This window comes from Myodes glareolus, chromosome 22, assembly GCF_982192425.1.
Source record: "Myodes glareolus chromosome 22, mMyoGla1.1, whole genome shotgun sequence".
NCBI lineage: Eukaryota > Metazoa > Chordata > Mammalia > Rodentia > Cricetidae > Myodes > Myodes glareolus.
In genome coordinates, this window is record NC_142047.1 from 60,304,716 (window position 1) to 60,426,611 (window position 121,896).

Sequence of the window (121,896 nt, forward strand, 5' to 3'; positions counted from 1 at the left end):
TGCTGATTGAAGTAGGCTTGAATCCTGTCTGCAGCCCCACAGGGCATTGCCCTTACTATACTCTTGGCTAACCATCATACAGTCTTAGATTACAAGTATGCTGCACCATGGAGCTCTAAAATTACCAACTTGAGTCATACGGTGGGACTGTCCATTGCAGTAACAATAAAAGGATTTGCATGTGGAACATGGCTTCTCCCTTCAGACCAGAAAAGTAGGAATGGTGTACTGCGTATGCTGGAGGGGGTAAACACACTCAACAATAGCTAGATCTTAGACTGAAGTTTAAGGCTGTGGGCTGCAGGGGTGTCCATTACAAAGAAGGACCTGATAGGGCACAGTGAGTGTCTTAATGTTTAATTCCCATCATACATTAATTCCTTCCTTGTGAATGAAGACAGACACTGGTGGGTATACAGTTTAGGGAGGAGGGCTTGAACTCCTAAGTATTTAGTTTCCAATTAGTGAACTCTCCCATGCAGATATGTTCAATCCTGGTTGACACAGTGAAGTCAGTTCAGATGTTTGCAACACAGGCCATTGGCTGTAAATCCATGTGTCAGCCTACAGCACTCAGCAGGTAACATTTTATATGGGACAAAGTCATGTATTCTCTTTTTATGGCAATCTCCTTACCAAGGAAGTGCTTACTCTGTTTCAAAATCATGGGGTCTCCCTGGAATAAATATCAGTAGCTGGAGGTTCTGAAAAAACAATTTAAGGATCACTTTGAGGTAATTTTGTTAAAAGTGTGGTCTTTATTTATTTAATTTCTATATACATTGTATCATAGGTAGCTGGATAACATTGGTTAAGATCACATGTTTCCTGACTAAGTTTCCTTTGGTCTTTTCAATAATTGCTGACTATATTTTCCTGCCTTCGATGTTGGCTTTTTCTCACCATTCTCTTTATTCTTTCCCAAAAATCATACACATTCTTGATTGATCAGCTTTGTGGTAATTTTTTCCCCGAGTCAGGGTTTCTCTGTAGCTTTGGAGCCTGTCCTGGAACTCTCTCTGTAGAGCAGACTGGCTTCAAACTCACAGAGAACCTCCTGTCTCTGCCTCCTGAGTGCTGAGATTAAAGGTGTGTGCCACCACTTCCCAGAAAGAAGTCATATCATGTCAGTCTGTGTACTATTTTTTTTTTTTTGGTTTTTCGAGACAGGGTTTCTCTGTAGCTTTGGTGCCTGTCCTGGAGCTAGCTCTTGTAGACCAGGCTGGCCTCGAACTCACAAAGATCAGCCCACCTCTGCCTCCCGAGTGCTGGGATTAAAGGCGTGCTCCACCACTGCCCAGCTTGTGTACTATTTTTTATAATCCCATTGATTATGTGTGCTTCTAATATGAATGTAGCCTTGTAATCAGTTTTTGTGTTATAAATTGTTAGGAAATGTCATTGTACTATATTCATTTATGGTGCAAATTTAACATACACAGCATCTTAATATGGATGCATCATGTTTCCAAGGATAATTTATTTGCTTCTTTATTTATTTATGTTTAGTTTCTCTTGTTGTTAATCTGTGAGAGACTTTTGGTTTCTTGGATAAACTGTATTATGGATGTTGGCAGGTGGCTCAGCGAATATTCATTTTGGAGGTGACCTGAGCTCAGATATCTACATTTACATTGTGAGGTGTATAAGTCTACCATTTCTGGTCCTGGACATCTGAACCCCTCTTTTTTGTGTTACTTGTACACATATGGAAGATCTTTTCATTCTTGCACAAACATATGCGAAAATAGCAATAAACTTGTTTTCCAAAGTGCTTGTCACTTATAAAGCAATAGAGTAAAACAAGGTGCTTTAGGTGTGCACTGATTCTTTAAAAATCTGTTTTCTTGTGTTTTGTTTTAAAAAGGTTTTCTTTTTCTCATTCTGATTGCAGGCATACAGGCAATCATCAATCAGCAGGAGGAAAATGGTGTCTAAATGATTCTAACAGATATACTTTTCTTTCTTATAAGATAATGAAATGTTTTTTAGTAGTCAAAATTTTTTACTGCTGAGTAAAACTCTAATGTGTATATGTTCCACACCTTCTTTAGCCATTCTTCTATTGAGGGGTACCTAGATTTTTTCCAGGTTTTGGCTATTACAAATAGTGCTGCTATGAACATAGTTGAAGAAATGCTTTTGTTGTATGATAGGGCAAGTCTTGGGTATATTCCCAAGAGTGGAATTGTTGGGTCCTGAGGGAGGTTGACTCCCAGTTTCCTGAGAAACCACCACACTGATTTCCAAAGTGGTTGCACAAGTTTGCATTCCCACCAACAATGGATGAGTGTTCCCCTCACTCCACATCCTCTCCAGCATAGGCTATCATTGGTGATTTTGATTTTAGCCATTATGACAGGTGTAAGATAGTATCTCATAGTTGTTTTGATTTGCATTTCCCTGATTGCTAAGGAGGTAGAGCATGACATTAACTGTCTTTTGGCCATTTGAACTTATGTTGAGAATTCTCTGCTCAGTTCAGTACCCCATTTTTTAATTGGATTAATTACAGTTTTAGTGTCTAGTTTCTTGAGTTCTTTATATATTTTGGAGATCAGACCTTTGTCTGATGAGGGGTTGGTGAAGATCTTCTCCCAATCAGTAGGTTGCATTTTTGTCTTAATGACAGTGTCCTTTGCTTTACAGAAACTTCTCAGTTTCAGGAGGTCCCATTTATTCATTGTTGCTCTTATTTTCTATGCTACTGAGGTTCTACCTATTATTTTCTACAAAGTTAAGACATGAGAAGGTTTCAAGTGAATCTCTCCAATTTTGGTGGAACAGCCCTCATCACCTGGCCATTATATATTATTGGTAAAAGATAAAGAACTGAAGTGTATAGGGTGAGTGCTGGTCAGTGATTTTGTAGAGTTTGATTTTCATTAGTATCTTGTAGTTTTTATTTAAAGGACCATAATGTGTCTTTGTGTTATTGTTTGTCAGGGTTACCCTTCTATGTTTTTGATTTTATTAATTGTTATTTAAGTACATTGCTCATTTTCTGGAAAATAATGGTTTCACCAATTTTGTTTTCAGGTTTCTCATGTTATGAGTTCCTTGAGTTTTTGTTTGGGAAGTTTATGTAGAGAAACAATTTAAGTTTTCTCTTCCTTATCTTAGATGTTTGCCTCTTTCCATTTCCTGGCATATATATGTTCATGTTTGTGTTTTTGCTGCTTAAAGATCCAAAGGAAATGTACTAATCATGTTTAAAAACTTTTTGTATATTGTTATCTTTTTCTTTTAATTTTCCTCAGCTATCTGCATGACATAGCTTAGAGTGATCTGAGAATATGCCAATTGAGAATATGCCTAGATCAGAATACCTGATTAAGGTGTTTGATAAAGATTGTGTTGATTTTGATTGATATAGAAAGGCTCTTCCGATGAGTTGGCAATATCTCTGAGCAAGAATCCCTGGGATAGATAGGAGAGCTAGTTGAGCACAAGGCAGTGACAAAACAAGAGGGAAAGCCAGAAAACAATGGTTCCACATGTTTTGCCTTTAGTTATTAGCTTGAGTATCTATCCTACACTGTCATAAGGCAGAATTATGAAATAGGGTTAACAACCAAATAAACATGTTCATTACCTCTGTTGCTTTTGATTTCTTAATTTAGTAACAGCAACAGAGAAGAAAGTCAGAACAAAAATGGGACTCAAATGGGATTTTGTTACTACCAAAGACCTGGGAATGTTGACTCTGAGAAGAATTCTCAAGATATCAGAAAACTGGAAAAAGTGCTTAATCAGCTGTTCTTGTAGAACCTAGAAGATGTGAATATTGAGAGTAATGACAGACAGTGGAGGTCAAGGTCTTAGAATTTTAGTGGGCAGTAGGCTCTTCAGGGAACCATGCAGTTGGCCCTACCTAACTAGATTGAGAGAACTGTTTCCTAGGTTTCTCAGGTTAAAGTTCATGGTTCATGCGTCACAATATACCTCCTAGTTCCTTACAGACTTTTACATTTTCTCAGTCATTAAGCATTCAGGCTGATTTGTGCTTCTTTGTATGATCCCTTAGTAGTCAACAAATCATGAAGGCTTATCAGGAAAATTGAACTTAGACATTAATCTTGTGTGTGCTCTATAGCTTGTAAACTTCATTATATCCTGGTATAGACAGAGATTGCTTGTACATTTCCCAACTGACCAGACTTGTAATAATTACACAGAGATTGTATTAATTAAAGGACTGCCAATCCAATAGATTAGGCTTATTAAGTAATTTTTGCATCTTAAATTAAACAATTTTTATCAATCTGTGTATAGTCACATGGCCGTGGCCTGCCAGTAAGGTTCCATCCAGCATCTGTTTCCTTCAGTGGCTACATGTCATCTCCCCTACTCTGCCTTCTTTTCTCCTCTATTGCTGCTTGGAATATCCCACTTTGTTCTATTATGTGCTGCCATAGGCCCAAAGCAGTTTTTTTTTGTATTAACCAGTGGGAATAAAAAATATTCAGAGCTTACAGAGGGGAATTCCACAACATCCTGGAAGTTACAACAGTTATTAATGATGAATCATTCAGGTCTACAGTGAAATAAACTAGAAGAAGAAGATGACAAGTGTAGCTGCAAGTTTCCCTCCCATCTGCCAGCTCCCAAATAACCATTTAGAGGCTTATATTAATTTTAAATATTTGGCCAATGACTCAGACTATTACTAGCTAACTCTTACAATTAAATTAACCAATATTTTGTATATATCTGCTTTGCTACCTGATTAATGACTTGTTACCTCCTATGTTGTTCCTTCTGCAGCTCTTGGAATCTCCTTGGCTTCAACTTCTTTCTCTCTGTATCAGTTTGGATTTCCTAGCTAGCTATATTCTGCCCTGTCATAGGCTAAAACAGCTTTATTCATCAACCAATAAAAGCAACACATATTTGCAGCATTCAGAGGGACTTTGCACATCAGAAGAGTGTGTTTTGATAAGAAAAACAGTACTAGATAGTTTCAGATGGCAGTCCAGTGGTTAAGAGGATGCAGAGTTAGTTTGTTAAGAATTTTAGCACCATTTAAGGGAAGAGCCTGGCTGTACATTTGAAGCCTAGGAACATGCTCCAAGTGTAAGATTGCATCTATCTAAGCCCTTAACTCTTGGAAGGAGTACACAAAGTAATTCCTTGTCTCAGGAGCAACATCATATATAACTTGCAGCAAATGTGGTCCAAGCTTGGTAGGGTCCATCAAATCTTGGCAGGATTACCTTTGTCATGCTTATTCAGAAAACAAGAAAGATGCAAAATATAAAGACCATGGATTCTTCTTTTGTGATCAGGTCATCACTATTTTGCCCTTCTATGTTTGGCAGTGTCAGAGCCCCAGTAAATAAGAGATTGTGAGAGTTCATAGTGACCCGGGTTAGAATGTAGTTGTATGAATGAAAAACCTCCCAGATAGGAAGATGTATTTTAATATGTGCCTCTTCTTGGTAACTTTCATTTGATTGCTTCTGAAACCATTAGTAGGGGGAGCGCTTCTGGATGAAATTTCTCATTGTGATGAGAAATGATATAGTAAGTAGGGATGCTTCTTTGTTCCCAGATGCTCAACCCCAAAATAATCAAACAAAAACTGTATTAATTAAATCATGGCTTGTCCTATTATCTCTAGCTTCTTATAGGCTAACTCTTACATTTTAATTTAAATTAACTCAATTCTATTAATCTGTGTATCACTATGTGGCTGTGGCTTACTGGGTAAAGTTCCCAGCATCTGTCTCTGGTGGGTCTACATAACTTCTCTCTGACTCCACCTTCTTCTTCCCAACATTAAGTTTAGTTTTTTCCCTGCCTACCTAAGTTCTGCCCTATAGCTCTACTATAGGCCCAAAGCAGTTTTTTATTAAACAATGATAATCAGAGCATATAGAGGGGAATCCCACATCACTTTCCCTTTTCTGTTTAAATGGAAAGGAAGGTTTTAGTTTTAACATAGTAAAATTATGAATTACAATACAGGTATCATGCAAGAATTGCAGTTATATTATTTATATCTACTTTATCTTTTATCATAACTAAAGAAAACTATAAGTATAAATTGTTCAAATCCATCAAAGACCCCAGAAAGACATACTGTTACCTAAATAAACAAGAAGTATATTGTAAGCACCTTTCAAAACTCTAGAAATGACAGAGGCATCTCATTGCCTAGATAGTCACCCAAAGTTCTTTTGTGTTGTTGGGGCATCCAGTCCTCAGCCACAGACCCATAGTATCCTGCAGACTTTTCCATGAAGCAGGAAATTTGAAGACCTGTTCTGCCTTTCAATGGTAAAGTCCATCAGTTGCTGTCTTCTGTGTCCTGTAGAATGCCTGGCAGACTCTTTAAATGAATCAGGAACCCCGAAGAATAATGTCACATTTAGGCAAGCTCATCAATCATTTCTTTGTGACTCCTGCATGTCCAGTTCATGAAGCATTCCTAGCAAGAGCAGTTTCTTGCCCAAATGTCTAACAAACTCCATAAAAAGCCTCTTTGATGTCCATCATCCTCTCAAAGTAGACTGTTGTCACCAGGAGCAGATGTGTTTCATTGTCATGAAAAGTCTTAATGTCTTAAAACATTTTACATGCCATATTCTTAAAGTCTCTGAAAGATTTGAAGAATCCCCATTTGAAATACATGTCTGTACATCTAGAAAACCTAACTAATTTTAGTACAAAGGTGAGTATTACTATCATAGATGACTCTCTACCTATTTTTTAATTATACATTATATGATTAAGTGAGCTGCAAAAATGCAATACCTTAATCAAGAGCAGAAATACATATAATACAATTGACCTGAAATTTGTATCAATAAACCAAGATCCATACCAATGCAAATTTCTATAGCATCACCCCTTTAAATGTAAAAAAACATTTATGAATTGTATTTGGGAATATGGGTATAGTTTTCTCCAAACTGCTTCCTGCTTTTTATTTTGTGAAGTAATTTTTTTTGGGACATTCACAGTGATCTTTTGGGTGGTCTTGATTCATCAAGCCACATTTGTTTGGAAGGATTCCACCAGTTCTGATCCTCTTTGGAAACAAATAAAAAACCTCTTTTCTAAAGCAACAAATCCTTAGACCCAAATTCTGAGGACATGATACCTTTAAAGCATATATGTTTGTTACTTAGCTCCTTTACAGTCAAAAATTTAAAGAAAAGCACATTAATATACATAATCCAGACCTTCTGTATATAGTCCATCTTTACGTGGCTTATTTTTATTCTATTACTTTTTACTATTTATTTAATCATCTTTACTCCTTTATGATGGTCTGTACTCTGTCTTTTTAAAGTCTTCATTTGATTTTTTATAAACCATTTACTTCTTTTTATAACTCTCTCTATTAATTTTCTTCTTTCTCCCAGACCTACGTACATTTTTTAGACACACTGTGTCTCATTCAGAGGTCTTTTATGTATGAATCTGTACTATTGTGTAACTGTAATTCTTTCCTGTTCTGGAGCACTTCTTAAAATGATAAGCACTTCTTATGAACTTCAGCTGTGCCTGCTTGCTCAACACAGTCCAACACGGCAGAGGCATATTTGCTGCCTCTGAGAGCCATGTACATTACCCAAATTTCAGGCATACATGGGGTCTAAGTTGCCATTAGCAATCTTTTCACAGACCCCATAGCTGGTTCTCCAGAAGAAGTCAGAGTTGGCACTGACAGCACAGCCCAGAAAGCTGGCATTTCAAAATGGTGGAGCTTTTTCTTTGCTACCTCTAAATCAGGAAAACCTCTCTTAAAGGTGATGCAGCACGTCACCAGTAAGCAAAGCCCATTTGGGGAAATAAATATGGCTAAACTTCATTTATACTGTCTAGAATTCCTTTTAAAGCTCTCTAAGATTTTAAGTGGATTTTAGTTGGCCACATGGGCACCAGTTTGTTATGGGAAGCCACTCGCTAGTTCCCAGCTTCTCGGCCTGAAAATAACCACACAGAAACTGTATAAATAAATCACTGCTTAGCCCATTAGCTCTAGCTTCCTATTCATTAACACTTGCATTTTAATTTAATCAATTTCTGTTAATTTGTGTATTGCCATGTGACTGTGGCTTATGAAGCAAAGTTCTCAGCCTCTGTCTCTGGTAGGGCTACATGACTTCCCTCTGACTCCACCTTCATCCTCCCAGCATTCAGTTTAGTTTTCCCAACCTACCTTAGAGTTGTCCTAAAGCTCTGTTATAGGCCCAAAGCAGTTTCTTTATTAAACAATGATAATCACAGCATCCAGAAGGGAATCCTACAATATGAGTTTCTTTAGCCTCAACCCATTTCCTGTTCTTTGTGCCTACTGTGTTGTTGGTGAAACTAATAAGTCAGCTTTCTTTTGCTGTCAAATCTTCCCCACCATCATAAACTCTAACACTAAATCATACAAGATTCAGTAAAAGTAACTGTTATTTGGTGCTAAGGTGGTTTGGTAGCCTACTGTTTATATTTTTCTTTGTTTATTTTTGAAGACAAAGTTTGTTGTTGTAGCCCTGGCTGTTCTGAAAGTAGTGCAATATACCAGATTGACTTCAAACTCAGAGAACCTCTGACTCCCAAGTGTTGGGATTAAAGGTGGACCAGCATTCCTGGCTTTTTTCTTTTTATATTGTTGTATGATGGTTTTGTTTTTATCAAGCATATGCTGTTGTAGTGAACTTCACCCATATCTTAAATTTTCAATTTTTCAGAGGGTATCATTACTTTTTCCAGGATGGCATGTATTCATGACATTAATACTGCCTGTGTCTCTTGAGTCATTGGATTGCAGGTGTATAACCTTCTTTCTGCCTTTTTTGTTTGTTTTGAATTTTTATTTTAAAAAGAGTATTTAACCTGTATGCATGAATATGCACCATGTGAGTACCTGGTCCTTACATTGCTCACAAAATGACACTAGCAACCTTGACCCTGGAATAATGGATAGCTATAATCCTCCAAGGAAGTCCTTGAGCCCACCTGCATGCAACACCCGGAGGACTCTTTACTGTTGAGCCATCTTTCCTGCTCTGTGTTCATTATTTGTAATCAGCATATTAATTGCTATTATTTTCATTTCTCCATTTGCAACTTTTTAAACACATAGAGTCTTTTAGTAAAATGTTATTTATTTTACATTTAAATTGGGGTACCTCAGATTTCTGGTAGATGAATACAGAGTTAAAGTGAATGCATAATTTTTGTAGAAACTTCAGCAAAAGCCTATGAGTTATTTATAATCTTTATGTTTGATTGATTTTTATCATGTGAAAGAGGTATTTAACATTTATTTCTGGCTGCCAGAGAAGTGATTGTGTGGACTAGGCTGGTATTCAACTCAGAGGCAGATACACATACATGCCTCTGCCTTCTGAATCCTTGGATTAGAGGACTCAATGCATCCAGCTTTTTCATCTTATTTTTCTTTTTTGAAGTTAGAAATTAATCATTCGTACAATCTCTCTTATCTGTACTCTGTACTGTTGATCTGTTTACATAGCTTTTATTGTTGGTTAGTAGGTACTTTTCTTTCAAAGTGATAACTCATTCAGTGGGTTCATAAATGACAATGGTGAACTTCATATTCGGTTTGCTTCTAAAGTGACTTGGTGATTAACTTATGAGGTCTATGTCATGGAATAAGTATGAGGAGCACCAGAATTCTATGACCATACTGTCAAAGAAGTTTACATTTACAATCTTGTCAACATAATACTTTCTGTTGTACATGTGTATGGGATATTTTAGAATGCAGTGACGTATGATGACTTGCATGTCAACTTCACTTGGGAAGAATGGACTTTGCTGAATCCTTCCCAGAAGAGTCTCTACAAAGATGTGTGTGCAACAATCTCTTAAAGTCTTTGTATATTTCAATAGTCATTGACTACCTGAAAAAGATACTGAGTACTTCTTATTATAAAGTATTTGATAAGATCTTTAGCCAAAACACTTATAATCAGCTACACAATGATTTTGGTTTCCCTTCTGTATGCTGTGAATGTATTTTGTTACCATTGTTTAATAAAGAAGCTGCTTTGGGCCTATGACAGGGCAGAATAGAGCAAGGCAGGAATTCCAAGCAGAGATAGTGGAGAAAAGAAAGTGGAGTCAGACTCCATGTATCTGCTGAAGGAGACAGATGCCCTGGAACCTTACTGGTAAATCACAAGGCTTGTGGTAAAATACAAAATAATAAGAATGGGGTAATTTAAGATGTCAGAGTTAGTTAATAAGAATCCAGGGATAATAGGCCAAGCAGTATTAATTAATATAGTTTCTGTGTGATTATTTTGTGTCTGGGCAGTCAAGAATGAACAAGGATCTTCTGACTACAACACAAGTCTATTTCTTCTGTAGAAATAAATTTGACAGTGTTAACAATCTTTTCAAGCATTATGATGTCCTTTTTATATTGTTTGTATTTACAAACTCATGGTAAAATGAATTTATGAATTTATGAATCCCTATGTGTAGGGCAAATGAGCCAGCCAAAGAAACACATTCTGACCCTGAAACCAGAGCCAGTGAAATATATAATTTTGACTCTGACTGGAGCCAAAGAAATACACCCTGACTCTAAAACCAAGACAAAGAAATAGACTTTTTTTCCTGAATCCAGAGCCAATAAAAGAAACACCTGACCCTGAAACCAGACTCAAAAAGTTATAAGGGGCCAGTGAAAGAACACACTTTGGCCCTGAAACAAGAGCCAAAGAATCACACTCTACCCTTGACCAACTGAGCACAAAACCAGCTAATCCCTAAGCTTGAGATCTACCAACACCTGAGCATAAAATCCAGCCAATCTCTGCATTGTTCAAGATCAGGGATTGTCAACTAACCAATTCTCACCCTGAGAATCTTCTCCCTGGGATAACTTTGCCTCTTAGAAGTCCTATATAAGTTCTGTACATGTTCAGTTGGCATTTGCCCATTTCTGCCCTCACATAGGCAGTCCCTTTCCTGGATTCTTCCCTTCCAAATAAATTTCTTGAATTAGTTTTGGGTGAAGACCTTTCACTGGAGTAATAAGAAACTTTGTAGTGGATTGGAACAGAGAAGCTTTGGTTATCTCTGCTGGAAAACTCCCTTAAAGTAGCAGAGCAGAAGTAGCGACTCTTCAACAGAGACTACAACATTTCTGCAAGTTTCCCATTAACTCCAGTGAAGCAGAGAAGTAACAATTTGGGCTGAATCTGAGAAAAATATTGAAATCTCTGTTAGAAAATTCCCTAGTGGGGTGGAACAGAGAAGCATTGTACACCTCTGCTAGGAAACTCCCTTAGGAAAGTGGAGAAGAACAGCAATGAATATCTCTGCTTTGAAACTCTCTTAGCAGAGTGAAGAAGGGCCCAGCTGTGATGGCTCTCTTTTGTAGGGGAGCAGTATTGTTACACCCTTTAGGGGGAACATCTCCCACTGCAACACAGCCTTGGGCATAGCCGGACTTCCCAATAGTGAGTATATGTCAGGGACCATCTTTGACAAGTATACCACCTATGAGAGTAGGGGCATGGGGATTAGAACATAAGTAAAGAGAATGAAGACACAAGTGAAAATAATAAATATGTTTAAAGAGTTGCTTTAATTGTGATTATGTGATATCAGTGTGCTTTGTGTGGGTATGTGAATGTCCATGCTGGTTTCTGATAATGTTAGACCCTAGGATTTTCTAGCAAAAATTACAGGAAGTTGCCAAAAGTCAGACTTTGGTCCTCGGAGTGAACATTTCTTAACTGCCCAGCCATGTTTCTAGCAATTCAAAGTCAGGAAATAGGGATAAACTCAAACAAATGAAAACTGTATCACTAAAAATGATTATGTAAAGACTTTAGACATCACAATTGTCTTCAGCTTCAAGGAAAAAATAGTGTTTATTTATTTTTCATCATAGCCTTGAAGGAAGTAAATTATTTACCATGCTCAATGAAGACTAATGGTAGAGATCACTGCATTGTGGTTTCTATTTTGAAACATTCGAGGTAGATACTAAAGTGTGCTACATGTGTAGCAGATTTATTTAGTGAAATTTAATTTGTGGTCGTTACATTTCTTCTGTGACTTTTGTTAATCTATTGTGTTTTTACTTAGTGATAGGTATTTTTCTGCTATAATGTGTAGAATAGTATCTCCATCATCAAAGTGTTCCATTGTTTATTTAAGTATTGGGCAGTGTGTAATCATACTTTTCAAGAAAGAGTTTCTATGAAATAGTGGTAGGTTGTTTCCCCTGGTTTTGTTTTTCATATTTCCACAAAATCTCAAATTCCCTTGAGAGTTTCTTGTTTGTTACTCAGTTTTGCTTAGATGTTAGTAATGATTTTGGGATACATTTGAACTTATGAACCTTATGTGTCTACCTCCTGAGTACAAGTCTAAGGGTAAATGATGTACTCCCAACATTTGCTGTTTTGTCAACACAGTTTAGCAATGTTAATATTAAAATGCTTAATAGAAGATAATATAAGAAACATTAATGATCTCATGTGTGTATTCAAAACAGTATTTTCATTTATCTGATAGAGATATAATAAAGTAGGATAATCAACATTCAACCATGTATCTCATATTGTAGCTTGATGTTTTATATGTGAGTGTATAAATATAAATATATTAGAATATATGTACATATATATTGATGTTCCATGCTTCCCCCATCCCCATTATTTAACCATTTGGCACTTTATCTTGAATAATTGCCTACTAAGGCATCCAGAGATGCCAGATGCCAGATAATGTAATGGCACTAAGATTTATTTTGTAACAAAAATTTATGGTGTGTGTGTGTGTGTGTGTGTGTGTGTGTGTGTGTGATGTGGTTATGGGTTTGTAGGACCAATGCACATATGTGGAGACCAGAAGAAAACTTTGCAGTTTATACTTTTGGTCCTCTTAATATGGTGATCAATGTCAGTTTTTCATCCTTTCACACCACAGACCTTTCCCATGGAGCCATTTGACTGGTTCTCAAATAAGATTATTAGGTAATATATTAATAGTAAACCATTGTCTTTTTTTCAGATTGTAAACTTAATTTTGAACAAGGATAAAGGAACACAATATAATTTGAATAATAAATTCTCTTTGCATAGGAAAATATTTATATGATCATTCATATTTTTAATTTGTTTATCCTGGGTACTAAACATTTGTTTATAACATTTTCTCAAAAACCACGATTGAATGCCAATTCATTAAAATTGGTTGCTGATAAGCCTGATGACCTGTGTTCTATCTCTGGGTGATCCATATTCCACCTACAAGTTTTTTCTTTTATTTCTAAACTTTGGCAGTGGCATATGCACACTCCTACATACATAATAATTTTTTATCCTGAATAAGTGCAATTGAGGTCAGTTGTACTCAAATGAATACCTAAGTTTCATCACTAAAACTCACAAAGGGAAGAAAATAATAGATACCTGTGAGTTGTCCTCTCAGTGCTACATACACATTGTGGCACAGCTGTATACACATAAACACAGCTCAAACATTTTGAAATGGATAAAGTTAATAAAGCAAATAATATCCCAGTTATTGAGTACATATTGAAGGTTTGTTTATGAGGTTCTTGAGTTATGCAATGTTCTTTTTCTGCAATGTCGTCTGATTGCCTCTTTCTAAATTTGTGTACTTTTTTTGCAAACTGAACCCGTTGATTTACATTAGCAAGAGACTTGCTGTTGAATTTGGCATGAATCTCCAGCCAATCTGGGACAGACCTGTCTTTAGATTAGAAACCAGTGCTGGACCATGGTGCTGAGTCCCTTCCGCCAATCAGAGCCTCCAGCATACCCACCAGTCAGATGGGAGGGTTCTTCTGGTAGCCAGACTTCCTATCCGGTTCATCTCTCAAACGCCCTGCTACTCTCCTGTGGGCAAGAGCGTGTCACTTCAGCAGCCACACCATGGTGAGTGACGTGATGTTCTCCACAGACCAGGGAGTGGCTGGTATTGGCGAGCCAGGGGCCGCTGTCCCCAAAATAGGTGGAGCGGCCTGCTGAGACTCGCGGCAGGTGTAGTGAGTCATCCACTGGCTGAGTGGGAGCCAGCGGACAGACACAGGGTTTAGCCTCTTCATGCCTCAGTAGCCCTAAGTGATCCTTGCAGCTCTCTACTGGCAGCCTCTGAATCCCTTCACTGCCCGGTCTGTGTCTTCACAGAGCAGACATCAGAGCCGCAGACGGTGGTGTATGTAATGCTTATATCATCGCATGTGGAGAGACACCACCACATTCCCCAAACGCGGAAACTCATGGTCTCTCCTCGGTCTTCAGAAGTTCTGCACTTTTAATATTTAGATTTGGGATCCATCTGTAGTTAATTTCGTGTGGCTTGTAAACAGTTTCTCCTGTGTCGAGTAGCGCTTCACTACTAAACTGTGATGTAGAAGAGTATAGTTGATAATAGAATTGATGGTATAAGGATTTACCGGTTCTTAGGAGATATTAAGTTACACAAAGTAAAGTTTAAATGATGGAGGGCTGCATCCCAAATATCCAAAGATGACTAGTATGCACACCATGCCTGTTAGAGATTAGTATCATGAGATGCAAATGTTTGTTCACCAGGTTTAATCAGCCATTAAGGTACATTTCTATAACAAATGAGACAACCATGATTTACAACCAGCCAGAAGACCCATTTCCCAATCAAAGGCCTATGATCTACTGCTCAGGGGCCGTTATGGGGTCACAACTTTGTGTGCCGGGAGAATATAATAATTCTAGAACAGTTGCATTTTTTAACTTTTAGATAAGCAGTTTAGCATCAATGTCCCGTATACTGATTGAGGTGAACTTGTATCCTGTCTGCAGTCCCACCGGGCATTGCCCTTGCTATCCTCCTGACTAACCACCATAAATTTTTGGATTACAAGTATGCTGCACCACAGAGTTATAAAATTACTAGTTTGAGTCATATAGTGGATTGTCCATTGCAGTAACAGTAAAAGAATTTGCTTGTGGAGCTTGGCTTCTCCCTTTAAACCCAAAGAGCAGGAACTGTGTACTGTGTACACTGGAGGGGGTAAACACACTGGAAAATAGCTAGACTGAAGTTTAAGGCTGTGGGCTGCAGGGGTATCCATTACAAAGAAAGACCTGATGGGGCACAGTGTGTGTCTTGGTTTATAATGTTTTTGATTTACCCAGTGTTCCTCTTGTGCATCATTGTATGATTAGCCTCTTTCTGAATTTGTATACTTCCTTTGAAAACTGAACCCATTGATTTACATTAGCAAGAGACTTGCTGTTGAATTTGACTTAGTTCTCCATCCAATCTGGGATATGTCTATCTTTAGATTAGCAGCCAGTGTTGAGAAAACTGTGCTGTATCCCTTCTGCTTACCTGGTTCTGACATTCAGACCTCACTAGCCAATTTTAGCCTCCATCAGTGAAATGGGAGGGTTCTTCCGGGAGCAAGGCTTCCGGTTTAGTGCTTCCTAAAGATATCACAGTCTCTCTCATGCACTGTGCCTTGGGCTTCCTTGTAAGGAGATAGTTTGTCAGCTTGGCAACTGCACCATGGCGAATGGTGCTCTAAACAGATTGGAGGAGCAGTGGGCCAAGGTGAGTAAGGTACCAGTGTCCCCAGGTGGGGAAGAGGAGTGTCCGGCCTTGGTGTATGGGGCTGCTCTCCCCAAGTGCCACGTGGGTGCGGATGAGTGGCTGGGCTAGGCGAGTGAGGGGCCCTCTGTCCCCAAACAAGGAGGAGCAGCCTGCTGAGGCTTGCGGCTGGTGTGGTGCATCCTATCCTGGCTGGCTGGGAGCCAGTGAACAAACACCGAATTTAGTGTGTTCCTGCCTCATCCTAAGTAGTTCTAAGTGATCCTTTCAACACCCTGCTGGCAGTCAGTCTCTGAATAACTTCACTGCCTGGGCTGTGTCTGCACAGAGCAGAGCATTGAGAGCCGCAAATGGTGGTGCCTGTAGTGCTTATATTGTCGCCTGTGGAGAGATATCACCAAATTTTCCAAACTCGGAGACTACTGGTCTCTCCAGTATCTTCAGAAGTTCTGCACTTTTAACATTTAGGTTTAGGATCCATCTGTAGTTAATTTTGTGGAGCTCGTAAATGGTTTCTCCTGTGTAGAGTAACACTCCACTGCTAAACTGAAGTAGACCATAATCGATAATAAAATTAATGGTATAAGTATTTACCAGTTTAGGAGACATTAAGTCACACAAAGTAGAATTTAAGTAAGGGAGGACTGCATCCCAAATTCCCCAAAGATTAGTATGCCAACCATGCCTGTTAGATATTCGTATCATGAGATCCAAATGTTTGTTCACCAGGATTAATAAGCCATTAAGGTACATTCCTATAACAAATGAGACAACCATGATTTACAACCAGCCAAAAGACCTACTTCCCAGTCAAAGACCTCTAACATGCTGCTCAAGGGGCCATTACAGGGTTACAACATGTGTGCCATGAAAGTATTATAATTCTAGGACATCTGCATTTTTCAGTTTTTAGAAAAGCAGTTTTGAGTCAATGTCCCCTATACTGATTAAGGTGGACTTGAATCCTGTCTGTAGCCCTTTGGGGGATTACCCTTGCTATCCTCTTGGCTAACCACCATAAATTTTTGCATTACAAGTATGCTGCACCACAGGGTTTTAAAATTGCCAGTTTGAGTCATATCTTGGCTTGTCCATTGCAATAATAATAACAGGATTTGCTTGTGGAACATGGCTTCTCCCTTCAGACCAGAAGAGTAGGAACAGTATACTGTGCACACTGGAATAGGGGAAAAGAGTGGACAATAACTAAATCACACAAGTTTAAGGGACTAAGCTTCAGAGGTATCCATTACAAAGAGGGATCTGATAGGGCAGTGTGTGACTTTCTGTGTAATTTTCCATCCTACATTAATTCCTTGCATGTGAATGAAGACAGACACCAGTGGGTATAGAGTTTAGGGAGGATAGCTTGAACTACTACATATTTAGTTTCCAATTAGTGAACGCTCCCATGAAGATATGTTCAATCCTGGTTGACACAGTTAAGTCAGGTCAGATGTTTGAGACACAGGCCATTGACTGTAATTCAATGTTTCAGCTTACAGCTCTTAGCAACTAGCATTTTACATGGGACAAAGTTATGCGTTCTTGTACTAATGGCCTTCTCCCTACCAGGGAAGGGTCTACTGTGTTTCAAAGTCAGTATAACTAAGTGTTCAATTATTTTTTTTATCATTTTAAAAAGTCAATTATTGGTTATATTTTAGATTTTATTTCCTTCAAAGGCATTACTGCTATAATCTCTTTGTTCCTATTTTCCAGTGTTTCCCAGGTTTTGAATTTCATTCCATTTTTAAGTGCTGCTTATTTATTCATCTTTTTATTTATATCACTTTATAGCAGTGATTCTCAAGCTGGTGGGTCATGACTCATTTTGGGGCATCAAATGAACTTATCACAGGACTGGTCTAATACCACCAGAAAGTACAGATATTTATATTCTCATTCATAACGGTAGCAAAAATATGGTTTTGAAGTAGTAGTGAACATATTTTTATAGGTCGGGAATTCACTACATCATCAGTAACTGTATTAAAGTGTCACAACACTAGGAAAATTGAGAACAACTGGTTTAGATTAATGTCTCCTGTAGCTCATGCTTGTATCATGCTATGTAACTGAGAATTGCTTTGAACACCTAATCCTGCCTATGCTACCTAGTGCTGCAAAGACAGTCCAGAAACTCCCACCATGCTGGACCTTGACTGGTTTGTGTGAAGGAGAAATAGATTAGTGAATGAGTATCTCCAATTTCTATAGATTTTATTGTGAATTTACAAGTGAAGTGAACCTGTGTAAGAATTGAGTTCACTGACCAATTGTAAGGCCAGTGTAGTCAAAACAGAAAAAGGGATGTGCAAGAAGGAGGTTAAAAGCTTTCCTGTTGTGATAGTAGTTACTGTCATTAGTTGTAAGTAGTGAGGTGATCAATTTTAGATGTTCAATAAATGTGCTGACTGGCCATTTCATGGGTCCACAGACCACACATAGAAGAATCTTTATAAAGAACTTAACTTATCATTAAATCAATTTACTTGTAGTTACAGTAGTTCAAGTAAAATAGAAGAGCTGAATAAAATGGTGTGACCCTGTCTACCATGATTTATTTTCCAGGTTTAAGATGTATATTCTGAGAGAAATGATGTGAGTAGTACTTTGTGTACTCTAATACAAATCCGTGGTCTCTGGAGCACATGACCAAAAAGCCTTTTTCAACTTTTAAACAGAATATTTCAGGATTATAAATACATTATTTCCACTATTTCTTTCCTGCCTCTAAGCCCTCCCATAGACCCTTCATTGTGTTCTAATTCATGGCATTTTGTTTAACAATTACTGTTTGAATGTGACCTGTGTTTGGTTACAGGACCTCCCTGCTATGAAGTAAAGGGTTGGCTACACTGGACCTTGAGTGTGTAATGGAATATGTACACATAGGACCTGTTTTTTTGGAGGAGGAATGCGAAGTGCTCTGGGAGAATAGAAGATTTTACTAAATTACAAATTTCCCAGATTATGGTCTTGTCTTACCATCATGTGGAAGGACAAACCTGGAGGATTTTTGCTTACTGGGACATTTTATCTCTGCTCACCCAGTAGAGTAACTGCTAATGTTTTAAAGCCCAGCTGGGCAATTCTAACTAATGAGGGTAGGAGGTAGTTTACAAGTTCTTTCAGGATGCTCTTGTTTTGCTCTAAGGAGCTGTAGAGAGGGCCACTAAGCCATGCCATGGTGAATGTAGAGGCCACTGTCCCCAGATCAGGAAGAGCAGGTTTGCTGAGCTATTAGTTGCTTGGAAAGAAATGGACCATGATCCAGACAGGTTCTATTAGTTTGTGTCATGACCTGGGCAGTAGTCTTTGGCCTCTGAGCTTTGTTGAGTGTGCATTCTTTTGGGGAGGGCCGGCTCTGTCATACTGGTTTGGGAGACTATAAACTTATAATATTGTTGTCTCATGTTATGTAATTGAAAATTGCTTTAAACACCTAATCTTGCCTTTGCTGCCCAGTGCTGGGTAGATAGTCCTGCATCTCCTTCAGGACTAGGCCTTGACTGGTCTGTGAGAAGGAAAAATAGACCAGCTAATGAGTGACCTTCAGTATCTCTGTCTTTTAATGCTTGCTAGAAGTTCAGAATATTGCATTTCACTTTCAAGTTTGCCTTATAAATATTTCAAATAGTTTAAAAGCTGGTAGAACTATGGTGATGTTGATTGTCTTTTGTCAATACATGATTAGAATGCTTCTAACTTTCTGCTATCACCAGCCACAATGATATGATTCAGTGATGTTTAGTGCCAGGGACAAAAGGAGCTACCAAGGTTTCTCAGGTGTGCATGGTGTTGGGGAGGTAGGTAGGGCAGAATCTACATCTTGTGCTATAATCCATGTGACAGGAAGCAGATATTAAATTATTCTATTTTTCTAAATATTTTTATAAATATTTATCCTAAATATTGTTCATATTTTTGATTGTTATAGTTTGTTGTAAGGTTTTTTTTTTGAGTTTTGGGTTTCTCTGGCTTTGAACTCACAATGATCTGCCTGTGTCTGCCTCCTAAGTGCTGGGATTAAAGATGTATACCTCCACTTTCCAGTATGAAGTCATATTATGTCAATCTGTGTACTATTTTTTCATAATCTCATTGATCACTCTGAGTGTTTCCACTATGAATGTAGCTTTGTAATCAACTTTTCTATAATAAATTGTTGGAAATTGTCATTGAATTGTATTCAGTTTATGCTGCAAATTTACTATACACAGCATAATGTTCCCAAGAATTAATTATTTGCTTCTTTATTTACTTAGGTTCTGTTTTTCTTGTTCCAGTTAATCTGTTAAAGACTTTTGATTTATTGGCTAAAATGTCTTTGCAGGTGGTTCCTCATATATTCTGATTTCAGACATCAACCCTCAAGTTGAGAGGCTCATAAATATCTACTATTCCAGATCCTGTATACCTATATAGAACATTCATTCTCATATGCAAAGATTTACGAAAAATAGCAATAAACTTATTTTAAAAGTGCTTGTGCCCAGGTGGTGGTGGAGCATGCCTTTAATCCTAGTACTCTGGAGGCAGAGGCAGGCAGATCTCTGGAGTTCAAGACCAGCCAGTTCTACCAGAGCTAGTTCCAGAATATTTTCCAAAGCTACAGAGAAATCCTGTCTCAAAAAACCAAAAGAAAAAAATGTTTGTCAATTATAAAACAATTATAAACTGAGTTGTTTAGGTATATACTGAATCTTTAAAAATGTGTTATCTTGTATTTTGTTTTAAAATGTTTTTATTTCCTCACTTTGAAATAGACTTATAGGCAATCATAAGTCAAAGTGAAGTGTCCAAGAATAAGAATATAAAAGTGTAGGTTCTAGAAATAGAAATGTAGAAATATAAAGTTGCAAGCCTGGAAGAATGAGAACAGACTCTCAGCAGCTTTCTCTTCAGCTTAAGATGATGTGAGAGTCCACTCTGTATGCTGTGAATACCATTGGTTAATAACTAATATGTTTCAGGTACTGGCTTTGCAGAGTAGAGCCATGCAGTAAATCAAACTGAATGTTGGCAAAAACAAGTCAGAGTCAAAGAGAAGCCAGTTGGTGACAGATGCTGGAACTTTACAAAAAACATCTTGTGACAATATACAGATTAATAGAGATGGGTTATTTATGATATGAGTTAGCCAGGAACATGCTTAAGCTATTTGACAAAGAGTATTACAAATAATAATCAGATACTTACATGGAGCTGGCTGTGGTTGAAAGAATTGTTAGGGAGGGAGCTTTGCAAAAGCCCAAGGATCAAATGCCAAAGAGCAGTGCATAGGGTGCACTTAAGTAAGGTGGCACCATCTTTACTCTGTATCCACTCTACAGTGATGGTTCAGCCTTTTCCCGATCTTCCATTATTTACTTTTTTGGCAACTCATGTAATTGCCAATGTCAGTATGCTGCAGTCCCCATTTTGTCGTCTCCATGGGAATGTAAAGCTCTTTAGTCTCCACCCCATCTATTCCCAATACTTGTCTGCCTGGTAAGACTAAGAATTTTCCAAGATACATTTAAATTTCTCCCTTTGGCTAACAACTAGTAAAATAATACACACCATGAAATTCGAGTTTCCCTGGCAATTTTACTGGGGAAAAAGACTGACTCCTCCAGGTGAGACTGTGTCTACTGAAGAAATATTTACTCCTTATCTGACCACCTTACAGGACAGATAGGAGCTGAAGTTTGGGGAGGGTTTTAGAGATGGGAATGTTTTCATTTTATGACTTAGTTTTATTAATTTAGTTGTGTATATCCCTTGCCATCTATCTAAACCTGTTAGGACCCCAAGGATAAATTAATCACCTTATATCTTCATTACTTTTCCAAATTAGTCACACCAAAAAATATCATGTTTAATGCTTTTATTAATAACTTGTTCTTTTTTCTTTCCTATTTTTTTTGTCTTAAATATTAGCCCGATTATGAATCTCTGGTTGTCTTGGAACTCAGTGTATAGACTAGAATCTTGTAGATAATCAGAGAGATTTGGCCACCTTATCTCCAAAGTGCCTGGATTATAGTTGGGCACATCACAGACAACTAAATTAGTACATTTTTGTTGTTCAAGACAGGGTTACTTTGTGTATCTTTGACTGTGCTGCAACTATTGTTGAGGACCAGTCTGACCTTGAATTTATAGAGACTTACCTTTCTCATACTATGTATTTTAGAATTGTTTTGAACACCTAATCCTGCTTCTGTTGCTCAGTGCTGAAAAGAAAGTCCTTCAACTGCTTTAAGGCTAGGCCTTAAGTGGTCAGTGAGAAAGAAAATAGATGATTGTCCTCCAACTAATCTGTATTTTATTGTGAACTTGCAAATGAAAAGGGACTCATGTAAGCATTGAGTTCACTGACAAACTGTAAATCAGGTATAGTCCCAGCACATAGAGGTATAGGCTAGAAGGAGCATGAAAGCATTCTCCCTTAGACCATAGCTCAAATAAGAAATAGGTAGTGAGTCAATCAATTTTACATGATTGCTAAATGTTCTGACTGGCCATTTCTTGCATTCCACAGAGTAAGGAATCAAGAATTGGGATAAAGAACCAAACTTATGAAATCAAATTACAGTAGTTGCACTAGTCTGACCAAAATAAAACTGGATAAAATGGTGTGGCCCTGCCTAAAAGAACTGTTATTTTACATATTTAAGATGTACAGCCTGAGATAAAATGTGCTACTAATACTTGATGTGTTCTAATATAAATTACTAAACTTTGGAGTACATGACCATAAACCTGTTTTGCCTTTTTAGATTAATTTTTGTGGCTTATAATTATATCATTTACATAATCACTTTCTTGCCTCTAAGACATTCCAGAAATTAGCAAAATCATGAATTTTGCTTTATCAAGGGTTGATGTTTGAATGTGACCTAAGTTTGTTTTCAAAATATCTGAGCTATGAAGGAAAGGATTGATTACACTGGTCAGTGACTCTGTAATGGAACACACACACACACACACACACACAAGGGACACCATATTTTGGAAGAGGAACAGGAAGTGCTCTGAGAGACTGGAAGAGTTTCTAGTAAAATACCAGTTTTCCAAACTAGAGCTCTGTCTTCCCCTAGGGTGGAATGGCAGAGCTGGTAAGGGCTGTACTGGCTTAATCATTTGATTTCTGCTCATCTAGTAGGGGAACTGCTACTGTCTTGAGGCTCAGCTGGGCAATTCTAGCTATTGAGGGATTCTAGGCAAGCCTAGCAATCAGGAGCACCAGTGGGAAGTAGATTGTGAGCCATGAGGGAGCCAATAGGGAGCCATGAGAGTTGTTTTTCTTTTTCCCTAAATTGTGTAGTTGATTTCTACCTCCAGTTCTTATCCCACTTTCCTCTGAAGAGGTAACACTAACTACCATTTTGGGATTGGGGCAATGACTGATCTGGTTTGTTTCAGCTGAATTTGGGGCATCAGGTATTAGTATTATGATACCCTTCCACAGAGCTTCTTATAAAGACTAAGCTCTCAGATGTAGACAGAGTTGTCTGTTGTCTGGGAAGCACTGACTTAGCCAAAGTCCATAAGACATTCTTGATGGGCTCACAATAGCTTCCATCTGTTACAAGTTTCCATTTAACTTCTAAAGTTGGTCTTCAGAGTGATGAGCCCACAACCAACTGTCACAGCCTTTTATATCTGTTTCATCAGCCAAAAGTCAGCATGAAGATTTTCCCATGTGGCTTCTGGATAGGAAGAAGAGAGGTATTTAGTGTCATTTAATTTGGAGGTTAAAACAATCATGGGCCTGTCCTTCTTTGCTGTGTGCAGGTGCTCTAGGAGCCAAGGTCTGATGTCTCACATCTGTACAGAATCTTTTTATCAAGAAAATATTAGTGAGATTTGCTATGTAAATAATATCTCATGTAGACTTGCGTCTAATGTCTGTGGAGTGTCAACCCTTGTGTTGTTACCAATCCTCTAATCCTTTGATTAAATTTCTTCTTAAGTACTGAACAATGTAGGTTGCCAGAATTAATCTTTCTTTTTGTGTTGTCAAGGCCAGTTGAGCATCTAGTCTTTAGAGGTCACTTGTCCTTGGAAGGAATCTCAGATTCCTCAAGACTCTCTATTATCAGTTGTCCATCAATGTGAGGATAAGTCAAAAGCTTTGCTTTATGTACTGTGGCTTCCTTTGAAGCCTTGAAGAAATCTTTCCCACATTGAGCCTCCTTTTGGAGACTTGATAATGATTCCAATTCATTGATTGGGTTATCCATGGCCTCCATGAACAGCACAATAAATGATCAATAAATAGTCTTTGTTCCTAGGGACCTCACTGACCTTGTATAGAAATGAGAGAAATATTTTGCCTTTTGGTCCCTTTAATAACATTAGAATAGCCTCTAAGAATGATTATTAAACACCTAGAAGATCAGTTTTATACTAGTTTTGTACTTTTACTACTTTATAATACTTCAATAGTCAGATACAACTCAGTAAACTTTGTTTGACATACCTTTTAGCCAGTCCTTGAAATAGCTGGAATTTTGACCTTGCAAAGTTTAATGAGTATAAGATTCCTAAGTCTCATCCTTATGTACCTTAAACAACTTACTCAGACCTTCATAGCTTGTAAAACCTTTCCAGTCTTCTTTATCCTGGAGCAATCCAGTCATAATCATGTTCATATATCTAAGTTCTTTTCTACTATGGTCATTTATAAATTTATATTATTCTAACATGTTCTTTTTATGTACTGCTTCCTTTTACTAATACCATGAGAAGTAGGAACATTAACAAATATGCTTATGATCTTCTGTGAGAATTTTCTCCCCTGTGAAGGGGGAGGAAGCAATTTCTGTCCTATAACCATAAGCCCCACTGAAGATACAAAGTTCAATTTCACCAAAGTCCATCCTGGAGAATCAATGAGTTTTTTGAGCTTACTTATTGATCATGGTTCAAAAGGAACTTACAAGGGTTTTGATTCTGTGGTTTCTTGTATCAAAATGGTCCCCAAAGTCCAATGGAGAGTGGCACTATTAGGAGGTGTGGCCTTGTTGATGTATGTCATAGTCATTTTCTGCTGCCTGCTGATTTGGATGAAGTCCTGATTAACATATTACTTTTCTTTGGAGTATTTCTGAGGCAGCCCTCCCTCAGTTAAGTTCTACTTTGTGTGACTCACTATCCTCTAAGCATTGGTCCATCCTTTATATTACCATTTCTACTCTTCTACATTGTGACTGAGTAGTGGAGTACTACACAGTACATGAGATGCCGATTACAACTTCCACAAATTAACTCCAAATGGACCTTACACCTAAACATCAAATGCTAAGTGCAGAACTTCTAGAAGACACTTGAGACCAGGCCTCTCTGAGCTTGGCAACCTGCCTAGTCTTTGGGAGGTTTCTCTAAGGCCCTGATGTATAGAACAATAACAGAGCTCTGTCACTAACCTTGGGAATATGCTGGGGAGAGCTGGTAAAGATGTGGGGCCAGGAATTTGGAAAAGGCTTGTTTCCAATCTTTAGACCCAGGACTTTCACAAAAGGGCGGCAACTGTGGTTATCAGTCCCGACACCACTGTGGACTTTGTTTATGATGTTCTTGAATTACCCAATGTTCTTCTCGTGCGATGTTGTCTGATTGGCCTCTTTCTTAATTTGTATACTTCCTTTGAAAACCGAACCCATTGATTTACATTAGCAAGAGACTTGCTGTTGAACTTCGCATAAATCTCCAGTCAGCCTGGGACAGGTCTGTCTTTCCATTAGAAGCCAGTGCAGTGCTGAGTCCCATCTGCTCACCTTGTCCCATCACTCAGACCTCAACAGTCAATCAGAGCCTCCAGCAGACCCGCCAGTCAGATGGGAGGGTTCTTCCAGAAGCCAGCCTTCCCTTCCAGTTCAGCTCTTTCAGGCTCTTCCTCTAGTGCATTCTTGTTGGCAGAGAGCGTGTCAGCTCGGCAGTTGCTCCATGGTGAGTGAGGGGTTGTTCTCCACTGATGGGAGGGGTGGCTGGGCTTGATGAGCGAGAGGCCAATGTCCCCAAACTAGGTGGAGTGGCCGCTGAGCCTCCCGGCTGGTGTGGTGGCTGGGTGGGAGCCATCAGACAGAGTTTAGCATCTTCCTGCCTCAATAGTCCTAAGTTAGCATCTTTCTGCCACAGTAGTCCTAAATAATCCTTGCAGCTCTCTGCTGGCAGCCTGTGAATCACTTCACTACCCGGACTTTGCATGCACAGAGCAGAGCATCAGGAGCCACAGATGGTGGTGTCTGTCGTGGAGAGAGATCACCACATTCGCCAAACATGGAGACTCATGGTCTTTTCTGGGTCTTCAGAAGTTCTGCACTTTTAACATTTAGGTTTGAGGTCCATCTGTAGTTAATTTCGTATGGCTTATAAATGATTTCTCCTGTGTAGAGTAGCGCTCCAGTACTAAACTGTGATGTAGAAGAGTATAGTTGATAATTAATGGTATAAGGATTTGCCGGTACTTAGGAGACATTAAGTTACACAAAGTAGAATTTAAGTGAGGGAGGGCTGTATCCCAAATTTCCTAAGATGAGTATCATGCGCACCATGCCTGTTAGAGATTAGTATGATGAGATGCAAATGTTTGTTCACCAGGATTAATCAGTCATTAAGGTACATTCCTACTACAAATGAGACAACCATGATTTACAACCAGCTAGAAGACCCACTTTCCCATCAAAGATCTCTGACCTGCTGCTCAGGGGCCATTACAGGGTCACAACCTTGTGCACCAGGAGAGTATAATTAATTCTAGAACAGCTGCATTTCTCAGCTCTTAGGAAAGCAGTTGTAACACAGTGTCTCCTGTGCTGATTGAGGTAGACTTGAATCCTGTCTGCAGCCCCACAGAGCTTTACCCTTGCTATCCTCTAGGCTAACCACTATAATTTTTTGGTATGCTGTACCACAGATATCTAAAATTACCAGTTTGAGTTATACAGTGGGACTGTCTATTGCAATAACAATAAAAGGATTTGCATGTGGAGCATGGCTTCTTCCTTCAGATCAGAAAAGTAGGAACATGTACTGTGTACACTGGAGTGGGTAAACACACTGAACAAAAGCTAGATCTGAAGCTTAAGGCTGTGGACTGCAGAGGTATCCATTACAAAGAAGGGCCTGATGGGGCACAGTGAGTGACTTTCTGTGATTTCCCATTGTACATTAGTTCCTTCCTTGTGAATGAAGACAGACACCTGTGGGTGTACAGTTTAGTGAGGAGAGCTTGAACGACTAAATATTTAGTTTGCAATTAGTGAACTCTCCCATGCAGATATGTTCAATCCTGGTTGACACAGTGAAGTCAGCTCAGATGTTTGAGACACAGGCAATTGGCTGCAACTCCATGTGTCAGGTTATCGAACTCAGCGCTAACTTTTAACATGGGACAAAGTCATGTGTTCTCTCATTAATGGCATTCTCCCTACCAGGGAAGGACCTACTCTGTTTCAAAGTCAGTATAACTGAGTGTTCAATTATTTTTATCATTTTAAGGAGTCAATTATTGGTTATCATTTTTTAGATTTCATTTTCTTCAGTGGAATTACTGTTATAATCTCTTTATTTCTATTTTCCAATGTTTCCCAGTTTTTGAATTTCATTCCACTTTTTAAGTCCTGTTTATTTACTCATCTATTTACTTATATCAGTTTAGAGCATGATTCTCAACCTGGTGGTCCATGACTCCTTTTGGGGGGATCAAACGAACCTATCACAGAACTAGCCTAAGGTCATCAGAAAGTACAGATATTTATATTATAACTCATAACAGTAGCAAAAATATAGTTATGAAGTAGCAGTAAAAATAATTTTATAGGTGGGAGATCTCTACATCATGAGTAATTGTATTAAAGAGTCACAGCACTAGAAAGATTGAGAACAACTGATTTAGATTAATGTCTCCTGTAGCTCATTCTTGTATCATACTATGTAACTGAGAATTGCTGTGAACACCTAATCCTGCCTCTGCTACCTAGTGCTGCAAAGACAGTTCTGCAACTCCTACCAGGCTGGACCTTGACTGGTCTGTGTGAAGGAGAACTAAATCAGTGAATGAGTATCCTCCAATTTCTGTAGATTTTATTGTGAATTTACAAGTGAAATGGGAACTGTGTAAGAATTGAGTTCACTGACCAGTTGTAAACCCAGTGTAGTCACAGCAGACAAAGGATGGGCAAGAAGGATGGTAAAAGCTTTCCTGCTGTGAAGGTAGTTGACATTAGCTGTGAGTAGTAAGGTGATCAATTTTAGATGTTCAATAAATGTCCTGTCTGGCCATTTCATGGGTCCACAGACCGCACACAGGTGACTTGGAGTAGGAACAGGAGTGCTCTGGGAGAATGGAAGATTTTACTAAACTACAAATTTCCCAGATTAGGGTCCTGTCTGACTATAGTGTGGAAGAACAAACATTGAAGATCTTTGATTTCTGAGTCATTTTATCTCTGCTCACCCAGTAGGGTAACTGCTAATGTCTTGAAGTCCAGCTAGGTGGTCCTAGAAGGACTCTGGTTGGCAATTAGGAGCACCAGAGGCAGTTTACAGGTTCTTTCCAGGATTCTCTTCTTCTGCTATATGGAGCTGTAAGGAGGACCACAAGCCATGCCATGGTGAATGTAGAAGCAACTGTCCTCAGACCAGGAAGAACAGGTTGGCTGAGCTGTCAGACCTGCTTGGACAGGGATGAACCATGAGGCAAACAGGTTCTATTGTCCTTTGTGGTCACCTGGGTAGTTGCCCTTGGCCTCTGATCTTTTTTGAGTGTGGGGGAGGCTTTGCCATCCTGGCATGGGAGACTATGAGCTTGTAATATTGTTGACTCACACTATGCAATGGAGAATTGCTTTGAAAACCTAATCCTGCCTCTGCTGCTTAGTTCTGGGTAGATAGTCCTTCAACTTCTTCAGGACTGGGCCTTGACTGGTCAGTGGGAAGAAAAAATAAACCAGCTAAGGATTGACCTCCAGTCTCTCTGACATTCAGTGTATGATTATAGATGAAAAGGGTGAGTACATAGGTCAAGCTTGAAGCTGGTAGATTCACAGTGCAGGAAGGGAGAGACAGGAAAGTGACTGAGAACTTTCCTACTTCAACCGTAGTTGAGATTAGCAATGCAGAGGTGATCAATTTTAGGTGCTCCATAAATGTCCTCATGGTCATTTCTTGCTGTCCACAGACCAGGCAATCAAGAATCTGGATAAAGAACCAAACTTATCATGAAACCAAATTGCTGTAGTTACAGTAGTTCACCCAAAATAGATCTGAGTAAAATGTGGCCCTGCCTAACAGGACTGTTATTTTACTGGTTTTAAATATACACCCTGAGATAGAAGGTTTGAGAAATCTTTGATGTGCTCTAATATAAATTCCTTGTTTCTGAAGCACATGGCCATAAATCCTTTTTCTACTTTTTAAAATAATTTTTTGAGATTATAATTATATCATATCGAAATTCTCTTTCCTCTCCCCAAGCTTTACCATGACTCTTTATTATCTTCTAATTCATGTCCCATTTTTCTTTAACAACAATTGTGAATGTGACCTGTGTTTGTCTGCAGGATTTCCCAGGTATGAGGTGTTGGGTGGCTGCACTGCATATTGAGAGTGTAATGGAATGTGCATACAAAGGACCTTGTGCTTTGGATGAGGAACAGGGTATGATCTAGAAAAGTGGATGAATGTCTACTAAAATACAAGCTTTCTGGACTAGGGCCCTGTCCACTAGACTGGAAGGACCGAGCAGAAAGTTCTGTGATATCTGAATAATTTGATCTCTGATCACCCAGTAGGGGAGCTGATAATATTCTGAGGCCCAGCTGGGTGGCATTAGCCACTGAGGGAATCTGGGAAGGCTTAGCAAGCAGGAATACTAGTAGGAGGTAGCTTACAGGTGGTTCTTTCTAGGATTCTTCTCTGCTTCTGTTGTAATGAGTTGTAAGGAAGACCACAAGCTATGCCAGAGTGAATGTAGGCTGTTCAGAGGTCTGTTGAGCTGTCATTTCTGCTGGGATTTTGATGGACCATGAGCCAGGCTGTGGTTCTATTGTTCTAAGTAATGACCTGGGCATTGCCCCTTGTCCAGTGAGCCTCCCTGTGTATGGATTTCCTGGGGAGAGGGAGACTCTGCAGCCCTGGCATGGTAGGATATTATGCTTGTAAGATCACTGTCCAGTGTAGAAACAGAGTCATGCTTTTGGTATGCAGTGGGAAGACAGATTTGAAAACTGATAATCTGGTTTCTAGAAGTTCTGAATATTGCAGCCTACTTTCAAGTTTGTCTTATAAATGTTTCAAATAGTTTAAAAGCTGGTAGAACTACAGTGATGCTGATTTAGCAATGCATGATTAGAATGTTTCTAACTTTCTTCTACCACCAGCTGCAATGGTGTGATTCAGTGATGTTTAGTTCCAGGGGACAAAGGGAGTTTCAGAGCTGCAGTGGTTTCTTAGGTGTGTATGGTGTTGGGCAGGTAGATAGAGCAGAATCTATATCTTGTGCTATAATCCATGTGACAGGAAGCAGAAATTATTCTACATTGGTTTGGGATTGGGCATCAGTATGGCTGGGTTTACCTGAAAACAGAAGGAGGTATAAGGACTTGCAGGACCATAGCAGTAGATCATCTCTTTTTGCAGAAAAGGCTCAAGAGCATGGTGCCTCTCAGGAAGAAATACCAGTAGCTGAAGCACCAGTAACAACAGTTTAAGGGTCACTTTGAGTTAATTTTGTGAAAATTGTGAAGTCTTTATTTAATTTCTACACACATAGAATCATAGGTAGCTGGATAACATTGGTCAAGATCACACGTTTCCTGACTAAGTTTCCTTTGGTCTTTTGATCAATACCTGACTATAGTTTTCTACCTTTGTTCTTTGCTTTTTCTCTCCATTCTCTTTATTCTTTCCCAAATATCATACACATTCTTGATTGATCAGCTTTGTGGTAATCCCCCCCCCCCGAGACAGGGTTTCTCTCTGGTTTTGGAGCCTGTTCTGGAACTCTCTCTGTAGACCAGGCTGGCTTCAAACTCACAGAGATCCTCCTGTCTCTGCCTCCTGAGTGCTGGGATTAAAGGTGTGCGCCACCACCACCCAGAAAGAAGTCATATTATGTCAGCCTGTGTACTATTTTTCATAATCCCATTGATTACTCTTTTTGCTTCTAATATGAATGTAGCTTTGTAATCAGCTTTCCTGTTATAAATTGTTGGGAATTATCATTTTACTATAGTCATTTATGGTGCAAATTTTACATACATATCATCTTAATTTTGATGCATCATGTTTCCAAGGATCATTTATTTACTTTTTTATTTATTTAGGTTTTGTTGCTCTTGTTAATCTGTGAGAGACTTTTGGTTTATTGGATAAAAGGTGTTATGGATGTTGGCAGGTGGCTCAGCACATATTAGTTTTCTAGGAGACCTCAGTTCAGATACCTACCATCAAGTTGTGAGGCTCATAACTCTACCATTTCAGATAGAGGGCATCTGAACCCCTCTTTTTTGTGTTACTTGTATATATGTGAAGAAATTCTCACTCTTGCACAAACATATGCAAAAATGACAATAAACTTGTTTTCAAAAGTGCTTGTTGTGACTTATAAAGCAATTAGAGTAAAACAAATTGCTTTAGGTGTCTTTAAAAATCTGTTATTTTGCATTTTGTTTTAAAATGTTTTTATTTCCTCACTCTGATTGCAGACTTACAGGCAGTCATCAATCAGGGGGAGCAAAATGGTATCTAAGTGATCCTAACAGACATATTTTTCTTTACTATAAGATAATGAAATTTTTTAAGTAGTCAAAACTATTTTCTCTGAAGTTAAGGCACAAGAAGGTTTCAAGTGAATCTCTCCAATTTTGGTAGAACAGCCTTCTGCACCCCAGCAATTTTCTATTATTGGTAAAGGATAAAGAACTGAAGTGTATAGGATTAGTGCTGGTCAGTGATTTCTTAGAGTTTTATTTTGGTTAGAATCTTTTTTTTTATTTAAAGGAGCATAATATGTCTTTGTCAGTGCTACCCATCTTTGTTGTTAATTTTATTCATTATTATCTAAGTATATTGTTTGTTTTCTGGAAAATAATGGTCTCACCAATTTTGTCTTCAGAAGATTTCTCATGTTATGAGTTCCTTGAGTTTTTGTTGGTTTGGGAAGTTTCTGTGGAGAGACAGATTTAGTTTTCTCTTCTTTGTTTTAGATGTTTGCCTCTTTCCATTTCCTGGCATATCTATCTTTGTTTGTGTTTTTGCTACTTAAGTGATTGATATGATTAATACATTGCCTTTGGATCTTTCAAACCTTCTTGTATATTATTGTCTCTTTCTAAATAGCCTCAATTATCAGCATGACATAGCTTATACTGATCTGAGAAAATACCAATTGAGAGTATGCCTAGATCAGAATACCTGATTAAGGTATCTGAGAGAGATTTGTTGATTTTGATTGATATAGGAAGGCTCTTCCACTGAGTTGGCAATATCTCTGGACAAGAAGCCCTGGGATAGATATGAGAGCTAGTTGAGCACAAGGCAGTGACAAAGCAAGAGGGAAAGCCAGAAAACAATGGTTCCACATGTTTTGCCTTTAGTTATTAGCTTGAGTATCTATCCTACACTGTCATAAGGAGGAATTGTGAAATAGGGTTAACAACCAAATAAACATGTTCATTACCTGAATTGCTTTTGACTGCATATTTTAATAACAGCAACAGAGAAGAAAGTTGGAATAAAATGGGACTCAAAGAGGATTTTGTTGCTGCAAAAGACCTGGGAATGTTTACTTTTATAAGAATGCTTAAGATATTAGAAAACTGGAGAAAGAGCTTAATCATCTGTTCTTGTAGGACCTAGAAGATGGGAATATTGCAGGTAATGGCAGACAGTGGAGGTCAAGATCATAGAATTTTACTGGGCAGTAGGCTCTTGAGGGAATCATGGAGCTGGCCCTGTCTAACTCCCTTGAGAGACCAGGTTAAAGTCCATGGTTCCTGGGTCACTATATACCTCCCAGTTCCTGACAGACTGTTGCATTCCCTCAGACAATGAGGCATTCAGGCTGATTTGTGCTTCTTTGTATGATCCCTTAGTAGTCAAGGAATCATGAATGCTTAACAGGAAAATCGAACTTAGATATTAATCTTGTGTGTGCTGTATAGCTTGCAAACTTCATTATATCCTTTTATAGACATAGGGTGCTTGGTCATTTCCCCACTGCCCAGACTCATATAATTATACAGAAAATTTATTAATTATAAAACTGCATACCCAATAGCTTAGGCTTCTTATTAAGTAACTTTTACATCTTAAATTAACCCATTGTTATTAATCTGTATATCACCACATGGCTGTGACCTACTGGTAAGATTCCATTTAGCATCTGTCTCCTTCAGTGGCTACATGGCCTCTCCCTGATTCTGCCTTCTTTTCTCCTCTATCTCCATTTGGCATACCCACCTTGTACTATTCTGTGCTGCCATAGGCCCAAAACAGTTTTCTTATTAACCAATGGGTATAAAACATATTCACAGCATACAGAGGGGAATTGCACAACACCCCCCCCTTTCTGTCTAAATAAAAAGAAAGGTTTTTAACTTTGATATAGCAATATTACATATAACAAAACATTTATCAAGCAAGAATTATAGTTACAATAGTTAGTCCATTTAATTTGGCAAATTAAGGAAAGTACTCTATCATCTATTCTATCTTTGTGAGTCTAAAGTTTTATATCTAATCTATTATAATTATAAAACTGTCTTTCTTCAACTACAGCAAAGACTCCAGAAGGATATGTATTACCTAATTAGTTATAAGCATTTCAAAACTCTAGAATTGACAGATACATCTTGCTGCCTAGACAGTTTTCCAAAATTCTTCTGTAACATTGGGGCATCCACTTTCAGTTTACAGGCCCATAGTGTCTGACAGACTTTTCCATGAAGCAGAAAATTTCAAAGACAGTTCCACCTATAATGGCAGTTTCTCAGTCACCTTTTTTTTCTGTGTCCTGCAGAATGTCTAGTAGACTCTTTCATGAAACAGGTACTGTCTTACCTTCTTTAGGCAACTTTGGCAGTCATTTTTTGTAGGTCCTGCATGTGCAGTTTATACAACATATCATCAAGCAATCCAGGCAAGAGCGATTTCTTGCCCAAAAGGCTAGCCTTGTCACATTGAAGGCAAATTCCATAATGAGTTTCTTCAATGCCCATCAACGTCTCTCAAATAATTGGTGCTACCAGAAGGAGACGTGTCTCACTGTCATAAAAAGGCCTGTTTTAAAAACATTTAAAATGCCATATTCTGTATGTCTTTAAAAAATCTGAAGAATATCTATCCATATGAAATATATCTCTGTACATCTAGAAAGCCTAACAAATATGACTACAAGTTTAACTATTATAAATGATTATCTATTAATTTGTATTTAACTATATATTGCATCTTTAAATGAACTGAACAAATACCTTAAACAGGAGCAGAGATTCAATTAACAAAATTGACCTTAAATTTGTATCAATAGGCCAAAATCTATACAAATGCAAAGTATTATCTCTATATCATATCCCCTTTAAATGTAAACAAACATTGATAAACAATATTTGGGAATTAAGTAGTAGTTTTCTTCAAACCGCTTTCTGCTTTATTTTGGGTGAAGTATTTTTGAGGGTTCATGGAACCTATCAGGGGCTCTTGGTCCATCAAACCACCTTATTCTGTAAGGAATCCACAGGTTCTCATCCTCTGCAGAAACAAAAGCAGAACCTTTTTTCCAAAGCAACATATCCTTAGACCCAAATTTTGAAATCAAGATACCTTTAAACGATATATTGGTTTGGCTTAGCAGCCCATAAGATGAAATGTCTCTCTGTACTTAACTCATTCATAGTCAAAAAACTCAAAGAAAATACAATAATACATGTAATCTATACTCTCTGTGTATTTCCCATCTTTACATGGCTTATTTTTCTTTACTCCTTTAATCTATGACTGTCTTCTCTCTCCCAAGCTTGCTTACATTTATACACTGTCTTTTAATCTGAATCTGTTTATTTGCACATTTGTAATTATTTTCTGACCAGAAGCACTTTTTAAAAATGCTAAATAGGCATGTCTAGGACCAACTCCTCAGCCCTGACTGCTTGCTCTACTTAGTCCAACATGGCAGAGGTATGTTTATTGCCAACTCTGTGAGCCATTTTCTCTGCCCCAGCTCCAGGGACTTGGCACGACTGTCTCCATTAAGCAATTTGTAACATGGTGCACACAGACCTCATTTCAGTGCAGTACCTCTGAAAAGAGTCAGAGCTATTTGTGCCAGGACAAACCAGGAAGCCCTTCCCTAAAGAAGCTGTGCATCAATTGTTGCCAGTTCTGAGTCAGGAAGATCTCTCTAATAGGAGCTGTGACATCCTTGCTTGCTGCCAGCAAACAAAGCCCATCTGGAAAATATGTGGCTTCCAAGAAGTCTTACTTAACTCTGTTCCTTTATGTCTAGATATTTTTAACTCTCTCAGATTTTTTTGTTGCTGTTGTTGATGATGTTGCCTCATTTTGACACCATTCTGTTGACAGAGGCTCTTTGTTTGTTTCCTGGCTGCCCAGAAATAATTACACAGAAGCTATATAGATTACAATGCTGCTTGGTCAATAGCTTTGGTTTCTTATTTAGTAACACATCTTAAATTAACCCATTTCTATTAATCTGTGTATTGTCCATGGTTGTAGCCTACCAGTAAGGTTCCATCTGGCATCTGTCTCCTTTGGCAGCTACATGGTGTCTCCCTGACTCTCCTTTCTTTTCACCTCTATCTTTGCTTCGAATTCCCACCTTGCTCTATCATGTGCTGCCATAAGCCCAAAGCAGTGTTTTTTGTATTAACCAATAAGAATTAAACATATTTACAGCTTACAGAGGGGAATCCTATATCATCTTGGAAGTTAAAACTATATTGATCCTAGAAATTGTCATTATCTTCTATTTTTGAAAAATTAGGAGCACTTCTTAAAATGCTAAGCATTTCTTGTGAACTTAAGGTGTTCCATTCGTAGAGCAAATATGGTCTGCCTGCTTGTTCCACATAGTACAACATGGCAGAGGCATATTTGCTGCCTCCAAGAGCCATGTACATTGCCCCATTTTCAGGCATACACGGGGTCTAAGTTGCCATTTGCAATCTGCTCACAGACCCCATAGTCAGTCCTCCAGGAAGAGTCAGAGTTTGCTCTGAAGTGACTTGGTGATTAAATTATGATGTCTTTGTCATGGAATAAGTATGGGGAGCCCCAGAATTATATGATTATACTGCCAAGGAAGTATACATTTACAGTGTTGTCAAAATCATACTTTCTGTTGTACACCTGTATGGGAATATTTTAGAATTCAGTGACCTATGATGACATGCATGTCGACTTCACTTGGGAAGAATGGACTTTGCTGAATACTTCCCAGAAGAATCTCTACAAAGATGTGATGGTAGAGACCTACAGAAACCTCACTACTATAGGTAAGGCTGTATTATCTTTCATGTTTCACATAAGGGGACAACTATTCATTGGCTAATGATGCTCTTTTGTAATATGATTGAGAAAGAAGAATGGGGCAAATCAATCAGGCATGGTTGTAAGGTTTGCTTCAAATGGTAACTAAATTTTTTACAATTCTTAATATAAAACATACAATTTCTGGCATTATGTTTTAGGACACAGTTGGGAAGACCATAATAATGAAGAACATTGTCAAAATTCTAGAAGACATGACAGGTAATTTTCATGTATAAGCTGATACAAATGTACCTCTGAAGAATTTGTAATTAATCCTATATGTTTTAAAGAAAAGCAACAGTGTAAACAATAAAGTGCATTGCTGTTTATTAAATTCACACAAAATCATATACCTTAATTTCAGATAGGTGAATTACATTTGCGAGTCATTCTTTTAAGGAAGAAGAAAACAATGTCTTAACCTATATTACCATTGGAATCATAATACAATGAGAGCTATACTGTAAAGTTGTCAATCCACTTATTTCATATTATTCATATTATAAAAGATATACATGTTGAATAGGTGATAAGTAGATCTCTAAAACTATCTATTGTACTAATAGTCCATAGAAAAATAGTTTAAATATATAGAAAAGTAGTTTAACCCATATACTTGTGACTATGTTAAGTTTAGTGAGCAGGCATTTAGGGTTAGGAATCTTGGGGCACCTGTTTTGGAGTTGCCTTAATCCATATACCAGAAGTCTATGAGGACAGAAAGTCAAACTGGGTGAACTCAATGTAGAAACCTTATATTTGTTATTCTTCCTTTACTAGGTACATCATATATTACTCTGGATACAAGCCACATGAGCATAGGGATGAGAAAAGATATAACATACCTCTCTCTCAGAACAAATAGAAAATATGTAGCAGCCCCCATGTTAATTATACTTGTTCAATTTGATATACACATATACAAGTAATTGGTTTTCCAGTCTCATTGTTAAGATATCAAAAAACTCACATTTCAGAAAAGCCCCATGAGTACTAGAACTGTGTAAATACTTCTGTTTGTCCTAGTTCACTTAGCAAATGTAACATCACTCACAGTATAGGAAACGTTATGAATACAAAAAGAGTGGTAAAGCTCTGAGTTTTTTCAGTTCTCTTCAAATACATGAAAATTCTCATACAGAAAAAAAGATTCTTTATGTAAATGTGAACCATGTATTAAAGCCTGTTATCAGTTATCTTCAGAGATGCAAAGCAAGCCTTAATGAAGGGGAAAAAGATTGTAAACATGATGATGAAACCTTAACATATAATTCCTCTTTAAAATAGGACTAAATTGTAAAATTAATTTATTCAGATAAAAATATTCAACAATGTATTAAATGTAGTAATGCTTTCACATGTACCATTATTATTGTAGGCATGAAAAAAGTAAAACTAGAAAGAAAAGTTCTGCATATACTCAATGTGCTAAAACCTTTGCATGTGAAAGTCATTTTCACAGTCATGAAAAAACACATACTACATTAAAACCCTGTGAAGGAAATGAGTTTGGTAATGCCTTTTCACATCACAGTCATCTTCAAATGCATAAAAGAACATGCCCTGGAGATAAATCCTATGAATGTAATCAGTGTAGTAAAACCTTTGCACATTGCAATGATCTTAAAAGGCATCAAAGTACTCATACTGGAGAGAAGCCCTATGAATGTAATCAATGTGGTAAAGCCTTCACACAGCATAGTCATCTACAAAGGCATGAAAGAACCCATACTGGAGAGAAACCATATGAATGTAATCAGTGTGGTAAAGCCTTTGCATGTCACAGTTATCTACAAAGTCATGAAAGAACCCATACTAGAGAGAAACCCTATGAATGTAATCAGTGTGGTAAAGCCTATGCACATCACTGTAATCTCCAAACACATAAAAGAACCCATACTGGAAAGAAACCCTATGAATGTAATCAGTGTGGTAAATCCTTTGCATGTCACAGTAATCTGCAAAGTCATAAAAGAACCCATACTGGAGAGAAACCCTATGAATGTAATCAGTGTGGTAAAGCCTTTGCATATCACAGTCATCTACAAATGCATGATAGAATCCATACTGGAAAGAAGCTCTATGAATGTAATCAGTGTGGTAAAGCCTTTGCATATCATTGCACTCCCCAAACACATAAAAGAACACATACTGGAGAGAAACCCTATGAATGTAATCAATGTGGTAAAGCCTTCACAAAGCACAGTCATCTAAAAAGGCATGAAAGAATCCATACTGGAGAGAAACCGTATGAATGTAATCAGTGTGGTAATGCCTTTGCATGTCACAGTAGTCTTCAAAAACATAAAAGAACCCATACTGGAGAGAAACCCTATGAATGTAATCAGTGTGGTAAAGTATTTGCACATCACAGTAATCTACAAAGTCATGAAAGAACCCATCCTGGAGATAAACCCTATTAATATAATCTGTGTGGTAAAGCCTTTGCACATCACTATACTCTCCAAATACATAAAAGAACCCATACTGGAAAAAAAAACCCTATGAATATAATCAGTGTTGTCAAGCCTTCACACAGCACAGTCATCTTCAAAATCATGAAAGAATCCATACTGGAGAGAAACCTTATGAATGTAATCAATGTGCTAAAGCCTTTATATGGCACAGTCATCTTCACAGGCATGAAAAAACACATACTGGAGAGAAACATTATGTATGTAATTAGTGTAGTAAAGTCTTTGTTTACCATAGTCATATTCAAAGATGAACTAACACATGCTGAAGAGAAACCCTATGAATGTAATGAGTGTGGTAAAGGCTTTGCACTTCACAGTACTCTTCAAATGCATAAAAGATCACACACTGGAGATAAACTCTATGAATGGAATCAGTGTGGTAAAGCATTTGCATTTATGAATAATCTAAACCATGAACAAAAATTCATACTGCAGAGAAACCCTATAAATGTATTCAGTGTGATAAAGTTTTGTACTTTATATAGGAGTAAAACTTTTGTGTGCAACAATCTGTTAAAATCTTTGCATATTACAATAGACATTGACTACATGAAAAAGATTCTGAGGACTTCTTATTATAAAGTATTTGGTAAGATCTTCAGCCAAAACACTTATAATCAGCTACACAATGATTTGGGATTCTCCTCTGTATGCTGTGAATGTATTTTGTTGCCATTGTTTAATAAAGTACCTGCTTTGGGCCTATGACAGGACATCACAGAGCAAGGCAGGAATTCGAAGCAGAGATCGTGGAGAAAAGAAAGTGGAGTCAGACTCTATGTATCTGCTGAAGGAGACAGATGCCATTACTGGTAAATCACAAATTTTGTGGTAAAATACAAAATAATAGGAATGGGTTAATTTAAGATGTCAGAGTTAGCTAATAAGAATTCTGAGCTAATTCTAGGCTAAGTAGTGTTTTAATTAATATAGAATCTTTCTGGTCTGGGCAGCTAGGAATGAACAAGAATCCTCTGCCTACAACACAAGACTATTTCTTCTGTAGAAATAAATTTGACAGTGTTAACAATATTTTCAAGCATTATGGTGTCCTTTTTATACTGTTTGTACTTACAAACTCATGGTAAAATGAATTTGTGAATTTATGAAGCCGTATGTGTAGGGAAAATGGGCCAGTCAAAAAAACACATCTGGACCCTGAAACCAGAGCTAGTGAAGTACATGATTTTGACTCTGAAACTGGAGTCAAAGAAATACATTCTGACTCTAAAATCAAGACAAAGAAACCCACTTTGTTCCTGAATCCAGAGCCAATGAGAGAAACACCTGACCCTGAAACCTGACTCACTTCATAAGTCTTCCCAAATGATTTATTCCATTAGCTTAGAAGGATCGATTTCTCAGACTTCAAGCCTACCTGATTGCTTCATGTTGAAGAAAAACACTGTAAGCCATTGGGTACCTTAACACCTGTATTATAGGAATGAATTCTTACAAGAGAAAAACATTCATGAGTAAAAATATGTTTAAAGAGTTGTTTTAATTGTGATTATGTGATATCAATGTGTTTTTCTGTGGGTATGTGACTGTGCATACTGGTGTCTGATAATGTTAGACCCTTGGATTTTCTAGCAGAAGTTACAGGAAGTTGTCAAAAATTAGACCTTGGTCCTGGGATTGTACATTTCTTAACTGTCCAGCCATGTTTCTAGTGCTCTAAATGTTTTAAAGCCTATGTGTTTCAATTCAAAGTCAGGAACTAGGTATAAACTCACACAGAAGAAAATTCTATATCTGAAAATAATTTTGTAAAGACTTTAGACATCACAGTTGACTTTAGCTTCAAGAAAAAAATATTTCATATATTTATTTTTTTTCATAGCACCATGAAAATGCCATTAATAGCAGTAAGGTGTGATTGGTTGTTCTAAGTTCATCTTTACCTCAGCCTTGATGATTCAGAAGATTGATAGCATCAGAAACTAACTTAGACTTGGTGCTTAAAGAATTTTCCAAGCCAAAATCTCCACAAAATGAGGGAAAAGTACAGTGAATGATCAGGAGAGAACTGACAATAAAAGTCTTTTAAAGATGGTTGACTATTTAACCATAGCCACAAATATGAGTTTATCTCCAATAAGGTACTGATATATTTTTATTTCAATCACAATGCATAATCTAAAAGCTAGTTTTGATCTGTAAATCTCCATCTGCCTAAGTGGCTAGACTTGCATCCTGCTGTCCCTATTTAAACTGTTCAATGTACAACCTCAGGCCTGAACCTAAAAAAAAAGACTTCAGGATGACAGCGTATGTGGAATGCAAAATCTGGGCCAGGTTGTCACCACTATTGAATGCATACTGTTATTAAAGGAATTCATGTCTATTAAACTTTAAGGGTGTGAATGATTTATTCCTGGGAAGGCATATTAATTCTAGAATAGCAGTATACCTCCAGCACTGTAGAAAAATGTTTCTGAGACAAACTTTTGTATGTTGGATAAGGTAGCCTTGATCCCATGCCATTGCTCCCCAGAGCAATGACCTTGTTTTTCTTGGGATTAAACTAAATTCTTAGATTAAAGAACTCAACCACCACTGAGCTCTAAAATTAAAAATTCGAGTCATATAGTCAACTGTCTATTTCATTAACAGGAAAAGGATTTGTATGTGGAGCATATCTTCCACCTTCAGACCAGAAGAGGAGGAATAGTTTACTGCATACACTGTCAGTAAGCAAACAGCTTCTGGAGTCACCATTATGAAATAGCATCTAAATGTGACAAGATCAGTGATTTTGTAACTTCTTAGCATGTGTTAATCTATGTCATGTGAATGAAGGCAGGATAGATTTTGGGTGTATAATTTGGGAAGGTTAGCTTTAGTCAATAAATATTGAATTTCTAACAAGGGAACTCTCCTATGCTTATATGTTCAATCCTGCCTGTCATTATATCCATTAGCTGTAGCTGTGTGTTTCAGGTCACAGGTTTTGGTGCTATGCAGATACTGGGACAGTTTAAACTTACCTTTGAGAGATAGATGCAACAATGAAATTGGACTACAGAAGAGGAAAAAGACTCATAGCTTTTCCGTCACAGATTTATTTTTGTTTTTTTTTATTAGAATAATGCTGTAAGAATTGTAATTTGAACAAATTATATATTTATTGTTCATTTTTATAGTAAAATTATGCTATTTACCTGTTAATGTTTGTATTTTCTTTGGCTCACTCTGATGATGTTATTTTTTAGAAAAAGGTAGAGCTTATATGAGAAAAATTTTACATAATGCCCACAAGTCCTTAAACTTTATGTGTTTAATAAGACGACTTTGATTGTGATGCAGCTAAAAATTGTTAAAGAAATCCTAGTCCAATTTAAATAGGCAATCCCATCCTGGCTATTCTTTACTCCTTTATTAGGAGATAATTTGGCCATAGAGCATGTTTATTGTAAACATTATCTGCTTGTTCATGATTGCCTATTTATATGTGAATGAAGGCGTAAGTCACAAACAATCCCATACCAGTTTGGAATTATGATTAATAGAATGGTTATTTATTCAAAGGGGAAAAAACTTACAGATTACCATCCCAGACAACAGCCCCTCTGTGCGATCAGGAAAATAGTCTAGGATTCGGAAGCAGAACCTGAAGCCAGAGAGAGAATGGAGGACAGCCACTGCTTTTTTAAAGAGAGAGAGACTTTGCCCCAATGGGCAGGTATCTCAGTGGCTATTGGCTGCAGGAACAGAGAGAGCTCCCGCAGAGCCTCCCCCTTTTGTTTAAGTAAAAAAGTTCTAAGTCTGCAATGAAATTATATACAGTAAGTACAAACCTACAAAATTATATACAATAAGTACAAATATCCTATTCTAACTTTCTTAAGTCTTGTATAATAAATAACTTGGCCAAGACATGAGAGGAAAGTAACTACATTTATACAATCTTCAACCCCATTGAAGAACTGAGAAGGGAAATAATGTCACCTGAGTAATTAGGAAGTGCAATCAAACAACTTCCAGAACATGTAACAAATCACAGAGACAACTGGCTACCTGGGCAAACATCCAAAGCCACATTTACAGCGTTGAAGCAACAAACTTTGGCTAAGGCCTAGTGTAACTGACATACCATTTTCAAAGGTAAGAAACTTTTCAAAACTATCTTACCCCATCTTGGCAGGATATAACAGTTCTGTTTTATCTATTTATGGATACTCTGTAACTCTGTCAGTAGTTGAGGTATGGGCATTTCTTTACGCAAAGGCCAGTTCTGCCAAGAAGAAAGGCTCCAGGTGGAGTGTCTTTGGTGCTCTACATTCTCTCGGGAATAGGTCAGTGTTGCCAGGAGTGATTGTGTCTCACTACCACAGAACTCTGAGTTAGATTAAAGGACATTTTCTACAGCTCTTTGACGAGGTTGAAGATTATCTAACTATACTGAATATAATCTCTATGTATCTAAAGAACCTGATAAGTCTAATTATAAATGACAAAAATAGATGACTATTGATAAATATAATTCTCTATACCTATCTAACTTAAAGACTAAGACAATAAACAACTGTGCAATAAATGAAGACAATATGACTTCCAAATATAAACAATGTACAAGTATACATTGCAATACAGAAAATAAATATATCAATACATTAACAATATATAAGTATCGTAATCAGAGGTAGAACTGTACACTCTAATATGGTAAATATACATATATTGATACAATATATATATCAAAACATAAAACATGTTTTAAACAGAGGTAGAATCATGCATGCATACAACAGTCAATATAATTTAACTTAGTATCAATATACAAGAATCAATACCAATATATTTGTCTAAAAACAATAACTCACAAGCATCAATCTATTATCCCATTATCCAATTTTTTCTCTTTTTTTTTCAAAAAGATCCCTGAGCTTATAAAATTCCTCCCCCAACCCTCAGCCATATACTAATTCTAACCAACCCCTAAAGGATGACCCCAAAACCCAAGGACAAACTTTACTGGGAGAGGGGATGTCATCCTCTAGAATTACTTACAGCTGTCATGGGGGTGATGTTCTTTCTGGGGGATCCTGTGAAAGTAAAATGATGGTTAAATTTCAAGATCAATGTCTTTTACAATTGCAAATAGTCCCTGAGTAATTTGTGGAGGTCTGGCCAGAATGTTGTACAAGATGTACACCATTTCAGCTAACCACATTGGAACCGCCTTTTGCAGCTGGTACCCAAAACAGGTCTTGTAGTAGCTTTATCAGTATCTTGATGTCATATCAACCAGGGAGAGTGTTGTTATGGGGCCCCATTTTCTTCCTGGAAACTTTAAATGTCACTGCAGGAAAAACTCATTGTTTATTGTGGAAAATTTAACATTAATCATATAGACATATACAGACATATATATATATTCAATGAAAGGCATGATAGATACATTTAATGAAAGGTATGATAGATATGAAGAAAAAAGATGTTTTCTAAACTCCTATTCATTTCTGTCCCATATCATGGCTCTATACATGAGACAGAAACTCCAGAAACTTTGGGTTTTTCTTTGAACAACATGCTTGGAATTAGAGAGGGACTGAGCCAGAGTCCAACTCCAAAACCAGCTCTATAAATATAGAAATCTGATTTAGTGTATTTTTTCTTACAGAACCTATTCAGTTTTCATGATAGTCCCTATTGGACAGTTATTTTTCCATCTGTCAGTATTCAAATATCCAGGGTCCCTTAATTTTTCAAAAATGAGTGTTTTCCTATGGTGATAAGAACAGAATCCTGCCCACATTCTATATGTTTTTCTTACCACCTGTATGACTATAATCATTGTGGATGAGCTGTCATTTCTGATTTCCAAGAGGTTTCTCCTCTTCAAATCGAAACTTTATTAATTTTGATGGTATCCACAATTTTTCTTCTCCTGTGGAAACAAGAGCAAAACCCTTTCTCCAACATAGAACATCTGGCTTACATTGAGAGGTCAGCACATCTTTGAAATAAACAGGTTGATTTAAGTCAGACTTTTTTTCCATTATCCAATTCCTCTCTGCTGCTGTTATTCCTTTCTCATTAGCATTAAGAAAATTCAAGGTTAATAAAGCATTATGCAGTCTATTTCTGGGGGTATCTTTCATCCCTTTCTGTTTGTTCAGCATATCCTTTATAGTATGATTTGATCTTTCTATAACTGCCTGACCTGTAGGATTATTTGGTATACCTGTAATGTATTTTATATTATAATAAGCAAAAAAGCATTTCATTTTCTTAGATACATATGCTGGACCATTGTCTGTCTTTATTTGTGAAGGTATACCCATGATGGCCATAATTTTCAATAAATGTGTGATTTCCAAATCAGACTTTTCTGAGCTCAGGGCAGTTGCCCATTGAAATCCTGAATACATGTCTATGGTGTGGTGTACATATTTTAATTTACCAAACTCCATAAAGTGGAATATATCCATCTGCCAGATTTCATTCCTTTGAGTACCCTTTGTGTTACTCCCTGCAGGCAATGTAATTTGATTATAGAAATAACAAGTAGGACATTTCTTTATAATGTCCTTAGCTTTTTGCCATGTAAGGGAAAACTCTTTCTTTAAGTCTTTACTATTGACGTGATGTTTTTTATGAAATTCTGAGACCTGCAACATGCTTCAAATCAATAATTGTTCAATTTCAGTGTTATCTTGTCTTAGAGGACCAGGAAGACCGGTATGGGACTGAATGTGTGTTATGTACATTGGACAAAGCCTATTCCTAATTATGTCCTGTACCTGGATAAACAATGAAGTCAACTCTGTGTCATCTGGTATGAATTCAGCGGTTTCAATATGCAATATAACTCTTTTTGAATATTTTGAATCTGTAACTATATTAAGAGGTTCCTTAAAATCCCTTAGCACCATAAGAATGGCATATAATTCTGCCTTCTGGACAGAATTATAAGGGCTTTGTTCTACCTTACTCAATTCTTCCAATTTATAACCTACTTTCCCTGATTTATTTGCATCTGTATAAAATGTCTGGGCTCCAGTTATTGGAGCATTACATACAATTCTAGGAAGAATCCAAGAAGTTCTCTTTATGAGGTTAAGTCTATCACTTTTGGCTTAGTTGCTGTTAATTTCTCCCAAAAAAATAGCACAAGATCTTTGCCATGGTTCATTATCTTCCCATAACTTTCTTGTTTCCTCAGTAGTAAAAGACACTGTAATTTCTGCTGGGTCTATACCGGCTAGTTGAGAAACACTCAATTTACCTTTTATAATTAATTCAGAGACTTTTTCCACATAAGTTTTTAATTTTTTACTTGGTTTATGAGATATAAATATACACCCTAAAATAATATCATCCCTCTGCATTAAAATCCCTGTAGGAGAAATTCTGAAAGGCAGTATGACTAGGATGGAACTAAGATTTAGGTTCACCCTACCCACATGTGCCTCCTGTAATTTTTCCTCAATCATTGTCAGTTCCTTTTCTGCTTCAGCTGTCAATTTCCTGGAACTATTCAAATCTTCATCACCAGCTAAGGTTTTCTTTAAATGAACTATTAGATCAGGTGTCATCCCAACAGCTGGTCATAGACTGGAAATATCTCCTAACAATCTTTTGAAGCCATTAAGAGTCCATAACCGGTCTCTCCTAACTTTTGCCGTTTGTGTTTGAATTTTCTCTAATCCTATTCTGTAACCTAGGTAATTAATAGAATCTCCTCTTTGAATCTGTTCAGGGGCAATTTGTAATCCCCATTTAGGCAAGACTTTCCTTACTTCTTCAAACATTTTTTGTAAGGTATCTGTATTTGAATCTGATAACAAAATATCATCCATGTAATGATAAATTATTGACCAGGGAAATTGCTTATGAATTATTTCCAATGGCTTATTAACAAAATATTGGCACAATGAGGGACCATTGAGCATCCCCCGTGGGAGGACAGTCCATTGATATCTCCTAGTAGGGTAAGAATTATTATAAGTAGGCACTGTGAAGGCAACTTTTCCTCTATCCTTTTCTTGAAAAGATATAGTGAAAAAATAATCTTTCAAATCAATAACTATAAGAGGCCATCCTCTTGGTAATAGAGAAGGCAAAGGAATTCCAGATTGTAGCGGACCCATAGGTTGAATTACCTTGTTGACAGCTCTTAGATTTGTCACCATTCTCCATTTACCAGATTTCTTTTTACAACAAACACAGGAGAATTCCAAGGGCTGGTTAATTCTTCAATATGGTTAGCATCTAGATGCTCTTGTACCAAGTGTTCCAAAGCCTGTAGTTTATCTTCAGCTAGAGGCCTCTGCTTTATCCATATTGGCTTCTCAGTTAGTCATTTTAAAGGTAGGTCTCTTGATACCTCTAAAGGTTTGCTATTTGCTGTATGTTCTTGTACAGCCTGAATGGCTGGTGATCTTTTTCCATAATACCTCATTATATCCTTCCCAGAATTGTGAGTTCCTGGAACTACGTGAATGTTAATCTGGGTATTCCATTGCTGTAGCAGGTCACGGCCCCATAAATTTATTGAAATATTGGCTATATATGGCCTTAGTCTTCCTATTTGCCCTTCAGTCCCTATGCATTCAACCATCTTGTGCTTTGTTTTACACGAGATAGAGTTCCAATTCCCAGGAACTGAACATCTACCTCTTGAAGAGGCCAATTCGGATGCCAAGATTCTGGAGTAATGATACTTACATCTACACCTGTATCTAATGATCCTTCAATAAAAATGCAAACTATACAGACTCTTAGCTTTGCTCTTTTATCGTTAATAGATGTCTGCCAAAATATGCGTTTACTCTGTCCTACTGGATTTTTTGACTCATTCTCCACATGTAATTCATAATTTAGACCAGTATTACTTTATTATTATTATTATTAATTTATAAAAATTTCCACTTCCTCCTCTCCTCCCAATACCCTCCCACTACCCCCACTCCCTCTTCTCCTCCCTCTCCAGTCCTAAAAGCAGTCAGGGTTTCCTGCCCTGTGAGAAGTTCAAGTTCCTCCTACCTCCCTCTAGATCTGGGAAGGTGAGCCTCAAAACAGACTAGGATACCAAAAAGCCAGTACATGTAGACGAAACAAGTCCCAGTGCCATTATTAATGGCTTCTCAGACAGACCCCATGTCAGCCACATTCAGAGAATCCAGTTTGATCACATGCTCATTCAGTCCCTGTCCAGGTGGCCTTGGTGAGCTCTCATTAGATCAGTCCCCTTGTATCAGTGGGTGAATGCACCCCTCACAGTCCTAACTTCCTTGTTCACATTTTCCCTCCTTCTGCTCCTCATTTGGACCTTGGGGGCTCAGTCCAGTGCTCCAATGTGAGTCTCTATCTCTATCTCCATCTATCATCAGATGAAGGTTCCCTCTGGTCCTGCCTTTCTTGCTCATGTTCTCCTTCCTTCTGCTTCTCATTTGGACCTAGGGAGTTAAGTCCAGTGTTCCAATATGTGTCTCTGTCTCTATCTCCATCCATCGCCAGATGAAGGTTCTATGGTGGTATGCAAAATATTCATCAGTATGGTTATGGGCCAAAGCCAGTTCAGGCACCCTCTCCTCTGTTGCCCAGGGAAGAATCTAGTGACCTCTCCTTGGGCCTGAGAACCCCTCCAGCAAGTCTCTTGCAAACCCTAAAATGGCTCCCTTAGTTGAGATATATACTTCTCTGCCCCCATATCCATCCTTCCTCCCTTCCCCACATTCTATTCCCCCAAGCTATCCCCCATCCTCCTCTTCTCCCTTCTCTCTAACCATCTCCCCTTCCTTCCACACCCCCACCACCTGTGCACCCAAATTTACCTGACAATTTTGTCTACTTCCAACATCCTGGAAGATAACTATATGATTTTCTTCAGGTTCTCCTTCTTGTTTAGCTTCTCTAGGATCACGAATTATAGGCTCAAAGACCTTTAATTATGGCTAGAATCCACTAATGAGTGAGTACATACCATATTCCTCTTTTTGGGTCTGAGTTACCTCGCTCAGTAATGCGTTTTCTATTTCCATTCATTTGCATGCAAAATTCAAGATGTCATTGTTTTTGACCGCTGAGGAAAACTCTAATGTGTATATGTTCCACACCTTCTTTAACCATTCTTCTATTGAGGGGTACCTAGGTTTTTTCCAGGTTCTTGTTATTACAAATAGTGCTGCTATGAACATAGTTGAATAAATGATTTTGTAGTATGATAGGGCATCTCTTGGGTATATTCCCAAGAATGAAATTCCTGGGTCCTGAGAGAGGTTGACTCCCAGTTTCCTGAGAAACCACCACACTGATTTCCACAGTGGCTGCACAAGTTTTCATTCCCACCAACAAAGGATGAGTGTTCCCCTCACTCCACATCCTCTCCAGCATAGGCTATCATTGGTGTTTTTGAGTTTAGCTGTTCTGACAGGTGTTAGATGGTATCTCAAAGTTGTTTTGATTTACATTTCCCTGATGGCTAAGGAGGTTAATCAAGACCTTAAGTGTCTCTTGGCCATTCAAACTTCTTCTGTTGAGAATTCTCTGTTCAGTTCAGTACCCCATTTTTAAATTCGGTTAATTAGAGTTTTAGTGTCTAGTTTCTTGAGTTCTTTGTATATTTTGGAGATCAGATCTTTGTCTGATGAAGGGTTGGTGAAGATCTCCCAATCGGAAGGTAACCTTTTTGTGTTACTGACAGTGTCCTTTGCTTTACAGAAGCTTCTCAGTTTCAGTAGGCCCCATTTATTCATTGATTCTATATTGTCTGTGCTGCTGGGGTTCTACCTAGGAAGTGCCTATGTCTTGTAGACTGCTTCCCACTTTCACTTCAATCAGGTTCAAAGTGGTCAAATTAATGTTGAGGTCTTTAATCCATTTGGACTTGAGTTTTGTGCATGGTGATAGAAATGGATCTACTTTCATTCTTCTACAGATTGACATCCAGTTATGCCAGCACCATTTGTTAAAGATGCTTCTCTTCTTCCCTTGTATACCTTTAGCTCCCTTGTCGAAAATCAGGTATTCATAGGTTTGTGGGTTAATATCTTGGTCTTCTATTCGATTTCATAGGTCGACTTCTTTGTACTTATTCCAATACCAAGCTGTTTTCAATACTGTAGCTCTGTAATAGAGTTTGAAGTCAGGGATGGTAATGCCTCCAGAAGTTCCTTTATTGTATAAAATTGTTTTGGATATCCTGGGTTTGTTGTTTTTCCATATGAAGTTAATTATTATTCTCTTAAGGTCTGTGGAGAATTTTGATAGGATTTTGATTGGGATTGCATTGAATCTAAATATTGCTTTTGGTAGAATTGCCATTTTTACTATGTTGATTCTCCCAATCCAAGAGCAAGGAAGGTCTTTCCATTTACTGGTATCTTCCTCAATTTCTTTCTTCAAAGACTTAAAGTTCATGTCAAATAGGTCTTTTACTATCTTGGTTAGAGTTATCACAAGATATTTTATGCTATTAGTTGCTATCATGTAAGGTGAAGTTTCCCTGATTTCCCTCTCTGCTTCTTTATCCTTTGTGTATAGGAGGGCAACTGATTTTTTCGAGATGTACTTGTACCCTGACACATTACTAAATGTGTTTATCGCTGTTCGAATTCTTTGGTAGAGTTTTTGGGGTTGCTAATGTATACTATCATATCATCTGCAAATAACAAGGGTTTAACTTCTTCCTTTCGAATTTGAATCCCTTTCATCCCCTTATGTTGTATTATTGCTATTGCTAGAACTTCAAGCACTGTATTGAAGAGGACTGGTGAGAGTGAACAGCCTTGTCATGTTCCTGATTTTAGTGGAATGGCTTTGAGTTTCTCTCCATTTAATTTGATGTTAACTGTCTGCTTGCTGTAAATAGCTTTTATTATATTTATATGTGATCCATGTATCCCCAATCTCTCCAACACCTTTATCATATATGGGTGTTGAATTTTGTCAAATGCTTTTTCAGCATTTAATGAAATGATCATATGTTTTTTTCTTTCAGTTTATTTATATGATGGATTGCATTGATAGATTTACATATGTTGAACCAGCCCTTCATCTCTGGGATGAAGCCTATTTGATCACAACGGATAGTTTTTTTTAATGTGTTCTTGGATTCGGTTTGCCAGTATTTAATTGAGAATTTTTGCGTCAATATTCATGAGTGAGATAGACCTGTAATTCTCTTTATTAGTTGTGTCTTTGTGTGATTTTGGTATCAGGGTAACTGTAGTTTCATAAAAAGAATTTGGCAATGAGTCTTCTGTTTCTATATTGTGAAATACATTAAGGAGTATAGGTATTATCTCTTCTTTGAAGTTCTGGAAGAATTCTGCATTGAAACCATCTGATCCTGCTCTTTTTTTGGTAGGTAAGTTTTTGATAACAGCTTCTATTTCTTCGCTACTAACAGGTCTATTTAGAAAGTTCACCTGGTCTTGATTTAACTTTGGTGAATGGTACTTATCTAAAAACAAGTCCATTTCTTGTACATTTTCTAACTTTGTGATATATAGGCTTTTGTAGTAAGATCTAATTATTCCCTGTATTTCCTCTGTGTCTGTGGTTATATCCCCTTTTCATTTCTAATCTTATTAATTTGCATGTTCTCTCTCTGCCTTTTGGTTACTTTGACAAGGGGTTTGTCAATCTTGTTGATTTTCTCCAAGAACCAGCTTTTTGTTTCATTGATCCTTTGTATTGTTTTCTGTGTTTCTATTTTGTTGATTTCAGCCCTCAGTTTGATTATTTCCAGTCTTCTACTCCTCCTGGGTGAATCTGCTTCTTTTTTTTCTAGAGCTTTCAGGTGTGCTGTTAAATCTCCAATGTGTTAGTTATTCGTTTTCTTTAATTGAGCACTTAGTGCTATGAACTTTCCTCTTAGCACTGCTTTCATTGTTTTCCATAGGTTTGAGTTCATTGTGTCTTTATTTTCATTAAGTTCAAGGAAGACTTTAATTTCTTTCTTTATTTCTTTCTTGACCCTGGGGTGATTCAGTAGATGACTATTCTGCTTCAATGAGTTTGTAGGCTTTCTAGGGGTTAGAATTGTTGGTGAATTTTAACTTTATTCCATGGTGATCCGACAAGACACAGGTGGTTACTAATATTTTTTTGTATCTGTGGAAGTTTGCTTTGTTACTGAGTATGTGGTCAATTTTTGTGAATGTTCCATGAGCTGCAGAGAAGAAGGTATATCTTTTCTTATTTGGGTGGAATGTTCTATAGATATCTGTTAAGTCCATTTGATTCCTTACCTATTATTTTCTCTTATTTCTCTGTTAGGTTTCTGTGTGATTGACTTGTTCATTGGTGAGAGAGGTGTGTTGATGTCTTCTACTATTAGTGTGTGTGCTTTGATGACTGTCTTGATTTCTAAAAGTTTTTTCTTTTACATAAGTGAGTGCTTTTATATTAGGGGCATAGATATTCAGAATTGAGACTTCCTTCTTATGCATTGTTCCTGTTATGAGTATGAAATGTCTGTCTCCATCTCTTCTGATTGATGTTAGTTTGAAGTCAAACTAATTTTTGTTAGAAATTAGAATGGCCACACCCACTTGTTTCTTAGGTCCATTTGCTTGAAAAACCTTTTCCCAACCCTTTACTCTGACTAGATATCTGTCTTTGTGGTTGAGGTGCATTTCTTGTAAACAGCAGAATGTAGGATCCTGTTTTTGTATCCAGTCTCTTAGTCTGTGCCTTTTTATAGATGAGTTGAGTCCATTAATAGTAAGTGGTATTAATGACCATTGGTTGTTGACTCCGGTTATTATATTTTTATTTATTTTTTTGTGTAGTAGAATTTGTGTGTTTCCCTTCTTTGAGTTGTGCTTGTGAAGGGTCGCTAGATGTCTGAGTTATTGTAGGCAGTGTTGGCAATGTTAGGTTCCTTGGGTTGCAATTTTTCTTCTATTACTTTCTGTAAGGTTGGATTTGTGTCTATGTATTTTTTAAATTTGTTTTTATCCTTTAATATTTGTTTTCTCCATTGAGAGTGAATGATAGCTAGGCTGGGTATAGTAGTCTGGGCTTGTATCCATGGTCTCTTAATTTCTGCAGTACGTCTATCCAGGACCTTCTGGCTTTCATGGTTTCCATAGAGAAGTCCAGTGTAAGTCTGATAGGTTTACCTTTATAAATTACTTGACATTTTTCCTTTTCATCTCTTAATATTTTTTTCTTTAATCTGTACGTTTTGTGTTTTGATCATTATATGGTGAAGGGGATTTTTTTTTATCCAGTCTATTCGGTGTTCTGTATGCTTCTTGAACCCTCAAAGGAATATCGTTCTTTAGGTTGGGAAAGTTTTCTTTTATAATTTTGTTGAATATATTTTCTGGGCCTTTGATCCACAATTCTTCTCCTTCTTCTACACCTATTATTCTTAGGTTTTGTCTTTATATTATGTCCCATATTTCTTGAATGTTTTGTGATGAGTGTTTGTTGGATTTGCTGTTTTCTTTGATCAGAGCGATTATTTTCTCTATGGCGTCTTCAGAATCTGAGATTCGTTCTTCTATCTATTGTATTCTATGGGTTATACTTGATTCTGTAGTCTCTGTTTGTTTACCTCGATTTTCCATATCCAGCCGGCCCTCGGTTTGTGTTGTCTTTATTGCCTCCATTTCCGTTTTCAATTCTTGAACTGTTTCCATTACCTGTTTGATTGTTTTTTCTTCGTTTCCTAGGGTATCATTTACGGGTTTACTCATTTCTTCAAACATTTTGTTATATTTCTCTTCCATTTCTTTACGCATTAGGTCTAACTTTTTGTTATACTTCTCATCCATTTCTTTAAGGGAGTTATTCATATCCTGCTTAAAGGACTCTATTGCCTTCATAATGGCACTTTTTCCCACTTTTTCTGGATTAGGATGTTCAAGTCCTTCTTTTTTAGATTCGCTGGGATCTGGTGTTTTCATGTTGTTTTTCAGATTGTTGGAGGAATTTCTGCCTTGGCGTCTGCCCATCTCTTCCTTCAAATGTTCTCTAATGGATCTTCTGGTACTGAGTCAGGTTCCTCTTTTGGGCAGGGACCTCACTGACAGAAGGCCTACCATTCTGCAGGCAGGCTATTGAAACACAGGAATTCCTTCCTGCAGGGTGTCATTTATAGCCCAGTCCCAGCATGCAAGCTGGCTGACCTGGGGGATTTTATGGCCCTGAGGAGGAAGGGAGGAATAAAGGAATGTGTTCCTGGGTGAAAGCTTTGATGGGATAGGAGGCAAGAAGGCTTAGCCCCTGCAGAGTGACCAGGGAGTCAAGGGGGTTGGGAAATGTCTCAGCTTCTCCTTGCTTGGCTTCTGCCGCAGGTCAGGAGCAAACTCACTCCTCTGATGGATCTTCTGCTAGAGGATTAGTGCCCCTTGCCAGGTATCTCACTGAGCTGACACAGGGCCTATCTTTCTGCAGGCAGGCTATTGAAACACAGAAACTCCCTCCTGCTGGGTTGCACTTACAGCCCAATGCCAGTGTGCAAGCAGGTTGAGCTGGGGGATTTTATGGCCCCGAGGAGGAAGGGAGGAATAAAGGAAGGGGTTCCTGGGTGAAAGCTGGGATGGGATAGGAGGCTAGATGGCTAAACCCTTGCAGAGTGACCAGGGAGTCAAGGGGGTTGGGTAATGTCTGAACTCCTCCTTGCCGGCTTCTGCCATGGGTCAGGAGCAAACTCAGCCCTCTGATGGATCTTCTGCTAGAGCCAGTATTACTTTTTATGGCAGACATTGGAATTTTCAATTTTCTTGGTGAGACATGTTCTCCTCTGTAACTGGGAATGACTGGACTACTTTTGGCTTGTGGGCCTGCAAGAGGCCCCGCAAACAGTTTTTCTATGGTATCATGTTGCCTTGTCTGTCTGTTGTTGACCTGAATTCGTTGAACCAATGGCCGTCCTTTATCGCATTGCCTACATATACCTGAAGGCTGAGGTCTCCTACTTTTGTCATTGACAGAGGAGATATTATTCCTAGAAATTCTTTGCCTGCAATCCCTTTTCAGATGTCCTAATTTACCACAATTAAAACACCTGGTAGTCTGATGTCTCCTCATAGCTTTGGAAATCACTTCTCCTACCCAAGATTTATCATTATAGCTAAACATCTCAACATTCATTGTATGCTGAACCCATTCATCCATAGGTGCTGATCTAGACCTTAAAGGACCAATTATCTTTTTCCATTCTAGGCTTGCATTTTCAAAAGCTTGAAATTCAAGAAGTATTCGTCTTGCTTCTGTGTCTGTTTCCCCTATGTTGAGAGCCTTAATTAATCTTTGCACAACGTCAGTAAAGGCTTCTCTCTGTCCCTGCCTAACCCTGGTATATGATTCGACCTTTTTTGCCGGATCTTGTATTCTATTCAAAGCACTCAGACTGCTTTGTGACAAAAGGACAGAACTTCTTCGTCATAAAGAGCTTGGACCTGTGGATCAGCATATGCTCCTACACCAAGAATTTTATCTTGGGAAACCTCCACATCTTTTGCTCTTCCTTGCTGCTCCATTTGTTTGGATTTGTCTCTGAAATAAATTCCAAACACCAAGGAAGGTCCATCATCTAAAACTGCAGACACTAACTGAGAGAAATCATGGGAGGTAACTCTGACATTAGAAGCCTAAGTCCTTATCATTTCCTTAACAAATTTATCCTGCCTCTTGAGGAAAAGTCAAAATATACCTCTCTCTAAGTAAAACAGGCGGTGCAGGACAAGGCTGCTGTCTCTTGTGGGATTATGACAAAATTATGTTAAACACATTTTTGTTTCTTTGTAAATATTTTAGTGTTGCTTTTGACATATAGTATAATAATTTTGAAATTATAGCTAATCCCCTAGGACTGTTTTGTCCTTCCATTTCTCCCCCATCCTGGTACTGCCCGTATTTTCACCTTATTCTGTTCAAGTATCTGAATCGACTCCACATCTGTTGAGAAGCAGCATATTTGGGACCAAAGGTCCTGCCTCCTTTCCAGGCATTTGGTGATATAATTTTGAATCCCCACTCCTGGAGAAATGGCCATGCTAGGAAGGCCAAGATTGGTTTTGAAGCAGGGTGGAAACCGGAAATGAGTCAAGGTGGGTTACTACTACAGGCCCCTTGGTACCTGCTCTGGTTTTGGCATTCTATCGCTGAGCACATAAGTCTTTGATCAGGAACAACTGGGTTAAAATGAGAGTGGCCACCAAATCGCTCCACTGTGTTCCATATTTCCCATATCTCTCCATCCTCTCTGCAGTTCTCATGAAGGCTACTTATAGATTCCTTGTGTTGCTTTGCCTCAGTCACCTTTTCACTTCTATTTGGGGACTTACACTCCAACATCCCATGAGATCCTGGGGCATTGCAGATCATAATGGCCTGTCTTTTTACCCACTAGAATATGTGGTTTACTGGTGTAAATGGACCAGAGCTTCTAGAACAGTCACAGAGACAATGTTGTGCTGAGAGTCTTCAGCGGTATTAGGTCATCTGTCTGATTCTCTGGTCCCTTCCAAACCCACTGATCCTGGATTTCTAGCTGGGAATTAACATCTGGGCCCCAAACAGGAAGAGTACTCCCCAGCAGTGAGGGTGATCTCTGGGAGTGAGTGATTGAACTGTGATTAGCAGTTTAGTCTGCAATTTATTCTGCTCTGTGTAAATAGCATCTGGGAAACTATATGCGCTGCTCTTCTTTATTTTTCAGGCCCCTTGTTTTATAACATCATCCTTTCTAGGGCTGTGACACAACTATTATTAGTATTATAACTACAGAAGGATTTTAAAATTCTCATGCTTATTCAATATTTCTAGTTATCATCCACTATGGGAAAGTTTTTCAAATCTTATGTGCTTTTTTTAAAAAAAAAATAACATTTTAAAACAGTCATTCAAAAATATATTCATTCATTTCTAGTGGTGTGGGTCTCCCCACATCAATGAATATAATCCCACATGGTAATGTTCAGTCTTGACTTCTAGGCCATCCTAGATCCTGTCAAGTTGTCAGTCAGTATTAACCACTGCATTTCTTTATGTTTATAAGTATGTATGAGGACAGGATGTGGTAGGAAGAGCTACATATTTGTGGCTATTGAGTCTGATCTAATTGGACAGATGGGCCACAGGTGGACACCAGAGTGGAATTCAGTTCCAGTGACTCTGGACCTCCTTCCTCTGTTCTTCCCTAGACAGCTGAGAGCACCATTTGAATTACTTCTCATCTCCATTGGGATGTTCTGCTTTGATCTACATTATCTCCAAAATTCTTTTTCTTTGATCTCAGTCTGATATTGAGACCACAGGCCAATCAGTTGTTTTTATTTTCCCTGGCTGTAAGCCCACCAGAACATCTATTTCCTTTATTGTGCTACACTGGCAACACACCATGATGTGCAGAAGAAACTTCAGGATGAGATTGACAGAGCTCTGCCCAGTATGGTGAGTGGATGGTACCCAGAGAAGGCACTCATAGGAAAAGAATTAGCAAGAACATGACTCATCAGTCTCAATAAGAATTTTTACAGCAGACCAAGCATTGGTTCTTCCACCCAACAGGAGTTTTAGAGAAACCCTGTGAAGTGGCTAATGTTCCAGCTTCAGCTGTTTTGGAAAGCACCTAGATATGCACTAGAAGGGTGCCTGCCTTTGTGCTTTTGTGAATTCCTAAGTAGTGGTCATCTTCTGGTGGGATGCAGCCATGGGTCCAATTGTGCTGTGGGGAGCATCTCATGGCTGAAGTGCAGGGAAAGGACAGCTCGGCAAGTTTCCACATCCTTGTCATCCTGTCTAGGAAGGGGTTTGTTTGGTGGTGAATAGAACTTTAGAAAAAGAGGAAGCCCAAACAGTTGGGGGAGTTTAAAAGCTCACTGAGCACTGGCCAACAACCTAAAGAAAAAGATGGGAGAAGACAACTGTGTCTTACAAAGTCAACACTCAGAAAGGCAGCCAACCCAGCAGAACCTAATGGTGACAGGCTGGCTTGTAGGGACCATACTGGGTACGGTTAGAGGTGGGGAGGGGGCTAGTGGCCTTCTGAAAGAGAAAAGCTCATGATCAGCATGTGAACCCGCATTCCTACAGGAGATCTCCTAGCTGACTCCCTGACCTGCCACCCTGGAGCAATCCTTAAGGGCAGAGATAGGGCAAGTCTCCACCTAGATGGAGAGTCCTTGCTTAACCTTGAAGTTGTTTTTAAAATTTCCTTATTATTTCATATGTGTGGGTTTGTGGAGGCTAATCTTGGTTGTCACTTACAGTACATCTCTAATGCATACATTCAGGCACTGGTGAGGGATTTTATTGATTGGGTAATTTGAGGTGGCAAAACCCACCCTAAATCATGCACACACCTTCTGGAGTCAGCACACAGAAAAGAACATGGAAGAGGGAAGCTTCTGTATTTTTATCTATTTGTCCTTGCTCTCTTCAGCAAATCCATCTCTCCTGAGGCATTCCTTCACTCGTGTTAGACCCTGCTTTGGGATTTCAATGCACACTGAAGTCTAGCAGCTCTCTGGGACTCACTTGGGAGTCCTACAACTGACAGGGATGGCTGAGACATTCAGGTTCCTAGACTGAAGAACTGCAATGTGCTTGTCTTTTCCATCAGGAGACCACATGTGTAGGACTAGCTGGACCTCTGCTTATGAACCACTAATATAAACAGCCCTTAATATATATGCTTCTGCATTTGTGGATGTAGGTTGTGTGTATGCATGCGTGTCTGTGTGTGTCTGTATGTGTGTCTGTGTCTCTATGCATAGGTATCATTTCCAGTAGCTCTCTTCCTTGGTGAGCACTGACTATAATTGGCTGTTTTGTCTACTCTTAGTTTTCACTGAACTACGTTCTGTCACTGAACAGCTCACCAATTGGGAAAACTGTCTTACCAGTGAACTCTGGTGCCCTGCTGTCTTGTCAGGTGTCTTTGCCTTCTTTCTTCTTGCTGTGATAGAATACTGATCAAAAATAACTTCAGAAAAGCAGACATATTTTTCAAATTGCAGATAAATGTCTACCATGAAGGGAATCCAGGACAGAAGCTCAGAAAGAAACCTGGAGGAAGAAAGGAACAGAAGCAGAGGTCATGGAGGAACACTGCATACTGGATTGCTCCTCATGGCTTGCCCAGCTTACTTTTTTATACCACCCAAAATGATCAGTACAGGATGGTACCACCCACAGAGGGTTGTCCTTCCCAAACCAAGCACTGATCAAGGAAACATGCCACATATTTCCCTTCAGGCCACTTTGATGGAAGTGTTTTCTCAACTAAGGATTCCTCTTCCCAACTCACCTTACTTTGTATTGAGTTGAAGACAATGAATGAATGAAAGAAAGAAAGAAAGAAAGAAAGAAAGAAAGAAAGAAAGAAAGAGAGGAATGGAGGAAGGAAGAAAGAAAGATAGAAACTTCTAGCATGTAGGGTAACAGATTCACTCTACAATGCCATTTTTAAAAAATATGAATGCTGGGTTTTCATTTTAGGTCGCCGTGCTTTCTCAGCAGGCAGCACAAGGATGGCTATCTCCCCATCTTCAATCTGTACTGTTTTCAGGGTCCATCAAACCTGCATAGGGCAGTGACATGAGCATTCCCACTGCTGCCCATAGCAATGGAATGGATGTGCTGATTGATTCCAGTGTGAACAATTTCAAAAGTGTGGTCCTTTATCCACAAACCTGCCATTTCTACATCAACTGACTTTCCTTGTCAGTTTAGCTACATGTTATGATTTCTGCTATCTGTCTTACCCATTGCAGATGTTTCCTTAAATTGGCCTGCAGAAAAGTTAAGGTACACTGTGGAGAGCCAGGACAAGGCTTGTGACAGTATGATGATTGTTTGAATGGCTGTATCTGTATATTTTCCTGTTGATGTGATTTTAAGTTGATGCTCTCATCTGGATTCCTCCCTGTGCATGGCTGTGTGGTGAGTTCCTTCTATGTGACCTCTGTTGGCCTGTTTTTGTGACTTTGTTGAATTACCAGGTCTGAAATCATTCTGCCAAGTCCTCAAAATTCTTCTAGACATATTGATTGGTCATTATGGTGGTTTGACAGAAATGGGCACCCACAGGATGTGGCACTATTAAGACGTGTGGCTTTGTTGGAATAGGTGTGGCCTTGTTGAAGATGTATGTCAGTGTGGCGGTGAGCTTTGAGGACTTTGTTGCTAAAGCTTTACAAGTGTATAACACACAGTTGCTTATGTCCCCTGCTTATCAAGATGTGGAATTCTCAGCTCCTTCTCATCACCCTGTCTGCCTGCATACTGCCATTGCCATCCACCATGATAATGGACCAAACTTCTGAAGTACAAGACAGCTCCAAATAAATGTTTTTATTTTCTATAAGTATTGCTGTAGTCATGGTGTCTCTTCACAGCAACAGCAACCCTGACTAAGACAATGAAGGATAAGTTCACTAGCTCACTCTGACTGTGTATAGGAAGGATAGCTAGACCACTGCTGTCAGTCAATTCTTACTACTGTGCCTCTCTGTCCTCTGTGCTTGACAGTCCTCCATTGATCTACAGGGAAGCCTGTCTCCACCTGCAGCCCAAGTGGTCATTCCCTCAGAATGGCTAATTTATTTTTGGGTAACTAAGTTGTTAGAGACATTGGACATGCCAGTTCCGTGACTAGATGATATGTACAGCTCACTTCTTCTTGATGAGACCTGGACTAGCCTGATGTATATATCCCAGTTTTAGGTCTAATTTACTTGTTTTTTTTTCTTTATAGGCTTATTTATTTATGTATATGAGACAGTGGCGGTTTGTTTTCGGAGTTTGAGAAAATCAAGAATACGAGAGTAGATGCTGTCTCCACAGAGATTTTTTAACAAAGCTGAAGGATTATAGTGAAATTATAAATTCTCGAGATTCGATGACTTTTTAAAGCCGAGGCTGACACTTTGATGGTGGATATGAAGGCTGTGCCCTGATCTGGAACAGAATTGCCCCCTCTTTGCATCTCACAATTCTGCTTTTAGGGACCACTAGACACAGGGTCTAGATAAACCAATTTCTTTATATGACAAGACACCTATTGAATATACATGCTGGGTGGTGATGCAGGCCTTTAATCTGAGCACTCATTAAGCAGAGGCTGAAATATCACTGAGTTCAAAGCCATTTGTCTCTAGAGAGAGTTTCAGGACACCTGGGGCTACACAGAGAACCACTGGTGGGAAACAAACAAAAATAAGTAATAAATAAACCAAACAAAATACACAATGTTTGGTGAATATGCCTGTCTTCCTGTTCATACCTCATGAGAGGCTGTGTTTGTGTCCTTTCCCCATCTTAGTGCAGACAATCCAGTCCCCCACCAGATGGATCACTCACCTGACCATATCAAACACATAGGGGTTGAGTCTTCTGATTCAACCACAAAAGCAGCCAAACATTCTGTACACTGGCAAGGAATGAATGTTTGCCAAAAAGATGTAATGTTTGTCAAAAAGATATAACTCTCAGATTCATAATCAAAGGAATTTCCAAACCTCTGCATAGCCTGATGGCTGATGCTGTGTGCAGTAGCACCTGCTGCAAGAATGAATAGCATACTCCAATAAACCACACTAGGCTCTACCAGAGGTCTGATGCCTGCCTGCCAGCTTCCTCCTTAACTCCTCCCAGCTACTGTGTTGGGAGAATGGTGAATAGAGATGTGTGTGTGTATGTGCGTGTGCGTGTGTGTGTGTGGTGTTTGTGTGCATGCATGTGTACTGGCCTGTACACAGAGTGGCAAGCACATACTTGGGAACACTCATCAATGTGACACTACACAAGCAGAGGTCAGAGGACAACTTTAGGGAGTTGCTTTTCTCCTTCCACTATGTAGGTCTTGGAGCTCAAACTCAAGTCACCAGGCCCAAGCAGGAAGGTGTCTAACTTTTTAAGACAGGAGTTGCCTTGTAACTCAGGCTAGCTTCAGACTCTGTAGCATCCCTCTGGCCTCAGTATCCCAACTGTGAGTTGTAGTTATAAATGTCCACCGCTGTACTGGGCTGGGCTTACTCTTCAAGACTGAGTTCTAAACATGTTGCCTTTTGCCTTGCTTGCCTTCTCATTTCTGACTGTAAGGGCAGACAGCAGCCACACTGTGAGCTGCCATGTGGTCCCTTTGTTGAGGAGCTAAGAACACTCTGCTGTCAGCAGGCAATTACCCAGCAATCCAACCGTCTTTGGAGTTTGAGAACTGCCCCACTTTTACTCAAGCCCAGATGAAACCCTAACCTCAGCCAGCAGTGGGATTCATCACAGTTCTAGTAGAGACCTTGAGCCAGAGAAGCAGCCAACACCTGCTTATTGTTTCACAGTGGGAGAATCAGAAGGAATCTCTTCTATGGCCACATACAGCTCATATACAAGGTCAGATGACTATGTGTAACATCAGCACATACTACATACTCAGTAACAAAACAAGCCTCAAGTCTATTTGGTGTTCTGTAAGCTTCTTATATCTTCATAGGCATATCTTTCTTTAGGTAGGGAAAGTTTTCTCCTATGATTTTGTTAAATAAATTTTCTGTGCTTTTGAGTTGAACTTCTTCTTCTTCTTCTTCTATACCTATTATTCTTAGATTTGGCCTTTTTATATTGCCCCATATTTCATGGATATTTTGGGTTAAGCTTTTGTTTGATTTAATGTTTTCTTTAGCTGTGAGTCTATTTCCTCTATTGTATCTTCAGCACTTGAGATTCTCTTTTCTATTTCCTGTATTCTGTTGTTCATACTTGCAGTTGTGTTTCCTGCTCTTTTCCTCATGATTTCTGTTTCTTTAATTCCTTCAGCTTGTGATTTCTTTATTTTTTTCTATCTCAGTTTTCAAGCCCTGAATAGTTTCTGTTATATGTTTGAGTTCTTTTTTTATGTTTCTTTAAGTGATTTGCTGATATCTTTCAATGTTTTGTTTGTTTTTTCCTTCATTTCTTTAAGGTGATTTCTCATTTCATCTTTAAGAATTTCTAACATTTTCTTGAGGTTATTTTTTAGATCATTTTCTTCTGATTCATCCATATTTGGTTGTTCAGGTGTTGCTTTTGTAGGGTCTTTAGGTCTTACTGGTATTGTGTTGCTCTTTGTGATGTAGCATGTCATCTTACCTTTTCTCCTCATCTTTTCCTCTAATAGGTGTTTTTGAAGCTGTCTGAGATATTATTGAATAATCTTCTAGGTGCTGGTGAATCCAAAGCTAAGATGGTTTTCCTCATAGTACAGTCAGTATCCCAGTTCTAGTTACCCTGTTTGTTATTCCTGTCCCAGGAGGAGCTGAGTGCTCATGTGCTTTGGTCTGCTCCCTTGGAGTTTGCTGTCTCGAGCATACTTTGTCCTAGGCTGCTGGCTTTGATCTGTTTCTGTAAATCTTGGTCTGGATCTCCTCCTTCAGATGTCCCTGGGTTGGAGTTGGACCTGTTGTGGTGGCAATTGCTGACTCTGGTTCTTGTTGCTAGCTTAGTCCTGATCCATCATCTCCTGGGACTGGGCCTGCTCCTGGCTTCTGCTCCTGGTGAAGCTTGTTCTCTCTGTGTCTTAAGTAACTGGTTCAGTCCCACTCCAGTTACAGTGGAGGTTGCAGACTCTGAGTCAGGTCATTGGCTCAATCCTGGTCTGCCAATCCCAGGACTGGGCTGGCTCCCAGGGCTGGATTTGCTTCTGACTTTTGCTCCCAGTGGAGCTTGTTTCTTCTGGCCCTCTCTGTCCTAAGAGTCTCTTTCAGTTCATCTCCTATGGAATTTGTTGTCCAAGGTAGAGTTTCTTGCCTCAGGGCAACTTTGGCTAAGGTTACCAGCTTTGACCTGTATCTGTAAATTCTGGTCTCGATCATACTTGCAGAAGTCCCTGAGTTGGAGTTGGACCTGGAAAGTTTTCTGGTTCTGGTCTACTGCCTTAGAGATCCCAGGCTTGGGGGTTGCCCAAACCCACAGAGGACCTGCTTACTTCCTCAGAGGTCTCAGACTCGAGCCCAGATCCACAGGGGTTCCAGGTTCCTGCCTATTTCCTTTGATATCCCAAACCACTCCCTGAACCCACAGAGGACCTGTCTCAGGCCTATTCTCTCTAGGGTCTCAGATCACGCCTGGCCCCACCAAGATCTCTGGTTCCTGCCTATTCCATTGGAGGACCCAGATTCACTCACACCTAGGGTGGCAGAGGTCCTGGCTCCAGCCTAGCTCCTAGGAAGTCCTAGATTCTCACTCAGACACACTGGGGTGTTGGCTTAGGTCTATTCCCTTGAAGGTCCTGGATTCACATCTGGACCCTCAGCAATTTCTGGCTCTGGCTCACTTGTTCAGTTGTTACTCCCTTGTACCTTTTCCCATGGAGATTGTTAACTCTGTACCTGGCTGCTGGCTCAATCCTGGTCCACCCGTGTCCTGGGACTGGGTTTGCTCCTGGCTTCTGTTGCTGGTGGAGCTTGTTCTCTCTGTGTCTGAAGTAACTGGCTCAGTCCCACTCCCGTTTCTATGGAGGTTGCAGACCCTGAGTCAAGTCGTTGGCTCAATCCTGGTCTGCCAGTGTCCCAGGACTGAGTTGGCTCCCAGGGCTAGATTTGCTCCTGGCTTCTGCTCCCAGTGTAACTTGTTTCCTCTGGCACTCTCTGTCCTAAGAGTCAAAAGATGAAAATTTTATGGTTGACATCAATCAACCTCTTGGTGATTCTTCACCTTCTTCTACCCCTATTATTCTTAGATTTGGTCTTTTTATTGTGTGTCAGATTTCTTGAAAGTTTTGTGATGAGAATTTGTTGGATTTGCTGTTTTCTTTGAACGGAGTGTTTATTTTCTCTATGGTGTCTTCAGAATCTGAGATTTGTTCTTTTATTTCTTGTATTCTATTTTATTGTGCTAGTTTCTGTAGTCTCTGTTCGTTTACCTATATTTCCCATAGCCAGTTGGCCCTCAGTTTGTGTTTTCTTCATTGTCTCTATTTCAGTTTTCAATTCTTGAACTGTTTCCATTACCTGTTTGATTGTTTTTTCTTGGTTTCCCAGGGTGTCAATTATGAATTTACTTATTTCTTAAAACTTTTTGTTGTACTTCTCTTCCATTTCTTTAAGGGAGTTATTCATATCCTATTTAAGGGACTCTACTGCTTTCATAATGACACTGTTTTTCACTTCTTCCAGAATAGGGTGTTCAAGTCCTTCTGTTGTAAGATCACCGGGATCTGATGTTTTCATGTTGTTTATCAGATTGTTGGAGGAATCCTTGCCTTGGCATCTGCCTCTCTCTTCCTTTAAATGCTCTCCAATGGATCTTCTGGTACAGGGTCAGGTTCCCTTGTTGGCCAGGGATCTTGCCCTCTGATGGGTCTTTGGCTATAAGATCAGTGCCCCTTGCTGGACTGGAATCTCGCTGACTAAAGGCCTACCTTGCTGCATGCAGGCTATTAAAACAAAGGAAATCCCTCCTGCCTGGTTGCACTCACCACCATGTCCCAGCACCCACAAGGGCTGTGCTGGGGGACTTTATTGCCCCGAGGATGGGAGGGAAGAAGGGTGAACACTGGGATGGGTTAGGAGGAGAGAGGGCTTAGCAGGTGAAACAGTCCCTGCAGAATGAACAGGGAGATAAGGATGTCAGGGAAAGTCTGTGTTCCCTTGTCAGTCTTCTGCCATGGGTCAGGAACACACTCATCCCTCTGGTTGATCTTCTGCTACAGGATCAGTGCCTTTTGCTGGCTAGAAATCTTGCTGATTAAAGGCCTACCTTGCTGCAGGCAGGCTATTAAAACAAAGGAATTCCCTCCTGCATGGTTGCACTCACCACCCCATCCCAGCACCCAAACAGGTTGAGCTGGGGGATTTTATGACCCGAGGAGAGGAGGGAGGAATGGAAGGGGTTTCTGGGTAAAAGCTGGGATGGAATAGGAAGAGAGAGGGCTTAGCAGGGTGAAGCAGCCCCTGCAGAATGACCAGGGAGATAAGGGCGTTGGGGAAAGTCTATGTTACCTTGCCAGGCTTCTGCCATGGGTCAGGAGAACACTCATCCCTCCGATTGATCTTCTGTTAAAGGATCAGTGCCCATTGCCCTCTGATGGATCTTCTGTTACAGGATCAGTGCCCCTTGCTGGCCAGAAATCTCGCTGACTAAAAGACCAGCATTATTTTTAATTGATTCTTAGTTTGTATTTTTTGGTTTTCCTATTTTTTCTTTTTCTTCATATACTCTCTGTCACCAGAAGAGGGCACTAGATCAACAACATGTGATTTTCTGAAATTACAGAAACTCCACTTTTCCAGTTCTGATACTTTCATTGTTCTTCCTGCATGTGTAATTTGGCCTCCAATTAATTATAAGGCTAGAAACACTTAATGACAATCAGCTGAAAGAAACACCCAGTAATCAAAATCATTAACCACTCATTCATTGATCTCCCAGCTCCATCAAACATCTCATCATGATGAAACTTCAGCTCTCTACTTGGCCGATACTCAGTTATCCAAATTCTTACAGGATTATTCCTAGCTATTCATTATACATCAAACATATCAACAGCATTCTCATCAGTTACCCATATCTGCTGAGACGTAAACTATGGTTGGCTCATCCACTATTTACATGCAAATGGAGCCTCCATATTTTTCATCTGCCTTTTCCTCCACATAGGACAAGGTGTCTACTATGGCTCTTATAATATAATTAAAACCTGGAACATATGTATTGTCCTTCTATTCGCCGTAATAGCAGTAGCATTTATAGGCTATGTTCTCCCATGAGGACAAATATCCTTTTGAGGGACCACAGTAATTACAAACCTACTATCAGCCACCCTTACAATGGCACGACTCCAGTAGAATGAGTTTGAGGCAGCTTCTCAGTAGACAAAGCCACCCTCACATGATTCTTTGAATTCCATTTCATCACAGCCCTTGTATTCATACACCTACTGTTTCTTCATGGAACAGGGTCCAACAACCCATCAGGCTTAAACTCAGACACAGACAAAAATCCCATTCCACCCTTACTATACAATCAAAGACTTTCTAGGAGTTCAACTCTTTTTAATAGCTTTCATAATTTTGGTTTTATTTTTCCCAGATATTCTCAGAGATTAAAGGAATGGGCCACAACCACCTTGCAGGATCTCTTTTTTGCTGTTCTCCTGCAGATGGAAATCAGGTTGAGTGAAGTGCCAAATTCAAAGGTCTATTCTACCACCTCCCATCCCAAGCAGTGTTTTTAACATCATGCTTGGTTGCTCTCTCCTCATACATTGAGTTTAATAAATTTGGAAGACAGACTGAGGGAAAAAATCAAGAAAAAAGAGAAGTTCCTATGTGCAACAGGACAAAATAGAGATCTAAAATGAGAGGGAGAGAAAGAGGGGGGATGACAGTATTCCCTCAAGCCAAGGAAAACATAACCCTACAGAATACTTGGCACACACAGTGAATTCAGTTCTTTGAGGGAATTCATAGGTCTTATTGCTTACCATTTAGAAAAAACCATCTAGCTGGGTGGTGGTGGCAGCACATTTCTTTATTCCCAGTTCTACAAGAGCTGTTGTACAAGAGCTAGGTCCAGGACAGAATTCAAAGCCAGAGATAAGAAGTTTATATGATGTTTAACTTTATTATATGTGCAATGATGTGAGGGTGTCAGATCACCCAGGAACTGAATTTACAATCACGTATGGGGTGTCATGTGGGTGCTGGGAATTGAAGACACTTCTTCAGGAAGAGTCACTGAGATATCTCTCCTGGGAATTAAACTAAGGACCTTTGGAAGAACAGCCAGTGCTCTTAAAGTCTGAGCTATTTCTTCAGCCCTTGTTTGTTTCTTTAATTTAGGAAAAAATAATGTATTTATTTTATGCATGAGCTCTCTATCTGCATGTACTCCACTTTGCCAGAAGAGCACAATAGATCTCTATCATGTGGTTTCTGGAAGTTGCAGAAATTTCATCTCTCCAGTTTTGATACTTTCCTTGTTCAAGAGGAGAACTACCATCACCATGGGATGTGAATGACATTAAAAATCAAAATTCCCCAGCAGAATTTCATCACCAAATGCATGACAATCCTGCATGAGACCACCCTGTGGCATGTTTTTATTATATATTTTTTTGTTTTGTTTTGGTTATGTGTTCTCTCACTCTCTCGTACATTGAGTTTAATTTCAAATTTTATTTCTTTCTCTTAGTGTGGCCATGTCTGTCCCTGTGTGTGTGTGAGGGAGGCAGGGTCACAGTTCAAAACATTTTAGTCAAGGCCCTTTGCAGACAGAACAGATGTTGACGTCACCAAGATGGAAGCTTTTAGGAGGCTGCCACTGGTAACCACCTTGATGTATGCTGACCTCAGCAAGATGGTAGACACTACGAGCCATATTTTCAAGCTCTATTTTGTTCTCAGTCTCCTAGCCTCTAGAAGACCATGATTTGAAATCAGTGTCTCCAGATTCTCCACATTGTGACAATATACTATAAGTGTAAAGAAAAATGCTGTAGGGCTGGAGAGATGGCTCAGAGGTTAAGAGCACTACCTGTTCTTCCAGAGGTCCTGAGTTCAATTCACAGCAACCACATGGTAGCTCACAACCATCTACAGTGAGATCTGGTGCCCTCTTCTGGTTTAAAAGCATACATGTAGGCAGAACACTATATATAATAAATAAATCTTTTTAAAAAAAAAGAAAGAAAAATACTGTAAAACTTTAGCTTTCTGTCTAGGGTGAGAGGGTTGAAAGAGACAGACAGACAGAGAGAGAGAGAGAGAGAGAGAGAGAGAGAGAGAGAGAGAAGAAGTGTGGAAGACAGATTGAGTAAAAAAATCAAGAAAAACAGAGAAGTTCCTATGAGGATATAATAGAGATTTACAGTGAGAGAGAGAGAGACTGAGAGACAGTGAGACAGAGAGACAGAGAGACAGAGTATTTCCCCAAGCAAAGGAAAACATAACCCTACAGAATACCTGGCACACAGTGAATACATCCTTTGAGGAAATTTATAGGTCTCATTGCCCACCATAAGAAAAAAACATCTAGCTGGGTGGTGGTGGTGATGCATTGCTTTTTTTCCAGTTCTAGGGGACAAACTCCAAAGCTAGAGAGAAACCTTGTCTTGAAAAAGCAAAAAATAAATAAGTAAAGTATTAAACGAATAGACAGAGGGATGTATAGACAAACAGAGAGATACAAAGATAGATTCATAGATACATAGGTTGATAGACAACTACACAGATAGATAGAGATGATTGAAGACCTCAGAGATCAGGGGAGGCAGAGGCAGGCCAATTGTTGTGAGTTTGAGGATACCTTTCTCTGCAGTGTGAGTTTCATGACAGGCAAGGTACCACAGAGAAACCCTGTCTTAAAAGATAAGTGTGTTTAGTATGTGCTTTTAACCCCATCACTAGGAGGCGGAGGTAGGGGCAGTTGGATCATTGCGAGTCTGAAGCTCGTCTTGTCTGCAAAGTGAGTTCCAGGGCACAAAAAGATACACAGGGAAACCCTATGTCAAAAAACCAAAACTCAACTAATAATGATAATGATAATGATAATAATAATAATAATAATAATAATAATAATAGATCTAAGAGTTCAAATAACTGACTTCACCCATAATTCAAAAATTGAAAAATAAAGAGTGTGTCTGACTGATCAGCAAAAAACTATGTGTGCTGCGGGCTGTCACAATTATGACATGCTGAGAGGGAGGGACTGAGGGACTCAGGGAGGGAGGGAGAAAGGTAGCAAAGTCAGTTCCCTGCCATCTAAGTCTCCTTTCAAAGACATTTCACCATGGCCACCAATTGCATGCCTGGGGTTCTCTTTCTGTTCTTCTGTTTTTATAATCTCACCCCCTTCCAGACTAAGTACTGAGTCAGAGAAAATTAAAACAGCTGTGGAATAATTTTAGAAATTCCAAATTGGATATCATTTCCAGGAATAATATTGACATAGTGATTTCTTTTGAATCTTTTTACTTCAGACATAAAAAGTAAAAATGTCATTTTATTGATTTCTTTTAGAGGGTCTGTTTCACACCGGGATGTTCACATTTGCTGTGCTGCTGAAGAAGATCTCCTGATCCTTGTATTTCCAGTTCCTGAGTGCTGCTGGCATGACAGACAAGGGCAGCACACTGGAATTTTTCATGCAGTACTGACAGCATGGAGCCCATAGGACCAAGATGAAAGCATTAGAGGGGACTGGCTCCATATCTTGCAGACACAAGTGAATTTCTGGGAGCTTGAGGCCAGCCTGGTCTACAAGAGCTAGTTCTAAGAACAGAGAAAAACAAAAACAAAACAAAAAAACCCACATAAAATAAACAAGAGAGAGAAAGAGAAGAAATATCCATTTACAGATAGAAAATAAAGACAAAAAACAGAATGTTACCAAGAAGACAACCTGGTCTATAGAGTTGCAGAATGGCCATGGCTATTACACAGAGAATCTGTGACTCGAAAAATAATAAAGAAAGAAAACAAAAAAGAAGGAAAAAATCCTGCTTTTTCCCTGTTTTTCTTTGTTAATCCCAGATTATTTATTTTAACTTCAGTTTTCCTTTTTAAATTGTAATTGCAGCAGCAGTGTTCAGAAGGAAGTCCTGGGCCATGCAGTGAAATAGTTTGGCTGAAGCACAAATAAAAAGACAGGTCCTGTCTCAAAAAAAAAATCAAATTAAAATGTGAAATAAAAAAAGAAGGCAAATAAAGGTTTTTTTAATTTCCTTTTTTTTTCTTAGAAACCCAAAATTGACTGAACTCCGCAATTTCTCAACTTCAACAGAAAGGTAATGTTTTCCAACTTCAGCAAGAAGGCACCAAATATGCAAGTCTATCTAGGCCTTGTGGTGGTGGCCCATGCCTTCAATCCCAACACTTGGGAGGCAGAGACAGGTGAATCCCTGTGTGTTTGAGGCCAGCTTTGTCTACAAGAGCTAGTTCTGCCTCGTGCTAGTGGCACATGCCTTTAATCCTCTCACTCGAGAGGTAGAGACAGGTGAATCTTTGTGAGTTTGAAACCAGCCTGATCTACAAGGTCTATTTCTAGGACAGGCTCCAAAGCTACAAAGAAACCCTGTCTCGAAAAACAAGAAAACAAAATAACACCACCACCAACAACAAAAAAGAATTAGGAAAAGCCAAACAGTGGTGACATAATGCTCATAATCCTAGCACTTGGGTTGCTGAGGCAGGAGAATATCAGTGAGTTCAAGGCATGCCTCATTTATCAAACAAGTCCCAGGGATGTTATATAGAGTATCCCTGCCTCAAAAAACAAAATAAAACAAGACACAAAAAAAACAAAGGAATTAGAAAAGTGCTCATGAAACACCATGAACCAACTAGATGGCACTTAATAGTAATCAAAGGTGAAATAAAAAAGGCAGGCCCCCACTGTCACACTTTTGTCTCCTGTGTCCTTGGAACACCAGCTATCCCTATTTCAGTGCTGAGGAGTTCCAACCAGAGGGGTGAGTCTGGGTATCCAGGGCGGTTCTGTCCTGGAAGAGAGCACAGTCATCCACCTCAGCTTGTGCTGCAGGGTCTTCTGCATTCCACTCGACCATGCCCTGCCACCACAGTCAGTCTTTTGTCTCCTGTATCCTTGGAGTGCCAGCTGTCCTTGTTTCAGTGCTTAGGAGAGTGTACTGAGGAGTTCCATCCAGAGAGGAAGAGATGGGCAGGCGCCAATGCAAGAAATTCTCCAACAACCTGAAAGGCAACATGACATCACCAGAATCCAGGGACCACAAAACTAGAAGAATTGAACACCCAACTCCAGAAAAAATAGAAGAAATCGACTCAAAGTGGAACTATATGAAAATAATAGAGGAACTTAAACAGGAGGTGAAAATCTACTGTAAAGAAATGGAAGAGAAGTATAACAAAAAGATTGAAGAATTGAGTAAAGAAATGGAAGAGAAGTAAAACAAAAAGTTTGAGGAAATGAGTAAATCCATAAATGAAACCCTGGGAAACCAAGAAAAAATAACTAAACAGGTAATGGAAACAGTTCAAGAGTTGAAAACTGAAATGGAGGCAATGAAGAAAACACAAACTGAGGGCCAGCTCGCTATGGAAAATCTAGGTAAATGAACAGAGACTTCAGAAACAAGCAAAACCAATAGAATACAATAGATAGAAGAACAAATCTCAGACTCTGAAGACACCATAGAAAAAATAAATGCTGTGACCAAAGAAAACAGCAAATCCAACAAATTCTCACCACAAAACATTCAGAAAATGTGTGACATAATAGAAAAAACAATCTAAGAATAATAGGGGTAGAAGAAGGTGAAGAATTGCAGATCAAAGGCCCAGAAAATGTATTCAACAAAATTATAGAATAAAACTTCCGAACCTAAAGAACAATATCACTATGAAGGTTCGAGAAGCATACAGAATATTGAATAGAGTGGATAAAAAAATTCCTTTGATATATAATAATCAAAACAAAAACATTCAGATTAAAGAATGAATATTAAGAGCTGCAAAAGAAAAGGGTCAAGTAACTTATAATGGTAAACCTATGAGAATTACACTGGACTTCTCTATGAAAACCATGAAAGCCAGAAGGTCGTGGATAGAGGTACTTCAGAAACTAAGAGACCATGGATGCAAGCCCAGAATTCTATAACCAGCCAAGCTATCATTCACTATCAACAGAGAAAACAAAATATTCCAGGATAAAAACAAATTTAAACAATATGTAGCCACAAATCTAGCCTTATAGAAAGTATTAGAAAGAAAATCAAAACTCAAGGAATACAACATTGCTGATACTGCCTACAATAATTCAGACATCAAGTGACCCTTCAAAAGCACAACTCAAAGAAGGGAAACACACACTCTACTACCCCCTCCAAAAAATATAAATATTCAGAATCAACAACCACTGGTCATTAATATCACTTAATATCAATTAACACCTATAATTCAAAATACACCTATAAAAAGGCACAAACTTAGAGACTGGATATGAAAACAGGATCCAACATTCTTCTGTTTAAAAGAAACACACCTCAACCACAAAGACAGACACCTACTCAGAGTAAAGAGTTGGGAAAAGGTTTTTCCAAGCAAACAGACCTAAGAAACAAGCAGGTGTGGCCATTCTAATATCTAACAAAATTGACTTCAAACTAAAATCAATCAGAAGAGATGGAGATGGACATTTCATACTCAGGAAATTTGATACAGGATTTGATACAGAATTTGATACAGGATCAATTCATCAGGAAGAAGTCTCATTCCTGAAAAGCTATGCCTCTTATATAAAGGCACCCACTTATGTAAAAGAAACACTTCTAGAACTCAAGGCAGTCATCAACCCATACACACTAATAGTAGGAAACTTCAACACATCTCTCTCACCAATGGACAGATCAATCAGACAGAAACCTAACAGAGAAATAAGAGAATTATGGGAGGTATTGAATCAATTGGACTTAACAGACATCTATAGAACATTCCACACAAATAGGAAAGAATACACCTTCTTTGCAGCTCATGGAACCTTCTCAAAAATTGACCGCATATTCAGTAACAAAGTAAACTTTCACAGACACAAAAAAATATTAGTAACCACTTGTGTCTTGTCGAATCACCATGAATTAAAGTTAGAATTCAACAACAATGCTACCCCCCAGGAAGCAAACAAACTCCTGGAAGCTGAACAGTCCACTACTGTATCACCCCCGGGTCAAGGAAGAAATAAAGAAAGAAATTAAACTCTTCCTTGAATTTAATGAAAATAAAGACACACCATACTCAAATCTATGGGAAACTATTACAGCAGTGCTAAGAGGAAAGTTCATAGAACTACGTGCCCAATTAAAGAAAACAGAGAAAGCACACACTGGAGACTTAACAGCACACCTGAAAGCTGTAGAAAAAAAAGAAGCAGATTCACCCAGGAGGAGTAGAAGACTGGAAATAATCAAACTGAAGGCTGAAATCTACAAAATAGAAACACAGAAAACAATACAAAGAATCAATGAAACAAAAAGCTTGTTCTTGAAGAAAATCTACAAGATTGACAAACTCCTATCCAAACTAGTCAAATGGCAGAGAGAGAACATGCAAATTAATAAGATCAGAAAGAAACAGGTTGACATAACCAGAGACACAAATGCAATTCAGAGAATCATTAGATCTTACTACAAAAGCCTGTACGCCACAAAATTGGAAAATGTAAAAGAAATGGACATTTTTTTAGATAAGGACCATATACCAGAGTTGAGCCAAGATCAGGTGAACAATCTAAATATACCTGTTAGTCGTGAAGAACTAGAAGCTGTTATCAAAAATGTCCCAACCAAAAAATGCCCAAAACTGGATTGTTTCAATGTAGATTCTACCAGAACTTCCAAGAAGAGCTAATACCTATACTCCTTAATGTATTTCACAATATAGAAACAGAAGAGTCATTGCCAAACTCTTTTTATGAAGCTACAGTTACTCTGATACCTAAAACACACCAAGACACAACCAGGTGTAGCATGAGGGCCAGCTTGTTGGGGTTTCTGTCCCACCCAGTACCCCAACAAGCCAGCAAGTCCCAAGGAAAATCACATGGAGATCTCTATAAGTTATAAAGCTGATTGGCCCATTAGGTCAGGCTTCTTGTTAACTCTTATAACTTATGTTACCCCATTATCCTTATCTATGTTAGCACATGGCTCTGTACCTTTCTCAGCTGGGCAAGTTACATGCTGCCTCTTCAGTGATCTGTGCAGGAGTGGCTCAGGGAGGTTTCTCCTCCCTAACCTTATCCTATCCTCATTGCCCCACCTCTACTTCCTGTCTGGTTGACCCGCCTATACTTCCTGCCTGGCCAATCAGCGTTTTATTAAAATATGATTGACAGAATACAGACAATTCTCCTACACCAACCAGGAAAGAGAATTACAGGCCAATCTCACTCATGAACAATTACACGAAAATTCTCAATAAAATACTGGCAAAGTGAATCAAAGAACACATTAAAAAATTATCCATTATAACAAAATGTGCTTCATCCCAGAGATGCAGGGCTGATTCAAAATATGGAAATCTATCAATGTAATCCATTATATAAATAAACTGAAAGAAAAAAACCATATCATCATTACATTGGATGCTGAAAAAGCATTTGACAAAATTCAACACCCCTTTATGATAATGGTGTTGAAGAAATTGGGGATACAAGGATCATACTTAAATATAATAAAAGTTATTTACAGCAAGCCAAAAACTAATATCAAATTTAATGGAGAGAAACTCAAAGCCATTCTAGTAAAGTCAGGAACACGACAAGGGTGTCCACTCTCTGCATACCTCTTCAAGGTAGTGTTTGAAGTTCTAGCAATAGCAGTAAGAAACCATAAAGGGATCAAGGGGATTCGAATTGGAAAGGATGAAGATAAACTTTCGTTATTTGCAGATGATATGATAGTGTACATAAGTGACCCCAAAAACTCTACCAAAGAACTCCTACAGCTGATAAACACCTTTAGTAATGTGGCAGGATACAAGATCAACTCCAAAATATCAGTGCCCTTCTATACATGAAGAATATGGAAGCAGAGAAGGAAATCAGAGAAACATCATCTTTCATGATAGCCACAAATAGCATAAAATATCTTGGGGTAACTCTCACCAAGGAAGTGAAAGACCTATTTGACAAGAACTTTAAATCTTTGAGGAAAGAAATTGAGGAGGATACCATAAAATGGAACGATCTCCCTTGCTCTTGGATTGGGAGAATCAACATAGTAAAAATGGCAATTCTATCAAAAGCAATCTATAGATTCAATGCAATCCCCAACAAAATCCCATCAAACTTCTTCACAGTCCTTGAGAGAACAATAATCAACTTTATATGGAAAAACAAAGAATGCAGGATAGCCAAAACATTCTTATACAATAAAGGAGCTTCTGGAGGCATTACCATCCCTGACTTCAAACTCTATTACAGAGCTACAGTATTGAAAACAGCTTGGTATTGGCATAAGAACAGAGAAGTCGACCTGTTGAATAGAATAGAAGACCCGGATATTAACCCACAAAGCAATGAACACCTGATTTTCGACAAGGGAGCTAAAGGTATACAATGGAAGAAGAATAGCATCTTTAACAAATGGTGCTGGCATAACTGGATGTCAACCTGTAGAAGAATGAAAGTAGATCCATATCTGTCACTATGCACAAAACTCAAGTTCAAATGGATTAAAGACATCAACATTAATCTGACCACTTTGAACCTGATGGAAGAGAAGTGGGAAGTAGTCTACAAGACTTGGCACAGGAGACCACTTCCTTGGTAGAATCCCAGTAGCACAGACAATAAGAGAAACAATGAATAAATGGGACCTACTGAAACTGAGAAGCTTCTGTAAAACAAAGGACACTGTCACTAAGACAAAAAGGTTACTGGGAGAAGATCTTCACCAACCCTTCATCAGACAAAGGTCTGATCTCCAAAATATACAAAGAACTCAAGAAACTAGACACTAAAACTCTAATTAACCCCATTAAAAAATGGGGTACTGAACTGAGCAGAGAATTCACTACAGATGATCTTCAAAACACCAAAAGACACTTAAGGTCATGCTCAACCTCCTTGTTGATCAGGGAAATGCAAATCAAAACACTTTGAGATACCATCTTACACCTGTCAGAATATCCAAACTCAAAAACACCAATGATAGCCTATGCTGGAGAGGTTGTGGAGTGAGGGGAACACTCCTCCATTGTTGGTGGAAATGCAGACTTGTGCAGCCACTGTGGAAATCAGTGTGGTGGTTTCTCAGGAAACTGGGAGTCAACCTCCCTCAGGACCCAGCAATTCCACTCTTGGGAATATACCCAAGAGATGTCCTATCATACTACAAAAGCATTTATTCAACTATGTTCATAGCTGCAGTATTTGTAATAGCAAGAACATTGAAATAACCTAGGTGCCCCTCAATAGAAGAATGGTTAAAGAAGGTGTGGAATATATACACATTAGAGTTTTCCTCAGCCGTCAAAAACAATGACATCTTGAATTTTGCATGCAAATGGATAGAAATAAAGAACGCTTTACTGAGTGAGGTAACCCAGACCCCAAAAGAGGAATATGGTATATACTCACTCATAAGTGGATTCTAGCCATAATTAAAGGTCCTTGAGCCTTTAATATGTGATCCTAGAGAAGCTAAATAAGAAGGTGAACCTGAAGAAAATCATATAGTTATCGTCCTGGATATTGGAAGTAGACCAGATTTCCGGGCAATCTTGGGTGCACGGGGGTTGGGGGGTGGATGGAAGGAGAGTTGGTTAGAGGGAAGAGAAAAGGGGAGGATTGAGGATAGCATGGGAAATGGATGGGGGGAGGAAGGAAGGATGGATGTGGGAGCAGGGAAGTATATATCTCAACTAAGGGAGACATTTTAGTGTTTGCAAGAAAATTGATTTTAGAGGAGGTCCCAGGTCCAAGGAGAGGTCCCCTGATTGTTCCCTGAGCAGCAAAGGAGAGGTTGCCTGAACTGGTCTCGGCACATAACCATACTGAGGAATATTTTGCATATCACCATAGAATCTTCATCTGGCGATGGATGGAGATTGAGACACAGAACCACATTGGAGCACTGGACTGAGCCCCCAAGGTCCAAATGAGGAGCAGAAGGAGCGAGAACATGGAAAAGGAAGTCAGGACTGAGAGTTGTGCGTTCACCCACTGATACAAGGGGACTGATCAAATGAGAGCTCACCAAGGCCAGCTGGACTGGAACTGAATGAGCATGTGATCAAACTGGATTCTCTGAATGTAGCTGATATGGGGTCTGACTGGGAAGTCATTGACAATGGCACTGGGTCTTGTTTCTTCTGCATGTACTGGCTTTTTGGGATCCTAGTCTGTTTGGATGTTCACCTTCCTAGACCTGGAGTGTGGGGGGAGGTACAGGGCAGGATACCATGACTGCTCTTAGGACTTCAGAGGGAGGAGGAGAGGGAGTTGGGGAGTGGGAGGATATTGGGAGGAGAGGAGGAAGTGGAAATCTTTATAAATAAATAAATAAGTAAATTTTAAAAAAGGCAGAAATTTTTTTTTTATGAAATCCAACCTGCTTCCATTTTCAAAGCTGTACAACCAGTTGAACTAGAAGGAACATGTGCCCATCTATCAAATAAAAAAAGCTAGACTCTCACATGTTCATAAAAGATGAAAATTTTATGAGAAAAACTTAACAAAATGCAGCAGGAACTCGTGCTATTCTCCAACTTCCAGAGTTCACAGAGTTCACTCTGCCTTCTCAGTGAATGGATGATGATAGTGAAGGTGTTTGCTTCCTTTTCTTGTATATTTAGTTTAATTTTAAATTTAGTCAAATGTTTCTGTGTGTGTGTAGGTGTGTGTGTGTGTGTGTGTGTGTGTGTGTGTGTGTGTGTGTGTGTTTGTGTGTGTGTGAGAGAGAGAGAGGCAGAGAGACAGAGGGGTCTGTTGAGTATAAAGGTATACTCCAGACACTTTCTAGGTCATATGTCAAAAGTTTTCATTAAGAAAACAAAAGTCAATAAACAACTGTGATCTTTTTCTTTATTTGTTTGTTTGTTGGTCTGTTCGTCCATTCGTTTTTCATCTGTTCACATATTTGCTTTACTTATTTACAGTGGAAGAGTTCAGTTAGGGTTAGGAATCAGTAAAGAACAATCCATCAGAATGGTAGGTAGGAAGTTATCCTGGGGAAAGAGTTAAGTCCTCATGTCCTTCTCTATTGAGAGGGAGCATTCTGAGGGGGAACAGGTCGTGAAGGCAAGACTAAGATAAGAAACCTTAATTTCAAGTGCTGCCTGCTTCCCACAAGTCCTTTCCCCAAAGTCAGGCATTTAGATAAGAAAGGGTCTCCATTCATTCCCTTTGGAGAAACTTCAGGCCCTGACATTAACATATGACTGGGGTCTATTGGCAAGGTCAATGCTAGCTGCACTCCTCAGCCAGTGACCTGAAGCCACACCCCAGTTCATTTCTGCTGGCAGCCATTGGAATTTATTCTCAGATCCTGCAGCCTCTTCACACCACAGACCATTTCTTTTATAAATCCCTTCCCCACCACCCACATATGTCAGATAAATAAATACTCACCAGCAGAATCTCTAAAGCAGTTTCTCAAAAATTATTTTGATTTTTTTTCTCGAGAGAGGGTTTCTCTGTGTAGCATTCCTAGCTATCTGGCCTTGAACACACAGAGACCTGCCTGCCCTCTTTGTGGAGTTTGGGAGTTATAGCCCTGTGACTCTACCAACCAGTTCATTTCTTTCCCCAGGTTATTTGGTTTAAGTTTAGTTAATTTTCTGAAATTGTATGCTTCCTTTTAAAACTGAACCCATTGATTTACATTAGCAAGAGACTTGCTGTTGAATTTGGCATAAATCTCCAGCCAATCTGGGATAGGTCTGTCTTCAGATTAGTAATCAGTGCTCCACCATGGTGCTGAGTCCCTTCTGTTTACCTGGTCCCATCACTCAGATATCACCAGCCAATAAGAGCCTCCAGCAGACCCGCCAAGAGGATGGGAGGGCTCTTCCGGGAGCCAGACTTCCGTTCTGTTTCAGCTCTCTCATGCACTGTGACTCGGGCTCTCTTCTGGGAAGATAGCTTGTCAGCTAGGCAGCTGCACCATGGTGAGTGAGGGGTTGCTCTCCACAGATGGAGGAGAGGCCAGTCTTGGCGAGCGAGGGGCCAATGCCCCTCGCAGCCGATGTGGTGGCTGGGTGGGAGCCGGCAGGCAGACAGAGTTTAGCATCTTCCTGCCTCAGTAGTTCTAAACTTGCAGCTCTTTGCTGGCAGCCTCTGAATCCCTTCATTGCCTGGGCTGTGAATGCACAGAGCAGAGCATCGGGAGCCGCAGACGGTGGTGTCTGTTGTGCATGCATTTTTGCATGTGGAGTGAGATTACCACATTTGGCAAACGCAGAGAATCCTGATCTCTCCTGGGTCTTCAGAAGTTCTGCACTTTTAACATTTAGGTTTGGGATCCATCCGTAGTTAATTTCGTGCACCTTGTAAATGGTTTCTCCTGTGTAGAGTAGCGCTCCTCTAGTAAGCTGTGATGTAGAAAAGTATAGTTGATAATATAATTAATGGTATAAGGATTTACTGGTTCTTAGGAGACATTAAGTCACACAAAGTAAAATCTCAGTGAGGGAGGGCTGCATCCCAAATATCCAAAGATGAGTAGCTTGCACACCATGCCTGTAAGAGATTATTTGCAACATGAGTTGCAAATGTTGTTCACCAGGATTAATCAGCCATTAAGGTACATTCCTATAACGAATGAGTCAACTTTTTAGATTTTATTTTCTTCAATGGCATGACTGGTATAATCTGTTTCGATTTTCCAATGTTTTGCAGTTTTTGAATTTCATTCTATTTTTTAAGTGCTGTTTATTTATTCATCAGTCATTTATTTATATCAGTTTGTAGTAGTGGTTTTCTACCTGGTGGGCCACGACCCCTTTTGGGGGATCAAATGAACCTATCACAGGACTGGCCTAAGACCACCAGAAAGTACAGATATTTATATTATCATTCATAACAGTAGCAAAAATATAGTTATGAGGTAGCATTAATAATAATTTTATCAGTGGGGAGATCACTCCATCACGTGTAACTGTATTAAAGGGTCACAGCACTGGGAAGATTGAGAACAACCGGTTTAGGTTAATGTCTCCTGTAGCTCAGGTTTGCATCATACTATGTAACTGAGAATTGCTGTGAACACCTAATCTTGCCTCTGCTACCTAGTGCTGGAAAGACAGTCCTGCAACTCCTACCAGGCTGGACCTTGACTGATCTGTGTGAAGGAGAAATAGATTAGTGAATGAGTATCTTCCAATTTCTCTAGATTTTATTGTGAATTTACAAGTGATGTGGGACCCATGTTAGAAATGAGTTCACTGTCTAACTGTAAAGCCAGTGTAGTCACAACAGACAAAGGATGTGCAAGAAGGAGGGTATAAGCTTTCCTGCTGTGATGGTAGTTGATATTAGCTGTGAGTAGTAAGGTGATCAATTTTAGATGTTCCATAAATGTCCTCCTGTCTGGCCATTTCATGGGTCCACAGACAACACACAGGACCCAGTGCCTTGGAGGAGGAACAGGAAGTACTCTGGGAGAATGGAAGATTTTATTAAACTACAAATTTCCCAGATTATGGTCTTGTCTGACTATAATGTGGAAGGACAAACCTGGAGGATGTTTGCTTTTTGAGACATTCAATCTCTGCTCACCCAGTAGGGTAACTGCTAATGTATTGAAGCCCAGTTGGGTGGTCCTAGAGGGACTCTGGTTGGTAATTAGGAACACCAGAGGTAGTTTACAGGTTCTTTTCAGGATTCTCTTGCTCTGCTCTTGGGAGCTGTAAGGAGGACCACAAGCCATGCCGTGGTGAATGTAGGAGCAACTGTCCCCTGACCAAGAAAAGCAGGTTGGCTGAGCTGTCAGAGCTGCTTGGACAGGGATGAGCCATGAGTCAGACAGGTTCTATTGTTCTTTGTGGTTACCTGGGTGTGGCCTTTGGCCTCTGAGTTTTGTTAAGAGTGCGGGAGACTATGAGCTTGTAATATTGCCTCACACTGTGTAATTGAAAAATACTTTGAAAACCTATTCCTGTCTCTGCTGCCTAGTGCTGGGTAGATAGTACTTCAACTTTTTCAGGACTAGGCCTTGACTGGTCAGTGAGAAGGAAAAATTATCCAGGTGATGAGTGACCTCCAGTCTCTCTGACTTTCAGTGTATGATTATAGATGAAGAGGGTGAGTACATAGGTCAAGCTTGAAACTAGTAGATTCACAGTGCAGAAAGGGAGAGAAAGGACAGTGGTTGAGAACTTTTCTACATCAACAGTAGTTGAGATTAGCATTACGGAACCAGGTAATCAATTTTAGGTGCTCCACAAATGTCCTGATGGTCATTTTTTGATGTCCACAGACCGGGAAATAAAGAATCTACATAGAGAACTGAACTTATCATGAAAACAAATTGCTAAAGTTACAGTAGTTCAACCAAAATAGATCTATGTAAAATGTGGCCCTGCCTCACAGGACTGTTATTTTACTGGTTTTAAATATATACCCTGAGATAAAAGTTTGAGAAATCTTTGATGTGCTCTAATATAAACCCCTTGTTTCTGAAGCACATGGCCATATATCCTGTTTCAACTTTTCAAAATTATTTTTTTGAGATTATAACTATATCATATTCACATTCTCTTATCTGTCCCCAAGCCTTATCATGATCCCTTAGTATCTTCTAATTCATGCCCTGTTTTTCTTTAACAACAGTTGTAATTGTGACCCATGTTTGGCTGCAGGATTTCCCAGTTATGAAGTGATGGGTTGGCTGCACTGCACATTGGGTGTGTAATGGAATGTGCATACAAAGGATCATGTGCTTTGGATGAGGAACATGGTATGCTCTAGGAAATTGGATGAATGTGTACTAAAATACAAACTTTCTGTACTAAGACTCTCTCTTTTGGGCTGGGAGGGCAGAGCAGGAAGTACTGTGCTCTCTGAGTCATTTGATCTCTGATCACTTTTTAGAGGAGCTGAAAATCTGAGGCACATCATGGTGGCCTTAGCCAGTGAGGGACTCTGGAAAATCTTAGCAAGCAGAAATAAAAGTGGCAGGTATCTGGCAGGTTCTTTCCAGGATTCTTCTCTAGTTTTTGTTGTAATGAGTTTTAAGGAAGACCACAAGCTATGCCACAGTGAGTGTAGGGTGTGAAGAGAATGTCTGTTGATCTGTCATTTCTGCTTGGATTTAGATGGACCATATGCCAGGCTGTGGTTCTGTTGCTCTATGTAATGACCTGGGCAGCGTTCCTTGTCCTCTGAACCTCCCTGTGTATGGATTTCCTGGGGAGAGGGAGACTCTATAGCCCTGGCATGGTAACATATTATGCTTGTAATCTCACTGTCTAGGGTATACACAGAGTCATGCTTTTGGTGTGCAGTGGGAAGACAGATTTGAAAACTGATAATCCGGTTTCTAGAAGTTCTGAATACTGCAGTCTACTTTCAAGTTTGTCTTATAAATATTTCAAGTAGTTTATAAACTGGTAGAACTACAGTGATGTTGATTTAGCAATGCATGATTTAAATGTTTCTAAGTTTCTGCTACCACCAGCTGCAATCGTGTGATTCTTTGATGTTTAGTTCCAGGGGACAAAGGGAGTTTCTGAGCTGCAGAGGTTTCTTAGGTGTGTATGGTGTTGGGCAGGTAGATAGGGCAGAATCTATGTCTTGTGCTATAATCCGTGTGACAGGAAGCAGAAATTATTTTACATTGTTTTGGGATTGGGCATCAGTGGGGCTGGGTTTACCTCAAAACACAAGGAGGTCTAAGGGGCTGCAGAACCATAGCAGGAGATCATCTCTTTTTGTAGAGAGAGCTCTAGAGCATGGGGTCTCTCTGGAAGAGAATACCCATAGCTGGAGGGTCTGAAACAAAAATTTAAGGATCACTTTGAGGTAATTTTGGGACAATTGTGAAGTCTTTATTTTTTTAATTTCTATATACGTAGTATTCTAGATAGCTGGATAACATTGGTCAAGATCACACGTTTCATAAGTTTCCTTTGGTCTTTTGATTAATAGCTGACTACATTTTCCTGCCATTGTTCTTGGCTTTCTCTCCGTTCTCTTTATTCTTTCCCAAATATCATACACATTCTTGATTGATCAGCTTTGTGGTAATATTTTTTTCCCAAGACAGGGTTCCTCTGTAGCTTTGGAACCTGTCCTGGAACTCACTCTGTAGACCAGACTGGCTTTAATCTCACAGAGATTCTCCTATCTCTACCTCCGGAGTGCTGAGATTAAAGGTGTGTGCCACCACTTCCCAGAAGGAAGTCATATTATGTCAGTCTGTGTACTATTTTCATAATCCCATTGATTACTCTGTGTGCTTCCAATACTAATGTAGCTTTGTAATCAGCTTTTCTGTTATAAATTGTTGTGAGTTGTCATTGTACTGTATCCATTTATGGAGCAAATTTAACACACACATCATCTTTATATTGATGCATCATGTTTCCAAGGATCATTTATTTACTTCTTTACTTCTTTAGGTTTTGTTGCTCTTGTTGTTCATCTGTGAGAGACTTTTGGTTTATTGGATAAACAGTATTATGGATGTTGGCAAGTGGCTCAGCACATATTCATTTTGGAGGTGACCTGAGTTTAGATACCTACACTTAAATTGTGAGGCTCATAAGTCTACCATTTCAGATGCAAGGCATCTGAAACCCTCTTTTTTGTGTTACTTTATACATATGGAACAAAATTTCACTCTTTTTTTCACTCTATTATTCACTTTTATTATTAGTGTGAGTAAGCTCACACTAATATACCTATTGTCCCATCCAATTTCCTTTTTTCCCCCAAAGAGATCCCTGAGGCTACAAAGCTCCCACCCCAATACCCAACCCCCAATTGATGTCTTTAACCATGAGGACAAACTTTGTTAGGAGAGGGTACATCATCTTCTAGAATTACTTTTTGCTGTCATGGGGGTGATGTTCTTTCAATGGGATCCCGCAAAAGTCAAATGCTGGTGAACTTTCAAGATTACTGGCTGGTATAATTGCAAATAGTCTCTGAGTAGTTGATAGGGTTTTTCTGAGATTCCTATTTGAAATTCTGGCCAGAACATTATAGGAAGGGACACCATTTCAATTGACCAAGTTGGAATCATTTTGAGCAGCTGGTACCCAAAACTGATCTTAAATTAGCACTATCAGCATCATGACATCATATCAGTCATGTGGAGTTGTTGTGGGGACCCCATCTTCTTCCTGGAAACTTCAAAGATTACTGCAGGAAAATTTATTATTCATTGTGGAAAACTTAAATATTATTTATATAGACATGTATTCAACAAATGGTATGGTAGAGATAAAAATAGGTATGGAGAAAAGTAAATATTTTTCCTAAATTCTTTCTTTTGTCACATACCATGTGACATGTCCTGACATGACACACAAACTGGATTTTTCTTTTAATAACATGCTTGGGTTTAGAGAAGGTTAGCCATTGTCCGACTGCAAGGACAGGTTTGCTTTTGATTTTTTTTGTGTTTCCAATTTTTTTTTAAATTTATCTATTTATTTGTTAATAAAAATTTCCACTTTCTCCCCTCCTCCCCATAACCTCCCATACCCTCCACTACCTCTCCTCCGTCCCCATAATTTCCTTCCCTGTGAGAAGTTCAAGTTCCTCCCTTCTCCCTCCAGGTCTAGGGAGGTGAGCATCCAAACAGACTAGGATCCCAAAAAACCAGTACATGCAGGCAAAACAAGACCCAGTGCCATTGTCAATGGCTCCTCAGTCAGCCCCCATGTCAGCCACATTCAAAGACTCCGGTTTGATCACATGCTCGTTCAGTCCCAGTCCAGGTGGCCATGGTGAGCTCTCATTCGATCACTCCCTTTGTATCAGAGGGTGAATGTACCCCTCACAATCCTGATTTCATTTTTCATGTTCTCCCTCCTTCTGCTCCTCATTTGGACCTTGGGGGCTCAGTCCAGTGCTTCAATGTGGGTCTCCATCTCTATCTCCATCTATCGTCAGATGAAATTTCCCTCTGGTCCTGCCTTTCTTGCTCACGTTCTCCCTCCTTCTGCTTCTCATTTGGACCTAGGGAGTTAAGTCCAGTGTTCCAATATGTGTCTCTGTCTCTATCTCCATCCCTTGCCAGATGAAGGTTCTATGGTGATATGCAAAATATTCATCAGTATGGTTATGGGACAAGGCCAGTTCAGGCACCTTCTTCTCTGCTGCCCAGTGAAGAATCTGGGAACCTCTCCTTGGGCCTGGGAACCCCTCCAGAATCAAACCTCTTGCAAACCCTAAAATGGCTCCCTTAGTTGAGATATATACTTCTCTGCTCGCATATCCATCCTTCCTCCCTCCCCCATCCCATTTCCCCAAGCCATCCCCTATTCTCCCCCTCTCCCTTCTCTCTCACCATTTCCCCTTACTTCCACCCACAACCTCCATGCACCCAAGTTTGCCTGACAATCTTGTCTACTTCAAATATCCAGGAGGATAGCTATATGATTTTCTTCAGGTTCACCTACTTATTTAGCTTCTCTAGGATCACGAATTATAGACTCAAAGACCTTTAACTATGGCTAGAATAAACTTATGAGTGAGTACATACCATATTCCTCTTTTTGGGTCTGGGTTACCTCACTCAGTAAAGAGTTTTCTATTTCCATCGATTTGCATGCAAAATTCAAGATGTCATTGTTTTTGACTGCTGAGTAAAACTTCAATGCGTATATGTTCCACACCCTTTTTAACCATTCTTCTATTGATGGTCACCTAGGTTGTTTCCATGTTCTGGCTGTTACAAATAGTGCAGCAATGAACATATTTGAACAAATACTTTTGTAGTATGATAGGACATCTCTTGGGTATATTCCCAAGAGTGTAATTGCTGGGTCCTGAGGGAGGTTGACTCCCAGTTTCCTGAGGAACTGCCACACAGATTTCCACAGTGGCTGCACAAGTTTGCATTCCCACCAACAATGGATGAGTGTTCCCCTCACTCCACATTCTCTCCAGCATAGGCTATCATTGGTGTTTTTGAGTTTGGCCTTTCTGACAGGTGTAAGATGGTATCTCAAAGTTGTATTGATTTGCATTTCCCTGATCAATAAGGAGGTTGAGCATGACCTTAAGTGTCTTTTGGCCATTCAATTTTCACCTGTTGTGAATTCTCTGTTCAGTTCAGTACCCCATTTTTAAATTGGGTTAATTAGAGTTTTAGTGTTTAGTTTCTCGAGTTCTTTGTATATTTTGGAGATCAGACCTTTGTTTGATGAAGGGTTGGTGAAGATCTTCTCCCAGTCCGAAGGTAGCCTTTTTGTCTTAGTGACAGTGTCCTTTGCTTTACAGAAGCTTCTCAGTTTCAGTAGTTCCCATTTATTCATTGATTCTCTTTTTGTCTGTGCTACTAGGGTTCTACTTACGAAGTGGTCTCCTGTGCCTATATCTTGTAGACTACTTCCCACTTTCTCTTCTATCAGGTTCAAACTGGTCGGATTAATGTTGATGTCTTTAACCCATTTGAACTTGAATTTTGTGCATGGTGATAGATATGGATCTACTTTCATTCTTCTACAGGTTGACATCCAGTTATGCCAGCACCATTTGTTAAAGATGCTTTCCTTCTTCCATTGTATACCTTTAGTTCCCTTGTCAAAAATCAGGTGTTCATTGTTTTGTGGGTTAATATCCGTTCTTCTCTTCGATTCCATGGGTCGACTTCTCTGTTCTTATGCCAATACCAAGCTGTTTTCAATACTGTAGCTCTGTAATTGAGTTTGAAGTCAGGGATGGTAATGCCTCCATAAGTTCTTTCATTGTATAAGATAGTTTTGGCTAGATTGTTCTCTCAAGGTCTGTGAAGAAGTTTGATGTGATTTTGATGGGGATTGCATTCAATCTATAGATTGCTTTTGGTAGAATTGCCATTTTTACGATGCTGATCTTCGCAATCCAAGAGCATGGGAGATACATCCATTTTTTGGTATCCTCCTCAATTTCTTTCTTCAAAGAAATTTGTTTCTTCAAAGAATGTTCTTGTCAAATAGGTCTCTCACTTCCTTGGTGAGAGTTACCCCAAGATATTTTATGCTATTTGTGGCTATCGTGAAAGATGATGTTTCTCTGATTTCCCTCTCTGCTTATTTATCCTTTGTGTATAGGAGAACAACCAATTTTTTGGAGTTAATCTTGTATACTGCCACATTACTATAGGTGTTCATCAGCTGTAGGAGTTCTTTGGTAGAGTTTTTCGGTCACTTATGTACACTATCTTATCGTCTGCAAATAATGAAAGTTTAACTTCATCCTTTCCAATTCGAATCCCCTTGATCCCCTTATGTTCTCTTATTGCTATTGCTAGAACTTCAAGCAGTATATTGAAGAGGTATGGAGAGAGTGGACAGCCTTGTCGTGCTCCTGATTTTACTGGAATGGCTTTGTGTTTCTCTCCATTCAATTTGATGTTAGCTGTTGGCTTGTTTTAAATAGCTTTTATTATATTTAGGTACGATCCTCGTATCCCCATTCTCTCCAACACCTTCATCATAAAGGGGTGTTGAATTTTGTCAAATGCTTTTTCAGTATCCAGTGAAATTATCACATAGTTTATTTATATGACGGATCACATTGATAGATTTGCATATGTTGAACCAACCCCGCATCTCTGTGATGAAGTCCACTTGATCATAATGAATAATTTTTCTAATGTGTTCTTGAATTCGGTTTGCCAGTATTTTATTGAAAATTTTTGCATCAATGTTCATGAGTGAGATAGGCCTGTAATTTTCTTTCTTGGTTGTGTCTTTGTGTGGTTTTGGTATCAAGGTATCTGTAGCTTCATAAAAAAAGTTTGGAAATGACTCTTCTGTTTCTATATTGTGAAATACCTTAAGGAGTGTAGGAATTAGCTCTTCCTGGAAGTTCTGGTAGAAAATTTCACTGTTGCACAAATATATGCAAAAATAGCTGTAAACTTGTTTTCAAAAGTGCTTGTGGTTTTTCAGGTGTAGTCGTCAGGACAGGGCAGTGAGTGCAACTGGGCAGGAGGGAGTTCCTTTGTTTTAATAGCCTGCCTCCAGCAAGGAAGGACTGCAGGCAGGGAGATTTCTGGACAGCAAGGGGTACTGATCTTGTACCAGAAGATACAATGGAGGGGTAAGTGTGCTTCTGACCCGCCACAGAAGCCTGGCAAGGGAACACACATTTTACCTGCCACCCCTATTTCCCTGTGTATTTGGAAGGGATACCTTCTCCCAGCTAAGCCCTCTCTCCTTCTATTCCATCCCTGTTTTCAGCCAGGAACCCCTTCCTTTCTGGTCACCCTTTTTGGGGTGTGGGCGCCGGGACAGGGCTGTGAGTGCAACTGGGCAAGAGGGAGTTCCTGTGTTTTAATAGCCTGCCTGCAGCAAGGTAGGCCTGCAGTCAGGGAGATTCCTGGCCAGCAAGGGGCACTGATCCTGTATCAGAAGATCCAACAGAGGGAAGAGCCATTGGAGAGCTTCTAAAGGAAAAGATGGGCAGGTGCCAAGGCAAGAATTCCTCCAACAATCTGAAAAGCAACATGAAAACACCAGATCCCAGTGATCTTACTACAGAAGGACTAGAGCACTCTATTCTGGAAGAAGTGGATAACAGTGTCATTATGAAAGCAATAGAGTCCCTTAAACAGGGTATGAATAACTCCGTTAAAGAAATAGAAGAGAAATATAACAAAAAGATTGAAGAAATGAGCAACGAAATGGAAGGGAAGCATAACAAAAAGTTTGAAGAAATAAGTAAATTTGTAAACGACACCCTGGGAAACCAAGAAAAACCAATCAAACAGGTAATGGAAACAGTTCAAGAATTGAAAACTGAAATGGAGGCAATGAAGAAAACACAAACTGAGGGCCAGCTGGATATGGAAAATCTAGGTAAACATGCAGAGACTTCAGGAACAAGCATAACCAATAGAATACAGAGATAGAAGAATGAATCTCAGATTATGAAGACACCATAGAGAAAATAAACACTCTGACCAAAGAAAACAGCAAGTCCAAGAAATTCTCACCACCAAACATTCAGGAAATCTGGGACACAATAAAAAAACCAAATCTAAGAATAATAGGGGTAGAAGAAGGTGAAGAATTGCAGATCAAAGGCCCAGAAAATATAGTCAACAAAATTATAGAAAACTTTCCCAACCTAAAGAACGATATTCCTATGAAGGTTCAAGAAGCATACAGAACACCGAATAGACTGGATCAAAAAAAAAATCCCCTCACCATATAATAATCAAAACACAAAGCATTTAGATTAACGAAAGACTATTAAGAGCTGCAAAGGAAAAAGTCAAGTAACTTATAAAGGGAAACTTTTCAGACTTCCACCAGACTTCTCTACGGAAACCATGAAAGCCAGAAGTTCCTGGATAGAGGTACTGCAGAAACTTAGAGACCATGGATTCAAGCCCAGACTACTATATCCAGCCAAACTATCAATCACTATCAATAGAGAAAACAAAATATTCCCGAATAAAAACAAATTTAAACAATACGAAGCCACAAATCCTCCCAAACAGAGAGTATTAGAAGGCAAATCACAACCCAAGGAATCCAAAATTCCCAACACTGCCTACAATAACTCAGACATCTAGCAACCCTTCACAAGCACAACTCAAAGAAAGGAAACACATACACTCTACTACCGAAAAAAAATAATAACCAGAGTCAACAACCACTGGTCATTAATATCACTTAATATCAATGGACTCAATTCATCTATAATAGGCACAGACTTAGAGATTGGATACGAAAACAGGATCCAACATTCTGCTGTTTACAAAAAACACACCTCAACCATAAAGACAGACACCTACTCAGAGTAAAGGGTTGGGAAAAGATTTTCCAACTAAATGGACCTAAGAAACAAGTGGGTGTGACATTCTAATATCTAACAAAGTTGACTTCAAACTAAAATCAATCAGAAGAGATGGAGATGGACATTTCATACGCATAACAGAAACAATGCATCAGGAAGAAATATCAATCCTGAATATCTGTACCCCTAATATAAAGGCACCCACATATGTAAAAGAAACACTTCTATAACTCAAGGCAATCATCAAACCACACACTAATAGTAGGAGACTTCAACACACCTCTCTCACCAATGGACAGGTCAATCAGACAGAAACCTAACAGAGAAATAAGAGAATTATTGGAGGTATTGAATCAAATGGACTTAGCAGACATCTATAGAACATTCCACCTAAATGGGAAAGAACATCCCTTCTTCTCTGAAGTTCATGGAACCTTCTCAAAAATTGACCACATACTCAGTAAGAAAGAAAACTTCCACAGATACGAAAAAATATTAGTAACCACCTGTGTTTTGTCAGATCACCATGGATTAAAGTTAGAATTCAACAACAATGCTACCCTCAGGAAGCCAACAAACTCATGGAAGTTGAACAGTCAACTACTAAATCACCCCTGCATCAAGGAAGAAATAAAGAAAGAAATTAAAGTTTTCCTTGAATTTAATGAAAATAAACACACAACACACTCAAACCTATGGGACACTATGAAAGCAATGCTAAGAGGATAGTTCATAGCACTAAGTGCCCAATTAGAGAAAACAGAGAAAGCACACATTGGCGACTTAAGTGCACACTTGAAAGCTCTAGAAAAAAAGAAGCTGATTCACCCAGGAGAAGTCGAAGACTGGAAATAATAAAACTGAGGTCTGAAATCAACAAAATGGAAACACAGAAAACAATCCAAAGAATCAATGAAACAAAAAGCTGGTTCTTAGAGAAAATCAACAAGATTGACAAACCCCTATCTAAACTAATCAAATGGCAGAGAGAGAACATGTAAATTAATAAGATCAGAAATGAAAAGGGGGACATAACCACAGACACAGAGGAAATACAGAGAATCATTAGATCTTACTACAAAAACCTATATGCCACAAAATTGGAAAATGTAAAAGATATGGATATTTTTTAGATAAGTACAATATACCAAAGTTGAAACAAGACCAAGTGAACAATCTAAATAGACCTGTTAGTCATGAAGAATTAGAAGCTGTTATCAAAAATCTCACTACCAAACAAAGCCCAGCACCTGATGGTTTCAATGCAGAATTCTACCAGAACTTCTAAGAAGAGCTAATACCTACACTCCTAAAGGTATTTCACAATATAGAAAGAGAAGAGTCATTGCCAAACTATTTTTATGAAGCTGTCAACATGTAGCTTCATAATGTCAACATTATGAAGGATGTCAACATGTAGAATAATGAAAGTAGATCCGTATATATCACCTTGCCCAAAACTCAAGTCCAAATGGATTAAAGACACCAACATTATTCCGACCACTTTGAACCTGATAGAGGAGAAAGTGGGAAGTAGTCTACAAGATATAGGCACAGGAGACCATTTCCTAACTAGTACCCCAGCAGCACAGACAATAAGAGAATCAATGAATAAATGGGACCTACTGAAACTGAGAAGCTTCTGTAAAACAAAGGACACTGTCACTAAGACAAAAAGGCTACCTTCGGACTGGGAGAAGATCGTCACCAACCCCTCATCAGACAAAGGTCTGATCTCCAAAATATACAAAGAACTCAAGAAACTAGACAATAAAACTCTAATTAACCCAATTAAAATATGGGGTACTGAACTGAACAGAGAATTCACAACATATGTACTTCGAATGGCCAAAAGACACTTAAGGTCATGCTCAACCTCCTTAGAGATCAGGGAAATGCAAATCAAAACAACTTTGAGATACCATCTTACACCTGTCAGAATAGCGAAACTTAAAAACACCAATGATAGCCTATGCTGGAGAGGATGTGGAGTGAGGGGAACACTTATCCATTGTTGGTGGGAATGCAAACTTTTGCAGCCACTGTGGAAATCTGTGTGGCGGTTCCTCAGGAAACTGGGAGTCAATCTCCCTCAGGACCCAGCAATTCCACTCTTGGGAATATACCCAAGAGAAACCCTATCATACTACAAAAGCATTTGTTCAACTATGTTCATAGCTACACTATTTGTAATAGCCATAACATGGAAACAACCTAGGTGCCCCTCAATAGAAGAATGTTTAAAGAATGTGTGGAACATATACACATTGGAGTTTTACTCAGCGGTAAAAAACAATGACATCTTGAATTTTGCATGCAAATGGATGGAAATAGAAAACGCTTTACTGCGTGAGGTAACCCAGTCCTAAAAAGAGGAATATGGTATATACTCACTCATAAGTGGATTCTAGCCATAATTAAAGGTCTTTGAGCCTATAATTCGTGATCCTAGAGAAGCTAAATAAGAATGTGATCCTGAAGAAAATCATATCGTTATCCTAATGGCAATTGGAAGTAGACAAGATTGCCAGGCAAACTTGGGTGCACGTTGTGTGGGAATTAAAAGTAAGGGGAGATGATTAGAGAGAAGGGAGAGGGGGAGGATTGGGGATGGCTTGCGTGAATGGGATCGGGAGGGAGGGAAGAAGAATGGATATGGGAGCAGGGAAGTATGTGTCTCAACTACGGGAGCCATTTGAAGGTTTGCAAGAGACTTGATTTTTTAGGGGTTCCCTGGCCCAAGGAGAGGTCCCCAGGTTGTTCCCTGGGCAGCAGAGGAGAGGGTGCCTGAACTGCCCTTGGCCCATAACCATACTGATGAATATTTTGCATATCACCATAGAACCTTCATCTGGCGATGGATGAAGATAGAGACAGAGACACATATTGGAACACTGGACTGAACTCCCTAGGTCCAAATGAGAAACAGAAGGAGGGAGAATGTGAGCAAGAAAGGCAGGACCAAAGAGAACTTTCATCTGACGATAGATGGAGATAGAGATGGAGACCCCACATTGGAGCACTAGATTGAGCCCCAGCCAGAACCTGGAAACAACATAGGTGCCCCTCAATAGAAGAATGGTTAAAAATGTGCGGAACATATATACATTAGAGTTTTACTCAGCGGTAAAAAACAATGACATCTTGAATTTTGCATGCAAATGGATGGACACAGAAAACGCTTTACTGTGTGAGGTAAGCCAGACCCAAAAAGAGGAATATGGTATGTATTCACTCATAAGTGGATTCTAGCCATAATTAAAGGTCTTTGAGCCTATTATTCGTGATCCTAGAGAAGCTAAATAAGAAAGTGAACCTGAAGAAAATCATGCAGTTAAACGCCTGTAGATTGGAAATAGACAAGAGTGCCAGGTAACCTCGGGTGCATGGGGGGGTGGGAGCGTTGTTGGAAGGGTAGAGGGTTAGAGAGAAGGGAGTAGGGGAGGTATGGGGAAAACTTGGGGGACTGGGATGGGGGAGGGAGAAAGGATGGATATGGGATCAGGGAAGAATATATCTCAACTAAGGGAGTCATTTTAGGGTTTACAAGAGACTTGATTATAAAGGGGATCCCAGGCCCAAGGAGAGATCCCCAGATTGTTCTCTGGACAGAGGAGAGGGTGCCTGAACCAACCTTGACCCACAACCATATGATGAATATTTTGCATTTCACCATATAACCCTCATCTGGCGATGGATGGAGATAGAGACAGAGACCCACATTGGAACACTGGACTTAACTCCTTAGGTCCAAACGAGAAGCAGAAGGAAAGAGAACGTGAGCAAAGAAGGCAAGACCAGAGGGAACCTTCATCTGACGATGTATGGTGATACAGTTGGAGACCCACAGTGGAAAACCGGACTGAGCCCCCCAAGGTCCAAATGAGGAGCAGAAGGAGGAAGAAAATGAAAAATGAAATCAGCCCGCGAGGGGTGTCATCACCCACTGATACAAGGGGACTGATCTAATGAGAGTTCACCAAGGCCAGTTGGACTGGGACTGAACGAGCAAGTGATCCAACAGATTCTCTGAATGTGGCCGGATTCTCGGAATGGGGCTGGCCCGGAGTCTTTCTGAAAATGCATCGACAATGACACTCGGACTTGTTTCCTCTGCATATACTGGATTTTGGGATCCAGTCTGTTTGGATACTCACCTTCCTGGACCTGGAGGGAGGGGGGAGGAACTTGAACTTCCCACAGGGCAGGAAACCCTGACTGCTCTTTGGGATAGGGAGGAAGGAGGAGAGGGAGTGGGTTGAGTGGGAGGGTGTTGGGAGGAGGGGCGGAAATGGAAACTTTTATAATTTAATAATCTCTGAATAAAAAATAAAATCATAAAATAGAAGGTCCTTCTTGTCATTTGAAACCTAGGAAGATAAATTAGGGTAAGATTCCATCTATCTAAGTCTTCAATTTCTCAAAGGAATAGGCAACTTAATTCCTAATCTGAGGAAGCTACTTCATGCAGATGCTGCTGGAACTCTGATCCAAACTTGGTATCATCCATAATATCATAGAAGCCAAATTGTGGAGGTGACCCATGTTGTTTTTTTTCTGGAAAAAAGAAAGAAGCAAAATGTATAGGTCATAGATTCTTCCTCTTTAGTTTCAATTTAGCACTGTTGCATCCATCTATGTTTGGCAGTCAGAAACTTAGTGAGGAGACTGTGATAGTTCATTGCATGAAGCTGTGAAGATGAAGACAGAGCTGTATTTTTAGGTGATAGAATATCAAGATGCCCAAGCTATGAAATATCTGCCATGGAGAACTGCATACAGGAAGTAGAAGTAACAAAAGAGATATATATCTCATCTATATCTCTATCTCTCTATCTCTCTATCTATCTATCTAATATAGATAGTTCTATATAAGCTCTTTGAAAATGATTGCCCACCTGTCTGAGGCAGAGCTAAAGGGTTTCTTATTTCCCCTATTGAGTTTTAGTGTTACTGTAAACCAATCTTCCCTCACTGTGTCCACAGTTCTCTCTCTTAAAAATTTATTCTTCTTGTAAACAGAGACTGCTTATTCTTTTCCCCGGCACACAGACCTGAATAATCACAGGGACTGTATTAATTACAGCATTATTTGGCCTATTAGCTCAGGCTTCTTATTAACTAGCTCTTTTTATCTTAATCCATGTCTATTAATCTCTATATCACCATGAGGCTGTAGCCTACTGTTAAGCTTCTGGGGTGTATTTCTGCTTAGGCAGCTACATGGCAACTCTTAGACTCTGCCCACTGTCTCTATATCGCTTCCAGCCTGGCTATATTCTGCCTTGCCATAGGCCAAAGTAGCTTTATTCATTAACCAATAAAAGTAACACTTATACAGAAGGACATCACACATCACTTTTCTTATAATCTATCCCAACTGTAGTTTCCCCTCCCTCCATTCCTTTCAGTCCTCTCCATTACATCCTTCTTCTCCAGATCCACTCAATCTTCTTTTCCCTTCAGAACAGAGCAGATATCCCAGAGATATCAATAAAGCCATACATAGCAAATTGATCTAATAAGCACATATCAAAGACTGGATCCGTGAACCCAGTAGAAAGAAAAGGGTTCCAAGAGCAGGCAGAAGAATCAGAGACATCCCCCACTCCCACTGTTAGAAGTTGCACTAAAACACCAAACTACATAATGATAACATATGCAGAAGACCTGATGCAAACTCCTGTGGGCTCCATGATTGCTATTTCAGTCTCTATGAGCTCCTATGAGCCCTACGTAGTTGATTGTGTGGCCTGCATTCTCCTGTGTCATTTTACTCAGGAAAGATTTTGACTATGAAATTGTTTGAAATTTTTTTCTGTGCCTCTGGGGTGAGATTCTTCTCCTTTGTTTCCTATTATTCTTAGAATTGGTCTTTTCCTAGTGTTTCAGATTTCCTGAATGTTATCTTTCAGGAAATTTTAGGTTTAATATTTTCTTTGACAAATATATGTATTTCTTTGATCATGCTTTTAAAGTTTGAAATTCTCTGTTGAATGTCTTATTTTCTTTTGGTGAAGCATGCCTCTGTAGGTCTTATTTGATTACTTAGGTTTTCATTTTCACAACTTCTTTAGTTCATATATTTTAATTGCTCCTATTTCTATTTTAGGTCTTGAACAGATTCATTCATTTCTGTCAACTGTTTCTTTGTTTACATCTTGGCTTTCTTTAAGGGGTTTATTAATTTTCTCCAATACTTCATTTATCCTTTCTGTGCTTTCTTTAAGGGATTCATTTACTTTGTCTTTAAGGACTTCTGTTATCTTTATAAAGTTGGTCTTAATTGTGCTTCAACTGCGTTGGAATATTCAAAACTTGCAATAGTAGGATAGCTGGAATCTGGTAGTGACTTATTGCTTTGGTTGTTGTTGATTGTGTTTTAATGCTGGTGTCCAGGTATCAGGGTTTGAGGTATTTGTGGGTCTAGGTACCAATTTCTTTGTTTGTCTTTGTTGAATGGGAGTTTTGCTCCTTGGTTTCTATTTGCTCTCTAGTTTTCTGATTTATGTGGCCTATGGTTGAACAGGGACTCTCATCCCAAGTTGGGGCTGGAAATCTTACAGATGGTGTGGCCTTTGCTCCAGAAGGGAGTGTCTGCCCATGTTTGGGCCTGAAAGTAGAGGAGAGGGTAGGCAACTTGGAGATAGTGTTGAGGGGCACTGAGAGAATGAGACAGGTCAGTTGGAAGGTGGCCTACATAGACTTCTTGCAGACAGTGTGTGGGTCTCCACCCAAGTTGAAGGCTACAGCACAGAGAAGAGGAGGGACTTGGGATTGGGGATAGTGTTGGCATTATTAAAAGAATGGAGGAGGTATACAGCCAAACCTCAGTGAATTTCTGGTAACTGGCATAGGTTCTGATCCAGCAGAGTCTTCACCTCAGTTTTCCTACCTGTTTTTTGACTGATGTGGTCTGCACTTGAGCAAAGGCTATGCATCTGATATAGGTGTGGGTGCATGGTTTCGGGGTAGCAGCTGTAGGGTTGCTGGAGGATTGTGTCTGTGGGAATGCATGAAGTGTGGAAATTTTATGGGCTTGTGGTCTGCCTATCTGTTCATCAGACTGGTGTGACATACACGAAAGTCTGCCTAAGTTGGGAGGTGTAACACAGTCATATTCCTATTTCTATTAATGGGAACATATCCTGTGCAATTATATGCTGTGAATATTTATTTATTTTTTATTTACAACATGTGACAGTAAAGAGATTGTCTTAAGTGTCAGAAGAGACTTTGGACATTTGTGATGTTTGGGCTGCTACAGATTATAAGGATTATTGAACTTAGACTAAATGCAGTTTTATTTTATTTGTATTTATTCTTCTTTTATACTATATATCTTGATTGAATTCTCCTTTTCCTCTACTCATTCCAGTTCCTCCCCCACCAAATCCCCATTGTCCCAGTTCCACTGCTTCCATTTCCCTTGAAAAAAAAAGTGCAGAAGTGTAGACCTCCCAGGGATATCAACTAAATAAATCATACCAAGGTGCAATAGGAGTAGGCACAAACTCTTCTTTCAAGGCTAGACTACATAATGCAATAGAAGTAAAAGGTTCCTAAGAACAGACAAAAAAGTCAGAGACACCATGACTCCTACAGTTGGGGGATTCGCTATCATCCCAAGGTAAACAACTGTAACATGTATACAGCCATGAAGACTCTGTAATTGCTTCATCAGCTTCTTTGAGCCACTATATGTCCTACTTGGTTGTGTTGGCTATGTTCTTATTTCCTCAACCACTGAATACTACAATACTCACACTCTCCTTCTACAAGATTCTTAGAGCTCAAGCTAATGTTTGGTTAGGGATCTCTGCATGGGCTTCCATCAGCCCCTGGAAGAAGCCTCTTTAATAATAAGTAGGCCAAGTACCAACCTATGATTATAGCAGGAAATAGTTAAGAATCATTTTATTAATACTTTTTTCTAGCAGTGTCAGTTATGGGCTTCCTCTCACAGCATGGTCTTCAAGTTAGACCAGTCATTTATTGGCTACCAAGAAAGCTCTGAATCACCAGTGCCCCAGCATATCTTGCAGGTAGTACAAGTGTGGGTTGAATGTTTTGCAGGTTAGGTATTCCAGTCCCACTGTGAGCTTTATGTGGTTACAGAAGTTGGCTATTTCAGCCTTCATATTCTTGATTACTAGGAATCCTCACTAGGGTCACATTTATAGTTTCCAGAAAGTTTTCACTACACTGTTTCCATATCCCCTGTTAAAAGCTCCCCTATTCCAGTCATTTCTCCCTGTCTTCTCTGCATCTGTCCCTTCCTCGCTCACCTAATCCTTCTTCTTCGTATCCCCCCCTGCCTCCAGTACACCCACAAAATCTATTTCTGCTTACCAGGGAGATCCATGCATCTCCCCTAGAGCTGTTCTTGTTATTTAGCCTCTGTGTCTCTGGATTGTACTGTGATTAACTGTAATTACTGTGATTATACTTTACTAAACTGCTAATATCCCCCTATTAATGAGTAAATACTATATTTTTCGGTGTGATTCTGGGTTTCCTCACCTTGAATATTAAAGAATTCAAGAAACTAGACAAAAAGAAGCCAAATAATCCAATTAATGGGGAACACCGCTAAACAGAATTCTCAATAGAAGAATCTAAAGTGACTGAGAAACACTTGAAGACATGTTCAACATCTTTAGCCATCAGGGAATTAATATTAAAAATTCATCTTACACCTGTTTAAATTGTTTAGATTCATAATACAAGTGACAGTTAATACTAGCAAGGACATGTAGCAAGGGGATCCATTGCTGTTACAAATACAAACATGTCCAGCCAATGTGGAAATCAATTTGCAATACTCAGGAAATTGGGAGTCAATCTACCTCAAGACCCAGCTATACCACTGTTGGACATATATCCAAAGATCATACTACAAGGACATTTGTTCAACTCCATTCATAGTGGGTTTGTTCATAAAAGCCATAAACTGCTGTATCTCGAAGAAATTGTGTTAATTGATGATTAATGTGGGAAGGCACCTCTACTGAGGGTGACAGTACCCCTAAGAAATATACCCAAAAGACCCTATGACAAGAACATTTGCTCATCTGTATTTATAGTGGCTTGTTCATAAAAGCCATAGACTGCTGTATCTGGGAGAGATTATGTTGATTGATGATTGATAAGGAAAGGCTCCTCCACTGAGTGTAGAAATATCCCTAAGAAAGTGGACTTGGGCTACAAAAGGAATGAGACAGTGACTAAGCATGAGAGAAAGCCTTTTTCGGTGGATTTTTGCCTTCAACTATTAGATTGATTTTTCTCTCCTAAACTCTGAAAATGATGAAGTCAAATTATCCCACTCATTGTCTGAGCTGCTTTTGGTTAGAGGATATTATCAGAGCAATATAAATACAACTTAGAACAAAAAATGGAAAACCAAAAGTAACATTGTTGGTAGGCAGAAACTGGAATGATGTCTCTTGAAAGAGTATAGAAGATATCTAGACTTTAGGTGGCAAGAAATATAGAAAGTAGTACATAGAACTAAATTGGCTGTTCTTGTAGGACCAGAAAGATGGAAATGTTAAGAAGAATGCCAGAAAGTAGAGACTGAGATTATAGGATTTCCATTGGAAATGATTGATACCATAACAGATTAACTTAGATGTCACTTGTATGATACTTTTGACTCCAAAATATTTCTTTTTCTTCCTATGACCTTGAATTTAGTAAAGCACAATTAAAAAATAATGGGCTAATTCCTTAAATTAAATATTGGATCAGTTGGAAGGTAATTCCTGATGATTCAATTAGGACTACAGTAAAAAGAAACATTTGGGATTCAAATAAATTAAAATGAAAAGATAGTTTCAGGTGGCAGCCAATTACTGAAGCAAGCAGGGATTTTCAAGGAATTTCTTTCTATTATAGAGAAGGCCCTTGCAATGGAATAGAAGTCTAGCAAGATGCTCCAAGAGTAAGAATCAATCCACATAAACCTACAATTTATGTAAGAAGTAAGCAAAGTGATTCCTAGTCCTAACAAGCAACTTCTTACAAAACCTGCTACACCTGTGGTCCAAGTGTGTTACTGTCTATCAACTAAGAAGTTAAACTTTCTAGGTTTACTCACCATGTGCTGGTCCTGGAAGCAAGAAAGAATCACAATGTAAGGTAATGGGTTCTTAGTTTTTGGTTACAGTTCAGCATTGTTACTGGCATCCATGTTTGACAGAGGCAGAAACCCAGTGAAGAGACTGTGAGAATTCACTTCATGAAGCTGTGAGGATGAAGCCTGTTGTTGTTTTTCCTCTTTCTGGGGCCTCCACCTAACTCTAAAAAAAGTGACATACACTGAGGCTTATTATTTCTTATAAATTCCTGGTCTGAGTTTGTCTTGTTTCTAGCCAGCCATTCTTAACTAATTGTCCCATCTACCTTTTGCCTCTGGGCTTTTATCTTTCTCTATTCTGTATACCTTTTTTAACTTCTTCTCCTATGGATTGCTGTGTAGCTGAGTGTCTGGCCCATGCCTTCCTCTCCTTTTCTTGATCATCCTTCCCTTTTCCATCTAAGATTTATCCTCCCATTTATTCTCTCTACCTGCCAGCCCATCTTATTCTTTCCTACCAAGCTATTGATTTTTCATTAGGCCAAACAGGTATTTTAGACCAGCCCAGTATCACAGCTTCACAGAATTAAACAAATGTAACATAAAAGAATGCAACACATATTTGCATCATTGAAACAATTGTTTCACAACATAAATAAATATAACACATTTTACAATAGAATTCCATAACAGCAAGGGTTCTATTTTGATACAGCCTAAGTTGCATTTTGATACCACAAGATATTGAGATTCCTAAATTATAAGACATCTTCTATGGAGTACTAACTGAATATAGAGAGTGGAAGTAACCAAAGAGAGAGATGTATGAGAAGATGCAGGGATAGGGCCATCTATGCCCTTTGAAACTGAAGCACTGTGCCTTTAAGACAGAGCTACAGGATTTGAGGTTTGTCTTGTTATGTTTCAGACTTGCTTTGGTTCAATCTTCCCTCACTATGTCTCCATTTCTCTGTTTTGGAATGTGAATGGTATTTTGTACCACTGTATGTTGGAAAGATGTAACTTGTTTTTTGATATTTAGAAGATGTTACATGTTGTGGGACAACAGTCTTGTACCTTGTAAGTATTTGTCACTTGTATTGGTCTAATAAAACACTGATTGACCAGTAACCAGGCAGGAAGGATAGGTGGGGTGACCAGAACAGGAAAATTCTGGGAATAGAAAAGGATCAGTCTACAGTTGTTACCTAGACACAGAGGAAACAAGAGGAGAATATCTCACTGGTATAAGGTACCAAGCCATGTGGATAACACAGACAAGAATTATGTACTAATCTAAGATGTAATAATTACTTAATAAGAAGCCTGAGCTAACAGGCCAATCAGTTTATAATTAATGTAGACCTCTGTGTATTTCTTTGGGACCAAATGACTATGGGAACTAGTAGGACAGAAAACTCTATCAACAAATCACTGTCAAGTGATTGTCTTGAACACCAGAAGAGACCTTGAACATTTGAACAGCCTAGCGCATATTGCAGACTCTGAGTATCATTGAAGTGACTAAGTTTAATTTTTTCATGGATGAAGAAAACTATGAGCCTATAGTGACCCAGGTTAGAATGTAATTGATTGAATGAAAAACCTCCCAGATAGGAAAATGTATTTTAACATGTGCCTCTTCTTGGTAACTTTTGTTTGATTGCTTCTGAAACCATTAGTAGGAGGAGCCTTCCTGGATGAAATTTCTCATTGGGATGTGAAATGATATAGTAAATAGGGATGCTTGTTTGTTTCATGATACTCAGCCCCAAAATAATCACATAGAAACTGTATTAATTAAATCACAGCTTGTCCCATTAGCTCTAGCTTCTTATAGGCTAACCCTTGCATTTTAACTTAACCCAATTCTATTAATCTATGTATCACTATGTGGCTGTGGCTTACTGGGTAAAGTTCCCAGCATCTGTCTCTGGAAGGTCTACATAACTTCACTTTGACTCCACCTTCTTCCTCCCAGCATTCAGTTTAGTTTTTTCCCCGCCTACCTAAGTTCTGTCCTGTAGCTCTGCTATTGGCTGAAAGCAGTTTTTTTATTAAACAATGATAATCACAGCATACAGAGGGGAATTCTACATCACTTTCCCTTTTCTGTTTAAATGGAAAGGAAGGTTTTAGTTTTAACATAGTAAAATTACAAATTACAAAACAGGTATCATGCAAGAATTACAGTTACAATATTGATATCTACTTTATCTTTTATCATAACTAAAGAAAACTATAAGTATAAATTTTTCAACTCCATCAAAGACTCTAGAAGGATATAATATTACCTAAGTAAACAGGAAGTATATTGTAAGCACCTTCCAAAACTCTAGAAATGACAGAGACATTTCATTGCCCAGACAGTCACCCAAAGTTCTTTTGTGTTGATGGGGCATCCAGTCTTTAGCCCACAGACCCTTAGTATCTTGCAGACTTTTCCATGAAGCAGGAAATTTGAAGACCTGTTGTGCCTTGCAATTGAAAAGTCCATCAGTTGCTGTCTTCTGTGTCCTGTAGAATGTCTGGCAAACTCTTTCATCAATCAGGAACCCTGAAGAATCATCTCACCTTTAGGAAAGCTCATCAGTCATTTCTCTGTGTGTCCTGCATGTCCAGTTCATCAAGCCTTCCAGGCAAGAGCAGTTTCTTGCCCAAATGTCTAACAAACTCCATAAGAAGTCTCTTTGACGTTCATCATCCTCTTAAAGTAGACTGGTGCCACCAGGAGCAGATGTGTTTCATTGTCATGAAAAGTCTTTTTTTTTTTGGCCCATATTAGTTCTTCAAATTACCCTCATAGAATCATTTTAGTATTAAACTATAATTTACAATTGGAGCTCTATTACCATTTTTGGGAACCACATATAGGTATGTAAATATATATATTGCTATATTCCGGCTATCAAGGATAACTTGTGGTAAAAGAAGCACCCCACCACAAATTTGTGCCTAAGTCAGTATGCTTTGTTTAACTAATTTCAACAAATCACAGTTATTTGATTGATGTGACTTGAGGTTCTACATTTACCATTATTTGAAGTTTATATAATTCCTTTATTATTACTGAGGTTGAGTGCTGAAATTCTCTTGGTAGTATAAATTAATGAAATACTGCAGAGTTCTAATTGATAGCTTTCTCAGATGTCTTCATAAACTGTTATTATTCTGTCTGCAGAGGCTTGTAATCTCTGGAAATTTCATGGCATCTTCACTTCTTGAGACAGATGTTCTGAAATAATTTTCAATTATGTCTTGGTTTTTGGCAGTGAGAGTTAGATAGAAAAAAAACAGTAAACAGATTCTAATCTAGTATCTCACTTCTATTGGGTCTTCTTCCACTTAAAAAGGAAACTGGAATATTGGAGGAGTTTCTAGGGTAAGTCCTCTCCACTAGACATACCCTCAGATCACACTGACATATTCTTTTTTTTTCTTTCTTTCTTTTTTTTTAAGTAAATTTTATTAAATTATAAAAGTTTCCATTTCCGCCCCCCCTCCCAACACCCTCCCACTCCCCCCACTCCCCCTCCTCCTCCCTCTTCGTCCCCCAGGGCAGTAAGGGTTTCCTGCCCTGTGGGAAGTTCCAGTTCCTTCCCCCTCCCTCCAGGTCCAGGAAGGTGAGTGACCAAACACACTGGATCCCCAAAATCCAGTGTATGTAGAGGAAACAGGTCCCAGTGTCATAGTCAATGGCTTTTCAGAAAGACTTCGGGCCAGCCACAGTCAGAGAATCCGGCCAAATTCCGAGAATCTGGTTAGATCACGTCCTCGTTCAGTCCCAGTCCAACTGGCCTTGGTAAACTCTCATCAGATCTGTTCCCTTGTATCAGTGGGTGATAGCATCCCTCGCAGTACTGATTTCGTTTTTCATGTTCTTCCTCCTTCTGCTCCTCATTTGGACCTCGGGGGGCTCAGTCCGGTGCTCCAATGTGGGTCTCCGACTGTATCGCCGTCCTTCGCCAGATGAAGGATTTATGGTGATAAGCAAAATATACTTAAGTATGGTCATGGGCCATGGCCGCTTCAGGCACCCTCTCCTCTGTCCAGAGAGCAATCTGGGGGATCTCTCCTTGGACCTGGGATCCCATATATAATCAAGTCTCCTGTAAACCCTGAAATGGCTCCCTTAGTTGAAATATATTCTTCCCTGATCCCATATTCATCATTCCTCCCTCCCCCCCCCCCCCCGCCCCATCCCCGACCAACAAGCTTTCCCCGTTCCTCCCCTACTCCCTTCTCTCTAAACCTCTCCCCTTCCATCGACCCTCCCACCCCCCCATGCACCCGAGGTTACCTGGGACTCTTGTCTATTTCCTACCTCCTGGTGGATAGCTAAATAATCTTCATCAGGTTCATCTTCTTATTTAGCTTCTCTAGGATCACGAATAATAGGCTCAAAGACCTTTAATTATGGTTAGAATCCACTTATGAGTGAATACATACCATGTTCCTCTTTTTGGGTCTGGTTTACCTCACTCAGTAAAGCGTTTTCTATTTCCATCCATTTGCATGCAAAATTCAAGATGTCATTGTTTTTTACCGCTGAGTAAAACTCTAATGTGTATATGTTCCACACCTTTTTTAACCATTCTTCTATTGAAGGGCACCTAGGCTGTTTCCAGGTTCTGGCTATTACAAATAGTGCTGCTATGAACATAATAGAACAAATGCTTTTGTAGTATGTTAGGGAATCTTTAGGGTATATTCCAAAGAGTGGTATTGCTGGGTCCTGAGGGAGGTTGACTCCCAGTTTCCTGAGAAACCGCCACACTGATTTCCACAGTGGCTGAACAAGTTTGCATTCCCACCAACAATGGATGAGTGTTCCCCTCACCCCACATCCTCTAGAGCATAGGCTATCATTGGTGTTTTTGACTTTAGCTATTCTGACAGGTGTAAGATGGTATCTCAAAGTGGTTTTGATTTGCATTTCCCTGATCGCTAAGGATGTTGAGCATGACCTTAAGTGTCTTCTGGCCATTCGAAGTTCATCTGTTGTGAATTCTCTGTTAAGTTCAGTACCCCATTTTTTAATTGGGTTAATTAGAGTTTTAGTGCCTAGTTTCTTGAGTTCTTTGTATATTTTGGAGATCAGACCTTTGTCTGATGAGGGGTTGGTGAAGATCTTCTCCCAGTCCGAAGGCAGCCTTTTTGTCCTACTGACAGTGTCCTTTGCTTTACAGAAGCTTCCCAGTTTCAGTAGATCCCATTTATTCATTGTTTCTCTTATTGTCTGTGCTGCTGGGGTCCTACTTAGAAAGAGGCCTCCTGTGCCTAAATCTTGTAGACTACTTCCCACTTTCTCTTCTATCAGGTTCAAAGTGGACGGATTAATGTTGATGTCTTTAATCCATTTGGACTTGATTTTTGTGCATGGTGATAGATATGGATCTACTTTCATTTTTTTACAGGTTGACATCCAGTTATGCCAGCACCATTTGTTAAAGATGCTTTCCTTCTTCCATTGTATACCTTTAGATCCCTTGTCGAAAATTAGGTGTTCATAAGTTTGTGGGTTAATATCTGGGTCTTCTATTCGATTCCATAGGTCGACTTCTCTGTTTTTATACCAATACCAAGCTGTTTTCAATACTGTAGCTCTATAATAGAGTTTGAAGTCAGGGATGGTAATGCCTCCAGAAGTTCTTTTATTGTATAAGATTGTTTTGGCTATCCTGGGTTTTTTGTTTTTCCATATAAACTTGATTATTGTTCTCTCAAGGTCTGTGAAGAAGTTTGATGGGATTTTGATGGGGATTGCATTGAATCTATAGATTGGTTTTTTGTAGAATTGCCATTTTTACTATGTTGATTCTCCCAATCCAAGAGCAGGGGAGGTCCTTCCATTTTCTGGTATCCTCCTCAATATCTTTCTTCAAAGACTTAAAGTTTTTGTCAAATAGGTCTTTCACTTCCTTGGTTAGAGTAACCCCAAGATATTTTATGCTATTTGTGGCTATCATGAAAGGTGATGCTTCCCTGATTTCCCTCTCTGCTTCTTTATCCTTTGTGTATAGGAGGGCCACTGATTTTTTGGAGTTGATCTTGTATCCTGCCACGTTACTAAAGGTGTTTATCAGCTGTAGGAGTTCTTTGGTAGAGTTTTTGGGGTCACTTATGTAAACTATCATATCGTCAGCAAATAACGAAAGTTTAACTTCATCCTTTCCAATTCGAATCCCCTTGATCTCCTTATGTTGTCTTATTGCTATTGCTAGAACTTGAAGCACTATGTTGAAGAGGTATGGAGAGAGTGGACAGCCTTGTCGCGTTCCTGATTTTAGTGGAAAGGCTTTGAGTTTCTCTCCATTCAGTTTGATGTTAGCTGTCGGCTTGCTGTATATTGCTTTTATTATATTTAGGTATGATCCTTGTATCCCCAGTCTCTCCAACACCTTTATCATAAATGGGTGTTGAATTTTGTCAAATGCTTTTTCAGCATCTAGTGAGATGATCATATGGTTTTTTCTTTCAGTTTATTTATATGATGGATTACATTGCTAGATTTGCGTATGTTGAACCAGCCCTGCATCTCTGGAATGAAGCCGACTTGATCATAATGGATAATTTTTCTAATGTGCTCTTGGATTCGGTTTGCCAGTATTTTATTGAGAATTTTCGCGTCGATGTTCATGAGTGAGATTGGCCTGTAATTCTCTTTCTTGGTTGTGTCTTTGTGTGGTTTTGGTATTAGGGTAACTGTAGCTTCATAATTCTCTTTCTTGGTTGTGTCTTTGTGTGGTTTTGGTATTAGGGTAACTGTAGCTTCATAAAAGGAGTTAGGCAGTGACTCTTCTGTTTCTATATTGTGGAATACGTTAAGGAGTATAGGTATTAGCTCTTCCTGGAAGTTCTGGTAGAATTCTGCATTGAAACCATCTGGTTCTGGGCTTTTTTTGGTAGGGAGATTTTTGATAACAGCTTCTAATTCTTCGCGACTAACAGGTCTATTTAGATTGTTCACCTGTTCTTGGATAAACTTTGGTATATGGTACTTATCTAAAAAAAAAGTCCATTTCTTTTACATTTTCGAACTTTGTGGCATATAAACTTTCATAGTAAGATCTAATGATTCTCTGAATTTCCTCTGTGTCTGTGGTTATGTCCCCCTTTTCATTTCTGATCTTATTAATTTGCATGTTCTCTCTCTGCCGTTTGATTAGCTTGGATAGGGGTTTGTCAATCTTGTTGATTTTCTCCAAGAACCAGCTTTTTGATTCATTGATTCTTTGGATTGTTTTCTCTGTTTCTATTTTGTTGATTTCAACCCTCAGTTTGATTATTTCTAGTCTTCTAGACCTCCTGGGTGAATCAGCTTCTTTTTTTTCTAGATCTTTCAAGTGTGCTATTAAGTCTCCAGTGTGTGCTTTCTCCGCTTTCTTTAATTGGGCACTTAGTGTTATGAACTTTCCTCTTAGCACTGCTTTCATAGTGTCCCATAGGTTTGAGTATGTTGTGTCTTTGTTTTCATTAAATTCAAGGAAGAGTTTAATTTCTTTCTTTATTTCTTCCTTGACCCAGGGGTGATTTAGTAGTTGACTGTTCAGTTTCCATGAGTTTGTTGGCTTCCTGGGGGGAGCATTATGTTGAATTCTAATTTTAGTCCTTGGTGATCTGACAAGACACAGGTAGTTACTAATATTTTTTTGTATCTGTGGAAGTTTGCTTTGTTACCGAGTATGTGGTCAATTTTCGAGAAGGTTCCATGAGCTGCAGAGAAAAAGGTATATTCTTTCCTATTTGGGTGGAGTGTTCTATAGATGTCTGTTAAGTCCATTTGATTCAATACCTCCAATAGGTCTCTCAATTCTCTGTTTGGTTTCTGTCTGATTGACCTGTCCATTTGTGAGAGAGGAGTGTTGAAGTCTCCTACTATTAGTGTGTGTGGTTTGATGACTGCCTTGAGTTCTAGAAAAGTTTCTTTTACATATGTGGGTGCCTTTATATTAGGAGCATAGATATTCAGGATTGAGACTTCCTCCTGATGAATTGTTCCAGTTATGAGTATGAAATGTCCATCTCCATTTCTTCTGATTGATTTTAGTTTGAAGTTGATTTTGTTAGATATTAGAATGGTCATGCCCGCTTGTTTCTTAGGTCCATTTGCTTGGAAAACCTTTTCCCAACCCTTTACTCTGAGTAAGTGTCTGTCTTTGTGGTTGAGGTGTGTTTCTTGTAAACAGCAGAATGTTGGATCCTGTTTTTGTATCCAATCTCTAAGTCTGTGCCTCTTTATAGGTGAATTGAGTCCATTGATATTAAGTGATATTAATGACCAGTGGTTGTTGACTCCGGTCATTTTTTTTTTTTTTAGGTAGTAGAGTGTATGTGTTTTTCTTCTTTGATTTGTGCTTGTGAATGGTCGCTAGATGTTCGAGTTATTGTAGGTCTTGTTGGGAATGTTGGATTCCTTCGGTAGTGATTTTCTTTCTAATATTCTCTGTAAGGCTGGATTAGTAGCTATGTATTGTTTAAATTTGTTTTTATCCTGGAATATTTTGTTTTCTCCGTTGATAGTGAACAATAGCTTGGCTGGGTATATTAGTCTGGGTTTGCATCCATGGTCTCTTAGTTTCTGCCTTACCTCTATCCAGGATCTTCTGGCTTTCATGGTTTCCATAGAGAAATCTGGTGTAAGCCTGATAGGTTTACCTTTATAAGTTACTTGACCTTTTTCCTTTGCAGCTCTTAAAATTTTTTCTTTAATATTTATGTTTTGTGTTTTGATTATTATATGGCAAGGGGATGTTTTTTTCTGATCCAATCTATTTGGTGTTCTGTATGCTTCTTGAACCTTCATAGGAATATCGTTCTTTAGGTTGGGAAAGTTTTCTTCTATAATTTTGTTGAATATATTTTCTGGGCCTTTGATCTGCAGTTCTTCTCCTTCTTCAATCCCTATTATTCTTAGATTTGGTTTTTTTATTGTGTCCCAGATTTCCCGAATGTTTTGTGAAGAGAATTTGTTGGATTTGCCGTTTTCTCTGACCAGAGCATTTATTTTCTCTATGGTATCTTCAGAATCTGAGATTCGTTCTTCTATCTCTTGTATTCTATTGGTTATGCTTGATTCTGTAGTCTCCGCTCGTTTACCTAGGTTTTCCATATCCAGCCGGTTCTTGTTTTGTGTTTTCTTCATTGCCTCCATTTCAGTTTTCAATTCTTGGACTGTTTCCTTTACTTGTTTGATTGTTTTTTCTTGGTTTCTCAGGGTAGCACTCACGGATTTACTTATTTCTTCAAACTTTTTGTTATATTTCTCATCCATTTCTATACTCATTTCTTCAAACTTTTTGTTATACTTCTCGACCAGTTCCTTAAGGGAGTTATTCATATCCTGTTTAAGGGACTCTATTGCTTTCATAATGGCACTTTTTTCCACTTCATCTGGGTTAGAGTGTTCAAATCCTTCTGTTGTAGGGTCGTTGGGATCTGATATTTTCATGTTGTTTTTCAGATTGTTGGAGGAGGTCTTGCCTTGGCGTCTGCCTATCTCTTCGATCAAATGCTCTCTATTGGAACTTCTGGTATTGGGTCAGGTTCCCTTGTTGGGCAGGGAGTTCACTGATAGAATGCCTACCTTTCCCCAGGCAGGGTATTGAAGCACAGGCACTCCCTCTTTCCGGGATGCCCCTACAGAGCAGGCCCAGTGTGCAAGGCAGCTGAACTGGGGAAATTTTATGGCCTCAGTGGGAGGGGAGAAATATAGAAATTTGTACCTGGATGGAAGCTGGGATGGCAGGCAGGAGAGCCTAGCAGGGTGGAAACAGCACTGCAGGCTGACCTGGGAGTCTATGGGGTCGGGGAAAGTCCTAGCTCCTCCTCGCCGGGCCCCTGCCGCGGGCCCAAATCAACTCACCACTCCGAAGGCCCTCTGGGTGGAAGCTGGGATGGCTGGCGGGGAAGCTAGCAGGGTGGAGCCAGCAGAGCAGGCTGACCTGGGAGTCTATGGGGTCGGGGAAAGTCCTAGCTCCTCCTCGCCGGGCCCCTGCCGCGGGCCCGAATCAACTCACCACTCCGAAGGCCCTCTGGATGGAAGCTGGGATGGCTGGCGGGGAAGCTAGCAGGGTGGAGCCAGCAGAGCAGGCTGACCTGGGAGTCTCATGAAAAGTCTTAATGTCTTAAAATATTTTAGATGCCATATTTTGAAAGTCTCTGACAGATTTGAAGAATCCCTATTTGAAATACATCTCTGTACATCTAGAAAATCTAACTAACATTAGTACAAACTTGAGTATTACTATCATAGATGACTCTCTACCTCTATTTTAATTATATATTACATGTTCAAATGAGCAGCACAAATACAATACCTTAATCAAGAGCAGAAATGCATATGATACAATTGACTTTAAATTTGTGTCAATAAACCAAGATCAATACCATTGCAATTTTCTATAGCATATCCCCCTTTAAATGTAAAGAAACATTTATGAATTGTATTGGGGAATATGGGTATAGTTCTCTCCAAACTGCTTCCTGCTTTTCCTTTGTGATGTAATTTTTTGGGGCTTTCATGCAACCTTTTGTATGGTCTGTATTCATCAAACCACATTAGTCTGGAAGAATTCCACAGGTTCTCATCCTCTGTGGTAACAAAAAAAAAAAAACAACTTTTCCAAAGCAACAAATCCTTAGATCCAAATTCTGAAGACATGATACCTTTAAAGTGTATGTGTTGGTTACTTAGCTCCTTTACAGTCCAAAAATTCAAAGAAAACACAATAAAATACATAATCCAGACCCTTTGTATATACTCCATCTTTGTGTGGCTTATTTGTTTTTATTCTATTACTTTTTACTATTTATTTTATTACCTTTACTCCTTTATGATGGTCTGTACTCTGTCTTTTTAAAGTCTTCATTTGATTTTTTATAAACCATTTACTTCTTTTTATAACTCTCTATTATTTTTCCTCTTTCTCCCAGGCTATGTACATTTTTTAAACACACTGTGTCTCATTTAGAGGTCTTTTATGTATGAATCTGTACTATTGTGTATCTGAATTTCTTTCCTGTTCTAGAGTGCTTCTTAAAATGCTAAGCCCTTCTTATGAACTTAAACTGTGCCTGCTTGCTCAACACAGTCCAACATGGCAGAGGCACATTTGCTGCCTCTGAGAGCCATGTACATTACCCCATTTTCAGGCATACATGGGGTCTAAGTTGCCATTATCAATCTTCTAACAGACCCCATAGCCAGTCCTCCAGAAGGAGTCAGAGTTGGCGCTGATAGCACAGCCTAGAAAGTTGGCATTTCAAAATGGTGGAGCTTTTTTTATGTTACCTTTAAATCAGGAAAACCTCACTTAAAGGTGCTGTAGCATGTCAGAAGTAAGCAAAGCCCATTTGGGGAAATAAATGTGGCTAAACTTCATTTTTTACTATCTAGAATTCCTTTCCAAGCTCTCTAAGATTTTAAGTGGATTTTAATTGGCCACATGGGCACCAGTTTTTTATGGGAAGCCACTCTTTAGTTCCGAGCTTCTCAGCCTGAAAATAATCACACAGAAACTGTATTAATAAATCACTGCTTAGCTTAGTTAATTATTGGTTAACACTTACATATTAATTTAATCAATTTCTATTAATTTGTATATTGCCACGTGACTGTGGCCTATGAGGTAAAGTTCTCAACATCTGTCTCTGGGCGGGCTACATGACTTCTCTCTGACTTCACCTTCATCCTCCCAGCATTCAGTTTAGTTTACCCAATCTACCCTAGAGTTTTCCTAAAGCTCTGGTATAGTCCCAAAGAAGTTTCTTTATTAAACAATGATAATCACAGCATACAGAAGGGAATCCCACAATATGAGTTTCTATAGCCTGAGCTCATTTCCTGTTCTTTGTGCCTACTGTGTTGTGGTTGAAACTAATCAGTCAGCTTTCTTAAGACTAGAGAGGGAGGGGGGTGGCAAGGGGGAGGTGGGGTGAGGGAGGGAAAAGGGAGGTGGCGAAGAGGTGGAAATTTTTAATAAGAAATTAAAAAAATAAATAAATAAACTGGGGTGCTTCAGTTTTCTGATAGATGAATAAAGAGTTGAAGTGAATGCATAACTTTTGTAGAAAATTCAGCAAAAGTCTATGAGTTATTTCTAACTTTTATGGTTGATTGATTTTTATCATGTGAAATAGGTATTTAACATGTATTTCTGGCTGCCATAGAAGTGATTGTGTGGACTAGGCTGGTATTCAACTCAGAGGTAGATACACATACATGTCTCTGCCTTCTGAGTCCTTGGATTAGAGGACTCAATGAATCCATCTTTTTCATCTTATTTTTCTTTTTTGTAGTTAGAAATTCATACAATCTCTCTTATCTGTACTCTGTACTGTTGATCTGTTTACATATCTTTCATTGTTAGTTAGTAGGCATTTCTCTTGCAAAGTGATATCCCTTTAAATGGGTTCAGAAATGACAATGGTGAACTTCATATTGAGTTTGCTTCTAAAGTGACTTGGTGATTAAATTATGATGTCCATGTCATGGAATAAGTTTGGGTAGCATCAGAATTCTATGACTATACTGTCAAAGAAGTATACATTTACAGTGTTCTCAAAATCATACTTTCTGTTGTACATGTGTATGGGATTTTAGAATGCAGTGACCTATGATGACGTGCATGTCAACTTCACTTGGGAAGAATGGACTTTGCTGAATCCTTCCCAGAAGAGTCTCTACAACGATGTGATGGTGGAAACTTACAGAAACCTCACTGAAATAGGTAAGACTGAATTATCTTTTATGTTTCAAATAAGGGGACAACTGGTCATTGGTTAATGATGCTCTTTTGTAATATCATTGAGAAAGAAGAATGGGTAAAGAAATTAGACATGGTTTTAAGTTTTGCTTCAAATGGTAACTATTTTTTTTTTATAATTTTTAATATGTAACATACATTTTTCTGGCACTGTATTTTAGGATATAATTGGGAAGACTATAATACTGAAAAACATTATCAAAGTTCTAGAAGACATAAAAGGTAATTTCCATGTATAAGCTGATACAGATGTACCTCTGAAGAATTTGTAATGATCCTATATGTTTTAAACCAAAACAACAATGTACATAATAAAGTACATTGGTGCATATTAAATTATCACAAAATCATATACCTAAATTTCAGATAGGTGAATTAAATTTGAAAGTTATTCTTTTAAGAAAGAAGTCAGGAAAACAATGCCTTAACCTATATTTCCGTTTGATTCATAATACAATGAGCTATTCTGTAAAATTGTCAATGCATTTATTTCATATTTTTCATATTATAAAAGATATACATTTTGAAAAGGTGATAAGTATATCTCTGAAACTCTCTATTACACTAATAGTTCATAGAAAAGGTAGTTTAACCCATATACTTGTGACTGTGTTAAATTTAGTGATGGGGCAGGTAGAGTCACAAATCAAGAGTGAGTTGTTGTAGAGAGGCCTTAATCCAGATACCAGAAGTCTATTAGGACAGAAAGTCAAACTGTGAACTCAATGTGGAAGCCTTATATTTGTTATTCTTCCTTTACTAAGTATATCATATGTTCCTCTGGATACAAGCCACATGAACATAGGGATGTAAAAAAATATAACATACCCCTCTCTCAGAACAAATAGAAGATATGTAACAGTCCCCATGTTACATGTTGAATTTGATGTGCACATATACAAGTAATTGGTTTTTTAGCTTCATTGTTAATATATCAACAAGCTCATATTTCAAAAAGGCACCATGAGTACTAGGACTGTGTAAAAACTTCTGTTTGTCATAGTTCACTTAACAAATGTAGTATCACTCACAGTACAGGAAACTTCATAAATGCAATAAGAGTGATAAAGCTTTGAGTTTTTTCAGTTCTCTTCAAATACATGAAAATTCTCATACAGAAAAAAAGATTCTGTAAATGTGAACCATGTGATAAAGGTTGTTATTAGCTATCCTCAGAGATGAAAAACAAGCCTTAATGAAGGGGAAAAACAAGATTGTAAACATGCTAATAAAACTTTAACATATAATTTTTCTTTAAAATAGGACTAAATTGTAAAATTAATTTATAGAGATAAAAATATTCAACAATGTATTAAATGTAGTAATTCTTTCACATGTACCATTATAATTATAGCCATGAGAAAAGTCAAACTAGAGAGAAAACTTCCGCATATTCTCAATGTGTTAAAGCCTTTGTGTGTCATCTTCACAGGCATGAAAAAACACATACTAGATTGAAACCCCGTGAAGAAAATGAGTGTGGTAAAACCTTTTTACATCATAGTCATCTTCAAATGTATGATAGATCATGCACTGGAGAGAAACCCTATGGATGTAATCAGTGTGGTAAAGTCTTTGCACAGCATATTCATCTTCAAAATCATGAACGAACCCATACTGGAGAGAAACCCTATGAATGTAATCAGTGTGGTAAAGCCTTTGCACAGCATATTCATCTTCAAAATCATGAACGAACCCATACTGGAGAGAAACCCTATGAATGTAATCAGTGTGGTAAAGCCTTTGCACAGCATATTCATCTTCAAAATCATGAACGAACCCATACTGGAGAGAAACGCTATGAATGTAATCAGTGTGGTAAAGCCTTTGCACATCCCAATTATCTCCGAATTCATGAAAGAATCCATACTGGAGAGAAACCCTATGAATGTAATCAGTGTGGTAAAACCTTTGCACAGCACCATCATCTACAAGGTCACAAAAGAACCCATACTGGGGAGAAACCCTATGAATGTAATCAGTGTGGTAAAGCCTTTGTGTGGCACAGTAATCTCCGAATTCATGAAAGAATCCATACTGGAGAGAAACCCTATGAATGTAATCAGTGTGGTAAAGCCTTTGCACAGCACCATCATCTACAAGGTCACAAAAGAACCCATACTGGGGAGAAACCCTATGAATGTAATCAGTGTGGTAAAGCTTTCGCACAGCATGGTGATCTTCAAGTTCATGAAAGAACGCATACTGGAGAGAAACCCTATGAATGTAATCAGTGTGGTAAAGCCTTTGCACATCCCGGTTCTCTCCGAAATCATAAAAAAACCCATACTGGAGAGAAACCCTATGAATGTAATCAGTGTGGTAAAGCCTTTGTGTGGCACCGTTCTTTCCTAATTCATGAAAGAACGCATACTGGAGAGAAACCCTATGAATGTAATCATTGTTGTAAGGCCTTTACATCTCCCAGGAGTTTCCAAAACCATAAAAGAACCCATACTGGAGAGAAACCCTATGAATGTAATCAGTGTGGTAAAGCCTTTGCACATTCTGGTTCTTTCCAAAATCATAAAAGAACTCATACTGGAGAGAAGCCCTATGAATGTAATCAATGTGGTAAAGCCTTTGTGTGGCACCGTTCTTTCCTAATTCATGAAAGAACGCATACTGGAGAGAAACCCTATGAATGTAATCAGTGTGGTAAGGCCTTTGCATCTCCCAGGAATTTCCAAAACCATAAAAGAACCCATACTGGGGAGAAACCCTATGAATGTAATCAGTGTGGTAAAACCTTTGCACAGCACATTCATCTACAAAGTCATGAAAGAAGCCATGCTGGAGTTAATACCCTATGAAAGTAATAGGTGTGGTAAAGCCTTTGTATGTCACAGTAGTCTCCAAACACCTGAAAGAACACATACTGGAGAGAAACCCTTTGAATATAATCAATGTGATAAAGCCTTTTCATTTATAGTGATCTCTGAAAACATAATAGAACCCATACTGGAGGGAAACATTACATATATAATTAGTGTGCTAAAGTCTTTGTTTATCATAGTCATCTTTAAAGACATGAACTAACATATGCTGGAGATAAACTCTATGAAGGCAACAAGTGTCGTAAAGCCTTTGGACTTCACAGTATTCTTCAAATGCATAAAAAAGCATACACTGGAGATAAACTCTATAAATGTAATCACTGTGGTAAAGCATTTGCATGTATGAATAATCTAAATCATGAGAAATATCAATACTGCATAGAAACCCTGTAAATGCTTTAGTGTGATAAAGTTTTGTACTTTATATAGGAGTAAAATTTTTGTTTGCAATAATCTGTTAAAATCTTTGTATATTACAATAGACAACTGACTACCTGAAAAAGATACTGAAGACTTTTTATTATAAAGTATTTGGTAAGATCTTTAGCCAAAACACTTCTAATCAACTATGATTTGGGTTTTCCTTCTGTATGCTGTGAATGTATTTTGTTACCATTGTTTAATAAAGAAGCTGCTTTGGTCCTACGGCAGGGCAGAATAGAGCAAGGCAGGAATTTTAAGCAGAGATAGAGGAGTAAAGAAAGAGGAGTCAGACTCCATGTGTCTGCTGAAGGAGACAGATACTCTGTAACCTTACTGGTAAATGACAAGTCTTGTGATAAAATACAAAATAATAGGAATGGGGTGATTTAAGATGTCAGTGTTAGTTAACAAGAATCCTGAACCAGTAGGCCAAGCTGTGTTAATTAGTATAGTTTCTGTGTGATTAGTTTGGGTCTGGGCATCCAGGAATGAACAAGAATCTTCTGCCTATAACACAAGAGTATTTATTCTGTAGAAATGAATTTGACACTGTTAACCATCTTCAAGTATTATGATGTCCTTTTTATACTGTTTATACTTACAAATTCATTGTAAAATGAATTTATAAAGCCCTATGTGTAGGGTAAGTGGGCCAACTAAAGAAACATATCCTGAGCCTGAAACCAGAGCCATTCAAATATACAATTTTGACTCTGAAACTGGAGCCAAATTAATATAATCTGATTATAAAACCAGTTATAGCCAGACTTTTCAACAGTCAGGATTCCTTTGTCTTTATAGCTCTAGATGTCCAGTATACTTCAACAGCAGTAGGTATATCCTGACATGACAGTGAGGGTACCTTTCTCTTCAGAGCTATAAGTATTTAGGATGCCTCTTCTCCACAGTTTCAGGGATACCCTGACTTAATAACAGTCAGGGTAGCTTTCCAATCAGCTGTAGATATCCAGGATTGTAGTTGGAGACTGCTTTGGCAGTTTCTGTTGCCATCTAGACCCAAATAGTCCCACAGAAAATATATTAAATACAACACTGTTTGGCCTGTTAGCTCAAGATTCTATTAACTAATTCCTATATCTCAAATTAACCCATTTCTGTTCATCTCAACACAAGGATGGTGGCTTATCAGTAAGGTTCTGTTCTGGCATCTTTTTGCTTCAACAACTACATTGCATCTCTTTTACTCTACCTACTCTGTATATATATTTCATCCAGCCTGAGTATATTCTGCCTTGCTGTAGGCCCAATCAACTTCTTTATTAGCGAATGATAATAAAACATGTTCACAACATACAAAGGATACCTTCCCTTCACAACTGTAGGTATAATCTGACTTCTGACAATCAGTGTTGTACAGAGGTTGCTTGTTTAGCTTCCAGCTACCCAGTTAGTTTAGATCTGAAGTAACCACACAAATACTGTATTAATTAAATCACTGCTTGGCCCATTAGCTCTGGCTTCTTATTGGCTCACTCTTACATATCAATTTAAACCATTTCTATTAATCTGTGTATTTGCCATGTGGCTGTGACTTTCTGGGTAAAATTCCCAGCATGTGTCTCTGGCTGCTCCATGTTATCTCTCTTCTGCTGTTCTTCCTCCTAGCATTCGGTTCAGTTTTCCCTGCCTACTTAACAGGCCAAGGTAGTTTTTTATTCATTAATGGTAATCACAACACAAAGTGGGGAATCCCACATCAAATCAGGATATCTTTCTCCCACAGCATTAGATATCCAGACTACCTTCCTTTCTTAGTTGTAGGTATAGCCTGACTTCTGACAGTCAGAATCACTTTCCCTTCAGAGCTATAACACAAGCACTATGCATTTAAAGAATAATGTAACCACTTTTTATTTTTTTCTCTTCAATTAAATGGAATCACTGATTCCAGTGTAAAACTTTATTGATTCATATTAGTTCATTTTCTGTTGTTGTGATATAATGTCTATCTATAAAAATTATAAACTTATAAAAATGAATTTGGCCTTAAGTTCCAGAGTAATACAAAATTGTCATGAAAGTGAGTGACACCACAACTGGACAGTGATGTTGCATACTTTTAATCCCACACTCAGAAGGCAGAGGCTGGTGGGTCTCACCTGCATGGTGTACAAGAACTAGTCCTCGGACAGACTTCAAAGCTACAGAGAAACACTTTCTCAAAAAAAAGAAAGAGTTATGACCACAAGTGTCTAACATGACAGCTAAAACAGAAAGCTAAGAACTCAAATCCTCAACCTACAGCATGAAGCAGAGAGTGTAAACTAGAAAAGCCTACCCCAAGTGACTTATTTCCTTCAGCAGAGCAGCATTTCATAAGTCTTCCCCAATGATTCCATTAACTTAGAAGGCTTGATTTCTCAGACTTCAAGCCTACCTGATTGCTTCATGATGAAGAAAAACTCTAAGCCATTAGGTGACTTAACACCTCTAGTATATTAATGAATTCTTACAAAAGAAAAACTTTCATGAGTGAAAATGTTTAAAGAGTTGTTTTAGTTGAGATTATAATATCAGTGTGCTTTGTGTGGGTATGTGAATGTGCATGCTGGTTTCTGATAATATTAGATCCTAGGATTTTATAACAGAAATTACAGGATATTGTCAAAAATCAGACCTTGGTCCTGGGAGTGAACATTTCTTTACTGCCCAGCCATGTTTCTAGTGCTCTACATATTTTAAAGTCTATGTGTTTCAATCCAAAGCCAGGAAATATGGATAAACTCACACTGATGAAAACTCTTTTCCTAAAAATGATTTTTTTAAGACTTTAGATATCACAGTTGTCTTCAGCTGTAAGAAATAATGTAATGTTTTATTTATTTTTCATCATATCCTTTATGAAAATAAATTACTTACCATGTTCCCTGAAGACTGATGGTACAGATCACTGCACTTTAGTTTGTATTTTGAAGCATTTGAGGTAGATACTAAAGTGTGCTCCAAGTGTGACAAATCCATTTAGTGAAGTTTATTTTGTGGTCCTTATATTTCTTCTGTGACTTGTTAATCTATTGTGGTTTTACATATTGATAGGTATTTTTCTACTATAATGTGTAGAGTGGTCCATTATTTCTTTAAATATCAGGCAGTGTCTGATCATATTTTTCAAGTAAGAGTGTCTATAAAATGGTGGTGGATTATTGGTTTTGTTTTTTCATATTTCCACAAATTCTCAAATTTCCTCGAGATTTTCTTATTTCTTATTAAGTTTTGCATACATGTTAGCAATGATTCAGGGATATATTTGAACTCATGATCCTCATGTGTCTACCTCCTGAGTACAAATCAAAGTGTAGATGATGTACTCCCAACGTTTGCTGTTTTGTCAACACAATTTTGCAATGTTAAAGTTAAAATGCTTAATAGAAGAGAATATAAGAAACATTAATGATCTCGTATGTATTCAAAAACTGTTTTTGTTTTTCTGGTAGAGATTTAATAAAGTAGAATAATCATCATTCAACTGTGTATCTTATACCATAGCTTCATGTTTTGTGTGTGTGTTTGTATGTGTGTGTGTGTGTGTGTGTGTGTGTGTGTGTGTGTGTGTATGCATATATATTGTGGTCCATTCTTTCCTCATTCCCATTACTTAACCATTTGTCATTTTATCTTGAGGAATTGCTTTGTAAGGAAATTATCCAGAGATGTCAGGTAATGTAATGTCACTAACATTTATTTTGTAACAAAGATTTATGGAGTGTGTGTGTGTGTGTTTGTGTGTGTGTGTGTTATGGGAGATTTGTCTGTGTTCTGTCAATCATGTTTTAAATAAATACTGATTGGCCAGTAGGCAGTCAGGGAGTTTAGGCAAGACAAACAGACAGGAATTAGAGGCAGGTTAATGAAAGCAGGAATATTCTGGAAAGAAGGAAGGTCTTTTGCCAGTCCTGCCCAGAACAAGGAAGGAGTTAGATGTGACCTGCCCCACCGAAAGAGGTACCAAGCTACATGATTAACATATACTAGAATAATGGGCTAATATAATTTATAAGAGCTAATACGAAGCCTTAACTAATTGGCCAATCAATTTATAATTAATATAGACTTCTAATTTTCTTTGGCGGTTACAGGCTGTGGGAACTGAGCAGGACAAAAATCCCAACAAACAAGCCCTCATGTTATATGTGTAAAATATGATTATTGGTTTGTAGGACGAATGCAGATATGTGGACATCAGAAAACAATTTTACATTTTCTACTTTTGGTCTTCTTAATGTGATTTTCAAGGTTAATTGTCCATCCTTGCACACCACAGACCTTTCCCATGCAACTATTTCACTGGTCCTCAAATAAGATTATTAGGAATATTGTAATAGTAAACTCTTGTCTCCTTTTCATATGAGGATAGAGGAACACAGTATAATTTGAATAATAAATCCTTTTGCATAGGAAATCATTTATATGATTATACATCTTTTTAATTTGTTTATCCTGGAGTCTAAACATTTGTTTATAACATTTTCTCATAAACCATGATTGAATGCCAAAGAATTGCCTCATTCATTAAAATTGGTTGCTGATAAGCCTGAGGACCTGTGTTCTATCACTGGGTGATCCATATTGCTCCTACATGTTTTTTCTTTTATTTCCACATTTGAGCAGTGGCATATGCACACTCCTACATACATAAATGATTTTTAGTCCTGAATAAGTGCAATTGAGGTCAATTGTAGTCAAATGAAATCCTAAGTTTCATCATTAAACTCACATAGGGGAAGAAAATAATAGACACCTGTGAGTTGTCCTCTCAGTGGTACATACACATGGCTCAGGTGTTAACACACAAACAGAGTTCAATCAATTTTATATGCATATAGTTAATAAACAAAGAAAACAACCCACTTATTAAGCACATATAAAATGATGACATGTTTAAATTATAGAATTCCAAGAAATATTACTGTTCATCAGAACAATGATGGTCTTTTTAAGCCATACTTTATCCTTTTTCTGATTCAATGATAGGTCATTTAAAAACACATACTTCTACTGAACCCAGAGGTGCATGGCTAAAATCCTAGTACTTGCGGAATTGTGTTGGGCCAATCTCTGAGTCTGTGAACATCTTGGTGCCCATGGTGAATTCCATTGCAGCTATGGCATTGTGAACATACCCTGTGTCAAAAATTCCAAAAGTACAATCTTATCTCAAATTTTGGAACTTTTCCTAATATAATCTGGCTGGACTCTGACTGGTTTCAACAACAGGTTTTGTTATCTTACATCAAGAGAACTGTGTTAACAATAAAACTGAGAAGCAATATGTAGAGGTGTAGAAATCCATTGAATTCTTTGACAACCATCAAGAGGGGACTTTCCTCACCTTCAAGTGGCAGGAGACAGAAGGAATAGTATCTCATCTTCATCTTCAGCATTATTATGACATGGAGAGTTGGCTCAGTAGTGCTACTCCTTTTGGATACCAAAGTTTAATTTCTAGCAGGTACCTATATTTGATTCTTCAGAACTACTTGTATTTCCTGGTCCTGGAGATCTGGTGCATTCTTCTGGCCTCCTAGGGAACCAGATATGTAAATGGTGGAAAGACATGTTTACATATTGTTAGAAAGGGTTTCTTCATGTGTCTATTATCTTAGAAAAAATAAAAGAATAAAACTTAATTTAAGCATATAAGTTTTGCCAGTGAGTATACCAATGGCATTCCAGGAACCAGTAGTGACCAAAGATGCTGTCTGATTCCCTGTGACTGGAGTTGCAGACAGTTGTGAGCTGTCTTTTGGGTGCTGGAAATCAAAAGTCAGGCCCTGTGGATTAACAGCCAGTGTTTTAAGTGCTGAGCCTTCTATTCAGCCCCATGAATATGTCATTAATAGCAGTAAGGT

General features: G+C 38.7%; 1 protein-coding gene across 1 annotated transcript; it reads left to right on the forward strand.

Annotated features, from left to right (window-relative positions):
* Positions 1 to 15,513: 15,513 nt before the first annotated feature.
* On the forward strand, positions 15,514 to 115,667 carry LOC146895030 (uncharacterized). Its single transcript, XM_087900324.1, has 4 exons — positions 15,514 to 15,558; positions 112,604 to 112,730; positions 112,928 to 112,988; positions 114,121 to 115,667. The coding sequence occupies exons 1-4, from the start codon at positions 15,514 to 15,516 to the stop codon at positions 115,577 to 115,579; spliced, it is 1,692 nt and encodes a 563-aa protein (XP_087756450.1). The 3' UTR covers positions 115,580 to 115,667.
* The last annotated feature ends 6,229 nt before the right edge of the window (positions 115,668 to 121,896 follow it).

Excerpts from the sequence above, each read along its gene's own strand:
- LOC146895030 (XM_087900324.1), top strand. The coding sequence starts at position 15,514 with ATGGCGAATGGTGCTCTAAACAGATTGGAGGAGCAGTGGGCCAAG. Across the intron at positions 15,559-112,603 it reads TGGAGGAGCAGTGGGCCAAG|AATGCAGTGACCTATGATGA; the intron begins GTGAGTAAGGTA and ends ATGGGATTTTAG. Across the intron at positions 112,989-114,120 it reads AGTTCTAGAAGACATAAAAG|CCATGAGAAAAGTCAAACTA; the intron begins GTAATTTCCATG and ends TTATAATTATAG.